This window comes from Gouania willdenowi, chromosome 11 (assembly GCF_900634775.1).
Source record: "Gouania willdenowi chromosome 11, fGouWil2.1, whole genome shotgun sequence".
Classification (NCBI taxonomy): Eukaryota; Metazoa; Chordata; class Actinopteri; order Blenniiformes; family Gobiesocidae; genus Gouania; species Gouania willdenowi.
In genome coordinates, this window is record NC_041054.1 from 15,628,726 (window position 1) to 15,772,315 (window position 143,590).

Below are 143,590 nucleotides of genomic sequence, written 5' to 3' on the forward strand. Positions count from 1 at the left end.
CAGCTCAGATATTTTTTACTGCATTTATATATTAATATATATATAAATTAAAACATTTTTAAAATACATTTTAATCAGTTCTTTTTTATTATCATAAATCATTAGACATTTCAGAGGAGTCCATTTTAATCCCAAAGTTAAAAAACGCTGCATTACATTATAGTGTGCAGGAGTAAGGGGTACATGGCCTCACAATAAATGTTTGGAGGGGTACGGACTGTGTGTAAAGTTTGGGAACCACTGCACTAGAACAATTGTTTCCAGGAATTTAGTGAACAAAGCTGACTGCTTTTAAACTGTAAATAATATGTATCCAAATACTATTTTAACTATAAATGAAGAATTACGTGTCTAGACACAAAACCTCCGCCCAGTATGTGTGTAATAAACACTGTTCACCATCATTAGCTCACATACACACTGTATAGCTCTGTACGTACAGTAGCACTGATTCTAGCATGTTAAGCAGTGAGTTAGACCATGTATAACTTCTCTTATGAATACAGACATTTTCACATTTTATCATCTAGTTCATTTGAAAACGCTGACCCGGAACCAGTCTCTGTGTTAAAAAAATAAATAATTACGAGATAATCCCCACAGGAAAAAAAAAAATAAATTCAGAAAACGGATTAAAAAAATAATAAAAAATTAATTCGGAAAACGAATTAAAAAAAAGATTAATTCGGAAAACGAATTAAAAAAAAGATTAATTCGGAAAACAGATTAAAAAAATATTAAGTTGGAAAATGGATTAAAAAAATATTAATTCGGAAAACGGATTAAAAAAAATAATTATTCGGAAAACGGATTTAACAAAAAAATATCAATTCGGAAAACAGAGTAACAAAATATTAATTTGGAAAACAAATTTAAAAATAAAATTAATTCGGAAAATGTTTTTTTTTTTTTTTACTGACTACAATGCTCATTCGTAGCATCTCGATAATTCAGGGAAAAACAAAACAAAAATACTCAGAAAAACAGGAAAAAAGTGTCCAAAAAACAGAAAAAAATAGCCCAAAACACAAACCCAAGAAACAAATTATTCAGAAAAACAATTTTTTTTTCTCCAAGTGAATGCAATATTTTGATTTTACAATGTTGATGTTTTTTTGTTTTTTTTTTGGTTCATAAAGATCTTATATTCTCATATTCTTGACGTTTAAAAGACCTACACATAAAACCATCAGCATATCTTCCACTATCTTATTCTGCTGAGGTTTGGGTGTGGCACACAGGGGTGAGGATCTGAACTACATCAGGGAAAACATGCAAACACCACAATAAAAAGGGCTCAAATCAAAAACATTTTTGCTTATGGACCAACCAGTTTTGTTTGAAAGTGAGACCTCAAACAACTGTTGGTTTGCTTTTACTGCCATCTGGTGTTTTACTCCTTAAATCACTGCTATCTGTTGTGTAGCCTCTATGTATGCTGCACCCTAGTATTCAAATTAATTCTGCACTAGTACAGTGCCCGTCGGAAGTATGTGGGAGCATAAGTAGAGTTGTCAATTATGGCCAAATGAGAATATGTTTGAAAGTTGGATGTAAAAGAGGTGTACATACTCTGTACTCTGTAGTGTTATAAAAGAGTTTATTTGCCGGTGCAGAATGTGGGTGCAATTTTCCTGGTTTAATTCTATGGGACATGTGCATGATAAATGTGTTTGTTGTTGTTGTGTTTTTTACTCACTTTTATATTTTTTTGTTTGGTGTATTTATCTGTAATGTATGTTTTTTTGAGTCATTATGTGTATCTTTCTGTTGTGTTTTTGTGCATTTTTTGTATACATTTTTTTTTTTGTTGCCATTGTAGTGTGATTCAGTCATTTTGTGTATTTTGAGCCATTTTCATATTTTTGTTGTATTTTTTCCTGTAATGTATGTTTTTTGCAGTCATCATTATGTGTATTTTTTGTTTCTTTCAGCTGTCTTTTTGTGCATTTTTTTGTATAATTGTTTTTTGTTGCCATTGTAGTGTTTTGTGTACTTTTTGTATAAATATTGTTTAGTTTTTTGTTTTATTATACTCATTTAGTATATTTTTATTATAAATAAATACTGTGTGCGTGTTTTCCCGCGAAATGTTTGGAGACGCTGAAAACAAAACTCCACAGACATTATAGCGCTAATCAGAAATACAACAAAAATGCGCAAAACAAAATGTAAAGCTCCAAACTACATGAGTGAGTAAGCAAATTAAAGTATTATCTACAATTCGGCCGTCTTTTTTTAAAGAACAAAAATCATTGTTTACCTTCGAACCGAGTGGTCGGGGCTTAGCTTCCATGGTCGGCACCACCGGGAATCTGCGGTTTTCCAGATGGAGTATTGAACGGGTTGAGTTCAATACCGACTCCAGTGAAATAGCGAGCAATTACACGTACAGTTATATGGTTTAAACAATGGGAAACTTGTCGGCAAAAGACTCACCGGTGCCTGACGGTCTCAAATGACTTATTCAGAAAGCTCCCGTTTTTTGAGACGCAACGACAGCATGGCAGGAACAGAGCTGGAGACGGAAAAGTAAGTGTACTTTATTTATTTATTGTTTTTAGAGGAAGTGGACTCTGTGACTTAAAGGAAGTTTGGGATCACGGGGATAATTTTAAATAACCATGAAATATTAACTTAAATAACTTTTATCAGTAAAAAATGTTTTTAATATTGACTTTTTAAAAATAGCGCGGTAAATATCGCGCTCATTATTGTGAGGGCCGTAATCTTAAAATTAACAATTTGAACGTTTTGCTACACAAAATTACTCCAAAATAACAGATGCACAAACGCGGGGTATTTGGAAGCCGTTGACAAAGTTTCAGGTCGAACAGGCACCACGTCGGGAAGATATTCGCTCCACACACACACACACACACACACACACACACACACACACACACACACACACACACACACACACACACACACACACACACACACACACACACACACACACGCACACACACACACACACACACACACACAAACAGACCTTTTTTGATTTTAGAACTGCATACAATTGTGACTGCCAGTTGACTACATCTGCACTAGTGTGATACATGTATCTGCACTGTGGTCTAATATATCAATGCTTGATTCACTCACAGTCGTACGTCTACAACAACTTTGAAGGTGTCATGATTCCACAGACTCCGATGATCTACTCTCAGAACCCCTTCGCCTACCAGGTAGACATAAAAAAATAGACACTCCCACTTTTGCTGTAAAAGACATTCTTTTTTGCTGCCCTATTGTTTGACAGCTGATTCCTCTTCATGCAGTACACCCCAACTCCCTGGATGGCAGACCAGAGGACTCGGCCTATAAATCATGTGATCAGATCAAATCCCAATCAAGACAAACAATTATCCTGAAACAATTTTTTTCCTATTCATTTTATCTTGTTTGGGGTCTTAATTTTGGTCTCTTTGGCCCCCAAATATTTCTTTATTTATTTAAAACTTTGCACACTTTTATAAGGAAGGTTGCGTTTATCAAGGCCGTAAGTGAAAGGCAATAATCCTTTTACGTCATCGCTTCTACTCAACAATCACCTATTAATCAGTTGATTAATATAGTTGGTAACTGAAGGAAGTGATTCAGGTATTGTTGTCTGTTTGTTAGCCAAAGGTTTACTGTTCATTTGTTGATTTTCATTAGCCCAGTGGTCAGTGTTCATACACATTAGTGTTTTTATCACACAGTGCACTTAGCCTGTTGTAAGGAACATATTTGTGTAATTGAAAGTGCACTTTGGTATTTAGTTGATGTCAAATAGTCCTTCCTTTGATGGACTTCAGGGATCTTTTATTCACATTATTGCCGTGTTCTGATAAGATAGTGTTTCAAGTAGTTTGGTTCATTCATCCCAGAAAGTTGCACTGATGGGGGTTTTTTTTGTCAAGTGTTATCTTGGAAAAATAAAAGTTTTAATGTGTTTTCTGAGCTTGGGAATCTTGTTATTTGGTCAAATTTGACCCCAGTGTTCCAGGCTCTGCTGCCCACAGACTCCACATAAGTCTGTGAGTAAATGCTGGTTAGCCACATGGCTTCCATCACCAGTCTTCCCTGGCAACAAGCCACACAACACTGGGATCCCTGGCGCACTCCTTCCTTTGACCACCTACCAGCTCCACCCATTTGCACCCTCTAAGTCAGACATTTCTGAATTCTAAATTGTCTGGATGGCTTCTTGTAAAATATTATTAATAAGATTTAAAATACGATACAAAAGCAATAAATCTGGGGTTTTGACAAAAATATTTACTGGTCTGTGTGTTGCAAATTAAGTAAAAAAATAATGAGACAATAAGAGTGACGTCTTGGCGGGGTTTCATTATGAAAATAACCGAATAACACAAATTCAAGTTAAAGTTGGATGTTCATATTCTAATTAAAAAAGAAAAGAGCTATTACAATGATGTTGTGCAGGTTGATTTAATTAGCCTTAGGGAAAATAATTATTAAATTCAATTTCATTTATAACGACAAATGCAACAAGTCATCCCAAGGCACTTCTAAGGTGGAAATTAAGAGCGTAAAAGGTCACATTTACAAGTAGAGCTGTTTTTCATACAACAAAGCGTGTTATTGTTGTGTTTAATATTTACCAGAAGGCCTATTCATATTCACTTGGAAGCATGTAAAATGTATAATTAAAAGACTGTTTATGTCCATAAAATGTCTTGAATCAAATCATTAGTAATATTTGGTGTTCTTTAAAAAAATAAAAAATACAGTCAGGGTTTGGTGAAGTTATACATTTAAATCAAGGTTCAACTTCTCAATTAAATCGCTATAAAGAACATTTGACTGTCAGCATGCAACTAAAAAAGTCTAAAATTGACAAACTATTTATCTGTATATATCTATTTATTTATGAATTATTTCTATTTATTTTATTTGTTACCTAACTTGCAATATACGTATCTGTATAAATCTCACACATGGCTTATCTGTATACTGTATATTATCTGTATAGTATTACAGCTTTCCCTCTTGATATCTATATGTATATCTGCACCTTACTTATTAAAAAAAAAAAAAAAATACTGCTTACCTTATGTAAATACTTGCCTCGGTTTTTTATCTTCCAATACGAGCCAATGCAATGAAATTTTGTTCTTGTCTCTACTATAAAGTTCAAATTTGAATTACAATAGAGAAAGTCTAAGTCTAATTGACACAAAGTAAAATGTTGTGGCATGACATGAGAATTATATAAGAACAATAAAAATAGTTTCAAAAAAATACAAATAAAAAAGATATAAAAATGTGTGCATAATGAGGGTGTAAGAGAGTTAAAGAGGGTAAACCTTTTTTTTTGTCTGTTTATCCTTTGTGTGTTTTGGACTTGGACAAGATTGATGACTGTAACCAAATTGTTTTATTTTAATTTTTGTGTTTTTTTTTAACCTTGTTTCTTGGTGTTCTCAGTTGTAACCCTTTGTAAGCTGTTGTAATGTTTCATAATTTTGCTTGCTTTGGTTCTGTGCATTTTGGAATTGTGTTAATGGGGTATGGTATCAATAATTTAAATAATTTTTAAGCCTTGTTTTAATGACTGAATGAAAAATAAACTAACTAATGAAGTGGGGGGTTATTTTTTATTTGTTATTTATTTATATCTATAATTAATTATCTATATTAATATTATTTCTGGGTAAATAAAGGTAATTCAACTCTGAGTTATTGCGTTGTTAACCTAATAGGAGACTAAATGATAATGTTGAAGTAAAACTAATTTAAACTTTATAATTTTCTCCAGCATTGGGTGGGTCACGTGGGGGCCTGGGTGTGGTCACGGGTCAGGGCTCGAGGTGGACTTTCTGCAGTGTGCGGTGAATCAGGGTCATCGGCAGCCCGTGTTCTGTGTTCCGCCAAGTTTTAATCATTTTAGCTATGGTAAGTTTCAGCTACACTGCACTGTACGATCATAAACACTCACTTCCTGTTATTTGGTCGTATGATGCTTTACGTTGCGTTATTTGACGGTGCTAGCACTTTTTTTTTTAAGCTAGCGACTGTAGAAAAAAAGGCGCACGAGCAGCTAGTAGCCGAACTTGGCCCGACTGATTAAATCGATACATGACTCCTAAACTCTTACTAGCGACACATTAGATTAGTTTTAAAACTATTTTCTATCGCTGATTGGTGTAATTTACCAGCCATTTTCTACTTTGGTCGCAGTCTCTTTAAGAAATATGTAACTTTAGCTCGTTGACCGTCGCTAGCTTACAGGCATCTCCTCGAAAATTTAAAATAATCTTCATACCATTAAAGATGACATCTCACATATAATCGGAAAATGGATTCGTTGCTAATGCCATTAACCCTTATTAATTCGTAAAATAATGCTCAATTTTGCTTGGTTTGAAATCGAGCAAGGTGTGGATTCAGATTTCCTATGTCGGTTCGATTCACAAGGGCCTATTTCAGTTCAGTTCACGATTCAATTCGATTTATGATTGGTTAAGCATTTAATTGGAGCAATTTTATTTGAATATGCTAATGCTGTGAATATTAAATAGTATGAAATTTATATTTCAGTAATTTTTTAAATTTTTTTCGAGCAGTTGCAAAAAAGCAAAAGGAACAAAACAACTGTGTAAAGGCAACGCCAACAGAAAAAAGCAGAGATGTTAAATAATAGGTAATATCCATGTACACTTATAATTTCAATAATTTGTCAGCTCAAAAGGGAGTAGGAAGAGGAAGGACTTATTTAATCCCACCCCAATTTCCTAATCATACAATTTTCATCATATTGCTTCTGTCTGTTTGGATTTCTGGAATTACACAATAAGTACTCAACAGAATGAGTGGGAAAACTGACTTACTAATAATCAGTAAATTAAGATATACAAGAATACAAAGCAAAATACCAACAAGGGTAATACATTCCATTCATTTCAATTTGCATTAAAAACAACACTATCCATAGATGTAATCGGTCTGTTAGTTGCATTAAGCTCCATATGTGACCAGACCATGCGTTTATGAAATGACTTGAAACTCCAGATGCTTTGGCATTGTTTTTTTGTGAATCCAGACTGCATACATATGACAGAAAAGACTTGTTAAATGATTAATTTTATTAATCCAAATCAGACCGTTCCAAAGAAAATCGATTAAAACCAATTAATTGAATTTTTAAACCCTTAACACAAACAAGGAAGCAGCACGCATTCATTTAAATACACCTTTTATCGGAGTCCATGATAGCCTTAAGGGCGTTTGAGTTATTTTTTTTTCAGAGAGAACTTCATTTTGTTATTTTACCAGGATTTCAATAAGCCAAGAGCCACCAACCAGTATTCACCCTCATTGAAGCTGTCCAATGGATTTGTTCTACCTGAGGGTAAACTCACTCCCAATGCCCTCTTTGTTGGTGGGATTGATTTTAAGGTAAGCACAGAACTGATTCGTCATTGTGTGGTTGATTTGGTTCCTGAAGTGTGCGTACAGTATGTAATGTTGTTTGTGAGGTTCTCTGTAGCAGCCCTATCGATGAGCATTGCATCACTGATGACTTCCAAATCCAGGGTTCTCACCAGGAATTTTTCACAACATAGTGGGATCGCGAGCGAGCGCCACTGCCGTGGACAATTTTAAAATGTATAGCTCTCTGAGGGCCAAATTTAGTGAAGAAAAGCTAAAGTTGGGTTTAGTTTTGTTGTTTTTTTTTTTTATCTTTGTTCCAGCCTTACTTTAAAGCTAAATGTTATTTGTTGAATTGGTGAAGGTGATGAAGAATGTAGTTAGCGTTACTCATGCTTGTAGTTGGTATATATATGTATATAGGTGCTCCACTAATAAATACTCACACACACTGTATAGACAAGAAATAATATTTTATTCAAAAGACGGATTCCAAGACGCGATTTTCAAATTTAAATTAGGTATCATGTGGGACCTGCAGTAATATTAGAACACACACACAGAGGATGCACACATTTAATCGGGCTGAAAAAAGAACACGGCCCAAATCTGTCTGACCAGTATTAAGACGATGTCTCTTTAAGCCCGAACACGTTTCAGTCAGACGGTATCCACGTCCGTGGGCATGTAATATGATCCGTTGTGAGTTAGAAACATGACAAGCAGCTTCATGTGCGCTACACGCTACGTCTGGTTGAAGCACACTGTTTATATTGTACTGTAACAGCGGTTAGCAAGCGGAGTAAGTACACAGGCAGCATCAGGGCCATCTAAGTGGCGGCAGAGGTCCTCTAGGTCCTCGGGTAAAGACGGGGTGTCCTGGCAGATCACCTGTATTAAATAGACGGTGCGGTTGATGTATGTGTTTCTCGGTTATGGAGATTAAAAAGAGAGTTTAAACAACCCCTGCACGCCTGGAAGTGCCTTGTGTGTCCAAGTGTGCAACAATTATTACGACGGTACCGATTTAAAAAAAAAAAACAGAAAATCCCCCCTACGTTGTTGAAAACTGAACGTAGGGGGCGCCATTGTTTCATAAGGGAGCAAAATTACAACGTCGGGGGTTCCTACGCTATAGCGCTGACGAGAACCCTGCACCTTCCATGGTAGAACATGAAGTGCTCTGTGTTCTGGTTGCCGGGGCTTCACGGGGCACTCATACTGGGAGAGAGAGACGATTACAGGCAAATACATTCATACTTGGAGTCAATATTGACACTCCAATTAAGATAATTTGTCAGCAAAGTAAAGCCACACACACACACGTACATCTTATTTAGTAATCTTGAGCTGAAAAAGGATAAATGTTGTATTATGATAAAATAATATTGTATTTTCTAGCATGCTGTCATTTTATTTTAAATGTGTTCAATATATTTCATATTTTTTCTACCTGCTCTGAATAAATGTTGAATTATTGCAAATTGCAGGTCAATGAAAGTGAAATCAGGGACTACTTTGGAAGATATGGCTCAGTAAAGGAAGTGAAAATTATCACTTACCGTGGTGGGATCCGCAAAGGGTGAGGAAAACCGTTCACAAAATACAGAAAACAATAAAAACCCAGATTTTATTTTGAAATATGTGGAAAATTCAAGTAATCTGAATTTCAAATTTTATTTTTAGTTATGGGTTTGTGTACTTTAATGAAGATGTGAACATTCAGTCAATCATTGAGGTAAGTAGATGCATGTCTATGAAGGGGATCCTGCTGTGGTTGGTGTCTTCCTAATTAGCTGAAATGATTTTTCCGTGTTCTCCCCACAGCAACAGGTCAGCTTTAGGGGTCGGAAGCTCAAGCTGGGCCCAGCCATCTTGAGAGAAAGAGTCTCTCGTATGTATTTTGTTCAACACGGATTACATCCAACGTTACAACAATAATGCTAAAGAGGTTATGTTGTTTGTTTTTTTCCTTTCAGGTTCCATGCCATCCTATCAGATTGGTCCACATCCATGGGTAAACCCTGCCCAGTACATCTACTGTAGATGTTCTTGCTGCCCACCTGTGGGTGGAGGAGTGACTCAGCCCTCGCCCGTCCTCAACGGAGGCAGTACATATTCTCAGGTACTTAAAAATACTCAAGATGCAGCTCGTTTATTTTAAAGGCGAGTTTTTAAATCTCATAGAAACGTAAAATTATCACGAAAAGATTTTAAGAATGCTCTTCAGGAGGCGATAACGACATTTTCGGCACTCACATTTGCATTAGGGCTGGGATAAACGATTATTTTTTAAATTATTCATTTTTCCAGTTTGATTGGATTCGACACGATTTGATTATCGATTATCTCCCCATTAATTGACTAAAAGTAATTTATACATGTTGATTTACATATCTAATATGCGTGCGTGCTGTCCTTTAGGAAGTTTAAGGGAAAAATTAAAGGTCAGACTGCAAAGAAAAACTCCAATAGATGCCCATGTGTACAATAAACATTGATTTTAATTTACAAATCAGGGCGGACTACTAAGGTATCACAGTGATATGTAATTGTGTTCTCTCATCGCGTGTGCCTAAGTGCGTGTGCTGCTGCCGCTGATGTCATGGCGGGTGTTTCCTCCTTGTCGCGTCAACGCTCTGCTGTCCGGTCACACCTGGGATAAAGGACTAGGAACAGCTACTTTCAACAAACGAGTGCGTGTCTTCACTGCCTTGCACTTGTGAAACTTGGAGGAGCCACTTGCGTTAGTTATTCTCCGGCGCTGCCATCGTTATTTTGGTCAGACGACGCATTGGCGTGCACATTTTGTGGTTGTCCCGACCCTAATTTGCACGTCACTTTACTGCACCACAGACATGCATGGCTGTGTGAGGCACATTAACATGTTGCATTAAGGCTGGGGATGCACCGTTGTATGTGGGGGTGCGCGGCCAGGCTGCGGCTCGGTTTGCCGTCCGTCGCTCTGAACTGAAAACCCCACTCTGCGCCGGTGGTCTCGCCCTGGGTACCCATCAGGCCTCCCTTCAACAAGTGGGTCAGAAAATGGATGGATGAAAAAATGGATCCAACCATGGATTTTACTGATGCATCACAATTTTACCTGTCAATGATATCAATGCACACTGAATGAATAAAAACACTCGCATTTCGCACGTCCGTATCTAAATACCGATTCGTATCGATTAATCTCTAGATGCTTAATCTGCATTGTGGTCTAATATTACTGCTCGATTCACTCACAGCCGTACGTCTACAACAACTTTGAAGGTGTCCTGATCCCACAGACTCCGATAATCTACCCTCAGAACCCCTTCGCCTACCAGGTAGACAAAAAAAATAGACACTTCCCACTTTTGCTGTAAAAGGGAGTTTTTTCTGCTGCCCTATTGTTTGACAGCTGATTCCTCTTCCCCTACATGCAGTACACACCAACTCCCTGGATGGCAGACCAGAGGACTCGGCCTATCAATCAGGTGATCAGATCAAATCCCAGTCAAGGCAAAGACCATGAAAAGCCCTCCTTCATCTTGACTCAACATTTTTTCCTTTTCATTTTATTAGTTCTGTCATTGAGCTGTGATTTTGTTGCTCACCACTAGATGGTGCTGTTTAGTCTCTTTTCCAGTAGTGCTTCTGCAATCCTAGGGCTCACCGTATTATTTGCCTCACTGCTAATCATATCACACTCTGTCATTTCTCATTTTCAGAACTTTGTGGACTGTGGAGTCCAGACTATGCTGACTGTGCTGTAATGTACAGTTACTAAGTTACATTTCAAGTAGGTATTGCTTGTCAATTTTATGTATTTTATTTATTTATGTCAGTTTACAGTATCAATAATTGAATTTTAGCAAGTGAGAGGCTTGTTTTTGGTAAATTGTCATCATGTATTGTGTTTTCTTAATAGATGTTTTTGTGTGTTTCCACAGCGACAGGGTTCTGTGTATTGACTTGATCCTTGATGTTGTGGATGTCTGGAATCAAACAACAAGCCACCCCATCTGCCCACTTCTTCTCTTGCCTCTGAGTTCAAGAGCCATTTTAACACCATCAGCTTTTCACTGTTAACTGTGCTCATGTGATCCCCACGCAGAACACACCTGGAAGTGAGCTGCTTTTAAACCCACATGGATCTCACACACACACACACAGAAAAAAATGAAAGACTTTTAAAGCTCACTTTTTTCTACCTATTTTTACGTTTAATTTATTTATTTTTTTGTAAGTATTTTTGGTGTGGTTGTGGGTATTTGCCTCAGCATGGGCTCTTTTTACATTCGCTGTGCTCGTAAATGTAAGTGCACTCCATGTTTTTGTTTTTTCATCAATAGAGGTTGGTTTTCTTTAAGTTCACGTTAAATACCTTTGTTTGGGGTCTCTTTGGCACCCATATATTTTGTATTTATTTTCATCTTTGCACACTTTTATAGGGAAGGTTGGATTTTATTCCACTGGGCATTTATCAAGGCAGTAAGTGAATCGCTTCTACTCATGTCTTGTTTGGGTCATTGGTCTGATGTTTGTTCCAGAGGTTCACACTCGAGAACAATCACAACATCAATTCTGTTTAGTTGGAAACTGAAGGAAGTGATTCAAGTATTGTCTGTTCATTAGCCAAAGGTTTACTGTTCATTTGTTGATTGGCATTAGCCCAGTTGTCAGTGTTTATACACGTTTAAGTGCGTTTATCACACAGTGCACTTAGCCTGTTGTAAGGAACATATTTGTGTAATTGAAAGTGCACTTTGGTATTTAGTTGATGTCAAATAGTCCTTCCTTTGATGGACTTCAGGGATCTTTTATTCACACTACGCCCTCTTGACTTGCCGTGTAATGATAAGATGTTTCAAGTAGTTTGGTTCATTCATCCCAGAAAGTTGCACTGATGGGGTTTTTGTTTAGTGTTATGTTGGAAAAATAAAGTTCAAGTGTGTTATCTGAGCTTGGGAATCTTGTTGTTTTGTCAAGTTTGATCCCAGTGTTCCAGGCTCTGCTGCCCACGGACTCCACATAAGTCTGTTAGTAAATGCTGGTTAGCCACACGGCTTCCATCACCAGTCTTCCCTGGCAACAAGCCCATCATCTCACGGTCACAGCTTTTAGTTTTTGTCACGGTTTGCTAGTGTGACTGGGATCCCTGGGGCACTCCCTGCCTTTGACCACCTACCAGCTCCACCCATTTGCACCCTCTAAGTCAGACATATCTGAATTATAAATTGTCTGGATAGCTTCTTTATAAAATATGCATGTATTCCTTGTTAGCAAACCCATTTCCACCCACTATTTACAGGACCAAAAGATTACAAGAGTTTGAACCATTTTGATTTTAAAGTACATTAAAGCTGTTTTAGGAGCATTGAAAATAATACTCTTATTATTAGAGGGACATTGTACAAATATGTAAAAAAAAAAAGTTATATCTTTATAGTTAATTTCTAATCCACAGTCTCTGAAGTGCCACTGGTCTGTAGCGGTAAGTAAGTAAACATCAGAATAAGTCAGATACACTAAAACTCAGTAGATAATGAAAATACAACACTTACCTGCAACAAAAAACTAAGACGATCCACGACTATAAACAATCTATTTTTAGTATTGCAAATATTGTGTATTCCATAGAGGTGGGAAGATGCACTGAGTATATGATTTGATAAACCATATGGGGTTCACAATCCAAAACACACAAATTGCAGTTGGAAAAATAACCATGCTTTTACTTGACTTCTGGACATACTGTACATACTTTCTCTGGGTATCACTTTATAGAGATGTCTCAATATCGATATCAGCAAGAATATTGGATTCAAATTTCCGATTTTTTTTGTTGTTTTGTTTTGTTTTGGCTATTAATTTTGTATTTATTTTATTCAATTGTAGATATTATATTGAAGGTTAAATTTTATATAACCAATTACTGTTATTCTCAAACCTACAATTGCTGACTATTGTTCTCTGAGTAACATCACTTGATCAAGCCTTTTCTAACATTCCACACAACAAAATAAGAAATTATTTTCATGTATATTTTAAAAAAGAAGTAATAAAAGTATGTATGATGCATGCTGACATTGCATGGGATCGATATTGGCTGATACGCAAGGTTGCAATATCGGTATCATATCGGAAATGAAAAAGTTGTGTCGGGACATCCCTACTTTTCAACTCAATGGGAATATAAAAACAAAAACCAAACATTACAATCTGGTGTGGATTCCCCTCCCTGTACCCTTGGTATACTGTACACTGTCCCACTTTTAATAAAAACTAATCCTACTCTGTGCTGTACGTTGAAACAGAAGATATCCTCTGACACTGATAGTGTTATTTACTCACTGACATGGCCACCTGCTACTATTGAACTTGTGATCTTATACTTGACCTTTTTCAAATACAGGTGTGCAACTTTAGGATGACTGCAGTAGTGGGAGCTTCCATCCCATAATCCCAAACGTGATGGGTTTTTGTTGGAGAGGGATCAGCCTGTGATGAGAGGAGGGGACACACACACACACCGCCCTCTGTGTTCCTATCTGAGCTCACACGCGCTGCACACTGCCGGTGCTGAAACAGGAGCGACTCCTTCACCAAGGACCGATGTTGGACCGACATTGAGAACCGGGAGGAGTGCACACATCTGAGATTACCTTGTGCTAATCAAAAACGGGTAAGATTAACCTTTTTTTCTCCTTCTTTTTATTGTTACCCTAAAATAATAATTTTAGCGCTAATTGACTAATAACTGCCCCTAGGCTATATATGATTATACAGATATACTTGTATTTCATTAATATATGCCGTGTAACTTTTAAGATGTGATGTATATGTTTTGGGGTTTTTTTAAAAAACATTTTTAGAAGCAACGAAAACAATCCTCCGAGGAACGCATGACTTAAAACGTCTGACACTTTTTTGAAGTCACAGGATGTGAGCTTTTCACAATAAAACACTCGCGACAGAAAGACATCCGTTTTAGTTTCACAACCATTGGTCGTTTGATTTGTGTGTGCCACTGTGTTGCCATTTGTTATCGGAAGGAAATGAATGAGGCTGTGCTGGCTGTCTGTCACAGGTCGCACTGAACTCCAGATATGCGTGACAGAGTAAATGTGCACAGGGCTTCAGTGCGTGCGCGCGTGTCAGGATGAGGAATCTGTAAACGACCTGTCATGTATCATTTCCCCGTTCGTGAAAATACCGCCGTTAAATAAGGTGTGTGTGTGCGTGCGCGTGTATATGCGTGTGTGCGCGTGTATATGCGTGTGCGTGCTGAGCTTGAACGCACCACGGAGGGCTAGGGGAAAGACCACATATGTAATTTCAAGCAAGACTGCTCGCACAAAATGCACGAGGCATCAGTTAGTAAGATGGCCATGTATGAAATGCATGCAAATGTACTACTTGAAGAAGCCGCCATTATTAATGTTGAGTGATAGCAGGTTAATCATGGTTGCCACTCATTTCTACAGCTCAATATTAGGTTCAATCCTTTAAATCAGGGGTTCCTAAAGTGTGCAGTGATATCAGTCACAGTAAAGTTCTACTGATGCTCAAACTGAGTACATGTGCTGGATTTTGGTTTACTAGTCATGCACGAGCAGTGTTGCCACAGTTACCTTGAAAAAGTAATCTGATTACTAATTACTCCTTCAGAAAAAAGACAAACTTAGTTATTTTACTGATTATGAAGCAGTCAATACACGTCAACTTGATTCTAAAAGTAACTAAGTTAGATTACAAATGACTTTATCAGTTACATTCAACAGCTGCCGACCACACCCACCACTGCCTCAACATAACGATGACGACCGCTTTTGCCAATACTTACTTTAAAGCTGATATCCGGAGTTTCTGAGAAACGTCTCGATGTCCCGCCCTAAACTGCCTCACTTCCTCCCACTGCCTCTGCCAATCTACCAGAAGCCACGCCTCTACTTGTCTGCACTTGCGTCGCGGAACATAACAAGGTCGCATCGGGTCACATTGATATAGGTCTATGGGTCAGGTTAGAGCCAAAATCATATTTACCTGTTTGCTGTTGTGACGCGCTGCCTTGTTTCTGTGCACAGTTCCACATTCACTTTGATTGACAGTCTCAAAAACAGGAAGTTGAAGCCTATTGGCTGGGTGCACTCAGCGTTCGTTTTCATTTGTATAGGGGTCTAAAGGGTGAAGGAGGGACTTATATACATTAATGTATATGAATGACCACCAGCAGTAGACCATAGTAAAAGACTAGGTATTTTATTTCATAAACTTAACAGCTTTAACATGTAAGTACACCCTAAAACCACTTTTTTTCTCTGCTGAATACATATATGATTAGGAATTAAGTAATGTAGTTTATTTATCCTTGTCCCACTCTTTATATTTTAGAATAAGTATTTAAATTTACCGTTTCTAGTTGTAAAATTTCACAATGAATGCCGTCTATGGGTTAAAATCCAGCTATTACAATCAAATTTTGCTATTGGCTGAGATCAGATCCGTGTTGTGATTATGGGTCACTGACGTCACTAACTGTTGGTCCCGCCCCTCCTATGGGAGGAGGGACTGGTTTCGTTGGTAAAAGCTAAAAGTTTGGTTTTGGAGCTCTGTGTTGGTTAGTCAAATGTTAGCAATTTGAAATTCTGTTTAATTTGAAGCTGGTTTTTTTTTTTTTTTTTGGTTTACTTTTAGTTTTGTGAAATTTTGGGACAGCGCTTGGTTCAACACCTAACCTTTCTGTGTGGAGTTTACATATTCTCCAATCTCTCTGTTCTTTCATGGGTTTGTCCTTCTCTGGGTTTACCCTACCTTCCACCAACTGTACCTTGCTGCACAGTATAAAGAAGGTTCAGATGATGGATGAATGTATGAATAATAAAAACTGGGGAAACAAACAATATGAAATGTGTCTGGCAGATGTGAAAAAAAAAAAAAATTTTTTTTTTTGGGAAACACTGAGTTAAATTATTGATTTCAAAACTCAACTCAGCTTTAAGTCTTAGACAATTTATGGTCCAGCTCAGAGAGCTTACCTTTCTTCATAAACACTTTCCTTCAGAGGAAAAATAGGTTGTGTGAGCTCCTGTGATACAGACCAATACATCAATGTCATCATTTGTTGCTCTCCACCCTATGCGGCCTCATTAAAATGCTGTTTGTGGTGACTACTTTGTTGCTTTTGGGAATCATCCGTCCTCCGCAGCGACTTGACATGCCTCCGCCATGTACTGTGTCTTACTCCTATGGTCTCTGTGTTCATTTCTTCCTCCCTTTTGTCTTGAATCACTTTCATTTTGGGTTTTTTTTTTTTTTCCTTTCCTGTGCCCCCTTTTCCTGGTCACCAGCATCCCTTTTCCTGCATAGCAACTGAATGGTCCTCAAACCCCATGAGAGATTATAGCCCACTCCCCAGGACAGTCTGTCACCTCTCGTTTAGAAAATCATCAAAACACTGAGCATGTAGTGCATAAAAGTCTATTGTAAGCAAGCCTTTCATATTGGAGGATGTTTGGAGTATTTCTCTGTTGTGCACAATGAAAACTGCCTACAATCATAGTCACGACCTGTTTACAAGGCAAAAAAACCCCCCATCTTTGTAAAAAAACAAAAAAAAAAGAAAAGAAAATTACGACGCTATCCACTCACGGGGAGTGCAAATTATGGCTTCCAAAATAGGTCCATAAATGCAACGATGGTTGTATTTTCCCGAATTTAACAATAAATCAGTTTAGCTGATCCAGTGAGCACAATATGTACCCAGCACATGCAGCAAAAGCCAAGGTAATGCTCTCCAAAAGCCTCTATCTCACAGGAAGTTGTGAACAATCACATTATTCAGACATTTTCATTCAATCATTTATTTACAGGTCAACAGGAGAAGTTCTCCATAGAATACTAGAATAGAATACAAAAACAAATACATTAAATATATATTTTTAAAAAAGATCTGTTTACATATGTATATAGACTTTTATTTATATATATTATTTAATTATTTGTCTTCATTTTCAATATTTTTGCACCTTATCTTTCATTTGCACATTTTCTCTGTGTAGTCTTGCTCCTTTTTTTCTGATTCTGATACTCTCAAAAGTTTTATCTCATGGTGAATTTCTCCAAGTTTCAAGTTTTTTTTGTTTTTTGCTGTGGTTGAAAAATTAAAACTCTTGGTTGGTGTTGGAGGCAGCAGAGCAGTGGCATTAAGCAGACGAATAGACGGATTATGCTCCAGCACAAATCTGCTCACTATTCAAAACTCTCCGTTACAAGAAATTCTATAATGAGAAGCTCTGTGCTGCTGCCTGTCTGTCTCACTTTTCACTCTATTCTCTCAATTTATATTCCTTTTATCAGTCTCTCTCTCTCTCTCGCCCTCTCTTTCTCTCTCTCCTGTCTCTCCCAGATTAATGTTTTTTGCTGTCAAGGCCTTTTTCTGCCTTTTGTGTTCGTGCGACAGCAAGTGAGAGACTCTGTTTGAAGTCAACATGCTGGGGAAAAACGGCTCATATAGCAAAGATACCTCAAGTGTTGAACTCTGTAGATGTTTTCTCCCGCACTACAACTGTAGTGTTTTTTTTGTTTTTTTTCAGTGTAATTTCCAATCAAAGTGTTCACACTTTCCAGACACTCACAGTTAATCTGTTAACGTGATGCCATAGCTTCAAAGCAGAACTGTCAGCATACAGTGAAAAGCATTACGGGATCTCGGATCAAACATTAGACCACAACCAATCCAGAGCATCCTTTTTAAACATTTATTGTCCTCTTATTATAGTACGTTAGGTGTCGTGATTTCTTTAAATGCCTTTAAATCCACGCTGAGAACGCATGAGACGACCTCGTCTAGTTGCTGTTTGAATGTTTGTGAGTGTAACTTCTGCAAGTCTCCCCTGAAAAAGAGGTTTTTAACCTCAATGGGACTTTTCCTGGATAAATAAAGGTTAAAGTATGGTAACATTTCACACATTAGAGACTCATTATTTTTATTCTGAAGCTGTTTAACAAAATTAGTCGTATTGATGACATAAGCCTCTCCATCGATCCATCTACATCAGAGATGAACTGAGGAAGACAAACATGTGGATGTCCCGATACAACCTTTTCCACTTCCGATACGATTGCAGCCTTGCACATTGGCCGATACCGATATCGAGACGATATCAGCACGAATCATACATACTTTTATTATTTATTTTGTAGTGTGGAATGTTAGAAAAGTCTTGATCAAGTGATGTTACTCAACCAGGGAACAATAGTCAGCAATAGTAGGTATGAAAAAAAGTGACCCATTTATTATTAACCAATTGGTTACATAGATGTTAACCTTCAACATAATATCTACAGTATTCTACAATTGAATAAATATTCTATAATATATATCGGTGATTTTAGATGCAGTCCAATAAAATCCGATAATTGTTTTCTGGCTGATATCAAACCGCTATCCGATATTAATATCGGATTGGGACACTTCTAATTGTCATTATCAATGTTCATGTCAGCATTTAGAATAATTAATAATTGTAGCATTAATGCGGTAAAGGACAAATGTTAGTTTGTTTGTTGTTTGGTGTTTTTGGATTCATTTTGTGTGTTTTTCGGTTTGTTTTGTATGTTTTTTCAAATTTGTGTGTGTTTTTGGAGTATTTTTGCATATTTTGTAATTTCATATTGTTTATTTTTTGTATTTTTGTTATCATTTTGTACATATTTCTCTCATGTTGTTGTTCATTTTGTGTGTTTTTGTTACTGTAGAGTCATTATTGTGTTTTTGTGTTGTCATTTTCTATATATTTCTGTCTTTCTGAGAATCTTTTTTGTCATAATGTGAGTTTTTTTGGAGTAATTCTGTGTGACTTTGAGCAAACGTGGATCAGTGGTAGAGTTGGGGCGTCCAGTAACCAAAGAGTTGGTGGTTCGAATCCCGCTCTATCCAAGTCATTGTGTCCTTGAGCAAGGCACTTCACCCACATTGCCTTGTATGGATTCTATGAATGTTGGTGGTGGTCAGAGGCCTCTGTCAGTATGCCCCAGGGCAGCTGTAGCTACATTGTAGCTTACTATCACCGGTATGACTAATGTGAATGAATGATGGTTTCTGTACCTGCTTTGAGTCTCCTTGAAAAAAAAAAAACGCTAAATAAATCTAAGGCATTGTTATTAATATTTTGTATACTTTTGGAGTCACCTTTTTTGCATTTACCTTGGGAACCACACAAATTTAGACTTCGGGTCAGGATGTGGCCCCTTGACCGCCAGTTGCCCATGTCTGTGGAAAAATGGGTTTGAATTTAATAACTGTATAAAGAAGAATAAGGAGGTTTTCCACTCCACATTATTGTCACACTCATATCGCCTCCCTCTTTTTAATACTTGACATTGCTGTCCTTTTTTCTCTAACCAGCCAGAGATGAATCTTGCCGAGCTACCACACATTGACCTACCTTTGTCCCCAGAGCAGACAGCAGGTATTAAAGCTGCGTCCTCAGGGGAAAAAAATGTTTGGAAGAGGAGCTGACTAAGTCATAACCTGAGGCTGTCTGTGTGTCAGTGGGGAGACATTGTAATAGATTTGAAGGACTTAACTGGCTCTGTAGGGGAGCACTTATGCTTTGAAAACTCACCGCGCAACCAGACAGAAAGATTGGATGGATCAAGAGAAAAATAGGGTTTGATGGGTTGCCAACAGGGAGGTTGGAAATAATGTTACTGAGGGACCAAAACATTATCACTACCCATGTATTATTAGGGTTTGCCACTGTTTGCTGCCCTGTTCTCCACCAACATGCACTGCCTATTCAAACAGCTTGATCACCTACTTCTTTATAGTCATGTTGTTGAAGGCGACTGAAGGTGCATTTCCATTACCCTTGGAAATGCGCAAAATCTAAACAGCGCAATAAAAACTGGCAATGGAAACACATGCATTTCTAAAAAAAAAAAACACTCAAATATCACTTAAAAGGTTTTACTCTTTCATGAAGAGGAATTTCAGACTTTTTGATATTGAAATGTGTTGCGAAAGTGCTATGTAAACACTTTTTCTGCAAATACACGTCACAGGACATGACGTACCTGGTCACATGACCATTGCTCTCTGAGAAAACATAGCTTGGTACGTGTAAACAGAAGAGGAGACCGAGACATTTCTTAGCATTATACTTTAAAGTTAGGCCGTGGCTATGGATGCGTTAAACGTTTCCACAGACCGCCACTCTATAGTTACGTGACGCCCCTTATTAGACAGTTTAGGTCACGTGATAGGTGCACCACGTGACTTAATGTTCTGTCAGTTGTATTTTAGCTCATATTTATTTTTAGCTACCCCACTGACCCTTTTATTTTAGCCCTAACCCAGGAAATACCCTAAAATGTTCATGTTAAATATGTTCAAATGAAAAAGTTTATATGTCAAAATTGGGATTCAAACCCACGTTACCAGAAGGAAGAGTCCTTGAGTGCGGCGCCTTAGACCACTCGGCCATCCTGACATAAAGAAAATGCAGGCACATTACGCTTATGTAGAAAAGGTTCGGGAACGTACCCATAGTCTTGGGGCTATGGCTACGTTTAACGTATCTCTAGACACTTTCTTAAAATTATTACTGCCACATTAGATGTGAAACAACAAATAAATACAAAGTGTTATAAGGAGGCTCTGAGAGTCCATCTTATTGCGGCGAAGTCTCGCGGGATGAGATTTCACGGAAGTTATGAGGCTCCTGCCTAAAACAACGTTCAATGGAAACACGTTCAAAGTGCAATTTACTTTGTCGACATTTAGAAACATCTCTTTTATTTTGTGAAAATTTGTAATGGAAACTCAGCGAGTAATAATTTTGTTAACTAAAAATTCTCGTCATAGTTTTTGTCGACTACAGCGACAACAAGAGCACTCAGAGAGCGCAAACCTCTGCCAAGTTTAAATCATCTCACTAAATTCTATTTAAATCCATTCACAAGTTATTGTAAAATCCTTGCTCAAAAATCTGAAATTTCTTCTGGATACTGTATCTACAGTACCTTCTGGATTATTTCAGAAATTGAATTCACTCCTCCTTTTGACGTATTCTATCAGCTTACCAAATTTCATTTAAATCCGTTCATCCACATTAACAGATGGACAGACGGACGCCGGTGAAATCCTTCTTGGAGGAGGTTATTATATTGGTATTTTTGGGAGCTAATAAAAACAAAACTATATGTTCACATGGGACAAAATTAATAAGAAATAAGTTTTTTTTTGGAAGGTACCCAATGAAAACTATTTTTGTTGCGTGGAAGGCGGGACAAGCTGGTAAATGATCCAATAGGATTGTGGTTGTATTGATCTCATCAAATCTGTCTGTGTGTATTAACAAACATTAATATCTCAAATCTGTTTGATAAATGATAACTGAATATTTTCTTTTTTTAAAGCAAAAACCCTTATGCTTTATATTTTAGTCGACTATCTGTGCCAAGTCTGGTTGACTAAAATCTTATTTCATTTGTCCTGATGTCATCAGTCCCGATGACAAAATTTTGACTGAAACTAAGTTGCATTTTAGTCAAAAGACTGTGACTAAAACTAAGTCAAACTTTGCTGTCAAAATGAACTCTGCAATTATAAAGGAGGGAGACAGGAAGAGCAAAAATGGATAATTTACTTAGTATTTAAATTTTTAAATCTATCTTTGGTAAGCACCTAAAAATACCAGTTTTCAGGTCATTTTAAGAAATGATGGCATGGATCAAAAGGAAAAAGGGCAAGATAAACTGGTGTTGGATGGAAACTGTGGAAAGTAAGGAAATCAATAATGAACAAAAAGCCAGAAACCAGAGTTCCTCGTAACACTAATCAATTGTACCAGTAGAATGTAAGAAATAATGCTCATCAAAAATGGTAAACAGTAGTAAATAAAGAGCCTGAGCAGGAAAAAGGTGATGGGTCAGACAACCTAAAAGGTTTGCAAATCATTACCAAGAGAAGCGGACTAGTTAATGGTTTTAGAGTTTAAAAGGGGAATCGGCAGGTCAGGAAGATTTCCTGATGTTGATGTCGCTATATTCACATTGAGGTAAAATGCTCTAAAGGAGGAAAAAATCCCTTCTAACAGTTATCTTAGACAAGTTAAAAGACTTGCAACTTGGTAACCTTTAGTAAAGCGTATATGAGCACACACACACACACACACACACACACACACGCACACACACACACACACACACACACACACACACGCAGCCTAATATAGCCTGTGGGGGTCGTTAGCAGAGTTAATGTCCGTGCACTCAGCCCAATGGGTCTGACGGTGTCATTCTCTACGCTCCCCAAACAGCTACATGGATACAGATGAGGACCTGCCTCTGGGGACCACACACACACACACAGACACACTTCACAGATATAAATATGCAGACGTGCACCTTGCTGTGTGGCTCCTACAAACCGTAGCAGACGGTGATATCAGGCGTGTCTGTGGTGATGGTTTGGGGGGTTGCAACGCTGTCACATCATGTTAAATTGACACCGTTTGTCACAGCTCCTTTTTCTGGTCTTTTACCTTTTGACACGTCTTATGTCGGACCTCTTTCCAGTTTTTCACCATTTACCAACCATTCATTTTTTTTTACCTGAGCTACTTGTTCAAATTCAGATGAGGGAACTTTTTTTTTTTTTTACCAAATTGTATTTCAAATCATAAAATCTCTGAGAAATCTATAGGCACTGTCAAAAAAAAAAAAAACTTCCTTAAAATTGTATTCAGTTTTTTGTAGGCCTTGGATCACCATCTCCTCTCCTCTCCTCTCCTCTGCTCTGCTGTCTATCTGGTCTCATGTTGCTCTGCTTGACAGGGCAGGAAATTATTCTCATTTCTGTCTTAATACATTCTGATCAAACATGTCGCTCTCAATCAGCCCTATGTGATTAGGGCATCGCAGCCCGCCAAGCCAATAATGGCTTCTGCTGGCTTCCTTCAATGTAAATGCAAAGCCTCGAGTGAGGTTTGAATGTGGGTTTGTTGAATGTTATTTATTTAGATTCCAGGTTGTGCGTCTACAATAATATCTGTATCATGGATTCAGCATCCAGCGAGGTAAATCTGTTTTGTCTTTATTCAATGAAATGAGCAATACAATTACAGAGGGTCACAGGGGTGACCGAGTGTGAACATTGAGCCAGCATACTATGTAAATGTGGGGGAGATCAGCACCCACAGGAGAACCTAAGCCCAGGGAGAACATGCTAACTAACACAGAAGGGTCCACCATGGGATTTTAACTTGGTCTCTCATGCCATTGGAGAACTACGATACTAAAGAACATTTGAGTCTTTTGTAGGTTGTTTTATGAAATTCATGTCCGATCCATTAACAATACTCTTTCCTTTCTCTCACAGAAACATGGGGTGTAGACTTCCAAAGCTGAGGAAAACAGAGGAGAAGTGCAGCCCAGGCAATATTTACTCCACCCTCCGACGACCTCAAGTTGAGACCAAAGTTGGAGTGGCCTACACGTACCATTTTCTGGACTTCATATTGGGAAAAGAAGGTACGAACACTCTAATGGTTAAAAGCAACACAGCCATAGCAAAAAGTCACTCAGACTATTTATTCACGAGCACATTAGAAATAGTAACCTTGGGAATGTTCACGATTCACCTTTCTACTGCAATCATACAGCATATGAACAAATGTGATTTAATAAAAATAAATCCCTTTAGGCTAGTTCTTATTACAGATAGCTTCAATTGTACAAGGTGTTGCCTATATGACTTCTGTAACACACTTTGAGCATCATGAAAAGCTAATCTTTATCTGTCACTAGCAGCTAAAGATTAGCTGCTAGTGACTAGTAGGGTTAGCTGCCAACTAGTGCAAGCTAATACGAACTGCTGTGAAAAAAAGATTGAGTGAAAAAATGTAATTTTTTTTATTTTATATCTCTGAAAGACAATAAATTGAAAAAGTTTCCTATGAACAGTGACACTATTTTAGTGCGACATTTCTGTAAATAAGTGTCAACATACCGTTGTAAAAGAATAAGTATCTCCAATAGTGATTTCTGTAAACAAAACATAGGGTCTTTCGTCCAGTAAACAATATATTGGTTCCTTCAACAAACAGTGACGGAATTTCTGTGAAGACCGACCTGCACATTTTAGTGAAAAAACAGAAAATCGATTCTTAGCGCGAGCATATCGATAATCGATCATGCGAAAAAAATATTGCGATATATCTCCGCATTGAGATATCGTCACACTCCTACTAGTGATGCTCTACTCCTTCACATAGTAAGATACAACAAGGCTGATAGAGTTTATAATGAAGAATCTATGTCTGTAATTGTTTGGCTCTGCATATTACCCACGTAATTCACCTGTCCAACATATAATATAAAGCTCCAGCTTCCCACAACGGGGCTACATGTGTAGAAAAGATGAGTAAGATAACCGTAGTTTGAAAAATGAACTTTGTCATGGAAAACAAACCTCTGTCAGATCTGGTTCACATTTGTCACAGAGGCTAAGGAATGTGCCTTCACATTCAGCCTGGACAAACACTTGATTCTTTATAAGCTCTCCGTTCCGACTTTTCTCTCTGTTAAAGTCATCTTAGGCCTGTCATCCCAAATTCTGTTAACAATGCATCTTGCGTGTGTTCTGCTTGTAAAACGTTTGCAGCTGCTGTAACTACTTTTAACCAGTCAAAGGAAATGCTTGAATCAGCATCTCTGTAGACCAGCTTTTTTCCCCCTCATGTTTATATCCAATTGGCAGAAAGTGGCTCACATATATGTGCTGAAGTTGTCTGTGCAGCTCCTGTTGCTGTCGACTCATCTGAGTATTAGAGAAGGCCTCTAATACTCAGATTCGGCTGGTATTGTACGCACTGTGCCCCCCGAGTTCCCTCTGGTACGCTCTCACACAGCAGCTGATGCGTTAGCGTGTGTTTCTGTTCTGTTGCTGATGTGATAAAAAAAACAGAAAAACAACTGTTTGTTTCAAATCACTCGTGGGCGTGTGTTTGAGATCATTCTCATGGCATCTTTACAGTGTTTGATCAGAATTCTCCAGAGGTCGACACGTTTCTAAAAATATTAACTAATGTATTATAATAGTCTGTGAGGAGGAATAAATGATGAAGGGAAGGAGAAAAGGTAGTTATTTTAATGGGGTAATTTCCCTGTGTGCACACGTAAAATACGTGTACTCCAATCAGAGTCACATTTGTGCATTCGTTACGAATCCGACACGATATATTACTGTCAAAATGACACGACAAGGTCACAGGCGTTGTGTCGATTAAAGCTGATATCCGGATTTTCTGAGAAACGTCTCGATGTCCCGCCCTAAACAGCCTCACTTTCTTCCACTGCCTCTGCCAATCTACCAGAAGCCACGCCTCTACTTTTAAAACATAACAAGGTTGCATCGGGTCACATTGATATAGGTGTATGGGTCAGGTAAGAGCCAAAATCATATTTTGTAGTTTGTAGTGCGTTCTCATTAGTATAGTTATGTAGTATGAAAAGACTGACTATATGAGAAATACCTGGATGTATACCATTTTGGAACATTTTTTACTCTAAGTATGCACGGTGGGCACACTAGTCATTCTCAACCACCCCATGATGCATTGCGAGTGGAACGTGAAATCGTCCTGGGACTGGCTTCAAGCTAAAAGGCAAAAACAAAAAGCATCTCTTCTTGTCTTTCATTAGTGTTTTAATGCTTTTTTAAATAGGGCTCTTATTTTGAAGTGAACTTTAGTCAGTAACACAATGTCGGATCTCCGAAAATCTCCGAAATGACGGCATGAAACTTGTATTCACAAGTTTTTTGGATCAAATGATATTCTACTTGGTCACTTTCTCGCTTAAAATGTTTTCAGAACTTTCAAAGGTGGAGAATCAATGGAGATTTTTAGCCTCAGTGTGATTCAGGTTTTTGTCGTTGTACGTTCGAAATGCATCTTGGGAAATGTGGAAGTATACTTCAGTGGAAACGCTCATCATCGTAATCATACTAATAATATATAGTAGACAGTATATAGTCATTGAGTGTGTAGTGCAGGGATGGGCAACTCTATCACAGTGGGGCGGGGGCCACAAAAATATGTATTTTTGTAGACATTTTGTGTTTTTGTCATTTTGTGTGTTTGTTGTAATTTTGGGCATTTTCCTGTCATTTCCTGCATCCGTGTTGTCGATTTCTGTATTTTTGGGGTCTCTTTCTGTATTTTTGTTGTTGTTTTTTGTATTTTCCTGTCATTTTGTCAATTTTGTTGATAGTCTTTGGCGCTCTTCTGAAATGTGTTATAGTTTTTTTGTGTTTTTTTGTAGTCATTTTGTTTGTTTAAGTGGTTGTTGTGTCTTTGTTGTCATTTTGTGTGTTTTGTGAATTTTTGGTGTATTTTTGCGTACTTTGTGCATTTTGCTGTCGATTTGTGTGTTTTGGGAGTTATTTTGTGTATCATGTTGGGCTTTATATTCCTTCCAAATTCTTGATATACATTTTTTGGTCATTTGTTTTGTGGGCAGCACAAAATTAGATGGGGCCGCTAGTTGCCTGTGTCTGGTGTAGTGTGTAGCAGGTTAGTACGGGAATTCAAACACAGCCATAGTGCCTATGACCTCATGACATCATTTTCATTCGTAACAACAAGTATACAATCCACAAATGCAACTGTGATCCGGGTGCACAAGTTTCCCATCTACAAGCCTTTGTGCTGTCACCTTCCATTCAGGTGGAGGCCCTTTTAAGATCCCTTTCAGAGCTGTTTCTAAAGCATCGGTGGAACAGACGCGTGACATGGACCCTGTTGCCAGTCGGCTTCATTTCCAGCCAGCACTGCTATATTTGGCAGATGACGTTGGCAGAAGTGTTGGCAGAGACATATCTGGCAAACTGACATTAGCGGTGGTGACCAAAACCGACAACCAGACAAGAGGGTTGCTTGTCTTCCTTGTTGCTAACGGGAGTGGCAGATAAATAACCACACGTATGGATAGGAATAGCTGCATTGTCTTGGAGGCTTCACACTTTATAGTTCTTCTCAGTCAGTGTTATCTTTTTACGGGCAGGCAGGTCATTTATATGGTAAACTCACTGATGCCACCTGAGCTCCTTAAGATGGGTGGACTCTATTGTGGGATAAACACAGCTATTATGAATTGATTATTGTGTGTGTTTCTGTTTGTGTGTATGTGCTGGCCTCTTTCTGTCTCTCTCTTTCTCCTTTCTCTCTCTCTCGCTATTTGTGATGGAGAGACCAAGAGAAGTGAAGGATTCCTGGAGGATTATCTGATTGTTTGTGGAGATTGAGAGACCTCATTCCCAGCATAGGGATTTATTTGTATTTGTGTGCGCTTCCAAGCGAGTGCATGTAGGAGGCAGATAGAGGAATCTGTATGTCAGTCCATGACATTGAGGAAACCCACGGTCAAATCCGTGCTCAAATTTAATTTGGCTTCCATTAATGTTATTATTTTTCTTACCGGCGTGACTCGATGACTCCTACACGGTAATGAAAATCAAATATCTATGTTACTGCCCGTCTTAGACGAGAGGGTTGTTTATTAAACTGAGTTCTGTTCTCAGGGAAGAGGAACTTAATGTGCTGCTTGAAAAAAAAAAAAGGTCTGTGCTGTTTGTAACGTAACCTCTGACCAACGAGTGATGAAACTCCAGATAAACAATATGACTAATAATACGGTGTTTTATGAGCTCTACGAGTGGATGTCCGACTCATGCTGGGTCATCATGTGGGGAACCATGGGAGGATGTGGAGAAATATTGTCTTGTGTTTCAAATATTTGCCCTGCATACGCACACAGGTTTGTTTTATTCTCCTTATAACCCTAAACTAATATCTCACGCTACTTAACTAGGTTATTAGCAGAGGTGTAAAGAGTACTAATATATCCTACTTGAGTAGAAGTTCTGTTACTTGATTGAAATTGTACTCAAGTACAAATAAGCCATACGTAAAATACTCAAGCAGATGTAAAAAGTAGCTCAATTACTAGTTACTTTCACCCCAAATGTTTATTTTTGGTAATAAATCTTGTCACGTTTCCCTTGCATACAGTAAACATCTCATGTAGAAACTTAAAGAGGAAGAGACCAAATTTTGCTCAATTGGAACTTAATGTATTTTCCACAAAGGCATCTGTATAAAATAAAAGGTTGTGTCAAAATGTACAATTCTTGTTTTTTTTTTTTTTTAATTAAACAATGCCAATGACTTTAGTTCAAAATAAAAACAATTCTCAGGCTCTTAGCATAGATTAGTGGTGTGTATTGCCTGGCATCTGGCGATACGATTCATATACCGATACATAGGTTACGATATGATACAAAACAACATATCCCAATATTTAAGTATGAGGCGATTATTGCGATTTATAAATTATTTTTATATATGACTTGAGAAACAACTGATGGATAAATGTGTACACCTTCATGATAACATTATGTACGAAATATTTTTTATTAGCATATTTTACACTCAAAACATTGGCTTTAGCATGCCATGTGCCAAAATAAAAACCAACTTTGACTGAGGTATACGCCTAAAACAACAAATAGATTTTATTGAAAAAACACAAGCTGGTCAGCATGTCCAGGTTTCAGAGCACTTCTTTGTGCAGTTACAATGTGTATTGGGTGTGTATGTGTGACTATGTGAGTGTGTGTAGGCATATGACTGTGTGATGCCTCCGTGCCTGAGGGATAAGATGTGTTTTGGGAAGCTGACCTCGAGAAGAGAGCAGAAAACATGAGACAGCAGAAATGAAAAGTCTCAACTTAAAGCCTTAAAAAGAATAAGGTCTATGAGTAAATATGTTAATAAACATTAACTAACAATTTTGGCCCTGACAAATGTCTCCTGCAGTGGAAATGACTTTCCTGGTTAAATAAAGGTTAAAAAAAAAAAAAAAAAAAAAATCTATATGGATTCATTTTGAATCGATCCGAGAATCGCGTGACGTAGTATCGCGATATATCGCCAAATCGATTTTTTTTCAACACCCCTGGTATAGATACATTTATGAACAATAAAACTGAGAAAATAACCAGCATTCAATGCTGTTTTTGGCGCTGTATATTACGTTTAATCTGAATGGTCGGCTTTGATGTGATGCATTTGATTTTCTGCTCATTTGATTTTTTTGTAGTTTCACAATGTCTATTGATTATTTTAAAACAAAAAATATATAATTTACTCGGTGAATGTTGGGTGTAGAAATGTAACACATTACTTCTTTTAAGACCTACTTAAGTACAAGTAAAATTACTCATTTAGAAACATACTCAAAAAAGTACAAGTACCCATAAAAGCAACTCGTGAGTACTTGTAATCCTTTACTTTCACCTCTGCTTATTAGTCACTAATCACCAGTCAGCTTTTCTCTTGCACCCTCACTAAAGGCACTGTGATTTTAATCAAATACCCACTTTAGCTCTGATTGGTTACCTTGGTAGGTCAGCATGAATGTGGAGCATGAAATCAAACAGCCAGGTGTGACATTTCAACTCAACCTAAGAGTGGAAGCTGTGCTCCGATAATGAGCAGGAGCTCGGAAACGGAAAAGAAAAGTCGGGCAGGTTTCGCAGAACAGCAAGTTAGAGGATGAAGAGAACATGAAAACTGGAGTCGCTGTGATTGTATCTTCAGGTCCAAGGAAAGGAAGAGAGACGAACGCGTCGAACGCGAGCAGAACTATGAAGAGAGGTGTGAGAGTGAGCGAGTGGGAGTGCGTGTGAGGAAATAAGTTAGGTGTGATGCTGTGTGACTAACGCCGGTCTCTGGAGCTGCTGACAAGGAGCCCAACTTCACTGATGACTTTCCGCCACCCTGCAGGGACGGAGACCCACTCAGCTCATTAAAACTTACAACATGTGTCTAATGCTGAACTCAGTGTGTGTCTGTAGGTGTGTGTGGGGCCTCTTGTAGCGCTCGTATATACCCATGGGCTAGTTTCTTTCAGGTGGAAATTAATGCACGACTGAAGGTGAGAGAGAGATTGTGCATTAGATATTTCCTCTGATTACACACACACACACACACACACACACACACACACACACACACACACACACACACACACACACACACACACACACACACACACACACACACACACACACGCCTGCATACAAACACACATATATATTGCTACAATAATTTTTGCACTCAGGGACACCTAGAAAAAAAAAAATCAATTAAGTCAGACTCTATTTTAGATGTTGTGGCATAAAGTACTTTTTACGCACACACACACACACAATCTAATGGTCTGACCTTCCCAAAATGCTCCAAATGACTAAAGTAATTTAGTATGTAGTTATATGAAAATATATCAATATTTAGAGGTATCTCAAAGGCCCTGAAGTTTGCTCAATTAATGCAATTTAGGCGCTATATTCGCCAGATGCATTATGTGAGCCTATGCACCATACGTGGCCTATGGCAGGGGTCTGCAACCTGCGGCTCTGGAGCCTAATGTGGCTCTTTGACTCTAATGCAATGGCTCCCTATAGCTTTAATAAAAACTATTGAAATAAATATTATTTTTTTTTACAGAAACTATTAATGATTAATGAAAAATAAAATCATGATATAACAATTTGTTAACCTAAAAATAAATAAATAAAGCATTAAACAAGAACGCAAAACAAAGACCAAAAACCCAAATTTCAAAACAGGATGTCAATGACCTTTTTGACATTGCACTCAGTGATACAATGATTCTTATTAACATTCATGAAGATAGAGAAAAGGGGCAATGAGGTTAAATGACATGTGTCGATAAGGACTTGGAGAAAAAAAAGAAAGGAAACAAGACAAAGACAAGATGAAGGAAATGCAACGTCGGTAAAAGTCAGAAGCCAGTGTAGCTAAGAAATGAATAGTTCACTCTAGAAATGAGCAGTAGCGTCTCTGCAGCTGAAGAGGAACCTGTTGCTGGATGAAGCTATGCATGTGCCTCACAACCAAAAAGAGGCCACAAAGAAATAATGTTTAATGACTGACTGACTGACTGCCACAATGAGATACACTTCAAGGCCTTTGATTTTTTTTTAAATTTTGCAAACCACATTTTCTTATCAAATGCAAAAGTTTTTTTTTTGTTTGTTTTTTTTCATTGGTTAAGGACCACCGACTCACACACAGATATAAACCAAACTGAGATGAGGAATTGCTATTATTTTTTGCTATAAATATTAGAAAAAGAGGTATTTCATGGCTTTTCATTAAGTGTGTCCCAGTCCATTATTATCAGTACTCCGCTACATAATTTGTTGTGTTTGGATTTATTGAGGTTATTTTCTAGGGACTTCTAATTTATTTTTTATTTATTTTATTCAATTGTATAAAAGTCTTATGTTAACATGTATGTAACCCAGAGTCGTATATAGAGAGAGGGAGTTGCGATAACAGAAGTTCAAAATGCTTGACCGTCACGTGATTCATTATAAGACTGAATTTGTTCCAGGAAGTTATTGACGGGCCATTAGAATCCATTGATTGTGTATATACAATATATGTTTATGTAGTTCCATAAATAGTTATTTGTCCCTTACGTAAAATTGTATTAATGATGAGTGTAAACAGTTAACTTACCTGCTTTTTTGACGTAGTTAAGGCCAACAATAATTTGGTTAAAAAATGAGTTAATATGTTTTATGTACAGTATGTACTGCTTTGAATGTATTTTTTAATTACGAGTCATTTTGTCTGTTTATGTGGTATTTCCTTTTTTTTAATGTGTTTTTGGAGTTATTTTGTGTGTTTTTGGAGTTATTTTGTGTGTTTTTGGAGTTATTTTGTGTGTTTTTGGAGTCTTTTTCAGTGTTTCTGTTGTTGTTTTGTGAATTTCTTTGAGTCAAGTTGTCTGTGTATTTAAGCAAGCTTAATAATTGATGTCATCATTTAGATCGTTCCATATTCCGACACCCTGAACTGAAATGCACCTTTCTTTTGTATCTGTTCTCAATTTTGTGTTTTTTAAACATCTGTATTCCTCACTATAGAAGCTAGCTTATCTGCTTTTTTGACCTAGTTATGGCCAACATTAATTTGGTTAATAATGTGTTAATGTATAATGTATTGTATACAGTATGTATTGCTTTGAATTGAGTTGTCTCTACTCTCTCTCTATATGTAACCCATTTTTTAATAGTAAATTAAATTGCTGATTATTGTTCTCTGTTTGAGTAATACCACCTGTTCAAGACTTTTCTAACATTACACAATCAATAAAAGTATGTATGATGCATGCTGATATTGTATCATATTGATATTGGTACTGGCCAATTCTCAAGGCAGCAATATGTGTATCGTATCGCTACTTTCTATGTTATATAGATCAAAAGTTATAGATTGGCCCGAGATCCATATTTTGAATTTGGAGAAATACTGAAGGTTATCCAAGTAGCGACAAAGCTAATTTTACATTAAGTTTCCATTAAAAAAGGTTTGCAGAAGTTAGCATTTCAGAGTCTGATATATGTGTGAGGAAAACCCAGAGATACTTTAAAAAGGTTATGTATAAACAAAACATTTCTAGGCCAACTTTAGCTTAATTTATCTTTTCAATGTTCTTACAGTTAATATAATCATGTCGTTTTTAATTCTAATTTTTGCTCGAAGAGAGAATCTTTGCAAAGATGGCAAGACTATGTGTCAAAAGTGAGCCATACAGGAATTCACAGCTTCACAAGTACATCAGTTCAGTGTGCGGCGCCCATAGCGTCACACTGTGTTCACACCCCTGCCAACCTTTATTTCTTCCGCTTGTATGTATCATCATTTACGTGAACCCCCGTCTTTGACATTTCTTGTGAAAGAAAACACTTCAGACCTCTTTCCACACTGACCGACCACATTCCTACAACAGATGGAAGCTCCCAGCTTTCGGGAAGTTGATGCTTTTATATTCAGTGTTTTTGGCACACATCCTCAGCTAAGACCTCTGCAAGTCATTAGGCGCCTATTTAAATAAAACGTGAACCTCCGGCAAGTCGAGGGATAAGCCTCGAGGGTGACTGGGAGTCGTAATCCACATGCATCACCTAGAAGGCTTAGTGCAAACTCTTTCTCGTGCACGCGCACTCACATGCACGCCACAGGCAAACCGTGGCCCTGCACAACACTGACACACATGAGCGCCAAACTGTGTGATTTGTAGCCACACGTAGAGATTCAGGGATTTGTACAGGGGGTGGGAACTTAATAAGTCCTCTTAAGCAGCTACAGGAGAGGGATGACTCTCACACTCCACAAACGCCTCGTGGAACACGGGGGTCAGAAAGTGAGGTGTCGCTCACTGTGACGTGGTCAGGGACAGAAATAGACCAGTAAGAATGAGCAGCTGGAGAGCAGCTCAGTTGCTTCTTGTGTCCTTATAACGATGTGGCCTTAGATTCATCACTTATCAGCAGAGGTAAAAGTAACAGATTACAAGTACTCACATTACTGTAATTGAGTTGCTTTTATGGGTTCTTGTACTTTTTTCGAGTATATTTTTAAATCAGTAATTTTACTTGTACTTAAGTACGTTTTAAAAGTAAGTAGTAAAGTAATTTGTTACATTTCTACACCCAACCACTGAGTAAATCATTATTTTTTGTTTTAAACACTGGCCACGGTCACGTGATTTTTTTTTTTTTTGATTCAGAATTAATTATTCTGAATTAAATTATTCTGAATTGAAGTTTTCTGGTTCGTGTTTACATGGAGATAGTAATTCAGAATTGAGGTTTACATGGAAAAAACCTTTATTCATTTCAGCTTTAGGTCTCGGGTCTTGGGTAGTGTTCTGAATGGAGAGGGGGAGAAAGTAACGTATCACGTCTATCGGGAAAAAAAACACACACACAACAAACCTTTTCTTTTCAGCTCCAACATAGAAGACCACATGAGAACTATTTTTCACTTTTATTGTTGTTTTGAAGCAGCAGCTCAACAATAACACACGGTTTCACTTTGCTCCACTGAGAAGGAGATAGCAGTTATTTAAACAGCTTCTCTACCTCCACTATACAGGACATTAAGTGAAAAATGAACTTTGTAATGATCCACGCATCATTGGTGAAGCTCTGTTGCTTCATGTCCCGATGAAGTCGTTCCGTTTGCCGACGTCCGTGTGTGTGTAATAAGTCCATGTGTCCGTATGAATGTCCGCATGTTTATATCAATATCTTCTTATTAAATAAATGGTCTTGGCTGGAATCCAGGCGGCCATCCTGGACTATGTCGTCACCAGCGCGTCATCGCGGCAATTCGCGCATGCGCAGAACAATCGCAATTAACTTAAAGCGGAATTAAGTGTTTACAAAAAGGAGGAATTATTTAATTCAGAATTAAAATTGTAATAAACCAGCCACCTTATTCGGATTTAAGTTTAATTCGGAATTAAATCTCGCATTAGGAATTAAGTGTTTACAAGGTCAGTTTAAAGAGGATTTAACTTTTATTCTGAACTAAAGAGGAATTAAAGCTCCCATGTAAACGTGGCCATTGTGAAACTACAAAAAAGTGAAATAATATCCAGACAACAATCAAATGCATCACATCATAGCCAACAAATCAGATTAAATGTAATGCACGGCACCAAAACTGCATTGAATGGAGGTTATTTTCTCAGTTTTAGAGTTCATAGATTTAACTAAATATAAAATAGTATTATTCTGAATTGAAGTACTTGAGTATTTTATCAGAATCAGAAAGGTTTATATTCTCCAAGTACAGTTTAAAAACAGTACAAGGACTTTGACTTGGTAATTGGTGCGAAAAACAGAAAAAGAAGAAGTAATGAACCAAAAACAATAATCCATCGATAAAGCAAGGAATCTCTGTCTATCTGTGTGTCTGTGGCTCAATTATCTCTGCGGTTCACAAAGCTGAGACTTTCAACATGGCTGCTGCTTGGTTCATTGGGAGCGGACAATTTGAAGAACTGATGTTGACAAGTAGTCATGGTAACTCAGGATGAGTTAGAACAAGCTCAATGTTGAGAGGTAGTCATGGTACTCAGGATAAGTTAGTGGTGTGCAACGTTGAATTTGTTTGGACTCCCTACCCCCAAGGCACCATGGGAGTGGACAGTTTTAAGAACTCATATGTTGGAACAGCTCAATGTTAACTTTCTGTGAAGTGTCTTGTGAAAACACGTGCTATGAATTGGCGCTATACAAATAAAGATCAAAAACAGAAAAAAAAAAGGATGAACAGAAGAAAGTTCATTTGTAGTTGTAACTCTCTCTCTCAGCAGGCTGCAGATGTATGCTAGCCTATATTACAGTGCTAAATATATACATATTTCTTATGTGCACTGCACTAGTAATAATAAAGGTTAAATAAAGGATGAATATATACATATATACAAGTGCCACAGGTAATACTGTATGTATGACTTACTTGTACTTGTACTTGAGTACAATTTCAATCAAGTACCAGTACTTCTACTTGAGTAGGATACAGTAGTACTCTTTACACTAGGGATGTAATGATTCACTCAACTCCAGATACGATTCGATTCACGATACTGGGATCACGATACGATTCTCTCACAATTTATTTTACAAAATGGGACTGTAGACAAATTTTTTTTTGGGGAAAAACACTAGAAAATACTGTATTATTTTCCTTTTATATTTAATTGTCAAAAGAATCCCTTGATAAACTATTCAAAACAATGCAATTTAACTAAAAATAAATCTTGAATGAAATAAATAAAGGAATAATAGAAATGAAAATGAAGCCTATTAATTTAAATTCTGGTTCTATGATAAACAATGCAAAACTGCATAATAGTTCTTTTTCTTTTTAAAAGTGCAACTGAAAATGTATTTTGTTCCTTAACAATTGGACTTTAAAAAAATTTACGTCATATTTGTTTGGACCAGCAGAGGGCGCTGGTAACACAGTGGTCGGTTGGCATGCAGAAATTCTTGCAGTGAAGAAGAGAAGCTACGCTAGCAGACAGAGCTAATAGAAAAACGTGACTTTTACAGATATTCAAGTAATATTACAGATATTCTTTTGGTGCTAAAGGGGTAATGAATCATTTATTAACATATTTAAGAGTAGAAGGCGGCCAGAAAGAAAGTATTAGCAGACTCCGCCCGCCGCCTACACTTGTGGATAGCGCCCTCTGCTGGTTAAAAAAGTACTGCGATTCAATTTTCAGAAAATCGATATCAACCGTGATACCTATGAATCGATTTTTAACTGCCTTACGATTAATCGTTACATCCCTACTTTACACCTCTGCTTATTAGTCTGGTATTTTTCCCCACACATGCACAAACAGGATGTTTCCTTTATGGCAACACATGCAATAAACTACTGTGCAGGTAAAACCTCCACATTCTGTTCCTTTAGCTGACACAATAAAACTCCAGTAAGCTTTTCTGCCTTGAGCCGTTCCCATGCTCCATTTCTGGGGTAAAATTGCAGCTTTCCGTTTAAATCCCACTGTGGCAGACAGTATAAATAAAGTGGCGACCCCTGCCTAAAGCACAGCAGTACAACCTCCTAATAATTTTGCGTTTGGCTTGCCTGAATTATCCACAACGCCTTGCCTGCGTGTTGTCGGTGGCTGAATACCAGCAGTGCACTGCTAATGAAAGCTAATGACTGTTTACTGTGACAGGATCGTTGTTATTCCCCCTGCTGCCCCACCCTCGCATCCAGCTGTTATTATCATTACCTCCACGCTGCATTTCATAAGTCCCCACTGACACACGTTTGAGTGTTTGCCTGATGAAAAATCTCTTATGGTCACGAGCAGTTATGCAGAGTTAAAGTGACGGTCAGATTTTCTGGCAGTTGTTTCTCTCCTTCGTTAAAAAAAATAAATAAAAAAACACACAACCAAAAAAAACACAGAGATGGAAGCGAGGAGTGTGTGTGTGTGTGTGTGTGTGCTCATGCTAATACCCACGTGTGTTTGTGTGCGTGTGTGTGTGAACATGCCAGATGATGGGGAACAAATTGAAAATGAGATGGCTTGCACAGGTTTTTTTTTTTTTTTTCATGGATGTACGTGCGTGTGCGTGCGTGAGTGTGCGTGCGTGTGCGTGTGTGTGCGCGTGGAGCTAATTTATGCAGTTTATTTTCTCTTCACCAGACCCCATGCAAATGAGATTGAATGGAAAAGGATGACAAGCATTCAGGCACAAACAGACAGCCTCATCTCATTCCCCATTTCTCTCTGTTTTCTTCCATCTCTCTCTTTCTCTCTCACACACACACCTGGCTTCACTCAGAGACACACAAACACATATATATATATATATATATGTGTGTGTGTGTGTGTGTGTGTGCAGCCATAGAGCTTCACAACAATGACCAGCATCCAGAGGGTCTTTCTCACCAACAGTTTGCTCTCCCTGGTGGTTCTGCTGTGACAGTTTGCCTTTACACGATAAGCTCTGCTAACCACTCTCTTCCACTGGGGTGAAGAGCTTTTTTTTCTTCCTCTCATTGTGTCTGGTAATAGGAACACTTGTGCTGTGAGCAACCACACGCCCCAAAACAAGCAATGTGATAGCTTTGTCTTTAAACCCTCTCATGTGTGTTTGTGTTTTCACTTCACTGTGTCTCTCTGTGTTTAACTTCATATTTGTTCATGTGAAGACTAAGAGTGTGGCCGTGATGGGTTTTTTTTTTTTCCTCTAAGTGGGCTTTTTACCAAAAAGCCCGTCTGTGCCGAAAAGGACAGAGGCTAATAGTTATGCTGTAATTAGTTTTAGATTTAGCGCGAAGATGCCATGTGTCGCTGTTCATTGGGGAATTATCATAATGGAACAAGCCTTGTCTTTGTCTCCCTTTGTCCATATATAGATATTTATCTTGTTTCTCTATCCCAGTGTTTCTCAAATAGGGGTACGTGTATCCCTAGGGGTACGCAATGGCACTACGGGCGGTACTTGAGAGAGAGAGAGAGAGAGGAAAATTAACAAATGAAAACATAAAGAATATGGTTTATTTCTAGTTAAAAATGATAATCATATTAAATATTACCAGCGACTCACAACAGGACGACAAAAACACACAAAATAAGAGAAAAAAAACATACTGAATAATAATAAGAAAAGACAAACTACACAAAAATAAAAGAGAAACACAAAACGACATAAGAAACAACCAAACGACACCAAAAACACACACAATGAGATAGAATAATTTAAATAATACCAACAGCACACAAAAAACACAACAAAAACACACAAAATAGAAGAGAAATATCCCGAATAATAAAAAGAACAGACATACAGCTACAAAATACACAAAATGACACCAAAAACACACAAAATGATGTCGATTAGAACATGTACTGAAAATACAAGGGTCAGTCTTGGTCCCACACCAGGGAGGAGTGACAGGAAATGATAAAAACAGTAGGAATAAATCTATTCAGGATACACTAAACACTGTTTCATTCCACTTATTTACAAAATGAGATTCTTTAAAATGTGTGTTATCACTCATTCATTCCATCATTATGATCTATAGTTGTTTTTTCAAAGGATTCTTAGTAAAATGTTGTAGTCGGACATAAGGGGGCACTTGGATTCAGAAAAAATTGAGCCAAAAAGTTTGACAACCACTGTTCTACCCCATGTTTGTCCAGGCCTTTTTTTCGTCCACATCAACTCAATCACTTTTTCTTCTCTAACATAAATGTTCCATGTGATTCCTCTCCAGAGTTGCCGGTATCGTCGGTGCTTTGTCTGTCTTCGGTCAGAGAACTGCCCGTCCAGGTCAAAGAACTCTACATGCAGGGATTCGTCCTGGTTGCCGTCCACCCCTTTGTCCACACCTGCGGTCCTCGCCACGCACACATCCAGCGTCAGCTCCATCGGGCCGTGCTGATCCGAGAAACACCAAGGTATAAAAAAAATCACTAAACTCAAGCAGTCGAATAAACTGGATTTCCAGCCAGATTTAGTTGCGATATGACAGTTTTTGGGGGCTCAACTATATGACAGATAAGACTCATTATATGAGCGTTCCCATTTCCCTTAATGTAAAATTAATGGCAAATGACTGAGGCTCTGTGAAAGCTAACTTTAGCCCTGTATCCTAGTTCTTTCACTGCTCACTACACCTGATGATATACGGTTCTGTGATTACATTTTGTTACTGTCTTGACTGTAACCCAGTTCTCCTTCTGCCAAAGAAAAAACAGCATTAACAACTCCAGTTTAGGAAATTGATTTTCCCTCTTGTTGGACCATCTGGTTTCTCACCAATTTATTTTAGGTTACAAGATTCCTATTTCAGTCAGCAGATGCTTTTACCCAAAGTGATGAATAAACGGGGGCAGTTCGGGTTAAAGGACGGGTCAACATCCAACAGTGATGGACCAGGTTGGATTAGAACCAGTGACCATCCGATTACAAGCCCGTTTCCGCAGACGATAAAGGTTGCAATTTACCTGTTAGCATAAATGTTTCTTCATGATGAGCGATAGATTCTTTTGACAGAACGAGATTTTTGTCAAGCTGCTAAATAGTGAGCAAGGTTGTTTTCACAGGTTCCATTTACTTGTATGGGTTCATTTTAGTACTCTGAGTGACCTATTGGGGGTGCTCAAATAATTGAAATTCGATTAAAATTTCTATTATTACATCCAACGATTACAAAAATAACAATCGAGAAAAACAATTATTAAAAAACAAATAATAATAGTATATATTTAAAAAAAAAAAAAATAATGTTTTATTTGCAAAATAAAACAAACCCACTATTCTGGTCATCTACAAATAATACATCTTGGCACACACATGTTATTAATACTAATGTTGAGTTGTTTAATTCACACACATGCAAGCTCCTCCCCTCCGCCCCGCCCCTCTCAAAGTCAAGGCTAGCCTGCAGGCTAACACAAGGAAAGTTGTTGCTAGTGTTCTTGAAACATGGCAGGAGAGACGCAGCAAAAACACTCAGTAAACAAGTGGCAAGTCAAATTATTTTACATGGAACACGTTGGGTTTGACGATGAAGACTTAGAGCAAAGACACATCACGTGCAAGAAGTGTTTTGTTTTGTGCAAAAGTGAACATACTTGATTTTAGTGTGTGAAGGATTTTATTCATGGTTAAAGAATGTATTTTATGTTTTTTTGGTAGAAAAAATAAATAACTTTTTGGTTGACAAATAATCGTTTGAATAATCGAGCAGCTCTATGACCTATACTGAGTGTGGTTAAAGTCCCAGAATTTACTTAAATATAGCAATGATGTGGTTTCCTTCCCTCACATCATTGAGTTCAGGTTTCCTAGCATTAGCCTTTTCAAGCAGTTCAGCTAATGGAGACTAAATATCTCTTGGGCGTGGGCACTCAACATGTTGTCTAAAACCCCAAAAGTATCTAAAAAGCATTAGCATGACGTCACAAGTGATTGCAAATTCCAAAATTCAAACGTCTTTTAGAGGTCTTGTCTAATGCATTGCGCCCAAAAAAGAAAAAGCGTAAACAATACAGAGCAGAAAGTGATTGGAAAACGTGTACAGTACAGCACAGCCATCTTCTCTGGCAAAATATCCAAGCAAATCATTTAAAATAAACAGTATTAAGAAGGTTTGTGTTTCTCCACTGAACCTGTTACAGGTTAAGTTTTAACCACCATCTCTGTCTGTATCGGCCCTATTGGAATAAACCTCTGAAAGCTGAGATGTTGTACTTTACAACCAATGTAATGACATGACAGTAATTTCACCCACACATGTTAAGGCAGTGGTTCCCAAACTTTTTTGTCCCATATACCCCCCATTTGCATTTTTGTCATCTTATGTGTACCCCCTATCCATATCCTAAGTACCCTCCCCATAATTGAATATGCTTTTTCATTTGCTGAACAGCGGGCTCTCCTAAACCTCTAAATGTGTTTTTAATATTGGCTCCCTAAAGCTTAATCTACAAAACATCAAGTGGAATTTATTTATTTATTCAAATTACCAATGCAACTTTTAGTAAGTAAATGCAGTCTCTGATGTAAAATGTAGCTAATTATTGTGTCCTTTTGTCAGAAATGTGATAAAATGGCCTCTACAGCATGAAATAATCCTGTTTCAACAAATTACAAGAACATATAGTATTTCATTGAGCAACAGTACTTTTATTTTGTGATTAATTTGTCCAAAAAATTGTCTTAAAAGGAACCAAGAACATTTCCCAATTTTTTTTTTAATTGATTGTTAAATCTTTTTGAGTACCTCCTGCAATGTGTTCCTGTACCCCTAGGGGTACACGTACCCCTGTTTGGGAACCACTGTGTTAGGGAACGTTTGTTTGATGAACATTTTTGGAGACAGAGCAGAGGAAAACACACAACCAAGGAAAAAAGCCAACGACATTGAATATGGATTAAAAAAACACATTAGAAAGGATAGTTTCTTACTTATCTACTAAACTATACTATATCTACTATACTGTATATTTCTATAAAAAACAAAGGCTCTGACAGTCTGGGTCTGAACTTAAAATGAGGTTACAGAGACTCATTTTTGGCAAAAAGCAACAAAAACCTGAAACATTTGAACCTTTTGCTCTTATTGTGAACTCTCTCTTCCCACCTCTGAATGCAGAACTTCACTTTTACAAACTAATGATAAAAGATTATAGGCTACATACCTTTTATTACATTTTATTTGTTTGTTTGTGGCACAATTTCATTGACTTTTTTTTTTTAATTTGCGGCTCATAGATTGATGTTAGTTGAGTATCACTGTGTTATTAAAAGGTATATTTGAGTAAATATATATATATATATATATATATATATATATATATATATATATATATATATAATTTTTTATTTTTACCCCCCCTCCCCAACCCCTACCCTGTTCCTCATAGATGTCCTTTATTCAAATTGTTGGCAACCCGACCTTTGTGGGTGTAATCCTGATTAGGAATCATTATTCTACACTCCTACATATCAAAATATGTGTCGGCTAAACATCCTACATATTTCAATTCAATTCAACTTTATTTGTGTAGCGCAATTTACAACAAAGTCATCTTAATGTGCATATCAAAATATAAAATTCATAATAAGAAAGAAAAAAAACCCAACATATGCGTTGGCTAGAGATCAGTAAATTAGCACCAGCTGTATAAACTCTATGTACGGTAGCTATTTGTCCATATTAAATTAACCAGAAATAAATCAATAAACCCTAAATAACCTACACTGGTACAACTGGTTGATAATATAATTATAAAGCTAGCTAGCTATGCTGTCAAGATAACTACCTCCATTATTCATGAGCTAACTGCTACCAAGCTAATTGGCATTTGGTGGCATTTACCTTCCCCGAGGACGGCAAACACACACACACACACACACACGCATACACACACTCCTTGAAGTTAGTAACTCTGTTTCTCAATGGTGTGTGTGTGTGTGTGTGCGTTTGATGGCCGTGTGTGAGTGTTGGCCCTTTGATTGGCTCTGTGCACTCAGACTGGAATTGCTCCTGTGACCCCCATGCCCTTATATTAATGTAGTGTGTAAGGAACAAAATGTATTTCAACCAACATGCTGGAGCAAAACAAGTACGCCGTGAAAGAGCATCACATGCACGGTAAAAGCCAATTTCATCCATGTCCTTCTTTATTAATGGGTTTTTTTTACTATGGTTTTTCTATTAATCTAATCAATATGCTGTTGTTTAAATAATGGTTCAAAAACACTGATATAGAAGATAGATGGATGTCGATGCATTTTATATAATCCTAATATTTTTTATTAATTTTTTACTGTCCTATATAGAGATGTTAGCCACCTTCCAGTGAATACACAGGCAGCTTTCGTATCCAGAAACCCTTGAAATTGTGTTTTCCGAAATGGTGTTGTATTGTAAATCAACTGAGCCTCAGTCCTCTTACATATCACTGAGATATTATCATAAATTGTCCTACACTGACAAGAAGATGCTCTGTTTTCATGGATTATATATGTAACCTTTGAATAACCGTCATTTATACAAACTTTACAGCTTTCTAGATTTTTTTTTTGTGGTTATTCGGCATTGAACGGGTGGAGGAGTGCGTTTCGTTCACACAAACACTAATTCACACTGTTTAGCGGATGGGGAAGTGCCAGGCAGCCCCTTTGATACCCCTCCTTCTAAGTGGCCCCGCTGCCTCCTGGCACCTGTCGCCGTGGAGACGACTGATTGCATCATCAGTGCTCGCCAGAGGGGAACGGCACGCCAAAAGAGAGAAACTATCTCTCCATCCTTTTATCTGCTTCCTTCGTGTGCCCCCCCCCCCTCATCTTTTTTCTTTTGTCCTCGTCACCCCCCCGCCCCCCGCCTCGAGTCCTATTTTTTTTTTTTTTTTGCTTAACCTTTTATCTCTCCATCACTGCCACTGCCTTTCATCCAAAAACACTAAAAATGAAAGAAAAAAAAAAAAAAAACCACATACTGTATCTGCTGTTTCAATTCCATCTGAGAGTGTCGCTCACGCCTCAGAGCACAAGATATTACCACGGCCTTCCCACTGACCTCAATCCAAATCTGAAGAGGCACATCTGAATAGCTCTTTCATGATGATACGAGAAGGAAACTCTGTCCTTTTCTCAATCTAATAAGTCTTTTGTGGCTGTGGAGAATGTGCACTCACCCTAAATGAGAAAATTCACCTCATATCAGAATTGACATTACCTTTCGGCTGTCATCATTTGGGCACAATGAGAACTGTGAACATGAGCGTATCTGCCAGTCAGGACACCTTTAGAATTCCATGTTAGTGGGAACACTGACTGCTCATTTTATTACCAAGAACAGTCAAACATCAAAGAAATGGGTTTCGGCTGATTTTCCTTTTAAAAAGACAGCCTGCGAATGTTTCGGTTCATTATATAATGAATATTTCTGCTTAGTTTATGGGTCTTAAGTGTGTTTGTTTTTTTTTTTTCTTTTTATAGTTTAGAGAAAAGCCAGCTGAGATGGGCAAGGAATCGATTGGAGACAGATGTGTGTGTGGCAGGTGAGCAGGCCGCTGATCCAGAGGTGATCCAGAGTTATGTCAAAAGGGTGAGTTCATTACGGACCCCGTGATTCTCAATATTATCTTGATTTCTCCGTATATTTTGGGAACTAGCTGCTGCTACTTCCTGGTTATGGTTGTAACTTACTGTGAAATCCTTAAATGTTCTTTTTAGAACATTTGCAGAACCACGTCTTGAAATTGCTGCACAGAAAGTTATGAACATCATATCTACAGTAGCATCTCTTGGTATAAAGTTATCTTTAGTCACTCACGCACAGGCAAAGTGTCACGGCTCTAAGTTGTGCTAAACCAGAAAAAAACACTGTGATATTTTGAATGACAATAATCTGATGTTTTGAAAAGAGGATGCAGAGGATTTTATACATACAGTATGTATACTTGCATACTTGCTCTGTATGACTTTTTTTTAAAAATAATATAAACATAATTTTCCGATTTAAAGTGCAAAAAGTGTCATTCTGCAAATAAAACAAAAAAAAAAAAACAGTCAGAAACAATTCCTCTCAGTCTAAAATTAAAACCAAATGTCATTATCAAGACATTCTTCAAAGAACATTTCTGACTGTGCATGAACTTTTCGCAACAACTTTTTTAAAAACATCAAACTAAAACAGTGCACACAGCCCAGATTTAAAGGTCCCATATTATGCTATTTTTCACCCATCACCATTTGTTCTAAGAAACCCAAAAAAATAGTATTTGAGGTTTATTTTCCCAAACTCACCTGTTTTCCAGAGTTTTAGCCTCTGAAAAGTCACTTTTTGAGCAACTCTACACAAACAGGCTGATTTGCGTCCTACTTATGCATATTCATGAGTGGGCGTGTCTATAGACGGGACACTGACTTCCTCCTCCTTAGCCGAGATCATGCTGCTTTATAAACAGAGACAGAGCGTGGGGGCGGGGCGTTCGCCGGTACATACATAGACTGTAGAAAATACATACATAGCACTGCACGAAGGACGCTGACATGCTTACCTTAGTGGGCGTGTTTGTTTACATGTCAATCACGGCAGAGAGCTTCCTGGAGGCGTGGCTTCTCCAGCTCAAATTTGTCATCAAAGTGGGAACGCGTCATCAAATTGGAGCGAGGTGTTTGTGCTCATCCTGCAGTAAGAAAGGAGAATATCACCCTGTAACTAACGATTGAGGGAATCAATGAAAAACACACTTTGGGCATGTGTATGAAGCCCTAATAACACTTTATGACGTTTAAAGCACAGAATTGTCCATTTAGCTTAACATGAGCACTTTAAGAAATGTACATTTTCTTATCAAAGACTATCAGCATGTCAACATTCTCTGACAGTAATTGAGACCTTTGGGCGTTGACTGCATGTCCTGAAGTTTAAGAGACACACTCATTTCGGAAAGATGTTGAAAGATAGGCTCCACCCTCTTCATGATATCACAGTACCACACGTGCCGTCAACAATAGATCTTGTGGCATTTTAATATTGCGATATATTGTCGTACAATATCGTCCCACAGTTAATATCAAATCAAATTAAAGAAGGCTTCATGTTTAAAACCAAACAACAGATAAAATATTCAATTTTAATCATTCGGCAGGTTTTTTTCTCTCTCATTAAAACACTATTTCAGATGATTTTCTTTCCCTACAAAAATGTCATTTGAATTAATTGAGTGAAAATGAAAAATCCACATGTTCCACTTGTTCTCTGCCTCTGTACTTGTTGCACTGTATGACTGTGTGTGTGTGCGTGTGTGATGTCGGCGCGGCTGCTGCTGTGACTATGACAGTGAGGGAAACTGCTACAGGCACTTGGCTATAATTGTCTGTCTGCACCATATGGTAACCCTGCCTCCAGTGCTGACACGCACAACCTTTCCAATTCAAAGGAAACATTTGCATCTAAAATCATACACATTTTCCTGATCGACAGCGATTTCAGCAATTCATAGTGACGAGAGCTGAACGACCAGTTGTAGAATAATGAACCAGTGTCATGAATCCCAGTTGAAGTTAAGACATGTACATAAAGCTACATCATAATGAGTTCAAGGCTACTTTGGTAACATTGAACAAAAACTGTATTTTAAGCCAAAGAACATCATCATCACTGGCATTTATCAGCTGTTGAACACACTTTCAGTCTTTCTGCTCATGAATTCTTCAGCAGCCAAACACTGGGAAATGAAAATGTGCTCCATTGAATTGATTTGCATCTGAACACCCAGAGAGCACAAAAGAAAACCTGATTGGATGGAAATGCACATCACTGAATATAATGTGATAGACCCCGGCACCGTGACATGAATAACCAATAGGATCACAGGCTGCCAGGGAGACTTTCAGATAAGAACCACAAGCTGCATCGAGCAGGCGGAGTGACAGGAGGGCGTGCGTGCGTGCGTGGCTGTACCGCGCACGTGTGTGTTTAAGTTTGTAATTTCTATAAGTCACTTCTTCCAATATTCACCCACACTCAATCTGTCCGTGGAAATGCTCTTCAGGAAAAAATCTATGTAGTGTGTGTGCACATTAGGCCGAGTGTGTTTCTTAGCGGGACGATAACTGTGTGTTTTTGTGCGTGTCGATGAGTTAAGTGTGTTAAAGGAGAAAATGTGTCTCATTATTGTTGTGTGGTAGTTTGCAATCAGCTTCTCTCTCTCCCATAGAGCCTGAAACTGTCACCCTAAATATCATCTGACAATTAACCACCACCCTTCCCTGGATGGGGGTGGGGGGTGGGGGGTGTGAGACAGACTCACACATCCCGTCGTTGCACACAAATACACACCCGGATGCGTTACGATAATGAGGTCCTTTTTGTCATTTGAATATTTGATCTTTTCGGATGATTAGGCAGGTTGCTGTTTTGCAGAATCTCCGCTCGGCATGTGTCAGCCTTTGTTTGTGTGTAAATGAGGCTTTGTTTGCCTGACTTTGTATTTGTTGGTGTTGCGAAAGGCTTCTTTTGTGTTTATGTGTCACTCAAATTGGATCTAATAGGGTTCATGGGTGTGGAATGGATGGATGATCATGTTGTGTGTGTGTGTGTGTGTGTGTGTGTGTGTGTTTTGCTCCACTGCAGGTACAGGATGTGGCAGAACAAGGGGTGATGTTTGTGGGCTTCCTCCAGCAGCCAGGTGGAAGTCCCTGCTTCTTCGGGCAGTGCGACCCTGAGGATCTTTCATCTTTACATTCAAGCCCTTCACCCATACATCGAACCGCCTTTAGCATCAACACCAGCCCGATGGATCCGACGGAACCGCTGGAAAAAATCACAGACTCTGATGACGACCTGAAGCAGCACGATGACGACGACCATAGTTCAGTGTCCAGGGAGCCGGACTTCCATCCTCTGAAACATACTGGCAGTTTAGACCACAACCTCCAAGTTATAACATCACAGATTGGCATCAGAGAATGTACGAATCATCTTCAATATCACACCGAACCTTCTGTAGATACAATTCAAACAGATGATCAGAGGGAGCAAGGGTTAGAGCACGAGGACTGTAGCCCATCAGAAGATGCACAAAGCTTCACAGAGCAGAGAGGGAGACGAGGCTCTCGCTCAGACAGCTGGCTCAGCTCTCCACAACTGGATTCTCACCATCAAAGAAAGTCCAAGTTTGCTGGCACAGCGGCAGCGCACAACAACAACCACATCATCAGATTGAAAGGTTCAGAGAAAGACAAGGGCAACACTTCACCCCCACAGAGTCGTAAGTACTCCTGCTTTATCTCGACTTCAGAGGTTGTCACTTGTCAAACTGGGGAAAAGACTTCTTACAAGGGAACGAATTTGCAGAATCCCAATTTAGGTTTTTACATAACGTGTTGCACTGAGAAACCATTGTTATCAGCCTTTAAATAACTTCTATAGGAGCTTTAGCTCTGAATTTTGATTTCTCTGCAGATGTTACATGTAGAATCATACAGTTTCCCATCGGATACCATTGATTGATGTCTTTATTTCAAACGTCAAAATAAAACACCAACAAACAATGTTATGCATTTAACAAGATTAACCAAAAGTTACCTATAGTTTATGAAACACTCCAATTCAATGTTTATCTTTCAAAAAATCTTTTTTTTTTTTTTTTTTGCTTCATATTTCATGACTTTTCCTAATTTGATGAGTACAATTGATTAAGCATACAATTATCATGATGATATTTTCTCAATGTGCTGAACACATATTGCACGCATTGGGGTTTCTCTTGGGTCAATTTGACCCACGCTGTTTTACAGTAGCAAACATATAAAAGCTTGCCTGGCACCTCTTTATCCAAACCATTCCTCATTGCACTCTGTGTGTATCGCAATGTGCACTCTCTCTGTCTCTTGATGTCCTCCAGGAAAAGGTTTACAGTCAATGAGATTTGGTAACAGCTCTTTCACAGTGAAAGTGATGTGGAGGAGAATGTGTCTTAAACTTTATAGTGAATAACCCCAAATATGTTACAAAAAGGAGATACAAATAAGTAAATCATATGTTTATGAGAGGAAAAGGAGGGGGGGGGTCACCAACATCAATCAATACGGTTCATTCTGTAAGAGTCACGAATGTGCACCCCAAATTAGAAAAGATTTGGATTTAAATTTTTTGATACATTGACTCTAAAACTGAAAGTTGGACCTGATGGTGGCACTGCAGGAAAGGTCATCATCACCACAACCAATAGGGTTCATACTCTTGTTGTCAAGTAATTTTGACAAGATTTGGATGAAAACTATTCAAGATAATAATAATTCTAATTGAAAAGTTTGGTCAGCAATTTTCTAAAAATCTTTTTCTGGAGGCAAATATCCCTGGGGTCAGATTGACCCCCAAGGGTCAAAAGTGTTAGTATTATTTGAGGATAATAGGAGGGTTAAGAAACACTCCTCTTTCTTGGCAAAACTTCTTCCTTAATTTTTCCGACTTCCTGTTCTTGTGTCCATAGGGATGCAGCTGTTTGCTCTCTACAACCACACAGAGGAGCTGAACACCTCAATGAGGTTCTACTCTCTCCGGGTGCCGCTGCAGGTCCAAAAAGACTCGGGGCTGATCACACAAGTGGACGCACACTGGCTTGACCACATGACTCAGCATTTCACCAGCGGCGCTCGGCTAATTGATGGATTTTTTCACTTCGGGGATGACAACGGTATGTTCAGTGTTAGGAATTATCATCAAAACGCAAACCATTTACTTATATTCGATTGTTGAGAAAAAAATGCAGATACTCAACTCAGTTGCTCTCTAGAACATACTGTATAAATCAGTTGTGAACAATCACACGCACGACACCTGCAATTAATGAACACAGAGTACTTCCCTGTATCCCCTCCCCCCGGTTCTCTCTTCCTGCTAACACATTCACACTTCGCAAATTAGGTTAAAATTACCCCATGTTCCAATCATAGCACGTAGTGTAGATCTGTGGTAAGATGGCTGATAGAGGCATCAAATCGCCCATTTTCCTGGTAATTCCATCACTGAATAGCACCAACGGTAACGCAGATGGTAATTAACCAGCTTTGATGAGCAGAGCCTGCCAACACAAAGTATTGTATTTAATATAATTCTGTCTTTAAACATTTAAAGGTATGCAGTATAGTGACAACCTTGTCACTTATTAGCTCCCTCTTTATTAGAGTTGCAGGAAAGATAAAGCAATATTTCACCTGTTATTAAATGTTAAGATATTGGCAGTTATCAGGATCAGTGATCCTGTTCATGGTACCATGACAAGACTCTTTTTTTTATCCCCATTAATAACCATACATTAGGTCCAAATGTATGGATACCCCCATTTCTTTGATTAGTTGTGATGTCGTGCACAATCCATATCTGATCCGGATACAACTTGGTGGGGTAATTGAGGAACCAAACCGACATAACGGAGTCAAATTTCATAAAGATCGGTCAAATACAAATCGAGATATGAATCTTTGAAATTTTGCCAATGATGAGAAACAGATATTTTTTCATTTTTTTAAACTGATCCAGAATCAGAATATTGATCTGGATTCCCTCCAGAATTTATTGGAATCTTCCATGACGTAAGGTCTATCTTTTGTTCCAATCTTGGAAAATTCCGTTACTTTTGTGCTTTTTACGTAATCCTGACAAACAAAAAAAATACATAAATGCCGGTGAAAATATAAATTCCTTACATCTTCACTAAGACAAAGGGAAAAGGTTTGAATTGCCCTTATTTCTATGAATTTATGCCCTGAACTACACCTCTGACTTAAAGGTACCAGTTGTTTGAGGCTCAGACATGCTGCATCTCTTACAGGGTATATAGAAGATGAAAATGACATTTTTCTTGTTAGATGAAGAAGCTGCTGTAATGCTCAGTGATTTACTTCATGATTTACCAGTTAAGATGTGATCTTTTGCCATCTGTTCAGTATTGGATCCATCCTGTACCAGGTGTTAGCTTAAGCTCTCTCAACACAGTAGAAAACAAAGATACACGACAGCAGAACTTTGTTTAAATGACATGACAAAGCCTCCTCCAATCCAAGAGATTGTAGTTTGCCATGTTTTCGCTTCGTTGCAGTAACTCCAGAACTTCTTATACACACCATCCTGTTCCCCAGAGGTTTAAGGAAGAGTTTTTTTTTTCTTCTGGTTTTACCAAGAGAAGTTTTAGGACTTGAGTTGCATCAGTGTTTGACAAGATGAAAGAACCTCTCAGGCTATGGATCCCTGCTCCACTGCTTGGAAATGACATGCATGGTGTTATGCGCTTAGAATCTACAGCTCACACAACACAAGAACTCTCTGCTCAGCCACCCGTGATGTAAGGAGGCTAGAGCTGAAGGAAGCAGAGAGAAACACACACATACACACACACACACATATACACACAAACACCCTCCTGTCTCTTACCTGCCCCCAGTGCCTGATTTTCTCTCTCTCCCCACAGACAATGGGGTTTCTTCTGTGGATAGTGTGTTCATCTTCCAGAGCTCTGCAGATGAGTCCACAAACGCCTCCTACGATGCCATTGTGGTTGAGCAGTGGACTGTTGTCGATGTGAGTCGATGAATTTTTTGTTATGCAAAGATACTCAAGACACTCTTTTATTTTCATTGAAAGCCTGTACAGTTTCCAACAGATGAGATGAAAAAAAGGCAGTGCTGGAGCCCAAGTTTGTCAAAAACACAAAAGAATTGGTTTCCTTTGATTGATTACTTGTCTCTATCTTCCATCCAGGGTGTCGTAGTCAAGGCGGACTATATTCCTTTACTCCAGTCTTTGGCTCCTTATGGATGGAGACTGATGTGTGTGTTGCCTACACCAGTTGTCAAGACCAACAGGTACTTTTTCATAGTTTTCATCGACTACAATTTTTTACAATAACGACACCATGACTAATTATTTAAAAAAAAATATGAACACAAAAACTATGTTAAGATATTGATATTTTCCTTGACCCAGAAAATTGAAATTATAACTGGACTAAATCCAATCAGAACTAAGGTTTTTTTTTATTTTTAGAAAGTATCCAATCAAAACTACTTATGTTGCGTGAAAGGCGGGACATGTTGATAAGTGATCCTACAGGAAGTAAACAGATTGTGTTTGTGGACGTAAGATGACTCATGTGGTCTTACTCATTGATCACATCAAATCGGTCAATGTGTATTTACAAACGTTAATATCATTCCCTATCAGGTTGATAAATGGCAATTTAATCTTTAAAAAACATGGGTGTTGTATTTTCAGTTCATGTTTTAATCAAAATAATTTCCATCATGATTAATATTGTTTGAACTAAAAAAAACATGATAAACCCCATATTTTTAATGCTTTCATTTGTTAATTTTCCATACTCTCCCTCTCAAGTACCCCCTGTAGTGTCATTGCGTACCCCCATTTGAGAAACACTGACTTATTTGACTAAAACTAGACTATAATTGAAAGTTGAGGTTTCATTAATTCAAACAAGCTCTTCCGGGAAATTTTTATTTCCCGACATGGTTCGACTGTCAACTGCTAGTCTTCATCAGAGGAGTTTTGCTGATCGCCTTTGATGTTCCTTTGATGTTTGAATTCGACAAACTTCAAAGGAACCATTAAAGGCAAAATAGTCCTGATGACTACATTTTGACTAAAACTAGGTTGCATTTTAGTCAAAAGACTATGACTAAAACTAAATCAAAATTTGCTGTCAAATTAACACTGCACACTACTTCCTGACAAATCACGCACATCAAAAGTGCTTTTTTCCTTCTTTTTCTTTGCCATTGATCATTAAAATATGAAATAATAAACAGGCTAATTACTCCTTTGTTGATTTTACAGGCTTATTTTTTTTGCCTGTTGTTTTTTTGTTTTTGTTTATTTGGGCATGTGGTATTATTAGTGACAGATATGCACGACAGATGGTCTGAAATCTGACAAACTATGATCACACTTGCTTCGCTGTGACACCACTTTTGAAGTCTGTTAGAGACGAGGAACAAAACAAAAAAAAAAATAACGATGCGAGCGCTGAACTGCTGTTGTCTTGTAACCTGTCACTTTTTACCAGCAGCAGTTGCATGTGGCAATATGCAAGCTCGACATATTTCACTGTAGTAAAAGTGCAGCTCTTCCTCTCTCTCTTTCTCTCTCTCTTTATGCAGCGATGGGAGTTTGTCGACAAAGCAAATTCTTTTCTTACAAAGACCCGTTTTGCAGCGCAAAAGAAAAGATTTTAAGGTTAGTCTTCTTTTTGCTTTCAAACAAACCTGTCACTTGCCTGTGTTCTGCCTTCGGGGCACCGGATTTAAGTCATAGAATGTGCCATTGAAAGGCATTGTTTCTAAATATGGGATGTACAGGGAATATAAAACCTAGCATGTGTCTAATTTTAGGCAAATGACAGGACTACGACTGTACAGGAAAACGGTGTGAATGAAAGAAGCTTTGTTGTGGTTTGTCAGGTGTCTGGAGAGACGGAAAGAATAAAAGACGTTGACGCAAAGAGCCAAACAGTCTCAAACGCATCTCCTTGATTTCAGAGGCTGAACCTCAGGGGTCGCAGCAAGACGAAGAAAAGTTCTGCGGGGGAAACGCTGGAGGAAAGCGAGAACAGATTGCCTTTGATGGAGACGGAGATGGACAGGTTGGGGGGGAACACTACGGAGGACGAGGAGGCAGAGGTGAGGGACAGTAGTGGGTGGAGCCTTCAGAGAGATGCAGAGCATGTGCCACATCATCAAAGGAGCTTCTCGCTCTGGGTGGAGGGCAGAGGAGCAGGAGAAGAAGAAGAAGAAGAAACCAACATTGACATCATCCCTCTGTCCAAGCAGGAGAAGTCAGTGCGATGGACTGATTTCTGTAAAATGAGTGATGGAGGGGTGAAGAACGAGGTGAGGATGGAGGAGCGGATCAAACAGCAGTTGTTTTCTGGAGTCTGTTGACATTTTCAACAACAAAAAAAACTGGTTAGTCTTTGCACTGTATTGTTGGCGATGGTCTTTAGTTCCACTGCAGATGTAGTTATCCATACACCGTGTTCTGTTTACAGTCAGTGTGCTTTAGTAAAGGAGAACCACATGTTTTTATTTCAAACATATCACCTGATGCTACTTTCCCACGCTACAGATCAAATGTTCATCCCACACTGTATTTCACTACTGCATTTCATTCTGTTAAGACAATAATGTAATTTGAGTTAAAATGGGTTAAACGTCATATAGTTTTACTATATGTTACAAACTGACAGTTCTAGTTTTGCTTTTTATCTTTTCAAACTATGACAGGGGTGTCAAACTCATTTTAGTTCAGGGGCAAAATACGGGGGCCACAGATTTTAAGCAGGAAACTGACTAATTTGTAACATTATTGTGCCCTAGTGTACACTTCTACGCATACATAAAATACAAAATATGTAATAAACCAACAATGTCCAAGCAATAAATGACAGATATCAGTCCCAACAGGATCTTCACTTTAAATTTCCTAGATTTTGTGACCAATTTCTATTTGATTAAGGGAATATTTTGAGGAAAATTGAAGGATTTTGTAAGAATTTTGAGTTTTTTTCAACAGTTAAACAGTAACAATGACTGCATCATAAGCACCAGGAGTGTTGAGTTTTTCATTTACATGATTCATGTTTGTTCTGTTATTTTAACTTTCTCCTGGGGGCTGAATTAGATGCTCCAAAGTGCCGGATTTGGCCCCCGGGCCATGAGTTTGACACATTTGAACTATGACGTTACTGTTGAAAGTAAAACACAGACATTACCAATCCTAAATTGATATACACAACAAATGAACCTATCATAATTATCTTTTCTAATTATATTAATTAATAACAATAATACTTTAGTTTTTTTTTTTTATAGCACTTTTCAAAACACTTTACAAATCCAAAATGGAATAAAACTAATCAGAAAATAATAATATACAGATATATATATATATAAAAAAAAAATACATTTCATTAAATTTCAACATAAATGATCCCATTATTACATAAGATTACATTTCAAAGTCAGGTTAATAACATTAATAGATTTTAATGGCTCTGGTGCATAAACAGTGAATAGATTTCTTTGGTTTCCTGTACAAAGGTTTTACGTAACAGGCCGTGAATGAGTGCTGGTGATTGATGTATTTGTTAATTAATTAAAAAAATTAACTAATTAATTTAATTAAAAAAAAAAAAAAAATGAAGATTAAATCATTTAGATCAGTAGTCCCCAACATGGGGTCCGCGGGCATCAAGTAGCACACATGGACCATGTGAGGGGCCTTCAGACCTGTTCTAACAGGAGCACTCGTCACCAGTGAGATCAATCTACTATCTAATAATAGGAAATAATTTTATGAGGATAAAGTCATAATATTTCGTGATTAAAGTTGCAATATTTCGAGATTAAAGTCATTATTTCTAGATTAAAGTCGCAATATTTCGAGATTAAAATCGTAATATTTCGAGACTAAATTCACAATATTTCGAGATTAAAATCACAATATTTCGAGATTAAAATTGTAGTATTTCGAGATTAAAGTCACAATATTTCGAGATTAAAGTCGCAATATTTCTAGATTAAAGTCGCAATATTTCGAGATTAAAGTTGTAATATTTCGAGATTAAAGTCGTAATATTTCGAGATTAATGTTGCAATATTTCGAAATTAAAGTCGCAATATTTCAAGATTAAAGTCGTAATTTTTCAAGATTAAAATCGCATTATTTTGAGATTAAAGTTGTAATATTTCGAGATTAAAGTCATAATATTTCGAGATTAATGTTGCAATATTTCGAAATTAAAGTCGCAATATTTCAAGATTAAAGTCGTAATATTTTGAGATTAAAGTCGCAATATTTCGAGATTAAAGTTGTAATATTTCGAGATTAAAGTCATAATATTTTGAGATTGAAGTCGTGATATTTACAAGAATGAAATTGTGATATTCGAGAACAAAGTTGTAATATTTTGAGAATAAAGTCGTAATTTTATTAGAATAAAATTGAAAAACAAACAGGATCTTGTCTGTCACTCGTGCGTTATGGAGAATGTGGAACATTTAGTGAGATTATATTTCTCTTTAGGTTTCACACACGTTGAAATATTCAGACTTTATGTTTATTTCTATTACCTAAAAATAAACATTATAAAACCCCACATTTCTAATGCTTTCATTTGTTAATTTTCCATTCTCTCTCTCTCTCTCTCTCTCTAGTACCCCCTGTAGTGCCATTGCGAACCCTTAGGGGTACACGTACCCCCATTTGAGAAACACTGTCCTAGTGGAGTGACACACTGCAGAATATTTCTGTGAAAATAAACGTTTAAAGATGGTTAATAATACAAAATGTTGTCAAATGTGTTCAGGTGTCGCAGATATAGGATTTTATTTAAAATGCTGCAGATTTGGTGTTTGGATTGTGATAGAACAAAATAATGATATTGACTTTCATGTTTTACACTTGAACATTTTTAAGTTTCTTACCCTCTAATTAAAATGATGCTCTTCATATGATTCAGTATTTCTGGAGTAGATCATAGTTTCAGAACAGTTGGTGACCCCTGATTTAATTTGATCACCATAAAATAATAATAATCATTGTCTACTTTCAACAATCTGACTGACCAAATATGACTGCTGATCATCTGTTCCCTTTGAGATGTCAGGTTGAGCCTTTTAATGTTATTCTGTGTATTTTAGATCATCATTTTGAATGTTTTACTTCTCATTAAACCTGATTAGTTGAAAAACTAATTGTGGTAAATTGTAAGAAGAAATAAATCCTATTAATGAGAATCTGTTAATGACCTGAAATACATTTAATTCAACACTAAATAAGTAATAACACCTTGTATCATGTGCAAGTCTGACAAAAACTAGGACTGGTCAATTACATGTTTCAATTACAATTACAACTCAGTTATGATTACGGTGAAGACCACTTTGTCCAATTGCAAAAGAATTACCATTATTATTTATCCCCTGAAAGTCGATTACAATTACGTTCTCAATTACTATTTACATTATATTATTATGTTATATTACATTTTAAGGGTCACATGATAGCCTTATCTCAGACAAAAATTCCAGTGTTTACATTTTTTTTTTTTGCCTCATCCCAGAAAAAAAATCTGAATTTTTTTTCCCATTTTTATGTCTTACCTGCACATTTTTAAAAAAAAAAATTAATTTATTTTACATTTTTGTTATTTTTCATGCCTTAGTGGATTTTTCTCCACTTTCTATGTCTTGGCACAGACAGTTTTCATAGAATTTCCATTACAATTACAATTACAAAGTCCATTATTATCTGAACTCAATTACAAGTTGAGATTTTTTTTTCAAATACATTTACAATTATAATTACGTCATAATTGTAATGAGTTATCAATTAGGTGATGACTATTCTAATTGATCCAAACCCTGGTTGTAAAAGGTTGGATATTTACTATTTTATGTCAGATGATCCTCCAACAGTGAAAGACTTCCTTCTTCTTCACTAAGCAACGCTGCATGGGCGTGTTCTACTGTATCCTATTAAACATCTGAACCACTAACCTGCAAAACATGACTCACACTTACAATATAAGTTGTTTTTTTTAAATCCATTTTAAGAAGAATCAGCACTCGCATATGTCCAGATTTATTGTGGAGGGATGCTCACTAAGAGGCATTACAAACACAAAAGTGCCACATGTTGAATATATACACATTAACATTTAAAAACAACTTTAATGTAGTGCTGGGTGATATCAACCTAAACTCATATCCTGATATTTTTTTCTCAAAATGATGACATATGATATAAATGTTCATATTTTTAACTCAACTTTTGGCTTTTTCTCCTATAAGGGACAGCACGTGTGAGTGAGTTCTCTGTTACAGGCTTTTTTTTAGGGGAAAGTCTGGGTTATGATGCACTCATTAATCCATCTAGCGACTCCTGAAATGAGTATTTTTTATTAAAAAAAAAAAAGCTATAAAATAAAAATATATCACTATAAGCGGTATCATAATGTTCTTTATCGCCAAGATAGAAACCTCAATATATCTTAAATCTCAATATATCGCCCAGCTCCACTTTAATGACTACTAGTAGCCAATTTCTCCTGAGTTAAAGTGAATGTCCATGTTATACTGTACGTGTGCACGTAGCCGTGCACCTTAGTCATTCCTTGATTAATTAATCACTGAAGTGGAACGTCTGGCTATAAAAAGCCTGGTGAAAAATTAAAGATTGTCAGAAGCGAAGATGCTACAAGCATCTGCTGACATCATGTGTTCGTTAGACACGTGTGATCCAGAACACACATTTTTTACACTGTTTTTGATTGAAAAGTCCATTCTGGAATTGTATATATATTATTTCACTGATATTGTTATGGATGAAATTATGGAAATACTTGTTGCATTTTTAATGTCTCAGCATTATTTCATCATTTTTTTTTTTTACCGCATACAACACAAAGATAATTATAGAATAATTTCTGACAGGTTACCATAGACAAATCTTACACATTATAATACAGTAAGTGTGCGTGTGTGGTATAATAATTATAATAATGGTATTGTGCTATTAGAGGGTGAGGAGGGGGAAACAATAACAAGTTATTAATAAATACATTTGTGGGGGAAAGGAATGATATATAATTATACATAGATATATACACATATACAAAATAAATCTAAAACAGAGAATAGAAGAAAAACATTAAAATAAATAAATAATAAATAAATCAACAATGCAAATTTTAATTATTTTTAATATTTTTTTTTACTTTTGATAAGTTTCAGCATCATTCATAGATTTCGGGCTAGAAAATGAACGACTTATCATTCATGCATTCGTTGAAAAGAAATATAACAGCATTATTCTACTCAAAACATTTGATGAGAATTTTATTAATATAAAAATATTTTGGGTGCAAATTAATTAATAGTTTTCTTCCACTTCAGCTTTAAATCTTACTAATTCCATCTTCTCAACACAAGAAACAACAACATAGAGCTGGGCGATATATCGAGATTCAAGATATATTGAGTTTTCTATTATTACAATATCGCCTGTATCGATATATATATATTATTGTGTGTATTAAAATACTTGTTTTAGAGGGCGCTGCTTTTGGTACTTCTCAGAACAGCATGAAAAACATACAATACAGAACTCACTCATACATGCTGTCCCTTATTGAAGAAAAAGACTAAAGTGTTTGGTAATAAATGAGCCTGTGTGGTATTTTAGAGTTGTCTTTCTGGTCAGACTTTATTTGAATTAAAATGATCTACATTTGTATCGTATATCGACATTTTGAGAAAAAATGTAGAGATATGAATTTTTGGTCCTTATTGCCCAGCCCTACAACAACAAAACCTTTCACATTTGGTACAACGGTATTAAAATAGAAATACATTTTTATTTGCTCGATCATTTGTGTTGTGATTAAGTGTAACATGTAGACCTTCCTAATGTTAACCAAGGTCAATAAAGCAGTTTCAAACCAGGTTGATTGAATATTTTTATTTGTGTTATTTGTCATTGAAGTTCACATCACCATCATAAACGCTTCCTCACGTGAGGTAGAAATGTAGAAACGACCCAAAAATGACTCTCGACAGCACGACCCCCGCAGAGAGACGACAAAATGAAGCCGGCTACCGTCTCTGAGGGAAGTTCAGTGATCTGAGCCAATCAGAGACCACCTGGAGTTTCCATTACAGAGCACCGTGGGATACTGGCTCCAACCCGGGACAGGAAGCACTTTATAGCTACTGTATGTGGGCGTGTGTAACTGAAGGGGAGATTGTATACATGACAGGCTGGATGTACGTGTGTAACCGAGTTAAAAAATGGGAATGTTTGCCAATGTGTGGGAGATTGGAAGTGTTGACTCTAAAAATATGCAAACTGGTGTAAAGCTTGTAAAAAGATGTAATAACCCAACCCACTCCATCGTTGGCTCAGCAGCCAGAGACTTTCAAAGTTCTCTGAGTATAAATACACACACAGTATAGCACCTATGGCAACAAGCGCTAATCAGATTAACAAGCACTTATTATTATTATTATTATATATATATATATATGTGCTGAATGCAAATATGTGTTAAATAAAAAAAAAATTCACTAGTCAAAGATGATCAGATTGTTCTTTTAAATTAATTGTTCAGATCAGATTTGTGCATAGATAAAAACTTGCAAACGTTGTGGGAAATAATGTCAATCAAAACGAGCAGTAATTGAATTAAAAGCGATGCAGCATCTGCATCGGTTTCATCCCCGCAGCGTGTGCTGAGGTGTCTGATGTGTATAATTAATAAAAGGAAATAAACTCCCTCCCCATTTATTTTATACAGGAGTGGGTGGTCTCAGCAGTCTGTCTGACTTCATGGAATAGATTCATTCATTTACTCCAGCACTCCTCAATAATCCTCTCCACCACGGTGCACATTTTAGGACGTCCTCGGGTTCCGACACCTGACTCAGCAAAACCTCCGTCAAATCCAACGGCGTCACATGTCAAACCGAGTGCCGTCAAATTACACGGCGTCGCTCATGGAAACAAGCGTCGTCAAATGAATCGGCCTCAGGCTTCAAAATAAAAGTTCTCCTACTTTGGTTCCTGAAACACAACGTGGCGTTTTATTTTGAAGGAACTGAAAGTACACATGACAAAGTCAGTTGAAAAGCTGTTCTTTCCTTTTGTTTTTAAAAGTCAAGATATATCAACACATTGTTTGATTAATAAATACATAGTGAAATGAAACGTTGATATATCTTAACCTTTAAAATTAATGAATAAAATAACTTTCAACTTCACAGCACATATTGATGACGTTGTGTGTATTCCCATATGTGTATTTTGAAAGCTGTTATTTAATTATACCATTTTTAAAGGTGAAGATATATCAACTATTCATTTAATTATGTATTTATTAATCTGAGATTTTTAAACTTTTAAAAAATACAATGAAAGAAGAGCTTTTCAACTTACTTTGTCAGGTGTACTTTCAGTTCCTTCAAAATAAAACGCCATGTCGGGTTTTAAGGCGTAGGCCGTTGAGTGACGACTTTTATTTTGAAGCCTGAGGCCGTTTCATTTTACGGCGCTTGGTTTGACATGTGAGGCTGTTAGATTTGACGGAGGTTCTGCTGAGTCATGAGTCCTTTTGGTCTGATAAATGACAGATACCAGATACCTCACTCTGACACCTCAGGATGTCCGAACATGTCCACCACGCTCTGCTAAAGTCCTACCACCACTTCTCAAAGATGATCTTGTCCTGTGGAAGGCCGAGCTCATTCAGACTTTTAGAAATGGCTTCAATCATGGGTGGGGGTCCGCACAAGTAACACAAAGTCCTCTGTGGGTCCACGTGAGCCCGTAGCTCCTCCTCTGTGATTCTCCCCCCTAAAGAGACACAAGGTGATCAAATCAATTAAAGACTCCACCCTGCAGCTTGGATAACCTTTATGTTCACCTACACACACACGAACACCCAAACACACACAAACACACACGTTCTGTGATGACATGGATACATCACGAGTTAACGCACAGCAAGAGCCGAGACACGCTTTCAATCATTCACTGCTGAACAACAGGACGTGTGAACGCGTTATTTACGGTTGACAAATGGCTGCAGGTGTGGGTCCACATCTGCATTCTGCTGCGTAACGTGGAAGTCACAGGAAAGCTTGTCTGGAAACCTGGAGCACGCTTTGATAATGGAGCCCTGACGACACAGAAAGGATGATTAGATTCAGATGTAACGCAGTGGTTCTCAACCTTTTTAGCCCATGACCCCCAAAATAAAAGGGTTTAGAGACCGGGGACCCCCACTGTACCTGAAAGTGTCATCCATTAAGTCAGCAAAATGAATCTGTGATAACCACATTTATTTATTCATCTGAATAATATCCACTGTTATCCAGGAAGTGTATTATTATTTGGACTATAGTATATAGTCATCTTAATAATGTAAATCCTTGTTTTAATCAGAAATAAAATGGGTTAAAAGATGGTGGGAAAGGTGGTCAAATGGGATTTTAAAAACCACAGAAATTGGTTAAATGTTGCAAATTAGAGTGGGCAAAAATGGAAGTGGTAAAAAGGGTTCAAAGTGTCAATATTGGCTTAAAAGTGGAAGAAATTAGAAGAAACAATTGGTTTAAAATGGCAAATACTGGGCATGAAAAATCGTGAACGTGGTTAAATTGGAAAAATAAGCATGAATTATGGTGAAAAGAGGTTATACAGTAAGTGACAATAATAAGTCAACATACGCAACATTCGGTGGGAAAAGTGGTGGAAAGGATTTACAAGCGCTGAAAAAGTCTTGGAAGTGGAAAAAAAATGCAGAAAAAGCATTGAAATTTGATGAAGTGGTAGAAATGTGATGAAAATAGGTTAAAATATGGCAAGTTTGGTGTAGTTGCAGAAAAACGGTACAAATAAGCAAAAATATTCTCTTTCCTAAAGGCATCTGGCGACCCCTTCCCAGTGTCTCGTGACCTCAAATGGGGTCCCGACCCCAAGGTTGAGAACCCCTGATGTAACGCATGATACTTCAGTACGGAGAAGTTTAGAAAAAACAATGGAAAACAAGGAGAAACCTTGAAGAGCAGCTCCTGAGTGTTCTTGGCGCTGTAGCAAAGGTGGGCGGAGCCTATGTTGTAGTCCCCTTTGCTGGAGGCGTGGTTTAGATGCAGCAGATCAGCAGTGTGCAGCAGAATGGAGTACAAAGGGTTAATTCCGACGCCCCCGGCAACCAGCAGCAGATCCACGGAGGGGTCAGAGGGCGACGGGTCGAAGAAGAAGTCCCCACCAACCCGCATGGCCACACTGGAGCCTACTGCACACTGACAGGTAGAGGGGGAGGGGCATAACTCCATTAGACGTGCTTCACCTTGGACATCAAAGCATCGATCCCTGGACAATACAAAAGCTTTTCACATTTTCCTTTTAGGAGACCTTAAAGCAGTTCAAACTGTGAATACGCACACACACACGCACGCACACACGCACGCACACCAAACCTGTGCTTCTGTACAAATGAATCTAATTCCAGCAGTAGCAGAGGTCCTTTGAAATCACAGGAGTGGTAAATACACCTTCATCTGCTTTTGTACGTGTCTGCAGTACAATAATGCATGCACTCATAATGTGCAGTGATGGGCCCTTTGCTGTTTCTGCAGCTAACTATCAAAGAAGAAAAATCATCAAATAATCCCAGAGCTGGGAGGAAAAAAAGTCTCTGAACACTGAAAAACATTGCACACACTCACTCACTGGGATGTCTTTTACCCATTTACACATTGAGCAGCAGCTCAAAGCTGCTTATTAAGGCTCATCAAACAACACAGCTACAAATACAGACATGAGCAATAGATAGTCAGGCAGCTGGGACAATGTAGCTACCTCAGAGAAAAAAGAATAAACAAGTCTTTAATATAGGGTAGAATTCATGTATACAGTCAGAACTGAGTAAATGTTTAGCCCGACAATAACATCTGATGCAGACATAGGCAGACATTTAGCCCTCGGTCTAACCTTGCGCGTCCCCCAAAACAAATTTCCCAAAAAATTGTATTTCAAGAAGTTGGAAGGAATATAAAGACAAACAAAATACACAAAATAACTCCCAAAACACACAAATCGACAGCAAATTGCACATAGCAAACAAAAAAATTCTAAACATTACAGAATAGCTCCAAAGACACACAACATTACAGGAAAATACAGAAAACAAGAAAAATACAGAAGGTGACCCCCAAAATGGCACATACTGACAACGTGAATGCAGGAAATGACAAATTTTTTTTTACAAAAACACATATTGACAAAAAACTGAAAACCACAGACAAAGACATTAATTAATGACCCGTATTAATGCTCAGATCAAACATTATTTTAATGCTGACAAATGTTGATAATGTGGCCCTTGGATCAGATACAATCACATGTTTGTGGCCCCCTGATCTACTGTTTCAAACCTCCATGTCTTTATACACATGATGGAGTCACATCAGCATGGAGATGTCTGAGTGGTTTCAATGCTCTGAAGTGAAATAAAAAATAAACCCGGTAATGTCTGAATAACCATGTCCTATTTCCAACAGGAAGTTTGGTTTGAAAACATTTTTCTTCCAGTAGAGACACGGCAGGGCAAGGTTGAGGAACGTAAGAGCACTTTGCTCTGACGTCCGACTTAACCAGGTCAGAGCCCAACGTTTGAAGGAATCACTTTAGAGTACGGCTGTGCATTATAAATAGCGTATAGAAATGCATGTTTTATGGCAGATCATGTGATCGGATTCCTTTTTAAATTAAATCAAACGCTGTTATTTACATACAACTACAACAGTAATGCAGCTCAAATTAGACAGACTTCTTTTTTTAATCATCAGATAGAGACAGAGTCATATTTATTCTTATATCACGAGGAATACGGGAAACAAACTAGAGCTGTCCTCTTTGTCTGCAAAACAAACAAGAAATCATGTTAAGAGTGAAGTAAAAACACTTCTATGGGACTCCAAAAGCCACAATGCAATGCGTGAAACCTTTAGTATTTACAGTGGAGGTGAAAAACAAACTTTCGAGCAGTAATTTGAACCTTTTTCATCTTCTTTGGAGCAAATGATCTTTGAGTTATTGATCTGTGAGGCCTACATAATGTCTTTATCTGCAGCTTTAACTGAAAGCAGAGATTTTGTGCACCGCGACCATTGTTTCAATCTAAAAACCAACAATACTAAAACCTTTGTTGATTAATTATTGATGCATTTCTAATGCTCCCATAGGGACATTGGTTTATGACCCTGGTGTACATCAATAAAAAGCATCAAAGAAATGAATTGCATTGACCCCTAAATTGTTTGAGCAATTTCGGAGGCTGACACATTGATGATAGTTTCCTGACATGTCAGTGATAGTCTTTCAATACATGATCACACTGCTTAATTATTTTTGGCTCATCTTGCTGCTCAGGGACGAGATGATTCAGACGAGTTTTCCCACGACTCCACCGCAGAGGGTCCTGAAACCCCTGAGCTGGTACTAGTGTGTGCGTTGTCATGAATCCAACAATACAATACGATTCACATCACAATACGATGTATACTGTGTGTATCCCGATACTAAACAATGTGATATACATCACAATATCAATAATTTCACATACAAAATGGGATGAAATACAATATATTTCATTGTACTTTTTAACCAACAAGAACAAGAACTAGTAAATGGAAACTAATTTTAAATCAAGTACCATTATCAAAAACAAGTGGTATATTTATCAAACTGTCAAAAAAAGTTTACCTTTTGCCTCTACAACAGATTCTTATTCTGTTAAGTTCTTAAATTATTTTTGAAAAAGTAACCACAGATATAAAAGTTTAAGTTCCAAGCCAAAATGCATTGAATAGTGAGCTAGCTTAACGAGGTCTGATGTGGGTCACTGACACCTGGGGGTATGTTATGAAGCTAGATTAACCTCTTATCGTGCTAACTTCCAGGATTTAATCAGTGTGTGCTGAACTACGAAGCTCGCTAATGTCTTACGGAGCCAAATCACCATGGAAACTTATGCTGAACGGCTAGCCTGCTGCGAGCAGGTTTTGCTCTGGCTAGGATGTTAGCGAGTTCTAAAGTCCCGCCTCCTGACCAATCAGTCCTCACCAATAAAAGGTGACGTGTGAACATGACAGCTGTCAGATCAGATCCACACAGCATCAATCATTTCATTTACTGATGACATCCTTTAGGAAAGATATAGATTTATATTTGATGGACTGATCTACAATCAGCTGATGAAGCCTGTGTCTCAATCGTGTGAGCGGACGGGTGAAGTCATAGGTCAATTCAATTAATTCATTAATATATGACTTCACTCGTTCGTGCATACGAGACACAGGCTTCATCACCTGACTCTGTGAACGCGTAAAAGCATCACATTATTAATGATATTAATCCACTGAATAGGAAATCCCATTCAATGGATTAATATGATGAATATGATGAATAATATCCTGTAACAACAGTGTTGTTTTTGGTCTGAATTATGGATTTGAATTATTCATTTTAAACTTAACCAACACCAAACCGGTCGGGACCAGGTTATGAAGTGGATCAGATCTGAGCGAGTATAAAAGCTGAATTTGGAAATTTTTTTGGATCGATACGATAACCGTGCAGTGAAATATCGTAATACATCACCAAATTGATTTTTTCCTACACCCTTGTACTGTATGGTACCAGGTCAATGTTTTCTCCACTGGCTTTTATTTTGAAAAATAAACCTACACATTACACTAAAGGCGATTTCTAACCTTAATAGTAGTCCTGTACTTTCTCATGGTAATAATGAGACAATGTACAGAATGTATGAAACTAATGCTTTAATTCTACGGCTGTGCCAATGACAGGCATCAACAAAGATGATACTTTGTGGTCCTGCTGGAATGCATCACCACTTTTCACATTAATATTCAGCGTAAAAAAAACACGCACACAGCCAATCCAACACGTAGAGTCACTCATCATCTGACCTGGTGTGTTATGTCTGACACGTAATTCTAACACAACTGTCTGTTTTTTTTTCTCCCCAAAGTCGTCACTGCCTCAGCCCTGCACCGACACCCTCATCCTTCTCCTCACACTTTCTTTACCTCACGTCTTCAAAATTCCATCCTCTAACACAGGCTCACGAAGCAGCTTTTCTTCACTGAACCAGTTTACACAGCGACGCAGGCAAAACCTACTTCTCTACTCCAGGCTGCAAAGTTTTCAACGCAACTTTTAGAAGCTGTCAGTGACGCTGAGCGCGTCTTTGTAAAGACGTGTAATGGATTTTTTCCCCCAAAATATCCAAAGAGCGATGATCACTCAAAGTACATGACAGGCAGAGAATAGAAAGAGAGGAAATATACTTCTTCATTCATTGTATCTTATTCTTCCCAACCTGGGAAAAATATTAATAAGGTTTTTTTTTTTGCAAAAGTTCTGTGCACATGCCAAATATTTATTTATTTATGTATTTATTTAGCATAATTATGTTGCCTGCATAGACATATCACATACTTAATATGTATACATACAGTATCAGGGCTGGGCGATTCACCGAGATTCAAGATATGTTGAGTTTTCTCTTTTGGCGATATAGAAAATTACAATATCGCCTATATATATATATATATATATATATATATATATATATATATATATATATAGTAGCTTTTTTTGTATCAAAATAACTGTTTTAGGAGTCGCTGCTTTCACTACTTCTCAGAGCAGCACAAAAAAACCTAAAGTGGAACATATTGTGCAGCCATTTGTTAATAAATGTGCATTTTCTATCAGCAATTTATTTAACCTTGAATTGTCTTTCTGGTCAGACTTCATTTGAATTAAAATGATCAAGACTGATGTCATATATTGCCATTTTGAGAGAAAAATATGGATATATGAGTTTTGGACCATATAGCCCAGCCCTAGTACATATATTTAAACACATACAAGTACATGTACACAATCACAACACCACGCATGCTCAATGGGAGGGGAAGAAGTACAACCTTATTTAATGCCCCCAACCTCACAACGTGGAGTATTAGCTGTGCTTTGAGCTCCTCCCAGAGAGGAACCCTACAAACCATGCCCCCTCTGGCTGCTTTGGAACAAGGATGACATTCTTTTGGCTCTAACCAAAGGTTACATTACAGTGAAGACAGTCACGTACATCAAAATGTAAACAAAGCAGTTTGCTGCAGTGGTCCAATCATCAATCACTTCAACCTTTGTATCCTTACTTGTGAAGCTTTAGATATTTAAAGCCCTTCACCAGATTTCTACTGATCCAAACATGTGTTTATATCGCACCAAATACAATAGGTCATCTCATGATAGCACTCACCTTAAAATATACTAATATAGAGTATAAAAATAAAATATAAAGAGGAAAAACTGTCTCCTATCTACGTGTATTGTTTGTTACTTTTTTTTGTGAAATAAAAAAAAGAATTTTTATTTTACACAAGTTCACATCTTACAATATCGTTACTACCTTAATTTGCTTCCACCGGATTGAGGTCAAGACAAAAAGTACGACTACACTCCTATTTATTACATTATGTTTAGCAACAAACATGTAGAAAACTGTCTCGTTTTATCAGCTAATTATTTCAAATAAATTCTCTTTTAAGGATCCGGAGCTATTGACTCAATGTGAACTGAAGAAAGTAATGAAATTGTAACTCTAATACTAGGGATGTAACGATTAATCGTAAGGCAATCGATTCATAGGTATCACGGTTGATATCGATTTTCTGAAAATTGAATCGCAGTACTTTTTTTTAACCACAAGTGTAGGCGGCGGGCGGAGTCTGCTAATACTTTCTTTCTGGCTGCCTTCTACTCTTAAATATGTTAATAAATGATTCATTACCCCTTTAGCACCGACAGAATATCTGTAATATTACTTGAATATCTGTAAAAGTCACGTTTTTCTATTAGCTCTGTCTGCTAGCATAGCTTCTCTTCTTCACTGCAAGATATCTGCATGCCAACCGACCACTGTGTTACCAGCGCCCTCTGCTGGTCCAAACAAATATGACGTACATTTTTTTTTTTAAAAGTCCAATTGTTAAGGCACAAAGTACATTTTCAGTTGCACTTTTAAAAAGAAAAAGAACTATTATGCAGTTTTGCATTGTTTATTATAGAACCAGAATTTAAATTAATAGGCTTCATTTTCATTTGTATTATTCCTTTATTTATTTCATTCAAGATTTATTTTTAGTTAAATTGCATTGTTTTGAATAGTTTATCAAGGAATTCTTTTGACAATGAAAAATAAAAGATAAATAGTACCATATTTTCTAGTTTTTTTCCCAAAAAAAAATTTGTCTACAGTCCCATTTTGTAAAATAAATCGTGAGAGAATCGTATCGTGAACCCAGTATCGTGAATCGAATCGTATCGGGAGTTGAGTGAATCGTTACATCCCTATCTAATACCATTTATTATTTATAAAGAAAATTAAAGCTGCTGGGGATGATAACAGATTTATTTTATCTGAACACAGATAAAGACATAGTGTAGGGCTCATAGATCAATAAGTCAATAGATGTTTATTCAGAAAAACAGGAATATTTACTCACAAATGTCAAAGGCTGAACTTGCCGCTCGCGAGACACCGTCACAAACATTGTGTTTGTCAGAATCAGAATCCTTTTGTTGTCATTGTACAAAGTACAATGACATTACAAATGCCCCTCACACAACATTTAAATTCACTTGAAAGATGCAAGCAGGACAAACACAGCTATCATAGAACAAACATAAGGTATGGTAAAAGTCTGTCAGAATATAAAGTTCATCTGTAGAAAGGTTAATCAGAATAAAAGTGCATGGTATAAAATATTATTAAAAAGGACACAAATTCAAAATGAGACTGTATTTAATATTCAATGATATAAGTAGTGATGCTGGTGTCTATGGTGTGTGTCTATTGTTTAGAGAGTGGATGGCTTTAGGGAAGAAACTGTTGATGAGTCTGATGGTGTGTGATCTGATTGTCCTGTTGGGTGAACATGTGGTGACCGGGGTGAGAAGTGTCTGTGATGATGGTTCTTGCTCTCCTGTATAGGGCTGAACGATATTATTGCAATATCATAAAATGCAATTTTCTAATCACAAAGGCTGCGATTTTTTTTTTCTTGTCCTGTCTTGTTAAGTTCAGAGAGTGTTTAAGAAGTGCAGTCCACATGAAACGTGAAGTTAGTTAGATATGTTGAAGAGGTAAAGCCACAGATTTGTTTGCTTTATTGTTGTAATCTGTGCTTTAAAATGTAAATTTTAAATTTATTTAGAGTTTAAATAAATCTGTTTATTATGAAACAGATTGATTTATTGTTTGTGTTCATTGAAAAATACATGACAAGAGGCCCTTGAAAAAATAATTGCATATTAAATCGCAATATTGAGGGAAAAAAAAAAATTGCAATTGGAAATTTGGAAAAGTTTTGCATGGCGTTGTGGTATCAGGAATGCATAAAAGCAGGCATACACTGTGCAATTTTTGGCCCATTTTGAGCCAATTTTTGACTCGTGTGTCTATATTTGGGATCTTGCGAGTCTCTGCTAGATCATGTGTCGTGCATCGTGTAGTATTTAGCATGACCAGCTCCCGATCAGCAATCGTTTGGTCGTAAGGAAATCAAACATGTTTGTCGTGAGGGTATCACACCTTAAAGGTCCCATGTTGCGCTATTTTTCACCCTTTTTCATTTGTTTTAAGAAACCCAAAAACATAGTATTTAAGGTTTTTTTTTCCAAACTCGCCTGTTTCAGAGTTTTAGCCTCTGAAAAGTCACTTTTTGAGCAACTCTACACTAACAGGCTGATTTGCGGCCTACTTATGCATATTCATGAGTAGGCGTGTCTATAGACGAGACACTGATTTCCTCCTCCCCGCACGATGACGTAGGGCCAGAGGACGACCTGCCCTCTTCCCACCCACTCTGTAGCCGAGCTAATGCTGCTTTAAAAACACGAGAGAGCATGTGGGCGGGGCGTTCACCAGTACATACATAGCACTGCACAAAGGACGCTGAAATGATCACCTTCGTGGGCGTGTCTGGTTACATGTCAATCACGGCAGAGAGCTTCCTGGAGGCGCGGCTTCTCCAGCTCAGTGCCGCGTCAAAATTCGTCATCAAAGTGGGAACGCGTCATCAAATTGGAGCGAGGTGTTTGGGCTCACCCTGCAGTAAGAAAGGAGAATATCACCCTCTAACTAACAATTGAGGGAATGAATGAAAAAAACACTTTGGGCATGTGTATGAAGCCCTAATAACACTTTATGATGTTTAAAGCACAGAAAAGTCAATTTAGCTTAACATGGACCCTTTAAACTCTCACACTGCGCATGCACGCACACCATAGCACCGCTGTAAAATTGACGGCCCGTACTGCCCACGTCTGTCCAGTCAGACAGACTGTCCAGTAAAGCTTTTTTTTGCTGAGATTTGCGAGTGTATCTCCACTTCCAGGTTCTTCTTCCTCTTCTTCTGTTTTAATGGTGACACTTCAGAGTTCTTCTTCTAATTTGTACGTTGCATTTCCGGAAACAAGACCCCGACGTGTCGTGTATGGATGTACAGTGTGCGCAGTCAGATCGTGTCAGAGTGTCGGTCCGTTAAGTGTGAGAACATGAATCGTGAGCTGTGCACATACCACGATGAAAAAAAATTGCAGTGTATCCCAGCCTTTAGAGGAATGCATTTCTTTAAGAAATGTTTTTACTTCATTCTTACAGTGTTTTTTTAATTAAAATCATGGTTCAGTGTATTTGATTCTTTATCAGTAGCAATTAATTGTACTGACGGTATGTTTGGGTTAATAAAGCCACTGAATTTCAGCCAACTTCAAAACTGAATTCATGCCAATAATAAACTGATAGTATCTGACTCACCGCAGTGTGGACCCAGTGTGCTGGAGGGTGCTTTGTGTATTTAACAGCCAATTCGATGACTCCCTCCTGCTGGAGCAGACCAGGGCTGGAGCACATGGAGAAACCTCCCACCTTCTCCACACCAGGAATAAAGAAATCCACCCTGTGTACAAACACACACACACACAAAATTGGACTTCATCATTTAATCTGCCCACAAAGACACTGTGGTTAAACTACATGGTTAAAAGGCAGGGTTGAGGTCAATTACATTTTAAAATTACAATTAAGTCTTCAATTACCCACGTTCAATAACAACTCATTTACAATTACATTTAAAGTGATTATTTTTTGCCCTTAGAGTTAATCACAATTACATTCTCAATTCCTTAAGTTCAAATACAATTAATCACAATTACTGAGCTTTTCATGAATAAGCCTATAAAACATAAACTTCAGTTTGTGTTAGCTTTATGTTAGCATCTCTTATGTCTTAAAACAGCTGTAAAATACACTAAAAAATATGATCTATTGACCATTTTATTTCTCTTCTCTTGGTTACCTTGTTTGGCTTTTTTTGGTGTGGGTGTCTAAGCCTTTTGTGTCAATATATGCCTAGATTTAAATGTTCATTGTTTTAATGGTAAAAGAGAACTGACAGGTAAACTTAATAATTGTTACATATGTGTAAGCCATAGAATTGTAACATGGTTCCCCAGTTTTGCGTTTAATTACATCGTAAATGACAGTTTTTATAGAATTTCCATGATAATTACAATTACAAATCTGATCTGAACCTCATTACAATTACAACTAGAATATTTGCATTTCCTGAAGAAAATACATGTGAGGACGCTGGTGTTGGCCCAAGTCGCATTGTATTAGCTTAGCATTGGCGACCATTGGCTAGCATTAACTTAGCATTATCCTAGCATTAACCTAGCATTCACCTAGCTTTAACATTACCCTAGCATTGGCATTACCTTTCGCCTAGCATTAACATTAGCATTTATATTATCCTAGCATTAGCATTGGCTTTTGCCTAGCATTAACATTAGCTTTCGAATAGCATTAACATTAGCACTTGCTTAGCATTAGCCTAGCATCGGCATTAGCTTTCGCCTAGCATTTATATTATCCTAGCATTAGCATTGACTTTTGCCTAGCATTAGCATTAACCTAGCATTGGCATTAGCTTTTGAAAAGCATTAACATTAGCATTCGCTTAGCATTAGCCTAGCATCGGCATTAGCTTTCGCCTAGTATTAACATTGGCATTCGCTTAGCATTATCCTAGCAATAGCATTAACCTAGCAATAGCTAAATATTAGCAGTAATGTTGAAATGGGTTAAAAAGGTTGAAAAAGTGGAAATGATGCCTCCTGCATTGTCACTAATTACGTCATAATTGTAATTAGGACCAATTACACAATTACAATTGTAACTGACCCCCACCTTGGTTAAAGGTGTTAAAACTGTAGCTGTGAACTCTGAGGTCGACTACTCTTACTTTCACACAACAATACTTAGTTGAACAGCAACAATAGGCTGAACTGAGGGTCAAAGTGTGAATGAAGGTGTCATGATGACCTCTGACCTCATGGAGGTGGGAAGCCTGTTCCAGAAGCCAAGGACAACAAAACCCCAAATCATATGGAAAGTTGCCTGCTTGCTAAGTTTATTCAAAGTGTAGCATCCCAGTCTTAGCGTGCCGCACAATCACAGGTGTTGATCAAAGAGCGGAACAGAGGAGCTGCACAACAATGCCCACCAGTTGGGCTTATGTTCCAGTTCCACCAACACAAAGAGCCAGTGTTACACTGGAGAGGAGAGATGCTGCCTCCACAGCCTCAGAGGTATCATAAATGTAGATCTGCTGTGAAAAGCACACATATGTTCCAACAACCTCCTCCTTCTTCTTCCTCCGCTCCCACCTGGACACTAACAACTGACTAAACAGACATTTCCCCCCACCCTTAAAAAACACTGAAGACTTCATCATTTCCATTTATTTACATTCATTATCAATCGCAGCAGGGTAACTGGCTGCCAGTTTCATTTCTCACCACCGCCCACCAACAGTATGGGAAGCTCGGTGTACTGCATGTGCCCGATACACACAAACATTGCCAAGACTATAAAAATAAAGAAAAAAACAATAAAAAAATAAAAAAATAAAAAATCCCTGCCTTTAATTAACACAGAAAACACTGAATGTGAAAAGATGTTCGGATGATTTAAAGCAAATCTCGTGAATCATATATAAACAATTACGGTCGCTTTAATGTTACGTGATCAAATGTCCGTCATTTCACTTTTGTAACTAAGCTGGATTATCTGATGTATAACTTAACAAAAGTGGTTTTATTTCATCTAAAAAGATTAAAAAAGGAAATGACTCACAGCCTAAATGCTCAAGCAGGAGAAGCCCAAAACAATCCTGCCTCCATGTGGTGAATGTAGGTACTACATGCACATGAAACAGCAATCATTGACAAATAAACATCACAAAAATAAAAATATGAATTAAAGAATATGACAAATATGTCTCCTTACAGGAAGCATGACAAACAGAAAAACCCTGAGATGCAAAGTTGAATCTCAGGGGACAAAAACACTGCAGTTTGATCATCAAAGCCTAAAAAAGAAATCTACCAAATTAGACATGGCAAACATTTCACATTTAGAATAGTTGCAGTCCAAACTCACCACTGTCCGGCCTTAAAGATAAAGTCTGGATGAACAGCTATTCTCAGTCGCTTCACTGTTTCCGACTCGGTAATGATTCCACATACTTCTGCAGGATACAGACACTACAGGTAGAAAAACGTACAGAAAACAGCAGTGCATTAAGGATGTGTTATTATCACAGTTGATATGGGCAAAATATTGAAATCTTTAATGCCTCCAACATTAAGAACACAAGCTTACATTTTGTCTGCTGTTGTTTGCTGTCCTCTGCAGGTGATCCATTTGCCTTGTGGAGGACATGTTTCTTCTAACAGACACGAGAAAGTGTTGTCAGTAACATCCATTGCTTAGCACGAGAGCTGCGCTGTTGTAATACATTAAAAAATAATGCTGAGAAGAACTAAATCTAATGTATTTTGTCTTTAAAATAACGGTTATTTCATTTTTCTAACCCACTATTATTGCTGAATTAACAGCATTGCGCTACAAAAAAAAGGGAATATGTCCTTGTTTCATATTTCTATGTCAAGTAATTATTAAGCCATAATAAGCCACCTCTTAATTTGAAAAACCATTTTTGGATTTATTAGTTAATTTTTTAAAAACATTTTTCACAATAAGAAAATATTCACAGCAAATAGGGCCATGAGCGCTGTAGTACTTGATTGTATTTTGTTTCCATTGTACTTATATGTAAATGAGTTTGATTTTAATCCAGATTTACATGTGGTTTAGTGATTATAATAGTTCTACTGCTGACATAGCAAATATGGAGATATAAAAGTGTCATCAGATTGAAGGAATATTAAATAAGTGCCTATTGGTTAAGCTCTTTGCAGTGATACAATGATTCTAAGACAGAACAGAAGGCTGGACCAGTAGGACCAGTAGGATAGTGTTCAGGCTCACCTTGTAACCGTTGATGGTCCCAGCAGGCGACAGCAGAGCTGCAGACCGGATGATGAAGAAGGCAGGCTGAGGCTCCGGACAGCAGCGGACAGGAAACAGGGACCACTCATGCCCACCTGAAGTCATTTACACACAAACAATCAAAAGTCAGAGGACATGTCCCACTTCTCTCCTGAGCGATTCAAACCACCCTGGGTAAATACATAGTCCGTCATTATTTTATTGTAAGTTTACACATTATGAGACTTTGCTTAATAAATCTACTACTTATTCTTGAAACAGGTGACCCTAAAACATTTACCTTTAGGGCAGGGATGTAGCTACAGAATGAGACACTTCACAGATGTAACACTAAAACACTAAAATACCTAAAAATAAAATAAAATAAGCAAACAATAAATACCGTAAATACTTCCACGGGTACTAAGTACTAGTTAACCTAACCACCCCCTCACACCCTTCCTATGCTGAACAATCTAGAAACCCATTATTAGACCCCTAATTTTAACAAAACACAACAAATATGGAGATCTGTCGGGGAATAGGGATATCTACACTGCTGGTAGTTAATCCCAGCACCAGTTTCTTGTGGAAGACGATTTATTTTATTTTATTTTTAAAGGCTTTATAATGCTAGAAGTCAAGATAAACCCCCAGGTTAGCTCAGTGGCTAATGCTAATAACTCGTAATTTGACGGTTTTCTTACACACAGACGCAGCACCGACAGACTTTCCATTCTTACCGACATAAGACGACGCTGTGTGTGTGTCAGAAGAGTTTAATGGCTCTGACTCGGACTGTCATGATAACCTTGATCCTGATGTGGTTACATGACAACACTCATTTCTTCTTCGTTTAAATTTCACTCACGGTACCGGTTCTTCTTCGCGTGAGTTTATTGGAGCAGCGACTTCCTCTTTACAGGAAGCCGACCTCTAGCGACAGAAAATTATTATTACATTAAAAACAATTATTATTATTATTATTATTATTATTATTATTATTATTATTATTATTATTTACATGTGCTATATGTGTTACAACAACAATCTGAGTGTAACTTCATTGTTTTACAAAAAAAACCAGTTTAAAGTTCAAACTAGTATGAAGGTAGATTTGTTTCTTACTATAAACACAAATGTCCTACCTATTATATGGCCCAGATTAAAAATCGACATAAATTAAAAATAAATAAATTAATATAAGTGTATCAAATAAGAACAAATAAGAACCGTTCCAATTTAAAAAAAAAAAAAAAAGAGTGTTCAAATGCATATTTTTGGATGCAAAATATCTGTTTGCACTCAAATACATTATTTATTGGATTGAAATCTGTTTTTTTTGATTGAAGATTAAAAAAGAGTTATTGAAAAAAAAATATGTATATATATATATATATATATATATATATATATATATATATATATATATTTTTTTTGTTGTTGTTTTTAATAATAAAGACGCAAATTTAACGTCATACTAGTGTGAATTTACTTTTTTTTTTTAATGAAACCCTTAAGTTACGCTCACATTTGTCATTAACACATAACATTAGAAGAGTTACAGTCAAATACCTAAATAGTGTAATATTGAAAAAAACAAAAATTGAATAATGTTATAAACTGCAACCTTCTCACTACAATAATCTGTCTTTACAGGTTTCAATATGTTCATTCTGCATCACAAAATTACCTATTTGGTTATATGTAAATATGATACATTATAGCCTAGCGTCATTTTTTTTCAATTTTCTTTTGTGTTTTTCAAAACTAAAGTAGTAGATATTCTGTCACCCAGTGTCACTGAGCTTTAGTTTTACTTTTCTTTAGCCATTCGACAACATTTAGGAATACAAATTTGAAATAATTGGATGCTGCGTTGTTACTTTGAATATCTTTTATCAGTCAGTTTTTATTCATTAATTTGTACAGTTTCATTGCTCGACATAAAATATAAAGAGATGCCATTTGTATGATTCTAAACCGTCATTTGAGACTAAAGGCAACTATTGCTCTGACAACAAAGTCATTAAGACCCAATATTGACATGCACTTGTCTGAGCTAATGTAACAGGAAAAAATAAACTTGGATTTTAATTTGAAGAAGGGTTTTACACTTGTTTACACTGTCAATATTTACTCACGGGCTCCCTCTTCTGGATAACAGAGGTGCTAGACAAGACCCCTTAATTGCCTACGTCACGAGTGACGTAGCTGGAGACAAAACCAGGAAGCGCCGCTGGCTAAAGACTGTGGATGCTAGAAATGTTACAGCGTTAGAATGTTTGTCGTCTTCTTGTGTGTTTGGGTGCCAGAATAGAAGGAATAACATTAGTGGACGTAAATTCAAGTTTTATAGGATTCTCAGAAAAACAAAGACAATTGTGGTTTTGCCTCCAGGCTAAGCCCCGCCCAACTAAACACGACACAATGTTTACAAACAATCAAATGTTCTTAAACTTTAGTTATTGAACCATAAAAAAATAGCAATGTTTAAAGGTTTTTAAATTCTACACACATACATGGCATGATTGTGTATTTAGGCAACTTAAAAAAAAAAAAAAAAAAAAAAAATCTGAATATTGAAGCTATTGATGTTTCTTTTTTCTTTTTCTTTTTTTTTTTTTTAAATCTTTCAGTGTATTTATAATATCTTTAAAAGAATCTACCAGTATTTATTGAAAGACAATGTTTAACTTCAAAGTTTTATTTCTTAGTTTTGTTTTCCCCAAATATAAAAAGACTACTACTATTTGCAATTATTTTGGTAGGACTATTATTATACATACAATAGACTACAGTAGTTTCGCTGAAGGACAATTTCCTTTGTGCTGGATTGTCCGAAGCTACAAAGGCATTGAGGAGTCAAAAAAAAAAAAAAAACAGCTGTCGTTTTTACAGCTATATCTTTACAAAGAGCAGATAATTCACTGAAAAAGGTGTAGGTGTATTGCTGCTTTAGTATCTGTTTCTGTTAGTACATGTGATGTAAAAATAGCTCCTGACACACACGGAACACAAAGAAAATGAGCAGTAACTGTTAAATTCCTTTCTGCATTCCTGAATGCACCTGTATAGCTTTGGCAAAGCTCGCTTGAAATTACACTTTTGTTCGAGGTTTGATTCCTCCAGACAGCAACAAAGAAAACAGATAAAGAGAACATCACGTCCACCTACATGTGTGCTTCAACAAAAAATGTCCCCAGGACATTTTGAAAAGAACCCTGATTTCTTTGAAAGACCCCATATTTGAGTCTGTTTTTTCCCCAACAAGGCCCATTGACCCGGTTAGTATGCTTGTTGTCCTTGGTTACTGTAACCACTCACTTGCTTTGCCGGAGTTGTTCTTTTTCTAGCTGACTCTACCAGTCCAACTGGCTGCCTTCCTGTCGTCTTTCCCATGCTTAGCACACCTCGGTTCAACCTGTTGTTCAATTCAGTGCCATGACAAAGAGAGTTTGTCAGGTTTGTGATTTCACAACCTCTTCCTCTGCACATACGCAAACAGTAGCCTACACACGTAATGCAGCCTTGTTAGCGTCATCATGCAACCCTACTCAACATCATCTACGTCCAGTCGAGTCAACATAAACAAACATGCACGGGTGCTATTTGTAGTCTATTTTAAGGTTTGTACACTATTGATCATAATGAACTTAGAGTTAAGTGTCCCTGGCTGACAGACTTTTTATATATTTTATCCATCCATCCATTTTCATTCCTCTGGGCAATTTAGAGGCTCCAATCACCCTAAAAGTCATGTGTTTGGATTGTGGGAGGAAGCCGGAGTACTCGGACGAAACCAACGTAGCACAGGGAGAACATGCAAACTCCACACAGAAAGGACCCAAGTGTCCAACCCAGGGCTTGAACCCAGGACCTTCTTGCTGTGAAGCATACGTGCTAACCATTTTTAACCCATGAACCATTTTTATTTTTATTTTTATTTTTGAACTCAGGACCTTCTTGCTCTGAGGCAAGAAGGGAAATATTTCATTATTTTGCAGGTTACGCTAAATTTTTTGCTTGAATAAAGAATGTTTCTGCCGTTCACAGTGACGCACATAACAAGCATTGCTTTGTTGGTGTTTGTTTGTCTGTTAAAATATCTACACAATCTAAGACACCACGTTGTTATAGTTTGTTTTTATTTTTTTTAATGCTATGGAGTTGAAAATATATGTCCACAGTTACAGACAAATAAAAACATGGTTATCTTTCCATCTTTCCATCTGAGATTTAAAAAAAAACAAAAAAAAAACATAGCATTTCATTATCTATCGTGAGTCCATTATCGTCTGTTGTATCGTATCGTGAAGTGTATAGTCCCATCCCTACTGGTGGATGATTAGAGTGTGGTAATGATGTCGTGGAGGATTTTTCCAGGGTCGGTATATGTTGCTTGGATAAGCCCCTGTACGATCATCATTAGTGGATGTTGTAGATATAGGTGATTGAGTTTGGTCACCCATTCATGATAAAATTAATATGAATATTACCAATATTAATAGTTTTGAATTGTGTATTTTGTTTTTAAAAATTGATCACAGTATCCTGGACCTCGTTTGCTATGTCTGACTACCTTGTATAAAATATGGTATTGCCTCCTCCAGATAGGGACTATTTGTATCCATTCCTTCACTACGTCCCCCATAATGATTCATTGTTTGTTGGCAGTGGCTATCCGTACAGTTGCCGTATCAATATATCTACATTCTATCCTTACGCAGCGCCCCTGTTTGGCCAGTTTAGGTCGCATGACTAAGACTAAACCTAACCCTAAACCTAAACCTAACCCTAACCATAACCCTAACCTTCACCATAACCCTAAAACGCTACGTACTTGTACTTCAGTAATCGTACCAATAGCACCGGGGGTTGTCCATACGGCAACCGTACAAATAAACACTTTCTTGTTTATTTGAAAAATAGAGAAAAAAATCGCCTTTACTTGATAATTTTCACCTTCACGTGAATTATTGAATGTCTCAAACAAAAAACAAACTGGATTTTCTCTTGTATACTAGTAACTGATGAACAGAATGCCAGCAAATGGATGAGACCACTTTAACAGCATGCAGTTATTATCAATTTAACTCTAATACCCTTTACTTTTTTTAGAACCCATGCTGCCTAAGGAAGTGAAAGTTTCTCAGCACTCCTTCTCATCGACCGTGTGTCGTTGTCAAGGAGAAATGTTGATTATACAGGAAGGATGTGTTATAATGGCAAGATGTCAACCCCATTACCTGAGATGATCAGATAAAGATAGAGGGAATACCTCGTGTCTGTCCTCGTTTCATGATCTCATTTGGTTTTCTACACACATTCTTCACATGCTTTTAAGTTTCAATGAACCTGCATTTTTTCATTCCTTTTATATTTTATGTCGGGGTAGGATCAAGTTTACATAGCAGATGGATATCGTAAAGTGCATAGATGGGTGTTCATGTTATCTTGTGTAGTTTATCAACCTTCAGAGAGAGAGAGAGAGAGAAACTGTGTATTATTGAGAGAAAGGCAGATAAGGAGACACATGTAGATCGGGAAAAAGCTAAACTGTGTAGCCTACTTCCTGTGAGACACAGTACATGCTTTTTAGATCTGCAGAGAAAATATTAAAGTGAGTGAGGGGTGAGTAGAAAACCCATGTTTGTCTGGAAAGTAAAGTGAAAATGTCAAACGTTGGTTATTTGTTGCAATTTTTCAACTGAAACTGCCTCAATAAACACTGTATTCAAATTAAAGTCACCCTGTTTGTATTTTTACTAATGTAGCGATAAGATTGAAACAAATATCTGACATACAGTACAAGGAAATTTTTTACTTGGCAACAAGGAACAAGGAAAATGTTGCCAGAACAAAGTAGTTCATTATTGCTTTGGAAAAAGAGAAATCCTCCCTGAGAAAACCATTCAGTCCCCTTGCAAAGTCACTGCTATTAAGAAAGAAAGAAAGAAAGAACCTGAGGCACACTCGGTTAGAACATGCAAACCTGTCGCTGAGAGGCCATCTTAGCTAGAACGTTACATTAAAAATAAAATGACAACACACCGCAGGCTTAGGTTAAGTACAGGTGTGGCTAAATGCTTCTTGATTGTTCTCTATTCACTAGTAAATGATCATTGATCAGCAACACGTTAGAGTTTTTCAAAAGAAGACATGGTGTGGTAATTTACATCCAGATGTGTGATAATCGAGCCAAAGAATAATGTATGTTTACATAGTATTACACAATCTGGATATAAACACTTTATTTGATGATGACTTGTGATTGAACTAAGAGCTAACAACTAAAACGCCACTTCCTGAATATTATTGTAACGAATACTTTACATTATAAATCACTAGTGCAACACTTTATATTGTATGATAAGATAAGATAAGATAAGATAAGATAAGATAAGATAAGATAAGTGTCAGTCATTCCTGTTGGTGAAAAAGCTAAAAAAAATAAATAACAAAAATAACTATAAGTTTGAGTGAGTTCATCAAATGCTGTGTGACATCAGGGATCATTTATAATAGATAATTTCCAATAGCAGGTTATAAAAAGACTTAAGGGTTAGAATTAAAATTAGTGCCAGCGTTAATTTTGACCGAAACATATTTTGTCATAGTTTTCGTCGACTACATTTGCTCAAGTGACAATAGCTAGACTTTGACTAATTAATAAAATATACCTGTATATACACGTGAATAAAACGTCACCTTTGACTAAGAAAAACTAAGCCATAATTTAGTCACATGGGACGAAATCATGTGATCACACCACATCTGTCTGTGTGCAGTATTTACAAACATAACAGCTTGATAAATGCTAATTAAATCTTTAGGAAGGAGCACAGATTGCTATGATTATATTTTAGTCAACTATCTGTCAAAGATTTAGTCATTTCACGTCATTTCAACACATTTTCAGGACATCACACGCACTTCTTTACCACTTCTTTACCAATTGTTCCTTAATTACTCAATAAGGACAAAGTACATTTTGAGTGGATGAATGCTTTTTGAGATATGGCCAATTTAGATTGATATACGTGCAATTTTCACACATCTTTACTTTTCTTCCATTTTCAGCTTCCAATATCTCAGGAACTGCATCATATAGTAAACTGAAATTCGGTGTAGTAATACAGCTCCACCCACTCTCTCAGAATATACGAACAGATCTGCTATATGTCCTATCTAGTGGACATGCCAGCCCCTCAAAAATTGAGCATTGCGTTAGTTCAGGCAGGCACGGAAGTCAAAGCTAGTCCAGCCCCTTCATCTGTCAGTAGCTGTTAACAACTGACAGCATCCATCCCATAATCAGTTAACCATTCAGCTGATTGTGTTCTATGCTTCCCATTGGATAGAGTTGATCTCAGCACTGTGTTTAAACCATGGCAACATGGTTCACAACCCACCACATCTGTGCTTCTGTTCCAGGGGGTCCTGCTGACCGCTCTCTCTGCTTATGCCTCTTCATGTAGCATGTAGCTCATTGAAAAGCGAATGAGAGCTACTTTCCACACAGCTGCTGGAAAGGGCAGAGAGGTCCCAAGACAGAGCATTAACGCCACATGCATGCTAAATAAAGCTATTTGATTAAAGTGATCCTGACTGAATTGGAAAAAAGTGTGTTGGGGATTTGGACTCAAACATGTTTGGGCCTTCAGTAAACGACTTTGCATATGCCTCAGCACCCTGTGATTTTATAGACTGTTCAAATCACTAATGATTAGTCAGATATATGCATTCGTTCTTGGGTGACAGTCTCTTGAATTTACTTTATGGCGATGGAGGCTCCTGCTCTCTATGGTTGACCTTTTCTCCTGCTGGAAACAGTTATTTCAGGCTACCTCCAGTTTCCCTTAAACAGACCAAAAACATGTATAATATTAGGTTAAAAAAACAGTCCTCCAAACAACCCATAATGAAGGATGTCCCCTCAGACTTAGAAACATTAGCCATCACGATGAGGACATGAGACACCAACTACTCCTGCAGATGGAAATGGCGCCAGGCCAAACGGCTTCTTCTCACTTACTGTGAGTTACAACTATGGCAATTGTATGTTGTCTGCAGTCATTTTATTTAAACACATGCCTGGCTTCTGACTTCCTTCTGTCACTTCCTGCGTTCGTCTCATTTAAACATGTCAAACTCGTGGCCCACAAGCCAAATTCAACAGATGGTAGGTTAATATTTGACAGCCCAGTTTACTGGGAATTTTACTGGGAAATTATAGATAATAGTGTGATTACAATGATATTAATATATAAAATAGCCTGTCTTGAATAGAAGGCATTGTCATAATTTTTGGACCATGGAAAATGCCTTGATTGATTCTTTTAACTAAGTTGAAGGATTAGATCACTTCAATTAATGATTTATTAAGCGTGCTATCTTGCTGTATCAGCATAAACAGTGCAGCAAGAGCAACACAAACAAAAACCGAAGTGAAAACAATATGTAGCATTATATCGTCAGGGTTGGGGTCAGTTACATTTTTCAGTTACGATTACATTTTCAATTATCCATGTTCAATTACAATTTGACTATGGTTACAGTTACCAGCATTTTTTTCCAATTACAACTAAATTCCAATTTTTTTTTTATCCTCAGAAAGTCAATTATAATTATGTTCTCAATTACTAAAGTTCAATTACAATTAATCACAATTCCTGAGCATGAAATAAATAATCTAATAAAAGTTAACTTTCCTCTTGTGCTAGCTTTCTGTTAGCATCTCTTATGATAACGGGCCCTAAATCAGCTGTAAAATACACTAAAAACAAATATCTGTCATCTAATTTCTTTCGTATCTATTGGTTCCCTTGTTAGGCTTCATAATCAATGGAAATATAGGTATTAATATTTATGTGTGGGCGTCTGAGATTTTTTGAGTCAGTATATCCTTTGATTTAAATTTATTTTAAAATGGTAAAATGTGGGAAATTGTACCATTTAACCAAGTTCACAGTAGCTTACGTTTTCTGATTAAGAAATCAGATAACTACATATTTTTGTAACATATAACATTACAATTAAAAAAAGTAATAAACTATAAACTCTTCCCTTAGCATCTCAGCATAGTGCACATAAAGGATTAAACATGCCACACATAGCCTACTCAAAGGGTAAACACGTCGTGCTACGGTAACCCACAAGGACGGAATAAAAAAAAACAAAAAAAACAAACTGTGGTGAATATACATATATATATAATTAAAAACTCGAATTTGCAAAAATAAAAATCGTTTATTTACTACAAATTTGATAAATCAATTAAATTGATTTTTTTTTTTTTTTTTTGCCCAGCCCTAATTGAATGTGTATTGTGAAAATAGTAATTTAAGTGTGTGTGATATTATCTAGAGCAGGGGTTCTCATCTGGTCTCACCCTGGGACCTACATTTTTCCACGGTCATTAAATCACGACCCAATTCAACCAATTCAATTTAGATTTTCAAAAATAGCTGTTGAAAACATACACACATATATATACACAATAAAACATAAATCTATATATTTTTCCTTGCATCATGCATTTTACAGCATGCTTGTCAAGTCCAACATGAGAGATATTAGGTATTTGTTCATTTTTTTACCAGCTGTCCACGACCCACCCAGGACAGGTCTGCGAGCCACTTTTGGGTCCCGAGCCACCAGTTGAGAATCGCTGATCTAGATAACCTTGTTTTGTTTTGTTTTGTTTTGTTGTGATGGGGTAGGTGTGTATGAGCTTTGCTTCACCCTGTCACCTGAAGAATTACACAACTCAGCGTTGTTTGTTATGCATTGTTTTTAATTAAATTCAAGTTCAGTTATCTTCAATGAAGGCCTCTGATATAAACAAGTGCTTTTTTTTAAGGTTCCCTCAGAGTCCATATATATATATATATATATATATATATATATATATATATATATATATATATATATATATATATATATAGGTGTGTATACAAGCTGATAAAGTGCTGAATAATCATTTCTTCTTGTCGTTTCACGTGCCACTGGGCGTGAGACACGTACAGCGTCATTGTCTCGGGTTGGATTCGGTTCACACAATGGAGCCTCTTTCTGAACGTTCTGACACCGAAGCGGCTCGCGCTCCCACGGGGGACAGCCCTGGTTGCCGGGAAACCACAAGCCCCGCCCGCCGTTTCTTCAGGCTCACCTGAATGGCTGTCACGTGACGCGCTTTATCCAATGGGCGCGCAGGGCAGGTGGCTCTGGCAGCTGAGTTTCGGAGGCGGAAACCTGCTGGATCACAAGAAGAAAGTCGCTCCTTATAAATGTGTCAGTCAATTTGAACGCTGCTGGATAACAGCTTTTATTTTAGCGCAAACGAGAGGAAACGATGAGGTTTTTATAAAAAAAAAAAAAAAAAAAAACATGGTTGAAGAAATGAGGAGATACGACCTTTGGTGCGTGCGTGAAATGGATACTTTTGCCTCCTATTAGGGATTGTCAAAGGGTCAAAACAAGGCCTGCCCTGCTGAAGAAAAGACTCTGAGAGAGACTTTTACACTCTTCTCTTTGGGTGTTTTGAACCGTTCCAGGACTTTTGAAAGAGAACAGGTGAGTCCAGTGGTTTTCTTCTGTCTGTGGGTATTTTTCACCTGCTGTGAATCACAGCCTCGGCTGGTGCTTCTGTTCTCCCAACTCATTAAACCAGTTTTACAAAGAACCTGAACATGGTTACACTGGTTATTCATAGGATTAGGATTAGTTAAAACATCCACTCAACTGCGGGAATAGAGGGGACGCAAAAAAAACAAAAAAAAAAATTGTCACCTTAATTGGTATTTACGAACTGAATTTATTTATTTATTTATTTTAAACTGAATTTTTTTTTGAAAATGTCGTTGTGCTTTTGTGCAATGCCAAAGAAGAAAAGGATTCTGAATTAAGATTTTTTTTTTTTTTTTTTTTTTTTTTTTTTTTTTTTACTTGTGTGGTTTGAGACTTTTGGATGATGAGTTTGGATGGAACTTATTGAAACAAAACCAAACAAAGATCCAATCTTTAACAAAAAAATAAATAAATAAATTAAAAAAAATAAATAAATACAATATATATATATATCCCCTACAGATGTTCATTTTATTTGTATAGCGCAATTTACAACAGTCATCTCAATGCGCTTATCAAAATATAAACTTTGTAATAAAAAAGGAAAAAACCCCACAAGATCTACATGAACAAGCATTTAGCGACAGTGGGAAGAAACAGCTCCTTTTTAACAGGAAGAAATCTCCAGCAGAACCAGGTTCAGAGGTGGCAGCCATCTGCGTCGACTGGTTGGGGTTAGTGGACAGAAGGACCAACAGAACAGGATAGAGAGAGAGAACATCAGAGTGTCTCGGACTAGTTGAGTCGTGAACCACAGATCAGGAACTGCATCATCATGTCCTCCTTTGTTGTCACAGGTACTTCAGGTCAAAGATGACAGAGAGGCCCAAGTGGTGGAAGGCATTCCTGCCTAAGAAGAAGACAGGACCCTCCAAGGACACACCTCATACCATCGCCTCAGACTTTGACCCCTCAGCCCAACGGTCAGAAAAACAAAAAGACCACGCTTCTTCTCAAGCCACCAAGAGCCCTCAGCAGGAGCTCAGCAACGGCTCGGGCGTCTTCGAAGATGACACCTTCGACGATTCCCACCTGGAATCGATGTTCAACGAGCAAACGTGTCGCAGGAAATTCAAAGTTTCACGCTCGGGTCGGTTCAAAGACAAACAGAGGATTCGCACCACTCTTCCTACGCAGGAGAAAGAGACTGAGAAAGGGGTGGCGGAGAGAGAGGACGCGTGGTGGCAGTGAGGACCAGACCAGGGACATCAAAGACTGCCTTACAAAGATGCTTGAAAGCGATACATGTCCATGATATGCTTCATTTCTCTGAAGCATATCGAGAAGTTTAATGTGTGTATGTGGTTGTGATAATGAAGATAAAAATGACAAGCATTTTAATACTTAAGGTAATGGCATGGATTTTCTTATGTGGTACCAGGATTTTTTAAGGTTTTGGACATCTTTAGATGGATAGTAACTAAAGAATGCCTTTTATAAACCGGTTTTCTACATATTTTGGAAGCATATCTTAACAAAAAAGAGATCGTTTGATTATCTAAGCTCTTTAAACCCAAGTGCAATGAATTTTGCTCCTAAAATGACAGATATCTTACACCAAAAAAAGCATTTTAATACTTAAAAACGAACTATGCTTTTGAAGAAAATGCTTTTAGTATGTTTACATTGTTCCTGTTACATTAATTTTGTGTATTTATCAATGACGTGTGAGAGCGACATTCCTTTCACAATGTTTTTTTTCTGAAAAATACGGATTTTTAAGGGTTTGAAGGATTTTTATGAAGTTGTTAAGGGTTTAACGTGTGAATGAAATGGTTTGTGAAATGCAAAAATGTTTTTAAAAACTTGATGAAGGATGTAATGTGGCATGTTTTTTTTTGTTTTGTTCAAATATCAGGTCTTTTGCTTAGCCGAGGACTGGAGAGTAACCAATCTAACATCAGGCACAGATGAGATATGAACAGGTTATGCGGACACTTTTTTTTTTTTGTTGTTGTTGTTGTTGCTTTTTTTGTACAAAAATTGTATTTTGAATACAATTGAAGGTAAAAGATAAAAAATAAAACCAAATATCTGCTGCGACCTTGTCTGTGATAAGATTTTAAAACTGTATTCTGTAGATCATGTGTAGTTTATTTAAATTTTTTTTGGTTTCCTTCCTTCTAATCATCCACAGTCAAGACAAAGAAAAAAAAGAATCACATATCAACAGTAAACTAGAGATCTGTTTGTCCAACCAAACAAAAGTGATGTAATTGTGTGAGGTTCCCGAGCTCAGCAGTTTCACTGTCACTTTAACTGTGCAATTCCACTCATTTGGTGATGATTTTATTATCTAAAGTAGGGAATCACAAAGAACCAGTGCCCATTAGTGATTGTTTGCATAGAGTCACTTGCCAGTTTCAAAGCATGCCTGGAAACACTAACAAAAGGGAGGAGTACGCCTGTGTCACTGCATTCCTTTGTCAGTGCTCAAGTTTGAGGTGTGTGTGCTTGAAGGCCAGCAGTTTACATGCTCTGCCAGTAAAAGGACCATGACTGATACCTGTCAGATTTTAGGTTTATTTGAATAAGCACTGTAAACCAAAGTATAAATACCTGAATATCTGGTTTTTTTTCCCCCCTCTGAGCTATATTCACCTTCCTCAGGAAGCATTTTTGGTACAATTGCCAGCACAATTTCCTGTGTGATCAAAAGAAAAAAGGTAGCAAATTGTGGCAAATCACTAAAGACAACAATTCTGTCTAAATGTATTCAGGTAGCAAATATGATCTTTTAAAAAAAAAATGCTTTATTATAATGTTATAAGAGTAAGCACTAGATAAATGTTCAGTCATTCATTCATTTTCAGATCCACTTATTCCTGTTCAGGGTAACGGGGGTCTGCCGGTGCCAATCTCCGGCTCTCATTGGGCGCTGGGCGGGGGTACACCCTGGACAGGGCGCCAGTTCATTGCAGGGCAACTAGATAAATGTGTTAGAATTTATTTAGCTAGTTCTTGTTGCAAAAGGATTCAATTGGAAGTTGGATTTTAATTACATTTTATTAACTTTTATTCAACATAATATTTAATTTAATTTAATTTAATTTAATTTAATTTAATTTAATTTAATTTATTTCGTTAGTCTTAAGTAAAACAAAACGTAACAAACAACACTAAATTGTCTAATTCTTCAGGTGAAAGGGTGTATGTTCAGGCATAGTTTATACACACCTACCCCAGCACAACAAAACATAAACAAAACAAGGTTCTCTACATAATATCACACACATTTTTTTTTTTTTAACTCACAGTATATTACTAGTTTTTACAATATACATTCAATATATATTCTGCACAAGTTTAATATATACAGTTTATACATGCATACGTATACACAAATATACACATGAATGTACATGACATGTACATAATATTAGTATTATACAAATTTATATCTACGACACACATTTTATCAATTGAATTTAGTCTGGCAAAATATAAATAAAAAGAAAAACCCTTTTATTATATTTATTAATTATTCAAATATTGTATACCATTTATATACTATTATATTGCTGTCTTAGATAAAATTGTTGCTCTTCTTTCTTATACTTACTAATGATGTACGTCTTAAAAAGCTTTGTAAACTGGTTTATGTTGGTCCTTTGTTTTATTTCATCCTTTCAATTCAACCCCTGCTATTGTTAAACTCACCTTTTTCAGTGTTGTTCTAGCATATTCTATCTTGAAATGTAGTCTTCCTCTTAAATTATATTCTCTTTCTTGCTCAAAAAATATTTCCTGCAACTATTTTGAAAGTGAACCACTTGCTTTATAAACCATTTGGATAGTTTTGAGTTCGACAAGGTCTGGTGTTTGTAAAAAATAATACATTTGTGTTTTTTGTCTTTCCTGCGTTTTGCATTATGAATAACGGTTGGATGTTAGTCATGTAGTATCTTATAATAAAAGCAAGGAAGGTCTGTGTGCGTGTGTGTGTGTTTGTGGAGCGAATATCTTCCCAACATGGCATCTGTTCGACCTGAAACTTTGTCAACGGCTTCCAATTACCAGAAGTGTATCCGTCATTTTGGAGTGATTTGATCATTTCAAAACGTTTATTTTCATGCCGTGAATACGGCATTATAAACGCTGATATTTTCACCACGTGCTATATCACCAAATGCGCACACAGAGCCGTTTAGAGAGAGAGAGTTGCGACAATGGAAGAGTTCTCGGAAGTTTCAAATAATTTCCATAAGGTATTTATAACAAAAATATGCTAAATGAGTAAAATAAAACAAAAAACTAAAAAATATTTATACAAAAAGTACAAAAGAAATGCACGAAAATATAGAAAAACACACAAAATGACTCCAAAAAACATACATTCCAGAAAAATACACCCAACGACAACAAAAATATAAAAATGACTCAAAATGCACACAATGACAAAAAAAAACACAAATTGACAACAGAAATGCACAAAACTACACCACAAAAGATACAAAAATACACAAAGTGACTCCAGAATCACACTACAATGGCAACAAAAAATATTAATTATACAAAAAATGCACAAAAACACAACAGAAAGATACAAAAATGCACATAATGACTCCAAAAAACATACATTACAAAAAAATGAATATAAAAATGAGTAAAAAACAAACAAACAAACAAAAAAAACAAACAAACCATAGAATTAAACCAGGGAAATTGCACACACAATTTTACTTTGCACCTGCACATATACCCCTTTATAACACTACAGAGTATGCACACCTCTTTGGACATCCAACCTTCAAACACATGTTCATGGCCATAATTGATATCTCTACTTAGGCTCCTCCCACTATATGAATACATGCTTCCAACGGGCACTGTACTGGTATTAATAGTGGAATGGGAAAAGATGTAATAGCATAGTTAGAACACCAGGGGGCAACAGTGAGTCCCCTATAGCGCTCTCTCTTTCGGAGGTGTGGACATATGTTCACCCCCTGCAGACTGGCTGCAGTGCCCTCACTAAAGGGGAACTAACTGGGCATGAAGTTTTTGTTTTGTTTTTTTTAATTTTTTATAAAGGACTTTTAGGGTTTTCGGGAATGTTTTTAGCAGCTCAGCAAAGAGTGAGCTCTCCCTTTAACAGATAAAAATAACTTTGCTCCTGTCCCGCTATGAGGAGCGCACAGTGAGAGTTAGTGCGCCACAAGAAGCTGGAGATCAATCACTCTGAGAAGGTAAGACTCACTGTGTCTGTTATGAAACATGCAAAATGTACATTAAAGTCAATGATGTAAAACTACACTTGTGTATAAGTCAAAGTATAGGTGCAGTTTGTCCCTGCAGTTCACTTTTCTTACATTTAAACTGTGAGATGTTTTTAAACTTCTTGTAAAACTATATCTAACGTGTTTATGCTGAATTGTTTATTATTTTTAAACATTTAAAGTGTGTGTCTACTTTTTAGTACACACTGTGGATGGTTGCTATTAGGAAAGGGACGCAAATTCCATATTTTAGTGAAAAAAATTCTCACTACTTTCAAATGCAGCTGGATGTATCTATCTACCATCATGCAAAGCACTGGGAATCCGTGAATTTTTTAACTATTCTAACTATTATTCATGTCGTATCATTACAAAAACGTATGGGAACCAGTGCACGAATAAAGCAAACATATTTACATGTCCAGTATACAGATACTGGACATGACACACTGCTGTATCACTATGAAGTGTGATGGATCTCTCAAAGCCTACAAAATCATACAAAGGTTGTATTTCAAATATTTTTTCAAATAAATGTGAACATATTTTAGAAATTGGAAACACATTAAACACAGTTTAAGGTATTTACAAGCCGAGTACAGGTACTTTTTAAGTTAATTTCTACTACAAAGATCTTAGATACTGAAGTTGAAACAAGAATAGATCATACCTATGGCATTTACAAGTACAAATGGTACTACATTTTGTTTTTTACACAAAGGGTTCCTTGAGGAATCCCTAGATTCATATATTCTTTGAAGCCCTGATCTGAAGTAAGTTTGTTTTTATTGACTTTCTTGGTTGTGTTGTTGTTTTTTAACAAAACTTCCTATTATAATTTAACAATAAATTATGCTGTGAAGCATTTTTATAGATATTAATATCTGCAACACATGCTGCATTTTGTTAATATGAAAGCAATGCTTTATAGGCCATAGTGGAACTGGCATTATGGTGTTTTTAAAGGTGTTCCTCCAATCACAGGTGGCATCTGTTCATGTAAAGCTCCTCAGATTGACCACAGTCCAGCTTTGCCTTCTGTAAAGGACCTAATCTGGCAGTGCGGCCCTTTGACACAGATATGAAGATAGAAATAGCTACAGTCAAAGCAGGAACCATGGCTACATCATACATGCAATGCACTGAGCTAGAAGCACCTGGAAACACAGGCGCAGGCTGGGTTCTGCTTGGATCCCTGAGGTGTGTGTGTGTGTGTGTGTGTGTGTGTGTCGATTCTTTGCACAAATGAAGTGCAGAAACTTCAAGCCTCGAGCCTGGAAGATAAATTGTGAAGAATGTGTGATGTCATGCGTGGGCGGAGGTCTCTGTGGGCTGTTTATTAGCTGGGGTGCCCTCAGCATGTGACACCACAGTGCACGAGCTGTTCATGGAGAGCTGTTGGCATGAAGCCTGCTGCTCTTCAGACATCCTGTGATAATATTCTGCACGCTCTGCAGAAAAAAACAGGAACAATGTGTTTGCTCATCGTGGTGTCATCCTGTGGGCTTTCCTCAACATGTTTTCCATTTGGTTGCTGCAGTGAAGGTCTCTGGTCACACAGCAAGGAGTTCATTACTGTTCATACAACGCCCGCCATTGTTCTCATGGTCCCACGTCCTGTTATGGAGATATGTGGGAATTGGAGTAGCTGGGATGAGGTGGGGGACGTGTTAGGGGTTTTATTTTTTGGGGAGGATGGAGCACACATTGTTTCCTGTTTTGTGCAGCATGGTGGCGAGGAAACTTCCTGTACGGGGAAGAGAGAAAGAATAACATCTTCTAACATTTGGGAAAGACAAAGGCTGTGTTAGAAATGTCATACTAACATGCTACTTGTATTAAGTCTGACGTCAAATTCAAAATGAGTTTGTAGTGCGTTCACATTAGATCGTATGGAAAGATTGAGTACGTGAGAAATACCTGGATGTATATTATATACTACTATCAGTGATGTGCTGTGATCACTAGGGTTGGGTAGGTGCGTTGCAAATTTAGACCACCAATGACAATTCCATATGTTTCTGCTGGTAAGTGTTAATCAAACAAAATCAACTTCGTAAAACACCATTAAAGAAACATAGACAATTATTTAATATAGCCTCCATACTCTCCCAACAAGATATATCACATGACATGGCAGCGCATCCATTGTTTGTGTTGGAAACACGGAGAAAATAAAAAAAAAACAACACGGAACAGCCTCAGTGAGGCACATCCACAATGCCAATCCTTCCTTTTGTAGCATTTACTGTGAAAAGTACGAACAATTTTTCTGACCTTAGCTTTGCTGAAGGTCTAGTGGCTCAGGTGTTGGTCTCACATCTTTTAAAACTGTCGTTTTTCCTCAAAAGAAAGTTTCTTTGTCGTCTCTAGCGCTGTCATCCTGCCTGTAGTGTTATCCGCCCACTAGCTAGAGGACGTAGCAGCTGTGGCCACGCTTTATCAATTCACTAATGCACTGTGAACTTACGTATAGCATTTAGCATAGCACGGTTATGTCCAAAGGCAGCATAGAGAGCTGCCGTTTTACGTAAATGGTTTTCATCTGGGGGAACTGAGTGCACAAACACATAAAAACACGCTATGGGAACTGAGGCAGCGCAGCAATGTGCTTTTGGAAGAGGGTGTGGCCTCCTCTTGTCTTACAGTGGAGTGAGACTGCAGCGTCTCTGACGTACCAGGAAATAGCGATGTTTAATCATTTGGTCTATGAAACGCACAAAATTCTGACGCTTTCAAATTTATAGATACTGTAGGCTATTGGAAATTGAAAAATAAATAATTTATAATTATATCATAATTAAAACAAATAATCAAAATATCAATTCACCCTTGGGTAGGCACTGCCTACCTTGCCTACCCCGACTGCACGTCACTGACTACTATACACTAGTCATACTCAACTGCCCCATGATGCATTGCGAGCGGAACGTAAAATCGTCCTGGGACAATCTAAAAATCAAACATCTCCTTTTCCAAAGAAATGCATCTCTTTTTGTTGTCCATTCAATTTTTTTGAGCTTTTGTTTTGAAGTTAACTTGACGTCTTGTCACTAGCACAAGGGTGTCGGCATGAAATGTGTTTTCCGCAAGTTTTATGGATCAAATGACCACATGTTGATATTCTACTTGCTCACTTTCTTAAAAATTATTTCAGAACTTTCAAATTTGGCAAATCAACAGAGATATTTAGCCCCAGTGTGCTTCAGGTTTTTGTCATTATAGGTTGAAAATGCATTATACCTCAGTGGGAACGCTCACCATCCTAATCATACGTAGACAGTATATACTCATTGAGTTTGTAGTGCATAGTACGGAGTGTGCCATTTTGAACTCAGACAAACACTTAACTGCAGAGCAGGTGTGTTCCATTAATTCCTCTGATTGGCTGTGTATCATCATTATCTGCAGTTCTCTGAGGCCTAACCATGCCAGTCCCTCCTCCTCCTCCACCACCACCCCCAGGACCCCCTCCACCTCCTCCTCCCAGTGTTCTTCTGCCACAGGTGAGACGTGTCCCCTTCATGTGATGAGTCCTTCTTTCTGACCGCCAACCAAACGCTTGAATTTTTTCAATGCATTATTGATCGAGCGCTCACGCAAACACGATCTCATACGCGCACATGCTGTCCCTCTTTGTGACACACAGAGCAGCCTCTCAGTAACACGGGGGTGTTGTATTTCTACAGGTGGCTCATGTTAAATGCATTACTGCACTGAAGACAGAAAATAGGGGCGTTTAAACATGAGCAAATACTTAGATATGCTGTATATACGTACACATAAAATACAACAAGGATCGTGTTTTATTATTTTTTGGTTCAGGTGACATGAGTCAAGTATAAGTGACTTTTGAGACACTCTTTTTGTTAGTGTCCATCTGAGCCCCCTAAGTTCCAGTCTGGCGCAGCAGGAGGAGGAGGAAGGAATGCCCTCCTGGCTGACATCCAAAAAGGAACCAAACTGAAGAAAGTGAACCAAGTTGACGACCGTAGCGCCCCTCTGTTTGATAGTAAGTCCAACAGCCTCACTGTCCTCTCCTAACGCACAGAAACCATCATCCTCATACATCTGCTACACCTGAGTTCAGGCCTGCGTCCAAATAGTCCCTCCTATCTCCTTTCCTATCCGTTTTTCCTCAACACCTGGAAGTGTTTAAGTGTTCCAATTCTCCTAAAGCTAAGGAAAGGAGGCTCAATGCTTCCTTTATAACCTCCTTTAGCCTAGGAAACACTGATGCACCCTTTACCAAAGGAGACCAGATAATGCTGCCCCACAATTCCTTGCGGCGACAACATTTAAAGGGACCGAGCTCATCCGAGCGTTCACGGAAAGTCACAAAGACGGAAAAGGGATGTACATTATGTAAATTACCAATTCAGTAATATGCCTTGAACAACTTTAATCTAAAACCCATATCTTATGATATGCAAGTCATATTATCAGATTATAATTGACATAAAACAAAGCACTCTGTCGTTCAAGAAAAGGTATTAGAGACATTTTTACCAACATTATGCTTTATTCAACATATTTTTTATTCACCTAGGAATGCTTTGTGTGGTTGTACATTTGTATGCCTACAACATTATGTAGGCCTATATCTTGCATAAATGTACTGTGACAATTTCATAAAACCCTACTTATTTTGGAGTATTGTTGATTTCTGAGTGGCAGGTGAGTGTGAGCAACCATTCTCAACTCACTTTTGTTCCTCGTAGCCTCTTTTCCTTTGATTTACATTCAAACCTTGTGATATCTGAGATTATATCAGCGGAAAGTGTTATAAATGCGCTTTTAGTCTATTTTTGGAAATGTGTAATTTTTTCACCACAGCAGAAGGTCACTAACCTTCACCGCCGTCGGATTATTACGTCACCTAGTGGAAGTGCGTCTGATTGTCAAAACAACGTGATCGCCTTTTCCTAACTCCTTTAGGAAGTCTCCTAACACCTTTCCTTAACCCGTGACGTCATCCACGGGGTTAAGGAAAAGTGGATAGGAAAGGAGATAAGAGGGACTATTCGGATGCAGCCACGGTCACCAGTCCACTGTAGGGCTCGGACACAGAAACAGTCATTTTAGCGTGTTCTTCAAATCACTTTCATAATGGAAACCCACATGAAGATGCAAAGTCCACACATGAAGCGATGCGCAAACAACTGAATAAAATTCAAGTTTGCGATGAGAGCATGATGTGTTTCTTCTGAGAGAAAGAGTATGTGTTCTTTAACCTTCAATGTTTCCATATCGCTAGAACCCAAGGCTGACAATGGGGATGCCTCTGGACTCCTCAATGCTCCCCGGGGCTCTTCAGGGGGAATGGCCCCCATGGGTCCCCCTTTGAGCGGGCTTTTTGCCGCAGGGTTCCCCACTCTTCGGCCAATTGGAAAGCGCGAGGCGGGCAGGGCTTCAGGTTGGTTTAATGTTCAAAAGCAGTCATGTTTGAGCATTTTGGGGGTGATAGTGACTATGTTTGTGTTTTTTGTGTTGAAGTGTGTCGATCCAGCTCCACTGCCTCTCTAAAGCCTCTCTGGAACCCGCCCACACCCTCTGACCTCATCAGTGCTGCTGAGCCTTACAGGATGGTGGACATCCACAGCTCCTTCCATCGTCCTCTGGCTCCATCCTCTGCTCCTCCCTCTCCTTCTCACTGCAGCAGGCAGCTTCCTCCTTTTCCAGCTTCTCCTCCTCCTACTGCACCACCCGCCCCTCCCTCCGCTCCTCCTCCACCACCTCCACCTCAAGCTTTCCAGGAGCGTTCGTCTAACAGGCCTCCTTCTCTCCCCTCTTGCCCGCCCCCACCACCTCCATCACAGGTCACTAAACCAACATGGCTCCCCTTACAACACTCACACCACAACATCCCCCAACCATCAACTCCTCCACCTCCACCACCACCTTTCCTGTCTTCACCTGCTGTCCCAGGGGACAGGAACTCAGGGTGCTTCTACCCTGCACCTCCCCCTGCTGCCTTCTCTGAACTGTCCAGGTTTCCAATTCTGCGTGATAACACTCCTCCCCCACCTCCGCCTCCACCTCTCCCAGCTTCCTTCACACCAAGCTCCCCATCCATTCTGCCTCCACCACCTCCCAGGATGGCCCCAGTACCCTCGCCGGCCATGCGATCTCTGCCTCCATCGTACCCCTGCAACGCGCCCACCCGGCGGCCTCCAGCTGTGCCCAAAAGTGCAGGTAGAAGAAAAAAAGCCAGAAATGTTACACACTGGACAACAATTTGCAATATGTTGATTTAAAAAAAAAAAAAAAAAACACCAAAAAAAAAAAATTATTCTAGAAAAAATTATCTGGACTCGCCAGAAATTTGTGGTATAATAATGTTGGAAACCACTGGGCTAAATGTTTGACAATGACATGAATATAGGGTGGCAGAATTTGATTTTTATCTTTAATCAACAGGTGTGGGTCGATTAGCTCCGCCTCCTGCACCTCCAGCTCGTTCTCCCAACACTGAGCTGTCCCCTCGCATTCCTCCACCTCCTCCTCCCCTGCCCCCCTCCACTCTCAGAAATGGACACCTGCACAGTCTGGGTAAATGTCATCCATCTTCACACGTAGCATCAACACTTGATTAAAGGACGAATGTAAATAACAGCAGAAACAAATTAAAGCGTCTATGTTTTATGTTTTTTTTTTTTATTTTTTTATAGCAGACGACTTTGAATCTAAGTTCCAGTTTCACCCTGTGGAAGATTTACCCCCACCTGATGAATTCAAGCCATTTCCACGGATCTACCCCAGCAAAGAAAACAGAGGTCAGTCCACATGTGCATCCAAATGTTCCCGCACTTCCTCTGTAGTTTCTCATTTAGTCCTTTCTCTGTCCCAGTGAACACCAGACCTCCTGCAATCCGGACGCACCTCAGATGAATGCAGCTCAAACTCATAATCTCAATCCTGGACACATTTACTTTAATTCATTGATGACGACAATGCAACCACGATGTCACTTGGGTGCATGTCTGTGTGAAAGGTTTGTTTCGAGTGCGTTGGAATAGATGTGTGCCTGCCTTATTAGCTGTGTGTGACCTTCATCAGTGGAATTTGAAGGCAAAAATCAGCATTCATATTTCTGCTCATTACTTACAAATTACAATAAGGCAATAAGGGAAATAATGAAACTTCTGGTTAACTTAGAAACAAAAGCCCTGCTTATAAAATCGTTAAACTTAGTATGAGTAGTAGCCTACGTTTGTATGAAATTTCGAACACGACCATAGTGTCGATATTGTCACTTTAAAAAAATTGTCAAACTATGACGTAAATTAACACTGCGTCTCTCGCTTTTAAGCTCTATTAGCCATATTTAGTCTGTCAAAGCTCCGATGTTTGCTTGATTTTGTAATTATGCCTGAAGGTTCTCAGTCTTCCAAGTTAATTCTGCTAGCTAGCTAATGGTACGTTCACACCAAATGTGTTTTGGGCGTCAAAATCGTGCCTCACGCCCGTAGTTGGATGCTTGTGCTCATTGAATCAGACGCTTGTCACCAGCGTCGAAGATGCTCTGGACTCGCGTCCAAACAAGTTGGGAAGAGAGCGTGTTGAGCACGTTGAGGGGAGGGGCTTCTCTGTTGCCAGTGGTGTTCATACAATGTGGCGATCAGTTACATTAATAATTCACCCAGTGACTGTGAAGTGGTGGGGAACATTGTGTTGAGAAGGCAGTGTTTCCGGTCGAGTGTGGGTGAATGGAGAATAAAGTTTGGAATTCCTTGCTGAACACGCAGCCTCCGACTCCCGTTCATCGGCTCTACATTATCGCGAAAGTGGCTTGGCTTTATTTGATAAATAAAGCCAATGTCATTGAAGGGCGCCTCGGCACCGTTTCTGGATTCACTTTCAGCGCTACTTACGTATCTCCCGGGCCCAGTTTGACGACCTGCATTGGCGCTCGCATCCCCTACCAGGACACCAACTACAGACGCTCTATTCCAGCAGAAGAGTGCCTGTCCATCTTTCTCCGGTTAGTGTTTTTTTTTTTTCTTTATTTTTCTAAAAGTTGGGGAAAGCTCCTGATTGGTTCACCACCGCGATAAGCCCCAAAAGTTCAACAATCCCAACTCAAGCGTCAGCCATGTTGGAGGCTCCAGACGCACGTCAAAAGCTTGAAATCTCAAAACGTGCAGCGTCCACCGTGCGAAAAGCTTCAAAACTCGCCGCACAGGAGGTACCTCTCAACACTCCTAGAAGCGCATCCACCATATATTGTGAATGTACACCTGACACTTTTGGTGTGAACGCACCATTAGTTGAGGCAAGTGGACTTAATACAGTTTTGCTACCAAAATCAACCTGACCTTGATGACTGAGAACCTTCACAAACATGTTGCTATTCATTTTGGGACGGACACACTTCAACTAAGACAAACTTTAAGTCTTGCCTTAACTACCTGCTATGATATAAAATTAAATATACTGTATTTTGCTCTTATCAGTTAGTTAGCAGCTGCTACTTTATTGCTAACTACTACCTGCTAGCTAACTACTAGCTGCTACATGTCTCATATCAATTTCCTTCCATTGATTTTTAACCATCAACAGTGGCTGTAAGTAACGTTTTCGGTGAAAAAAATTAGATACAAACTCAGTATATCTATTTTTTTTAAACACTTTGGGAAACTTTTTTGTCTCTGATCGCAGGGTGCTATACCTAAAGTGCCTATAATTATTTGTACATTCAGTATTGTGGTGATTCTTTTTAATGATACAGTATATTTTCCTGACTGATGGTAACATCAGGAAACAGTGCCACCTGTTGGTCATTGTTTTTCTCTCAAATAAAGAAAAGAGTCTTTAAAAAGAACACTTTGTTCTTTTATATCAAATTGGTAGGAACTCAGTCTGATCTGCTTTTTAGTTCCAATCTTCTATTTATGTGGAAAAAAAAAAAAAAAAAAAAACCTACAAAAACAGGATGATCAACATTCAAGTGATGACTTGTTGTAGACTTATTTAAAACCATTGAAATACATGCTTGTTCAGCCATGTGTTTTAATGAGAGTTTGGCTCACACCTCAAGAGATTACAGTTTTTTTCTCACAACAAATGGGATTTTGAAATTATTCTAAATGCTCATACACATACAAAAAGTATCCCGACATTACAAATTATCAAACAGGTTACACACCCACATGACATTAATTATTTCTTGTTGAAACATGTATGGCGTTACAATTCTCTGAACTCATTCTGACAAACTCGGTATCTGAATACATATTGGACCACTCCGCAGAGGAAGAAATAATAATCCCTTAAACACAACATAAAACAAAAGGCTTAGGTTTATCAAATTAACACAAAAGTATTCACAAAACCCTGAGAATGTGCTGCAGTGGACTTCACAACTCGTCGTGTCGGTAAGTGAACTCTCTGGAAGATATAAAGCCATCCTTGTTCTCATCCTCTTTGGAAAATATGTCCTGCATCATGTTTTCGTGCAGGGTGTCATTGGGAGGGTAACCATGGCGCTCAAACTCTTTCCTCAGATACTCTTTCACCTGACACACACACGAGCAGAACAGTTGAGTTCATTTAGAGACCAAAGTTTCTCTTTAGTACAGTCTTTGTTTGGCCAACCCATGTGAGGCAGTACATGTAAGATTCACCTCTTGCCTTGAAAGCTTCCAGTCATCATTGAGGTCCATCTCCTGAAAGGACTCGTGCGATCTCGGTCCATTTCTGATCTCCAGCACCTCGACGATGAAAGTCAGGGTGCTTTCTGGTGGGATTTTACCTGACACCCCAATAGTAGAAAACTGTTAACTTCAACATGTTTTAGTCTGAAGAAAAGAGATGTATTGATGCAAGAATGAGATCCAATACATGCAGCCTGTTAGTGATAGATAAGTTAAAGCTGCAGGAGACAAAAAGGTTTTTAATCAGATAAAGACGTAGCGTAGGCCTCATAGATCAATAAATCAAAGATCATTTGCTGAACAAAAAAAAAATATATAAAAGTTTGAAATTGCCACTCCGAAGTTTGTTTTCATCTCAACCACAAACTTTCTCGGGAAGTTTTTATCTCCTGACATGTTTTGACCGACAACTGCCAGTCTTCGTCAGACGAGTTCTGCTGATCGCCTTTGATGGTTCCTTTGAAGCTTCACTTGACTTGCGTGTAATAGTTCCAGTGAGATTCATTTTGTCATCTTTTTGAATAGTAAAGTTGAGGTTTCGTTTATTCAGACAAGGTTTTTCAGGAAATGTTTTATCTCCTGACATGTTTCGACTGTCACTGCCAGTTTTTAAACCAGACGAATTCTGCTGATCGCCTTTGATGGTTCACTTGACTTCCGTGCAATAGTTCCAGTGATATTCATTTTGTCTCCTTTTTTAATAGTAAAGTTGAGGTTTCATTTATTCAGACAAGGTTTTTCAGGAAATGTTTTATCTCCTGACATTTTACGAGTGTTACTGCCAGTCTTTGTCAGAGGAGTTCTGCTGATTGCCTTTGATGTTTCCTTTGAAGTTTCACCTGACTTCCATGTATTAGTTCCAGCAAGATTAATTTTGTCTTTTTTTTAAATAGTAAATTACCTTAATAAATTTGAGCATTGCATTGTGGGATGTGGAGTCCTGTAGATGGATTCATAGAAATGTTTTTACTTCATTCTTACCGTGATTTCTTGTGTTTATTTGCCATACAAGGAGGACAGTGACTCCTTGACACCTTTTTTGTTCTAGTTTGTTCCCGGTATTCCCTGCGATATCACCTCACTCTGCGAGATAGATGGATACGAATTTCCAAACTTAACATCCGTCATCGTTTTGCCTCAACTTTCAGTCCGTGAAAACGTCACAAGTCATTTTTTGCAGAGTAAAGCACAGCAAGTTATTGAGTAATCGCAGTAAGGATGATGTAAAAACACTTCGTCTATGGGACTCCACATCCCACAATGCAATGGGCAAAACATTTCCGACGAGGTCAGTGGACGAACTGTTTACAGAGGAGATCAAAACAAACTTTTGAAAGGCAATTTCAACCTTTAACTTCTTTTTTTCGAGCATTTCAACTTCATTTTATTGATCTATGAGGCCTACACTATGAATTTAGTCTTAGATTTTTGAACACGTTTGGTTGTGTGTAAGTTTTACAAAAGTTAAAGTGCACAAGTAAGTGTCATGCTTACCAGAACAAAACACCTCGTCTTGAGAAAAGGTGCAACAATGTGACTGATGAGTGATGACCACCTTTATTTAAACCAATAGTCCTAGAGTATCATGCAAAAGAAGACAGAAGAGGGTGACACTAGGATACGCGTGCGGAATAGGTGGAGCTATAACATCACATGCGTGGAAAGCACGTCATAATACAGTGTAGGAGTCCAGAAGCATGCATGAACACAGCATTGAATAAAGTTACACTACCCTTTCCCTCACTCCCATAAGCCAGGGCTGGAGGGATGATGAGCTTCCTCTTCTCTCCAGAGCACATGTCCTGCATGCCTTTATCCCAGCCTTTGATCACTTCTCTAATGCCCAGTGTGAACCACACCGCCTGCTTGTCACCATGGGTACGACTGGTGGACAGAAGATGATGACAGGTGTTAAAGGACACTAATTTGCATGTTTTTTGAAGGGGGTTTTGTGTAATATAATTGGTCCTCCAAATGTGTATATTTATGTGATGTCACATGTGACACAGTAATAGTAGCTGATGGGTGACTGCAGGGTTGGGGTCAATTCTAATTGTAATTGCTTAATTGATAAGTATTTACAGTTCTGACATTATAATCGTAACTGAGAAAAATATGTTGCTATTGTAATCATAACTGAATTGTAATTAAGTCCAGAAAATTGACTTTGTAATTGCAATTGGTTTGTAAATTCTATCAAAACTGTCAATTACAATTTAAATCAACGCAAACCAGGGGAACCATGTTTCATATCAAGTTTTCCCACTTCCTGTCAGTTCTCTTAAGGATCATTTAACCATTTTTTTTTTTTTTTTAAATGGAAGGGTATACTGACATTAAACAGGCTCAGACACCCTAACTAAAAATATTAATACCAATATTTTCATGGATAAGGAAGCCCAATAAGGGAATCAATGGATGAAAAACAAATTAGATGATAGATAACATTTTTAGTGTATTTTAAAGCTCATTTAAGACATGGGTCAAAACTGAGTCATTATCATAAAATATGTTAACAGGAAGCTAACACGAGGATGGATAAGTTTTCTAATAATAAATAAATAAAGTCTTCTTTATTTCAGATTTGGGAATTGTGATTAATTGAATTTGAACTTCAGTAATTGAGAACGTAATTGTAATTAACTTTTTTTTTATTTATTAGTTACGGGAAAAAATAACACACTAAAAAGATAATGCCGTTAATCTCTATTTTTTTGCGCTCCAAACAGTGCGGAACCTTTTTCATTTCATTTATATTTTCTATTATTTGAAGATTGACAAAAGTACACTTTGTTATATATCAATCTTTTGACCTACCACAATAATGTAATTCATTTAAATGAAAATACGTCAAAATGAGGGCTTTTCTCAGCAATTTTTAGGTGAGATTAAAAAAGAGATTAATTGATTACAGAGCATTATTAATTACGATAATGGCACAATTTTTTTTAATCTCTTGACATCAATAATTACAATATCGCTTTTATCGATATATTTGCACTTTATATTTTATTTTGTAATAAAATACTTGTTTTAAGAGTCGTTTTTAGTGCGTCCTAACTCACTCACTCACACGTGCTGTCCCTAATAAAAGAAAAAGCCATAAGTGGCACATATTGTGCAGTTGTTAGTTAATAAATGTGCCTGTGTGGCATATCAGCAAATTTAACCCAGAATTGTCTCTCTGGTAAGACTTTACGGAGTTAAAAATATCAAGATTCATATCGTATATCACCGTTTTGAGTAAAATATTGAAATACGAATTGTAGTCCATATCGCCCAGCCCTAATTGTAATTGATCCCAACCCTGGCTGATGGTGTCCATGTTTGCTAAACTCAGTGTGTATACCTCTGTTATTATTCACTACCTTTCACAGGCTCACCTGGAGTGAAACATGGTCCCGTTCTCAAAGTAACCCTCATGGTGAACCAACAGGATGTCTCCATACTTGGACTTGCGGTGGCAAAGGAAAGGTCTGTGTAGAACTTCTATGGAGACCTCAGCTTCAGGCAGCTTTCCCCCGCTGACCCACAGCAGCGTGGACGAGCACAGGTAGCTCAGCACACCCAGCATCATCATCATCATCATCAGAGAACATCAACCACAGGTGTGGAGATTAGAAAGCAGCACAGAAGCAGCTACAGCTCCACTACGACGTGGCACAGGACTGTGTGTTGCAGGAAGCTCTTCTCTGATTGGCTGTGTTCGTGGCAGTGACACGCCCACAGGCGCTCCCTCCTCAGTTCAACGTTAAACCATGGGGTGGCGATTGTAAAGTTACACGTGTTAAAATAAACAGCAACTTTGCGCAATAAACCACGTGTGCAAAACGTATTTGAATTTGTTTTCATTACAGTGACTTTTGACCAGATTTACAGCAATATTTGTGAAATTTGTGATCTTTTTTCTCGTAAAAATATGTCCTTGTACATTTAAATGTGAAATCAATATCTAAATGTTAAATCAATATCTAAATGTTAAATCGATATCTAAGTACCAAATGTTAAATGTTCCACGTTAAATCTAAATCTAAATGGTAAATCTAAATGTATATGTTACATCTGAATGTTAAATGCTATATCTAAATGGTGAATTTGCATATTAGTTAAATATTTAGTTTCACCTATGACATTTAGATTTGGATTTCACTTTTAGATTTAGATTCAACATTTAACATTTGGGTTTAAATTTAACATTTAGATTTAGATTTAGCATTTAGATCTAGATTTAACATTCAGATTTAATTTTTAGATTTATATTTAACATTTAGATTCAACATTTAGATTTAACATTACATTTTACTTTTAGATTTAACACTTAGATTCAGATTAAATATTTAACATTTAGATTTAACATTTGACATTATATTTTCTAGAGAAAAAAACAATATCACAAACTTTGCTGTAAATCTGGTCAAAAGTGACATAAGAAATTTCACATACGTTTTTTTAAAAGTGGTTTGTTGCTAAATGTTCTGAAAAGTTACTATTTATTTTTAACACTATTTTAACTTTACAAGTGGCACCCCATGGACAACAAATATGAACAACAAACATAACAAAAAATTAAACCACAAAGAAAATGAACTTTTTTTTTAAGAAGTTCTACATTATTACCCGATTGTATTCCTGCATGTTCTCCTTCTTTTTCCAAAGAAATCGGACTTCCCATGCCCGAAAAATTACCAATTTTTGCATAAAGGTCTGAAGTTCAAAATTTTGAAAATTTACGACAAATCAACCTTATGTTTTGTACACATCTCCTATCACATTTTTTTTGCTCAATTGACACCAAACCTACATAAATTATCTACAGATTTTTGATTACATTTAGCATACGGTGCATCAAAATGTTTCAATTAATTTTCAATCATCATTTTAAAAAATTGGCAAAACTTTGGAGTCATTGTTGATGATGTTTGGAAAATATCCAAATTTGATCTCAAAAACTGTTTTTTTTTTTCTTTTCTTTTTTTTTACACCTTTTTGAATTTCGCTCTAATACCAACAATTGGAGTCAATACAGAAATGGCATTTTTATTTTTTTTTCACTTAATAATTTTCATTAAAATGATTATAAACAAATAGTGACTGTGGTGATGGCTTTGGTGTTCTCATGTCCGTGAAATCATTACGACCTACCTCTGCGATGTTTACCTTGATGTTACCATGACAACTTCAATGTGAAAGTAATACAGATCATAATAACAAATCAAAATAATGTTTAACTAACTAATGTTAATAAACCTAACGTGCTTTCTAACATTTAAATGAGTTAGCTTTAAAGATAGAATCCATGTGGCTCCTCAAAGAAAATCATTACCCACCCCAGTATTACAGGCTTTATCTTTATTATTTAGACAGTCATGCAGACACATTATCAACTACTCACATTGCCCTTGGTTCAACTTCATGCTACTACAGTGATCACAGCTACTCCTGGTTTGCTTTTGCTCTAAAGTGTCACATTCATTTTCCTCCTGGCGGATATTTTGCACATTCACCTCTGAAAGCTTATTCATTTTTTGCTGTGTTTAAAGCCGTGTGTTAAACACAGACACACAATCACATGCAATATCACAGCATTGCACCATTTTCCTTCATTAGTACACGTTTCACAACACACTCCTATGGAATAAACAAACGTACGTAGCCCTGATTGTAAATTGTAGTACATTAAATTGGTGTAATTGCTGCCTTTTTGTCAAAGGGTTTACATTTCTGTCGATAACAGTCAGACACATTGTAAATTCTTATCATGATACAATCAATAAAATGTTGAATAGTTTTCCTCCAAATACCAGAGTTTGTAACAGTGCTGCAGCCGAGGGTGTGACGATGATGAAGAGCTCTGCTCTGCGACAAGTTCCAGATCAGAACCTCAAACGTGGGAACGGTGATTTTAAGCTGACTCCCAAAATCCTTCATGGCTCAGAACAGGCACAAGAACTTTCCCTTCGGTACTTAGAGTCTCCCAATTATTCACGGAGGGTGAGACTTCATAGCAAACGTGAAGTCCAAAATCCCCTTGTTGCTAAGAGATCCACTGTAGCCACTTTACATTCTGCTGTACTCAGGTGAAGTACTTGCATCCAGTGGAGTCAATGAGGCAAGTGTCGGTGCATCGGAGTTGGCCAAAGGATCTGTAGAAGGCATGGAAAAAGTGTTCAGACAAAGTGCTTTTTGGTTTTATTTGTCAACAATCCCGATCATAAAATATAAATGTCACATAAAGGCAGCGAGATATGCGGCTGTACTGTAGTAATATGCTCAACTTTGTCTGGGTAGTTCCACAGATGTCACAGTAAACATACAACAGATCAATCAAATGACATCTGCAACGCTATTGCATTTTAATGTGGTCCGGTCCGCTTACACACATTCTATTTGCCAAGTGCACCAAACTTTCTCAACAATGTCACGCAGGCGAAACTGTCGGTCGCCGATTGGACAGAAAACTTCAGCCTCCAGTGAAGTGACGCCGTGATGCTTCCCTGTCACTACTGACAGTCACGCTGTTACGTCATATATTTGGTCTCTCTTCCCGCAGAAAAGTCATTGATAATAATTCAAAATAACCCATAATCACACGATGCCACAACCTGCGCTACATAAACACAGAGATGACTCCGCTCCGTCGCCATCTGTCAGCGCTCAGAGCCGGTGAGGATGTGTAATGTGTGAAGTCAGATCTGCAGCCATCGCTGATCATGTGAACAGTTTTGGGAAAACAGAGATGAGTGAAATAAATGAATGATGTGGGAGAAATAAGGAAGGGAGTGAGGAAATGTGACGTGTTTTTGTGTGTGCTGACAATGCGATGGATGGATGGACAAATGGACCAAGGGATATTGGCGTGTGTTGCTGCTGGAGCACTGGGTTGTGAATGTGTGCTCGTGCCTGTTACCGTGACGGCAGGTACGCAGCAGCAGCAGCAGCACAATTGCGCCTCAATGTAAAGTCCTATGTTGGGTCCTGGTTGCTTTCATGGTTAAAGACCGCACCATGCTTCGCTTGAGCCCAACCGAGACCCACATTTTTCAGACGACCAGTGTTCGCTTGTTTGCTCCGCACCAGAGTTCCAGTGACCTTTCACATATTACAAAATGACCGGAGTATCCGAGGAAGTGAAGCATGGTGCGGAGCAAAGAGGCATGTGTGAAAGCACCCTTTGAATCCTCAGATGACTAATAAGGGAATATAAGAATTAAAGCACAACAAAAATAGACACAACTTACACTACGTGTGTGTGCGGGCCCTGGGAACTTACCCGGGTAGATATGATTTACAGGTCTGATAACCAAAGTCCTTTCCATCGCATTCTTCCATGCCTTCATGTCTGTAGCTGTCTCCACAGTAAGCCCACTTACAGTCTGCAGTGATGAAGGCAAAGGAAAGAAAGACAGTTCAGTGATAGATGCAGGAGAAAACCAGGAAGAGGGAGAGAACAGTAAGTGCAACCCTTACAGCTATGCCAATACTGCGTTTCCCTTCTAATTCAATTGAAAAATGGCACAGAGTGAAATGTGGGCAGAAATGGGGATTAAGTTAGATTAATGAAGGAGCAAAAAAGTACTAACAGCTTCTATCTATCTATCTATCTATCTATCTATCTATCTATCTATCTATCTATCTATCTATCTATCTATCTATCTATCTATCTATCGATCACATGTAGTTAGTTGCCATTCAGCTTTGATTTGACATTGAATTTGACCCTGTATCCACAAGACTTTCCAAATGAAGTCCCTATTCAGAAACACCTGGGAAAGTAAATATTACATGATTTTTGTTTTCTGCCATCTTTTTTTTTTTTTTTTTTTTCAATAAAGCTTATAAATTTTTTTTGATTCATTTCATTATCACAAACCATTCAGTGCAATGTTGTGCTTTTTTCATTTTTTTACATTTTCTAGTTGTAACATTAGATATCTACAAATAGCAATCAGATAAAATTAATAAATAGGGATAATAATTATGTCCAAGTCATACAAGTTGCTGTTGGTCTGGCAGAATACTCCTCCTCCTCATTGAATACTTTATAGTTACAGGAAATGAAATAGAAATTAGGATTACGTGAGATTAATGAAGTGCCTACAGCTTTCTACCTATCTACCTATCTATCTATCTATCTATCTATCTATCTATCTATCAAGTCGGAGTCGGGTCTATTCTTACAGCAATTCTTACAGATGGCACCGGGATCTGACAAAAGGGTTTGGAAGGTAACGTGCTGAGAATGAGCCTATATAAGAGCAAACTTACTGAGGCAAGCATCGGTGACAATCTGGTTCCCATCATCACACTCCTCTCCATGCTGTGCCTGCACTTTTCCATCTCCACATGTGTCAACCCTGTCTGGAACGTTCTCTGTAGACTGGAATGGCTGGAATGGCTATAAAAATTGTATGAACAAACAGGTATTACTTTATTCTTATATTATTCTTAATTTATGTTGTAATAAATGTTGTAATTTATACTGTATTAATGTTGTAATTAATGTCCTAATAAATGTTGTAATAAATTTTGTATTAATGTTGTAATAAATTTTGCAATAAATGTTGTAATTAATGTTGTATTAATGTTGTAATAAATGTAGTAATTAAGTTGTAATAAATGTTGCGATTAATGATATAATTAATGTTGAAATAAATGTATTAAAGTTGTAATAAATATTGTAATTAATGTTGCAATAAATGTTGTATTAACATTATAATAAATGTTGTATTAACATAATAAATGTTGTAGTTAATGTTGTAATAATGTTATAATAAATGTTGTAAATAATGTTGTAATAAATGTAGTAATCAATATTGTAATTAATGTCGTAATAAATGTTGTAATACATTTTGTATTAATGATGTAATAAATGTCTTCATAAATGTTGTGATTAATGTTGTAATTAATATTGTAATAAATGTTATACAAAAGTTGTAACAAATATTGTAATTGATGTTGCAATAAATGCTGTATTAACGTTATAATAAATGTTGTAATTAATGTTGTATTAATATTATAATAATTATGTAATTGATGTTGTAATAATGTCATAATAAATGTTGTAATAAATGTTGTATTAATGCTGTAATAAATGTAGTAGTAAATGTTGGCGATTAAATTTAAATTGTTAACAAATAAATGAGGTATGTTGAGTCGTGTCTTTCGTAGCGTTAAACCTTTGATGTAATGTGTACCTGTATGGGCTTCCATCCGTCTTTGTCTTTGAAGTACAGCATCCTCTGATCCTTCCTGAACGCTATGGCATTGTCTAGTTTGAGGCGGTTCATCTCTTCCTCACTGTTCACCACAAATATCTGCTCCAACGTGCAAACACACCACAATCATCATCAAGCAACAAGTAGCGGCTTCAGCTTTTGGTTTTTCTCCTCTTTGATGGGAAATTGGCTTTTCTTACTGATGTGACTTTACTGGCCCCCCTGGGGTCTGTGTAGCTCCCAAAACCTGCATTATTAGACGTGAGGGAGGGGTCACAGTCACAGCGCCCTGGTGGACCTGGAAGGCCCTTCTCTCCTTTTTCACCGACTAGATACAGACCTACACGACAAGAACATGTGCAAACGTGGCAAGCGGTTCATGCGGTATACATTGCTGTTAATCTGCCATGTCTAGAGACACTTGATACCTGCGGCGGGGGGACCAGGAGGTCCAGGGTGACCATTCTGGCCTGGGGGGCCTGGAAGTCCCATTAATCCAGGGGCTCCACCATGACCCTTTGAGCCCTGAGATTAGAGGACACACAAAGACAGCAGGTGATAGCGAATGAAAAACCAATTCTGTGCATGTGCAACATTCATTTATTCCTCCATTACCTGTTTGCCTCTTTTTCCCGGGCGTCCACTCGGTCCTCTCTTTCCTGGGGTCCCCTGCCCACCCTTTGATCCTGACTCACCCTTAAAGAGGAGAAAATTGTAAACATAATGTCTATAACGCCACTAGCGCTTTGCTCACTGTTGAAAACGTACCTTCTGTCCAAGCATCCCAGGCCAACCAATAGAACCCTTAACAGAGACAAAACAGGAGATTAAGGCCAGCACTAATCAGATGCATTATATGAAGTTCATCTGACTATTTATAATAGATAGGCTACTGATTGTGTATCCTAAAATGAAAGAAAACAACTGTTTTTAATTACACCTTGTCGCCTTTAGGTCCTTGTGGGCCTGGATCACCTTGAGCTCCCTTTATGAAAAAGATCATGTGTGAAAGATTGAATGCAGGATGTATTACTGTAATTTCGGGAACAAACAATTTCCAACATGAATCACAAATGAAGATGTAGTTTTGAACTGACCTTATCCCCTTTGTAACCAGGCAAACCCTAAAAAAGATGAAAACATTGAAGGAACTTTAAAAAAAAGACAAGTGATCTGATGTTGCTGTGAGAAGCTGTGACTAACCTTAGTCCCTGGTGGCCCCCTCAGTCCTGGTAAACCCATGAGCCCTGGGTCACCCTTCTTCCCCTTTGAACCAAAACAAACATATCAGAATAATCTCTCTGTGGTTGTTATTATACAATATAGTGTATAAATACAGTATATCAGTGACGTGCTGTGAGCACTAGGGTTGGGTAGGCAGGGCGTTGCAAATCAAGACCACCAATGTCAACGCCAATGACACTTTCATATGTTTTGGCTGGTTTTCTGACCTTTCCTTTGCTGAACGTCTGGTAGCTCAGGTGTTGGTCTCCCATCTTTTAAAAGCTGTTGTTTTTCCTCAATAGAAAGTTTCTGTATCATCTCTAGCGCTGTCATCCTGACTGGAGTGTTATCCCGCCCACTAGCTAGAGGACGTAGCAGCTGCGGCCACGCTCTATCAATTCACTAACGCACTGTGAACGTACGTATAGCATTTAGCATAGCGCGGTTACGTCCAAAGGCAGCGTAGAGAGATGCCTTTTTTTTTATGTAAACACACTATGGGGCCAAAGGCAGAGCAGCAATGTGCCTTTGGGAGAGGGTGTGGCCTCCTCCTGGCTCCTCCTCCTGCCTTACAGCGGAGTGAGACTTGTGCAGTGTCTCTGCAGTACCAGCAAATAGCGCTGTTTAGTCATTTGGGTTACAAAAAGCACAAAATGCTGACACTTTCAAACTTATAAGTACTGTAAGCTATCGGAAATAGTTGAAAAATAACTTATAATTATATCATTATTAAAACAAATAATCAAAATTAGGGATGTCCCGATACAACTTTTTCATTTTCGATATGATACCAATATTGCAGCGTTGCGTATCGGCCGATAACGATATTGATCCAATATCAGCATGAATCATACATGTTTTTTTTTTTTTTTTTAAAATAAAAAAATAATAATTACTTATTTTGTAGTGTGAAATGTTAGAAAAGGCTTGATCAAGTTATGTTACTCAAACAGAGAACAATAGTCAGCAACAGTAGGTATGAGAAAAACTGACCCATTTATTATAAACCTATTGGTTACATACATTTTAACATTCAACATAATATCTACAGTATTCTACAATTGAATAAATATAACAAAAAAATGAAATAGGAAAAATAAAAAATAAATAAATAAATGTTTTTAAGAAATAGGAGAATCCGGAAATTTGAATTTGATATTCGTTTTCAGGCTATTTGCGGACCGATATCGATATCGGATCGGGACACCCCTAATCAAAATATCAATTCACCCTTGGGTAGGCACAGCCTACCCTGACTGCACGTCACTGCAGTATATAGTGATACACAATGTATCCAACATCTGACCTTTGGTCCTTCAGGGCCAGGCCATCCTGGAAGCCCTTGTTTTCCTGGAAGACCTGGAGCACCTGTACGACCCTGGGAACCAAACCAAGAAACATTTTATGAAAAAATGAATAAAACATGTGGATAAATAAACAAAAGAAAAAAAAAACACACACAAATTTATATCAATGCTGGGGGTATTTCATCAAAGTACTCTTAAAAGAACCAGGTTTACGGGTTGGTGCCTGGTTTTCAGACGCTGGCTTTTCCCATTTCATCAAATATATCTTAGAGCAAAACCTGTAGCATGTGAGATTAGACACTGATCTATGTGAGTTTGTGAGTAGGTACTGTGTTTAAAAGAATGATGATGCAATAAGTCACAATTCAATAGTGTGCGATTTTTGATGAATATTTTGGAATTTGACGCCTTCCCTGGAGAAACGACACCGTAATAATAATAATAATAATACCATAATACATAATATTACTGATTGATTGAAAACACAAAGGAGACTGCAATCACCTGTGAAAAAATATGGTACACATTAAACACGTAATAAGATGATTCAATGATTAGGAGCTGATCAGCTGATTGGAATATCAGTCAGTTTAGCAAAACTAATATGACATTATCAGATTGTAACCAAACCTAGAATATTATATTTGTGGTCCCCCTTCCTTAAAACAGGCCCACGACTAATATTTCAATGTCTTTGTTAACAATTTATTATTTGTCTTTTTTGTAATTTTACTATTGTGAAGCACATTGAGATGTAGGAATTCTTAAAAACAAACTTCCGCGCGTACTTACTTTTGATTGCTGCAAAATGTGTTCAAATATCCCAGGTTTTTAAAAAAATGTTAAATAAATCATGTTAATGCCAATAACATTTTATAACTGAGTAAAAACCTATAGACAATTTAATAAAAGCTGCAATCATTAAAAAAACATGCTCTCATTTGGCTGCTCATCATTAACGATGGTGGTGTGTAGTGTGTGTGTGTGTGTGTGTGTGTGTGTGTACTGTGATTTATCAGGGAGACAAGAAGCACTTAGGGAGATTAAAGAGAAGGAGCGGAGTGCTGAAGTGGCTGGATCAGCAGGAGCTGGGTCCAGTTGGAGGGCTAATGGAGCTCAGCCAAGATGTGGAAGCGGAGGGTGAAAGAAGGTGCAGAGCAGGGGGATGATGGAGAGGTGAGGAGCAGGAGGAGGACAATGATGGGAAACGGACAGAAATGGGGGTCCGGCTGCAGCAGACACTGAGCCTGTATAGCCTGACCTGTTTAGCAGCCGCGGAGGATATTTCGAGCACATCGACAGGCAAATCACATCAGAGGGACTGAGGATGCATCGGAGTGGGACGGCAGAGACGGACAGGGGACACATCCAGATCTGATTATTTCAAGGACGAGCAGGATGAGCTGAGGGGGCGGGGTGGGGGAGGAGGAGGAGGTGAGTGGAGGGACGCGTAGGAAAAGAAAAGCGGCTCACCTTTGACCCTGGACGTCCAATTTCTCCCTGGAGGAGGACAAATGAGCAACGAGGAGACACGGTTCTCATTAGACGAACACAAATGCTTTTTTAGATAACTAAATTAGTGCCGTAATCAACATGAAGACACACCTTCTCCCCCTTTGGTCCTCTAATGCCTGGTAGTCCACCATGACCCTGAGAATGACACTGAGTGTTTAACTACAGCCCACATTTACAGATTGCAGCACAGATCAATACTGTTAAGGCCATGTCCATCCGCTGTCTGAAAAAGGCAACACTGTCTGCCAGTGGATCTGCTTACATTGAGTCGCAGTGTAAATTGAATGTGCGGTCAACATATTCATATCAATTCATTTTCAAGCCTTACCTCTGGGCCGCGTGGTCCAGCAGGTCCTGGAGGTCCAGGTGAGCACCCTGCTGGGGTCTGGGGTGTTGGTTTCACCTGATCCCCTCCTCCAAAGACACTCGTTTCCAACAAGCTGAGCACATCCTTCATTTGATCAAAGAAATAAGGAAAGAGGAGGTTTTCAATGGCGGCTTGGGGGCCATTAGGGGCCACGCAGCTTATTGTTATCCTGCATGTTCTTCTTCTTCGTCTTCTAAGAAATCCTACTTCCCATGTGGGAAAAAGTGATAGATTTTGCACACAGGTCCAGTCCCATGCGGGATTGCTTTTTCAGCTGCAAAAACTTACCAATCATCCTATAGGTGGCGCTACAAGCCTAAAACATTCACAACAAATTAACTATTTGCACGACAGATTGGAAACTTTTACCAAAATTTTGCCCAAATACCAAAGAAACTTTTTTTTGCATTTATATTGCAAATTATGAAGACCATTACTCTATGTTTTTTCTTCGAAAAACTGTAAAACGGTATTAAACCTAACTCCTCCTACAATTTTTGCCCAATTGACACCAAACTTGCTAAAGAGCATCTGTACTACAGAAACTATCCACACAGACTTTTGATTTTCAAAAATCAAGCCAAAAGTTTGATTGTAAATGGTATTGTAAACATCATTTGTACTCACAAATTCTTGCTAAATACGTTTTCAATATTCATAAAAAATTACAGAATGTTGCAGTTATTGCAGACGATGTTTGGCTAAGATCAGAATCTATGGAGCCAATAAATCATTGACCAATGCTTGATAACTGATTTATTATAATTATAATTTTTTTTTTACATCTGTTTAAAATCTGCCTTTAAACACGAACAGTCTTGTTCTGCCTGGAGTTGCCTGGCCCCAAACATTGCTGCGCAGTAGCTATAATTCATTAGATGATTGTGTTAGAGTGTGGATGGACTTACAGGGTTTCCTCGCTTCCAGAGTTGAGGTGGAGGAGGGAAAAGCGGTGGTGGAGGAGGTGACGTGAGGCAACAAGGGTCAAACCTCATCGGCTCATCCAGCAAAGTGAAGGCTGGTAGGGAAGAAGTGAAGCAACATTACATCCATCCATCCATCCTGCAGCACATGGCTGACACAGCTACACCTCTTACCTGGGAGGATGCTGTCCACATAGTGACGGGCTGAGCTCCATGTGGGCGCAAGGACGATGTTGATGAACACAACGATCTGCATCTGCAGCACCAGGTCCATCCTGCTGATAAATCTGCGTCTACAACACACAAAACAGGCTGTCACTTCAACCCCCCCTTTACACTCTATATGTGAATCCTGAGGCTTAAAGCTGGCACCTGTCACTTTTCTATCACCATTTCATCACTTTAGCCCACCATAAAGCCACCCCTCCTCCCACACTCCCACAGCACATTATACTTGTTGCAGCTTTATTCCTCACTGCAGCGGATGCAGCCAGCCGTGCACCATGAACCCCTTCTGTGCCCGATGGGTGGACGCCCCCCCCCCCGCAGAAGTCCTATCAATAGTAGGAGGATCGTCCTGCTGGGATAGCAGCAGGTTCATCCACACACACATGCACATCAGCGACAGTGACATTGGAATGTGCAGATAAAAGCATCACAGCTTCTTCTTCAGTAAAAAGCACAACAAACCCACATTGAAGTGGATCTCCCTTACCTTCCACGTGAATCTGCGCTGAGATAGTTTAAATGAAACACGCCACGCTCCTCTGACATTAGACGTACCGCCTCCTTATCTGCAAAAAGGTTAAATCAATGTGATTCACCTGCTTCTGTCCTCTATGTCACTCAATAGATAACATAGTAGAGGGAGAGGGATGCGTTTGCTGTTGGTGCTGAATGTCCAGCAGAGGCTGCTGAGTGAGTGGATCAATGCTGACCGCTGATCACACCGATAGTGAGCACTGGGAGAACTGGACCCAGTACAGGAGCGCTGCCTGCAGACAGACAGACAGACAGACGGACAGACAGACACCTTGACAGTATGTGGTCTGTCACGTTTGGTGCTATTAGAGCCTGTGGTCACTATGGTGGAAAGATGACGCCATCTGGTGGATATCATGAGACATGGCATGTAGGTTTTATTAAATAAATGAAAAAATATAAATGAATTATTAACTATATGGTAATGATGGTTGCTATGACAACTAACTATGCCATCAATGTAAAGTCCAAAATGACTTTTACCTCCAGTCCACATACACCCATAGCAGTATGGTGGTAGATTTATGTCTATTATTTAAAAAAAAAAAAAAAAAACATTTTTAAAGAAAAAAGTGTTCAAATGCAATTATTTGGGTCTCACACTTTTTTTGATTGAAGTGATTTTTTTTTTTTTTTTATTGAATCATAAAGACACAAATCTACCACTGTATAGCAATTTTCTGGTGACCCCAAATACATTTTTTTCTTCTTCTAGAATTTGTGTTATTGCCTCTGAGTTCAACTTAAACACAAAAAATGACTAAAAAAACTCATAAAATACACAAATTAACTCCTAATATATATATATATATATATATATATATATATATATATATATATATATATATATATATATATATATATATATAATATGATAATAATTTAATAATAAGGTTTTATAAAGGGTCATTGTTTTTTGTCATTATTCTAAAACATTAATTTACTATATTGTAATGATGGTTGCTATGACAACTAGCTCTCAACGTAAAGTCCAAAATTACTTTTACCTCCAGTTCGCAGTGATTTTTAAACTTTTTTTTTTTTTTTTCTTCTGGCGACTGCAAAAACATTTTTACTTCTTCTAGAATGAATGTTTACTCCCTCTGAGTTCAAGCAAGGCTCAACATCGTTCTTGGCCTTTAACAGCCATTTATGAACATGTCTTTACATGTCCAATACCGTCAGAACTAAGAAAATAAAATACAAAACTTCAATTAACTCACGAAAAGACACACATTTTACACGTTTCACAAATAAAATACCTCATTGGTTCCACCGCATCAACTCCAATGGAATAAAGCAGAGGTGTTCTTCCTAAATGACAACTTTAGAAATCATTTTATCCACTTATATCAGACACTTATCACTGGAGTGTCACAGCAATTTATTACCCCCGGCAACGCAATAAAACGGAACAAAATATTAAGTTCTCCCCTGTGTCGCTCTGTATTTTTAACCAAATAATAAATGAATTATATCTACACGAATTAACTGAAGTATTACATATTTATTTATTGAACATTGACATGAAATATTAATTTGTATTTATGAAATGTATTTATTATCTTTTTAACTGAATATGAAAACTATGAATTGCATTCATAAGAAAATCACTCTTTTTTTTATTGCATTTTAGTTGAACTAGATGGATATTTGATAACGTGAAAGTATATAATACAGTTGTTTGAGATAATGTTTTTTTTTTTTTTTTTAAAAAAAAGAAATTTTATTTAAAAAAAAATAAAATAATAATAATGATTAAAATATTTCAAAAATGTATTTTTCATTTTGAGAAATTTCAGGCAAGGCCCCAACCCCAAGGTTGAAAAACACTGCCCTAAAGGCTACTATAGGTGCAGTTCGGGACGATAGCTAATATTTTTTTAACTGAACAGATAAAAACAGAGTAGGCTTAACAGATCAATAAATAAAATGTATTTATTTAAAAAAAAAAAAAAAAAAAGTAAAAGAAATTTACTGACATTTTAGGATATTTTCCTGGGTTAAGGTTATGGTTAAAAATACATATAAAAAAAAAAACATTTTGGGGTATTTCCTGGGTTATCGTTTGGATTAAAAATACATATGCAAAAAAAAAAAAAAAACATTTTAGGGTATTTCCTGGGTTTGGGTTAGGGCTGAAATAAAATGGTTAGCGGGGTAGCTAAAAATAAATATGAGCTAAAATAAAACTGACGGAACTTGAAGTCAAGTGGTGCACCTATCACGTGACCTAAACTGGCCAATGAGGGGCGCTGCGTATGAATAGACTGAAAGCCTATTCATACGTTTCCGTATCAAAAAAAAAAAAAGTGGGTCGCGATTGAATGACTGTTGCGAAATGTGGGTTCCAGGGTGAGACCAGTTGAGAACCACTGAATTAAATCATTCATAATATAGAAACAACAAGACAAAAATATTAAAATAATTCAGTTTATTTTCCAGAAAGTCAAGGTCAGAATTAAAGTTGTAAGATATGAAAAATACGGTTCCCTGAATGAAAATACAATATAGCACCAAACACTCTGAAATATGACTTCAAAGTTAAAAGATTATAATTCAACCTTAATATACAATGAGAAATCTATCTGACATTAAAGCCCCAAAAGAAACAATATAATATAGAAAATGTGCCATTAGAACAATACAACATTAAATATCTAGTGCGCCCAAAGTGCCTCATTATAGTAAACAAATCAAAGCTAGTAACAGAAACAATGAAAAATCAAAGGCAGGGATAGTTAAGGACAAACCGTGCAATGAAAGCTAAAGTGACAACACAGCCAAAGCATTAATAACTCATGTGGAAACATGCCAAAAGTTTAAAGAATACAAAACAGTCATTGGGAAAGTTTCATCTTTCCAGAGCCGTGCTGGATTACTATTTGTGGAAAACAAGTTCCAGGAAGGCTGACTCAGAGGATAATTAAACCCAGACTTTAGCTTTCTAAACTGTGTGCTCACTTTGCTGCAGTATTACAAAAATAGAAAACAGTATTTAAATACTATTGTACATGTACAGTGTAACACTTTTGCTTTGTCCTATTTGGAGGTGGCGTCCTTTAGATAAGTTATTATATCTTCTCTTTCCTTCTTCTTTCTAATCCCGGAAAAGATCATCTTGGTCCCAGGAATGTATTTTTTGGGATTTTGAAGGTAGGTGTTCAGAGTTTCCTCACTCCAAATGATACCTGAAAAAAACATATTTTAATACAAGGAATGTGTAGATTAGAACTCCCATGACTGCGTTTTATGACCTTGTGTCAGAGAAAAACTATGACTATGTTTTCATCTCCCGTCATACCAGTTCAGACCTGCTGCTGAGAAGACCACATGATAAAAACAAGTCATCATCTAAAGTAGGCAAGGGCAACTAACAGCCTCAAAAGTAAACGCACAAAAGGAATTAAAAAAAAAAAAATACACAAAATGTCAACAAAAATCATATAAAATTACAGAATACAAAAAATAACAAAAAATACACAAAATAACTACAAAAATGAAAACAAATGACTCCAAAAACATAAATAACTCAAGAAAATAGTCAAAATGACAACAAAAAATACACAAAATAACAACAAAAATTAAAAAATTACTACAAAAAATATACAAAATTAAAAACAAAATAAAAAAAAAAAAATATATATATATATATACACACACCAAAGGTTTATTCAAAAACATATACAATTTAAAAATAAATAAATATGCAAAATGACAAAAAAAAAAAAAAACATACACAAGCTGATATCAAAACAAAATGGCAACTTAAATTAAAAAAAAAAAAAAAGACTCCCAAAACAGCAACGAAAATACACAAATTGACTGCTAAAACTGTACACAAAAGTAAAAGAAATATAGAAAACATACACAAAATAACAACAATAAATAATTACACAATTATTCTAAATGATGACATGCATGTTGATAATCAATCAGACAATCATATATTTATGATAGAAGATGCCCATTTCTGCTGTAAAGTATGATAAACCCAAATACTTTAAAGTTCAACCAAGGTGAAGCATGTGGTTGTGAGCTTTTTCACTTCCAGAAAATGAAGATTCAATCAGCTACATGGTGTGAGGATGTCATAATAATCTGTGTTAAGTTATTTAATATGTGCATTTAAACAGTTGGTTGAAAACCAGTGTAAACATAAGCCAGAATTGACTTCCAAAGTAGTCCAAATCCTGCACAAATGAAACGCTTAGCATATGATTATTAATAGTAGGTTATTAACATCAGTGATCCATACCTTTGTCAATGTTGGCCTGTGTGTAGGAGAAACCAGGAGCTTGTCCTGTCTTCCTTCCAAACAGCCCCCACAGGTTTGGTCCTGTCTTGTGACGTCCTCCTTCCTCCACAGTGTGACACTGGGAGCACTTCTGGACAAACACCTTCTTCCCTTTCTTCAGGTCCCCCATGACACTCTGCTGGGAGGAGAAGGATGACAGCACAGATCTACGTCAAATATATCTATACTAACCCTACCCAAAGCCATAAACGCGCGGTTCATCAGCAGAGAAACAACTAAAAGTGTAAAAACCCTACCGACACACTCAACTTCTTTCAGGAAGAAAGCGGATCCTTTGTTTCTGACTTGTTTGTTGCCCTTTTTTCTTTTTTTTAGAGTTTTGATTCCCCTCCAGTCCAACCAGGTCTGAACGTTCTAGATCTCACATTACAGGAAAGGACGGGGTGCGGCTGAGCTGTGACGTAACACAGGACACGCCCACTTTGTAAAGCAGGTAAAGTGAGCTTAAGGTGTGTGCACATAGCATAACCTGCTAAAGCAGTAGGAATAGGGCGATAAAATCATGCCAAAACCTCACACAGATATGCACACTAAACGTTTCACTCACGCCCAACGATTCGCAAACAAATAAGAGGTGAGACGATAAAGTTCACAACATGTCACGATATTTTTTTTTTTTAGGAAAAGTTGACTTTTCAATCAAAAAAAAAAAAAAAAAGGCAGTGGCTATTCGTACGGTTGCCGTATCATTATATCTGTATTCTATCCGTACACAGCGTCCCTATTTGGCCAGTTTCGGTCACGTGACTAAGACTAAACCCTACCCTAAACCTGAACCGAACCCTAACCTTAAAAATTGTTGCGATATTGGGTTATAATCTAACCCTAATCCCCTAAAATCCCTTAAAGAAAAGAAAAAAAAAGTTTACTTTAGTCAACAATAAATATTTTCAATTATAGAAAAAAAAAAAAAAAGTACCCAAACACAAATAAATATTTGAGACCAAATAATTGCCTTTGAACACCTTTTTCTTTGATTTAAATTGTTTTTTTTTTTCATTGAGAAGGTGTTTTTTTTATTGAAGTAATCTTTTTTTTGCATTTGGGCCATATTAAGGGTAGCACATTTGTGTAAAAAAAATAAAGCATTTCAATCAACAACATATAAGTGAACTTTTTGTCTCAAAAAATTGCGTTTGAAAACTTTTTTCTTTGATTGTAGCTCTTTTTTTTCTTTGATTGAATCATTTTGACACAAAAGTTTCACCGTGGGCGGAGCTTCCACATTGGTCAGTAATGTTAGAGTGACAAGTCTCTACACCAATGGCATTTGACAGGATTCTCTCTCTGACAACAATCAAGTTGCCATTTGCAATGTACAGTACCGGTGTGTACCCACTCCTTAAAGCTGCAGTATGTAAGTTTTTTTTTTGGTGTTATTTGGTCAAAAATCCATAGTCATATTTGAGCATATTGTAATTCAAAGTGTTCTGAGTGGACAGTGAATCTCTGCTCCCTCTTGTAAATCAGCTTTAGAAATACAGGAGTGTGACGCTGGACTTCAGCCAATCAGAGAACGTTCTACAAACAGAGCAATCCCATGAGCCGTTTTAAGCATTACTATTGGCTGCTTGAGCTGCTCGTCAAAAGTCTATACGCATTCAAAATCTAATTGATTCAACAGTGGATGCTTCAAGCTTGTCTCAATTCTGTCTCTGTCCCTCTCTGCCCCATGGTGATCAGAGGACAGCACCCTTTGCAGCGCAGCACCCTTTGCAGCGCAGCACTCACTCACACAGCTGTTGCTATAAAGTGACGCCAACGTATCAAATGCGCATTAAATCCGTCTTGACCTTTCACACTGAGGTCGCATTGAAAAGATCATTCAATAGATTCAATACCACATATGAAAGTGGTCTAAATCTAATTTAAAAAAAATCAGATATGCGTCAGATTTGAGTGTTCACACTGCTTTTAAAAAATCAGATCTGGTCACTTGATCTCCAAAAAAATCAGATTTGACCCACATTTGCTTGTAGTGAGAACGCAGCCTTTTGTTCTGGCCTCACAGGAGCGAGTGATACGTGCTTTTTTGTCTCTAAAACATCAGAATACTCTCCAATAGCACTAGATAAAGTCCCTACTTTGTTACTAATCTCTATGGAGAAAACAATCGCAAAGAGCTCAACAGTGTGCGTGCGCACGCAATCGTTCACAAGAAGAACGGTGAGTTTCGTTCACAGGAGAGGTGGGGGGACCGTGGAGCATGGAGCATCTCACGATTCTACAAACTTAGCTTTAATATGTAACTAATGTAATAACTGTTTTACTCACATGCCAACAATTCACAAACAAACTCAATGTGATTCCAGCTATTTTTGAATAACTAGTACAGTACAGTACTAGTACAATCTGAGCCTGATCCATGGCAATCGGAGCCTGATTTATGGCAATCTGAGCCTGATCCATGTCAGTCTGAGCCTGATCCATGTCAATCTGAGCCTGATCCATGTCAATCTGAGCCTGAGCCATGGCAATCTGAGCCTGATCCATGGCAATCGGAGCCTGATCCATGTCAATCTGAGCCTGATCCATGTCAATCTGAGCCGGATCCATGTCAATCTGAGCCTGATCCATGGCAATCGGAGCCTGATCCATGGCAATTGGAGCCTGATCCATGGCAATCTGAGCCTGATCCATGTCAATCTGAGCCTGATCCATGTCAATCTGAGCCTGATCCATGGCAATCTGAGCCTGATCCATGTCAATCTGAGCCTGATCCATGTCAATCTGAGCCTCCATGTCAATCTGAGCCTGATCCATGTCAATCTGAGCCTCCATGTCAATCTGAGCCTGATCCATGTCAATCTGAGCCTGATCCATGTCAATCTGAGCCTGATCCATGTCAATCTGAGCCTGATCCATGGCAATCTGAGCCTGATCCATGTCAATCTGAGCCTGATCCGCAGATATATTTGATGAACACACACACACCGAAAGACAGAAAGAGATTCCTTGCTTTATAGATAGATAACAGCCCAACTTCCCACTCTGTCTGTCATGTTGTCCGTTAGCAAGACAACTTAAAAAGTTATGAAGGGATTTGGATTAATTTAATTCATTTGAGGTGTTTTTGATGTGACATAGGGCTTTGTATAACTTCTGAACGTGCCAAGTTGAATGTGTATATGTCTCCCTCTTGTGGTTAATCACGATAGAATCAAAGAACGCTTTCAAAAAGACACATGCCAATTATAGTTACATTAAATTAAATTAAAAACATTTTTGTAGTGTTTAGCATTGATTAGGAGTGTTTCCCTCAACAGTTTATGTACACGTGACATATGTGGTTGGTTGACTGGAGTCTGAAGTATTGAATTGGTTTTCCTCTATGTTTTCACTTGTGTCCACGCATATGCTGTTAATGAATATTACAAAATAATTGACATATTTTGATTAAAGAAAGATGATTATGCCAAATAGTCTATTATTTAGTTAACTTTTTTTTATGTTTTTGTATTTTCAACTCTTTTTCTCTTGAATTTTAGCTTCATTCGAGGGTGGTTATTGATTGTTACAGAGCTTTACACTAAGGACATTTAGAGTCACACAGAGAATGTAGATGTGAATGAAGCTGAAGTAAAGTTTGATTCATGATAACGACATTATTTTGGATACAACAAAATGCAAAAACAAACACAAAATTATTGCTTTAGACTTTTATTATTTCGAGGATGGGTTTTCCCTAATGCAAATGTTTCAACAGGTTTCAAAGTCGGATTGTCCAAACATTGTGCATCCTATGTAAAAATACAGACACAGCTTTATTTCCATAGATGCACATATAGATGCAGGTTTGTAGGAACATGTTTATCCCTTGAATGTTTCGTTCGTTCCATTTCTTTCTTTTGAATTGTTCTCGAAGTCAAGATTTTCGGGCCTGCAGGAGAAAAATAGAGTTAATGGTAAACTCACAGGTATTTTAATGTTTCTGTTGAACCAGCTGCTGCCTACCAGTGCAAACCAATGTCCAAAAGCTCTTCTTGAGCCAGAGTTCTCACATGGCTCCAGTCAGGGGAGTTCCTCCCAAATCTTTGAGGCATCCCTTGATTGGACACATTTCGGATTTGAATACACTTCAGACATGGTCGAACCAAACCCCGGGACCTTCCAAACCTCTGGGGGAAATTGTTTTCTGTGTTCCGTTCACCCCGATCTCCAGGATCACTGATCCTCCCAAAGCGCATGGGCATGTTGACGTTCATGTGGACAGGTAAGGTAGTGGGCGCGTAGAGCTTCAGAATGGTTGGGGGGTTGTGCTTGCTGGAGGTTGGCACCACATGTATGTTGAAGCTTGCAGGATCTAAACTCCTCAGTATTTCTCTTATTGTCTGCAGAGAAGAGGAACATAGATGTTTTATTTTTCAGTATCATGCTATAGTAAATGTAAATGCATAGAATATAAATGACGAGCTGTCTGGGAACTTCAAATTTTAGCTTGAAATCTAATTTAGAACTTTAAAGCTCCTAAAAAATATTATTATAGAAAAAGTTAGTTTATAACTATTATTGCCAGTCATGTCTTTTTTTTTTTTTTTTTTTTTTTTTTTACAAACATTTTACCAGTAAATGTCAGTACATTTAAAATTTTAGGTTTGTGAGTGTGTGGACAACAAGGAAAATATCAAAAATCAATACATTTAAAAGAAAATATCTTTACGTTGTTTGACAATTTTGGAAGTGTGTGATATGTTTTTTTTTTTCTTTGTGTGTGTGTGTGTGCATTCAATCCAAACCATATAAAGATATGACGAAATTAATTTATTAACAGCAACAATGGCTGGACAACAGGATGCTGAAAAATGTATTATTTTTAACTGTAACATAAGAAAAGGGGTGGGACTAATATGTTTATACTTCCACCCACTCCCTCTCGAACACAAAAAGTATGTGTGTGCAGTAATATATGTAATTATTTTGTTTTTGTTTTCTGGAGGGAAGCCATCTGCATCAAATCTTTTGTTTATTGTAATATTGGTTTTTTTTACATTATTGCATTTGTTCAAAATAAAACAGTGCATCATCATATCATCAAAAACATTTATTTATGAAAAATTAATCTCGACAATTTTGGGAATATTCAAAAATGTAAACTTTACATGGGAATTATTTATTGGATTTAACCAAACATTGGGAGTAATTTTAAATAACTGATATACAGTATCTAACCATAAATATTAGCATCAATTCAAAATAATACAATTAAAAACACAACATTTCAACTCGGGTTATACAATTCCAGGAATATTCAAAGTTGGAAATATTCCATGGGAATTTCGGGAAATTTTTCCAAATTGAAGGTTGCAAGGTTGAAGCATTATCTATAATAGATATAAAAAAAAAAATAAAAAAAATTTAAAAAAAAAGATGCCTTTTCCCCATTAAATAGTTTTCATGAAAATCTTATTATTATTTTTTGAATTTTCCCACAATTCCCATGCTTAGATTGTCATGGAAATGTACCAAAAATGTTCCTGCCCATTTGCAATCTTAAACAGGAGTACATTTATAGCCATAATAATAGTTTACAACATGAAAACTTGTCATAATAATGAAAGCAGCCAGTTGATTTGCTGACACGGTGTTGGGATATATGTTATACCAAAGAAGCCAACAGGTAAGAACACAAGGATGCATCAAATGAAACATAAACACTGATTTGAATATTTGTAAAAGTCACAAAAAGACAGCAATGATGTTTTGTTTTGAGTTGACAATAAGTCATCAATAATTTAACTGATTACCTTTATTGTAATCTATGGATTATAGAGCTATTTCTCACCTGTTGATGTGACTTCTTCCTCATGGTGTGTCTGCTGTGCTGCAAAATTCTATCCCTGTGGATGGACTTCTCATTGGACTGGATGTCAGATGTCGGAGCCCCTTCGAGACGCCCCAGCACCAGAAGCACTGAGAGTGCCAACGTTCTCAGCATGTTAACTATTCTATTCTTTTCTATTCTAGCAACAGGACACACGTCTTATTTCCTACCGTTTATTAAAGAGTCCTCGAACCCCCACGTCACCAGTACTCACACACACACACACACACACACACAAACTGACCTATGCAAATACATCATCACTGCCGTCATTTAAATGTAACAAATTCTTGACATCTTCACTAATGATCAAGCGTTGAAGGATACACAAATATTGGTATGTGTGAAATATTTGGCCAGCTTAATGAACTCGTTGTCCTGTTTCAGTTATGAGAGGAAACTAAAACAACAGAAATGAATGGACATACTTTTTGTTGACCATCTTCACAAATGCCACACAGTTAACTGATTGGGTGGTTGATTAAATAGAAATGTTCATGTGCTATATTAGCATTCTCATCACCGTCACGAGTTGAAAAATATATTATTTATTCGGACCTCACATAAAAATGACATCACTTTAAAAGAACTTCAAATTAACAAAAGGACATTCTGAAACTAATAATTAAAACATTTAAAATCAAAGAAATATAGACAATTATTCCTTTCTTTATCTACTGCTAGCTAATAATTTCATACTAAAGAGACAGAATGTATGTACGACTGTGTATTAGGGTCACATCAAAATAATTTTTTTTTTAAAAAAACAAGATTTTTATTTAAAGATATGGTTTTATTCTCATAAAATTACGACTCTTCTCAAAAATATTATGACTTCAATCTAATAAAATGGCAACCTTTTCTCTAAATATTACGACTTTAATCTCATGTTACTCAGATTTTAATGCAGCCCTAATAATACATGATTGTATGAAAAGATCAATTAAGACTAAAAATGCATACAGACAAGTGGTTTCCACTTTTGTATTGATGAAAGTCCATCTATACTCGTACTAGTGCCACACCGCCACCTATCTGTTACTTGTGTGTAATGCGGAGTTGGAGATGACAGTGTTTGTAGGATTTAAACTAAAACAGCAAGTCATAGATAGAAAGATAGAGCGATAGATAGAGATAAATAGATAGTAGGGTTGCACATTTCCCTGTGATAAACGATTCAATATGCATCTCAATACACAGGTTACGATTCAATTCAAAAACAACATCCTTTTATTGCTGACCGATTTGATACAAAGAAACTATACGATTTGTTTCTACGGTAAATATTTGTTCTAGATACTTCATAAAATAAAGAAAAACAATTCTAAAGGGACAGTACAATATTTTCTTTTCCAATATGTAAAAGACCACATATCTCCAAGCATTGTGGCTTATATGGCACTGGCAAAACAAAAACACAACAACAAAATCACATGTCAATGTATTTATTTTTAGACAAAAAAAAAAAAAAAGTCTGGCTGACTCATTAGATGGGAACTCCAGAGGTAAAAGTAGCACAGAATACTAACGACAATGTGCACCATTTCAGCCTGAGCATAGTGCTTTGAGCACGAGAGGTAGGTAACAAGGATGCAACATTACAATGTAAACAAGTTACACACCCATAAACAAACCATGTAACAATAACCTTATAATGAAGACCCCTGGTGGTCATCTCAAAATGTGACCTCAGGCCTGGGGAGCTAGAGTGGAAGGACAAAGCAGCGACCACATTCTTATCTCAACAATGCTTAAGATATTTGTCACATATTTTTTTTTCCAAACCTAAGCTCTGCTGTGATCGTTAGTTATTATCAGCCTGCACTGAGTTCAAGTGCTCATTTTTCTGTGAATTTTCTTTTTAAATAAGTTATTTGAGGTTGAAAAATGGGATTTTATCTCATATATGATGTTGATTGACAGCCGCGGGTCTTGCGTAGCTCTCTTTGTGAATAGCATAAGCAGTTACGTCGTGAAGGAATGCCGAGACGCCATTAAACTATTCCGTTCATTTTTTTTTTTGTCTTTTTTGAGCTACTAGCACTAGTATTAACCTCTATGATCTGATCATCTGAAAGAAACTTGAGGTTGTGGGTGCGTAAGTCATCAGGATCCTACTGTGCAGACTCTGGCTCCAAATGACGCCAAATTTGCAAGACGGAAGCGCCCCTGAGCGCCGTATTTTGGCTTCAAGGACGTTGAGTGGGAACAGCTACAGTGCACGCCCGCAATACCCGATCCATGACTCTACAACCTATTCATCTTAGAATTCATGGATAATTCCTATCGATTGAGGAGGCTACTACCAATGCAGCCATATCTTTCACTTGTTGAACCATAGGTTTATTGTTCACAACCTTGATAGATAGATAGATAGATAGATAGATAGATAGATAGATAGATAGATAGATAGATAGATAGATAGATAGATAGATCAATAGATAGATAGATAGATAGATAGATAGATAGATGATAGATAGATAGATAGATAGATAGATAGATAGATAGATAGATAGATAGATCAATAGATAGATGATAGATAGATAGATAGATAGATAGATAGATAGATAGATAGATCGATAGATAGATGATAGATAGATAGATAGATAGATAGATAGATAGATAGATAGATAGATAGATAGATAGATAGATAGATAGATAGATAGATAGATAGATAGATAGATAGATAGATAGATAGATAGATAGATAGATAGATAGATAGATAGATAGATAGATACTGTAGATAGATAGATAGATAGATACTGTAGATAGATAGATATATAGATAGAGAGATAGAGAGATAGAGAGATAGATCGATAGCTAGATAGATAGATAGATAGATAGATAGATAGATCGATAGATCGATAGATAGATAGATAGATAGATAGATAGATAGATAGATAGATAGATAGATAGATAGATAGATCGATAGATAGATAGATAGATAGTGTCACGGCAAATTTGCGGTTGACCTCATTTGGAGACATGATTTATTGCTCTGGTTGAGTGATGGAGTCCAGGCGAGGCATTAATGATTTTATAAAATAGGTTTATTATAAAATTAAATAAAAAAGGAGTAAAAAAGAAGCTTCCATCCTGAAAGAATGAAAGGCAAAAGGCTCGTGGCAGAGCAAAAAGGCAAGACCCACTCTAACTAATAGTTTCACAGCTTTAGCTTTTATACAGATTACAGAAAAGGTTCTACCCTGAGGTGAGGAGAAGGACGGAGTCAGATGCCCAACAGTGGAAACATTTGAGGATGATGAAGACGTGTATATTATGAGGAAGATTGGGCGCCACTCTTATCTATCCTTGATAGTGTGTGTGTTCGTGTGTATGGCCTTCAGCAGAGACTCTGTGTTGCACTGAGTACAATACGATCTGTACTGTTTAATCTAACATGATTCAGCTGTTCAAAAGTGCGAAGAGTAATGGAGTCATCATGTATTAAAACATGACAAATTGTACACATGAACACACATTTGACGATATTATGATGAATATAAAAATTGCCATAACAATAGATAGATAGATACTGTAGATAGATAGATAGATAGATAGATAGATAGATAGATAGATAGATAGATAGATAGATAGATAGATAGATTGAGGGGGGTGGTTCAGACTACCTTCGGTCTCCTAGCCACCTGCCTGACTGGTCTCGTCATTACAGGGTTGCGTGATGCCATCCATTTGCTGCTCTTAAAAGCACTTCTGTTGTGAACATACAGGCATGACAGGGGCTTAAGGATTGTGACATACCTTAGAATGAGTTTGCTTCCAACAATTATCTCTGTCGCTTGTCAGCACACATCAACTCCCTCTGTTCACTCTGGGCATTGGGATGTTTTCCCTCTAATAGTCTCTTATTATGTGTCGCTGACTCAGCAGATTTCACTAATCTGCACACCACATTATACCAACAGCACGACCGAAATGGCCCTGCACTCATTCCCCCAAACCTAGACCCATGTATTTCTCAGCATGTCCGTCTGTAACATTTAAGCTTAGTGGTTAACACTTTTGGATGACAGTTTTACTTCCTACTGTGCTTCCTTTGATAACCTGTGAGTTGAAAATGTAATGAGGTCACCAAAGTTACACTAAACTACTTTTCTTCACGTAACGCAACAGTGACCGACCCGTGAACAACAGTTTAGCAAACGTTTGAACAGCAATTCAGGAATGACCTCACTAACCATTCCAACCTTTGACTGTGCTTATTATTGTTCTCAAACACATAACTGACTCACTGCAGCTTCATATGGACCCTCAGCAGACAGAATGTCAAGAATGTCCGTGGAGACACACTGGTGATTATGACAACAGGCAGGGAACTTTAATTTGATCCCTGCTTCAATGTGCAGACATTGTTGCCGTTCACAGCGTTGCCATGTCCAGTGTGACCTCAGAGCACAAAGATGATTAAAGACTTTTTCAAAGTCTCCTGGTATCCACATCACATCTGGTTTCAGACATTCAGAAGCAATCTTGAAATGTTTTTATGGCTATGGTCTCAGCCTATTTGTCTGCATTATCATTTTACCTCCCACCTCTCTTCAGTGCTTTTCCTCGCTGACCCCGGCCTCAGCCTGCAGATCCGGGGTTGAGGATTTACGAGCATGTCTCCAAAGCTTATCCAGACTCCTGTCCACAGAGTGCTTCACTGTACCTCCGACTCTCCCTTTGTTCTCAGCCTGAGCTCTTCGAGCACTCCCTTCAAGACCTTGTTCTCCTCCGACTGTAATTCTCTCTTCTTTATGTCTTTAATGCTCATCCCTCGTCACCCCGACGGCCTTTTCATCTTCCCATTTACAGGCCTCTGCTCTTCCTTCTCCCGTTTTAGCTTCAATTGACTTGAAAACAGATGCTGCCTCTTTGATAGAATCATGACAGACTTGATTTAATTTGTCCCTCCCAACTATAAATAACCTGTTCTTTTCCATTAACAAATGTTCAAACCTCCTGATATGTAATTTTGATTTATTTTATTGCAGCCCATGAAAAAATCAATAAGATTTAAAAAAAAAAAAAAAAAAAAAAAAAAAAATAGCAATGGAAAGTAAAGTAACAATAATGGAGGTACAAACAGAAAAGATAGAAACAGAAGCAGAACGCTGTATCCCAGTGTTTCTCAACCTTGGGGTCAAGACCTTATGTGGGGTCGCCTAAAATGTCTAGTAATTGATCAAATAAAATCCTGATTAAAAATGTATTTTTGAATTTTTTTACAATGTATTATTCTTTTACAAATTGAAAGAACACACACTCCTAAACAACTGTATTGTATACTTGTACTTTGTAAAATATAAATCTAGTTAATAATAATAATAATAATATAACAAACTTGAACAAAAACTAATTCTAGATGAAAAAAAATGTCTTTAGGGTTGCTAGAAATTCTTGTTATCAAAATGGGGTCACGATACAAAAAAAAAAAGAGGTTGGGAACCACTGCTGTATCCTATCCTGCTTTTGAATCACATTTATACAGATTCAGATCCTTTCTACCTCAGACATCACCTTTGTCATCATTCCAGCTCTTCCCACGCCCGTACGATCAGCAGGGATAGACACATTGCTCACACGCCTCTGACAGCTTATTGTTATATCGATGATCAAATCCATTTCTGTGCGATCACACTGTGATAATATATGAGTAAACAAAGCGTTGCGGGGCAAACAGACAGAGGCTGATGTGACAGTGCTGTGTGAGCTGTCGGTGTAATACTGATTGGAATGGACGAAAAGGATCCACATCCATCAAACCGTCGCACACCAAGGAGGCACCCACGATGATGACACGAGTTTTCATTTCATGCAAATACTCAAGTGATAGATGTTGTCATAGAAAATAAACAATTGTTGAAATTTTTTTGTTTAACACGAGAAATTGACCTGTTAAACATATCATGGGTAGAGGTGTGAGAAACTCTTACATTTGAAAAATACAAATAAATCAAGAAAAACTGTGGAAAAAGAATAGGCAGTGGCTATGCGTACGGTTGCGTATCAATATCCGTACGCAGAGCCCCTATTTGGTCAGTTTAGGTCACGTGATAGGTCAGTCATTGGCCAGTTTAGGTCACGTGATACGTCAGTCATTGGCCAGTTTAGGTTGCATGACTAAGAGTAAACCTAACCCTAAATCTAAACCTAACCCTAAAAATTGTTGCGATACTGGGTTATAACCTAACCCTAAATCCTAAGACGCTACGTACTTGTACTTCGGCAACTGTACCAATAGCACCGGTGGTTGTCCGTACAGCAACCGTATAAATAGACATTTTCAAAAAGAAAAAAACAACTGCCCTCATATTGGAGGTCCTTTTGAGAGCAGAACAGGCACTACAGTGTGCCTCAAAGTCCTCCAGCTTATAGGAACCATAAGGCGTTCCCATGGTAGCCCAAGAGACAACCTCACCTCACCTCCTAGTGCTAAAATGTGTTTTATTTGCCAGATCTTTGTATATAGGGACATCCCGCTTGACGTCACGCCATTTGGAGCAGCCATTTTGACAGTCTACAGGTAGTCGCTATCATGCCGCGGCAATGTTGTGCTGTTGGATGCAATCAGATTTGTGATCCTACTAAAGGAATATCTTTATACCGTATCCAAAAAGAAACAAAACGGAGAAGCAAGTGGCTGGTGGCAATAAACAGGTAAAACGCTGATGGCGGTGTTTGGCTTCCAACTCAACACATGCGGCTTTGCAGTCTTTATTTTGGATCAGGTAAGTGATCCCCTCGATGGCTAATGAATGACTCCTCTGTGAGCTAAGATATCAGAAATATATGTATTAGTACTTTTGCCGAATTTCAGGCAAAGTATTCATGCTTATTCTGGACTCAACCTTTACAGGATTTAGTTAAAATTGTAGCAACATGAAGTTGTAGCTAATAACTTGGCACAGTTCCAATAATGTTTTATAATCTTTTTTGTTTTCAATAATAAAAATATAATGAACTGTGTTCCTTTGTTTGTCTATGTCTGTCTTCCTTTAGTCTCATAGAGGTGAGTCTATGCCAAAGCGTGTTAGAAGCCACCGTGAGGCAGCTTTTTAAAAAAAATTGATTACATTTATTGCAGAACTAATATTTAAACATGTGTTTTTAGACAGTAGGAAGAGAAAAATGGCAGGTTTTTGTAATTTTTTGTGAAAGTTTTAATAAGTCAACCTTTAGATGGCGCCACATGACTGAAAATCTACATTTCCACTGAAGAACAGAAAAGAGAAACATGCTTAATGTCTCCTTAAATAATTTATTTTTGTTCCATGTATTCATTTATTTATTTATTTTGCAGAATGTACGAATCTAAGTGAAAAGTAATTTTTTTTCCCCTTTAGTTTGTTACTTTAATCTTTTGACTTTGTTAAGCGACAGTGTGAGTTTGTCTTTCCACTAGGAGGCGCCCAAACACCAGGTGTCCCATTTAGCAAAGGAGGTGGAGCACCACAAATGGGTGGAGACACTGGTTTAAAATGGGTGGTTCTTCAGCAGGAGGAGGTGCTTGTTCCATTTCAAAAAGGTGGGGGTGCTGACCAATCAGACTGAAGTAGAAACGCACCAATCAGACAAGTGGAAGAAGCCAGGGCAGGGAGCAGGAAACAGAGAAAATGAGCCTTGATGAGGGAGAGGAGGTGGAGGATGGGAGGATGAGGGGAGCAGCTGGGGCCCAGAGAGGGAGAGGAATGAAAAATCTGCCTTTCTTTAAGTTTTCATTATAACATCCACTCTTTTCTCCAATAAAAATGCTTATCCAAGTGGAAAGAGATAAATATAAAGACGCCGGAGAGGCTGAGTGCATGACATTTGCTATAGTCAAATGTTAAAGGATCCTGCGATGAAAGAACAAATGCAGAAAATCGATTAATTGAATAAAGTTAGGAGATGAATTGTGATAAACGTTCACATTTTTCGGTTTTGGAAAACTCCCTGTTATTTTGAGTAAAGAATGAAATATTTGCCATTTTGTTGCCTTTTTTTGCCGTTACTCTGTGTCAATGTTTACATGGTCATTTATCTGTTGAGTGACTTTCACGATCTTTGGGCCTTGGAAATCTCCAGAGCGCCTCGTGCATAAATTACAAAAACTGTGGTGTGTAAAACTAAATGAGCACCTTTTCCACGAGCCTGACTGTGAAATTAGTTTCAAGGCATTACTGAAGGTGCAGCCCTGGAAAGTAAAATCAAACCATATATAAAGAGACCAATGAACATGTCAGAGAATGCCCCCCCCCCCCACCCAACCGACCTCTGGGCTTTCTCCGTGCTCCCAGTTGGTTGTCCAGTTTTGCAGCTCTTTAGGGGTCAGAGGAGGTGAAATGGCCAGAAGACATCTACACTGAGGGCTACACTGTGACCTTCAACCCCTCCCCGGGATGCAACTGGACCCTGCACAGTGCCTAAAGCCAAACAGCAGTTTTTTTTACACATAAAAACATCAGCACATCCGAACACTGAGGGACTCATAAAGTGACCCATGCTGGAATGTTGGACACTGTAACTGCAGCATACACTCCTACCTCACTAAGCAAATGCTAGCTAGAGTAAAGCGCTGTAAAAGTTTGTAGAAACGATCAAGACAAAGTATAGTGTACCTTCATTGCCATTGTTGCATTACTGGCAATGGGATTTGTGTACCAAATATTGGGCAGCACTAGGGTGTTGAGGTTGAACCAGTTTCCTCCCACAGTGTACGAACAGGTAGTTTAAAAAATAACCAAACCCTTAACTAAAGGTTTTAGCTAACATGCATCTAGGCTATAAACTATACGAGGGGTGTCCAGTGCATTGATCGTGATCTACCGTTGGATTGCAGAGGCATTTTGCGCTAGCGCTCATTGGCTGCCAGCCTTCATAGATGAATGAGAATGGCAAAGTCACATATACCAGAAATGAAACCTAATACTGCGTTCACACCGTACGCGGCACAAAATATTTGCGCGGCCAGGTTATTTAGAAAGTCAAAGGGAAGATGTTGTAAGATGTGAATTCTTCTCCTGTTTGGCAGCGCGGGGCAAGAGCATTGGCCGCGGCATGTGCGCGCCCATTTTTCTGTGACATTCGTCATTCGCTTGGGTTGAAAATATTAAACTCCAGCGAATGTTTCGCGTGACGCGCAGGACAATCAGAGTCTTTGTTGTCAATGACGTCAGGCCGTCAACGAGGAAACCAGACTTTTCAACCATTTTAGCATGGAGGAGAAAATAATCGTGGCGTTGTGTGATCACCCGGAGCTCTACGACAGGGCAAGTTTTTTCTACTGGAACTGGACCAGGAAGGATTTGACGCAGCTCCTGAAGAAAACAGTGACACTCATCAAGTTGGATACGTCGCTGGTTAACCTGGTGAATCCAGGAACGTCGGCGTTTTGACTTGTTGGCGCCGTTTTTTATATTCGCATATGAAGCGAAAATGGGGAAAACGTTTTTTCCGATCCTGCGGAAGCATTTGCGTCTCGAAAACTCCCGCCGCGTCTGGTGTGAACGCAGCTTAACAATTCGGTTTCTAACCTCAATTTCAGTGGGTGCTAGAGCAGCAATCTGTTCATTTACAACCTCTGATAATAAGTAGAAGAAGTTCTCCGCTATAGCCCAAAGTCGCTCACACTGGACCGATCGTGTACATTCATTAGCAGCATCTTCAGACTCTCTTTATTTTACAATTCATGATTGTATTTACACTTTTAAAACACATTTCAATCCAACTCAGTTTTTAGGTGTTACTGTTTCAATATTATTGTATTTTAGTATTATACAAAAAATAATTGTATACAATTAATAATTTTAATAGTGTAAATATTAAAATCTAATTATTACCAATTATAACCCTCCAACACAGTAGATTGTGAAGAGCTGTTCTTGTATAAGTAACTTGCGAGCCGAAATAGTGTGTACTATACTATGTACTGTATATATTCTATATACTCTGCCAGTCATGTTTCAGAGATATTTTGATGTATTGTGGAACAATTTGAAGACAGAGAATGGAATCTTTTACTTGGATATGCTGATTTACGAGTTGTCTTAAACGCAGCATTAGCCCCACGGTTCACACTTTCTATAGAGCGCCCCTTTAACACACGGCCAGTCTATATTATAAAATCTCCAAAAGACAATCAATGCTATGCTAACTACTCAATTCTCACTATATACATCTCTATTCACACTTCTCTCAATCCAGCCTACTCGCCACAGATTGTACAGTTGAAGAGATAGTTTTTATAGGAGGGGCGGGGCTAACAGACGCAAAAATCCACCAAAACGTCACAAATAGACATTTTACAACAAAATAATGCCAAGTTGTAATGTTTTGACTATAATGTCACAAACTGGAGAAAAATCGATCAACAACGTCATACTTGGAAACACTTGTTTTCATCAGAAAAAAATAATGTTTTTGGGGGTTTAGTTAGTCTTTGAATGGCGTCTTATGTTAACTTTGAATATGTGTGTTTAAATATGTGATACACAATTTAACTTTCCCTGAATAAATCAATGAAAGTATGAAATTCACCTACAGAAAAAACTATTTAGCACAAACACACAATTACGTAAAAATGTTTTTGTTTGGACTTAACCAAACACACATGGTTTTGGACTGTGGGAGAAAACCATTACCGGTTTGTAGACTATGTGTCTTTCACTAAATATTAAACTGAGTGTTTCTCTCGTTTTTCTTTTTGCAATGATCAGCTTTGATTGGCTGTCTGTTTGCTTTTTTTTTTTTTTTTATTACTCTGTGGTGACGCACTTTATGTTGCATTTCATGATTGTGCTTGTTGTGGATTTATTGATTGGTTTGTACCCAAATCAATAGTTCTTGTCTCAAACTACTGTGATCCAGACGAGTTCCCGTGAATGAATGTAATTCAATTTCAATATAATACTCTGACAGAAATGACAAAATAGTCCTTTAACTGCAGAATCTGTGCTAACATGTCACGTTTAACTCCCTATTTGGGTAAACTGAGCCAGTCCTCTGCTCCTTTTTAAGCATTAACATAACCAGGAGCATTTTAAATATAAAACATTGACTCAAACACTATGTGAGTCAGCACTATGTGTTTTTTAAGCAACATGTTATTTATTTCGACACCATTTTTAGTCATTTCAGACAATGAAACTCATTTGGGGCATTTGTTAACACCTTCTTCATGTCCTAGTGACGGGAGAAACACATGAGACCAAATTCGAGAAGCAAAGTGTTAAAAAGTGGCTTAAACACTAGTGCATGCACTTAGCTGTGCCCGGTTACAGTCTGAGCACTCACGTTTCCCTTCCAGGAAGCTCCACATCAATGATGCTCAGTGTAACCGCCATAAGTGAGGAGTAGAAATCGCTCCGTCAGGGTAGAAGCAGAATATGCTCCTCCATAAGCACTTATGTTGGTTTGTTTGCTTTAAAAAAATACATACATGTTTTTTTTTTTAAATAAATCTTTAAAAAAAAAATCTTATAACCTGTACTATAGAGCACAGCCATCCAATATGGGGCCTGCGGACAAGAGTTGGGTGGCAAAGCAAATAGTTTTGGCCTCCTACCCATATTTGAAATAGTTTTTTGTATTTTTTTATATTTGTTATGTAAAGCATCTTTGAATTTTCTTTGAAAAGTGCTAAATAAAACTGATTTATTATTATTATTATTATTATTATTATTATTATTATTATTATTATTATTATTATTATCATTATTAATAATAAAACTGAGGTCAATTACATTCTTTTTCTCAGATTTTAAAGCATTTTTTAAGGTATGTTGTGTCCCATTTACTTGAATTTGTATTGCACTAAATGACTTTGAAGACATTATTTTTTGCCATGAAACACAATCAAGAAAAGTGTTCTTCAATTTCAAAATATTAGATTATATGTAGAATGTAATCACCGATGTAAACTATACTGTAAATATGATATTTAGCATGTCTTCTTTTCCTTGTTGGAAGTTTGCTTTGAAAATAACTTACATTTTGAACTTTGATAGAAGTTTTTAGAAGTCTGTAGATGTTTTGTGTTAATCCTTCAGATGGAAACGTCATGGAAGTGACCAGTTTATGAGGTGAAAGGGTAGCATTTTCAAATGCATGAATATATAAGTCATAATTAGACAGTGGTTCATTTATAACTGCAAACTGGATGGAAAGACAAAAGACTATATTTCAATGTATGCATTTAATTTAAAAAAAAATCAGTCATACCAAACCAAGTATTTATTAAGGGAATAAATGGTTTAGTAAATTAATACGATTTGAAACCAAAATAACTATTAAATATAAATTCAGTAGACGAGGAGCACAATTGCCACTATCTGCACTTTAACTGATTTTGCATGCTCTGATCAGTCTCCACATTAACAAAATACAGTGATCATTTGACTCTGTGTGATGGCTTTGCTGTAAAAGCATCCCCAATTCCTCCTTTTTCCCCCCTCCCATTCCCACTCGTCTCCCATGCGCTTCCTGGCAGCAAGTATTGGGCTTTTTAGCCTGAGTGTATGTGAGGGAAACTTGATCCTGACCACAGCTTTCAGCACGCCATGTCGGATCCCACGAGTTTAGAAATAAGACAGAATTAAAGGAACAGAGACAAAGGGGAGCTTCTCACACACATACACACTGAGTGACAGGGACAGCTGTTGAGTCGTGACATCATCGTCATTTGAAGGCTGAGACAAAAGCAGCAGAGCGCCCTTGTAGGACGCACATCCCCAGCCGGCATTGTGCACGTGTGTCTATGTGTGTGTGATAGCACGCAGTCTGATTATATAAAACCACCACCACCACATTGAGCACACAGCTCTGCTCCCACTCTCCCTGCTGATGGATGAGTTGTGTATATTCTTTGTGGTAATCAGATCCTTTTCTTCCCCAGTTTGCTGTAAATACACTCAGCTGAAGTATCAGCAGTGCCAGGCAGACAGGCCGACTGTCTGTCTCGCGGCTGGGATTTTTCCAATGCTCAGACCCAACATTGTGCTGCAGAGAGCCCCGGGGGGCACCAGGGACCACATGATGCCTTCCTGTGAAGAGATCAGTGGTACAACAGTGCGTATATGTTCCAAGGAGAAGCCATCCTGGGTGTGTGTTGGCATAAATGTGCAGCCGTCTCGATTTGGGCTGTAAATTAACTGTAGCATCAGGGGCAAAGCACCACATTTTAGGCCCTGGGTACAAACGATCCTTTTTTAGCCCATAAACTATACTAGTATTCTTTCATTATTATATAAGCTTTCTGTTTTCTTCACAATAACCTAATGACTCCACCTTCGTTGTATGTATTTTATAAAGCTGTTGTACTATATTTTATTGGTTTATTGATGTATTTCTTGAGGAAAGACATGGTTTCCTGCTGCTGTCTATCTCCTGCTCCTTGTCACCTCCACAGTTCGGACAAACTGTCACAGTGCTGCTGCAGAAACACATGCCAGTCGTACCATTTGCACTGTTTTAAAGGGGCCCTGATGTAGCATCAATAATTGTTTTTTGTGCAAAACTGTGCTTAACAACCAGCTTATTTTCAAACACTAATATAACTAATCTCTGGTCTGGTTACCAGGTGACAACAAAGACCAACTAAATGAGAGAAAAATACACAAGATCACTATAAAATACACAAAAATAACAGGGAAACATACAAAAACAACATAAAAAATACCCAAATGACACCAAAACACACACACGGAGATAGAATAATTTAAATAAAACCAACAACACACAGAAATAAGAAAAAAAAACACACAAAATGAGACAAAAATACACTGAATAATAAAAAAGAACAGACGGATAACAACAAAACACACAAAATGATGACCAGAAATGATAAAAACTATAGAAATAAATCTATTCAGGAGGCACTAAATACTGTTTATTCTACTTATTTACAAAAATGACATTCTTTAAGATGTGTGTCATCACTCATTCATTCCATCATTATGTTCGATAGTTGTTTATTTACAGTATTCTGAACAATATGTTGTAGTCGGACATAAGGGGGTAATTACATTCAAAAGTAAAAGGAAGAGGGTACTTCAGCCAAAAAAGTTTGAGAACCACTGCTCTAACTTACACACAAAAAGGATTGCTAGTAAAGTTATTTTTGCATCGTTTATATGTTTTTAGATCAGCATTGGGATCGGGCATTGCTCCATAAGAGGGTTGCTTTTTTAGTTTTAAACCCCATTTTAAGTAAAACCAAATCGACACTAGAAAAAAAGAGGCTGGCACACAAAGAGGCGGTGCCTCAGTGAACCCTCACTGGAGCAGGCAACACAAACCATCCCACTCTGCTGAAAGTCAACATAGACACAAAAGGTACAAAAGCCATCTGGGCTAGGCGGCTACGCTACATCCAATGACAATAGGCCCTCATTCACCCAGTCCAACCCAGTAAGGGCCATCTGCTCCTGGTGAAAGTGCGTGGGCGAGGGGACCTCCTGCACCTCCAGGACCCCCGCAGGCCTCAAATACAGCAGGATTGAAGCAAGAAATCAGCATGATATTAGGCCTGGGTTATGGAAATATGAATGAAGATGAGCCACTTTGTGTTGAGCCATAACAAAGGCCATAGTGGCTCTGTTGGACATGTGAAACCCCATTCCTCCAGCACTGGGAACGAGAGCATGTGGTGTGTGTTTTTTTTTTTTAAGATCAACAATGGTGAACGCAGAGCAACTGTTACAACAGCAGGGAGAGGACAGCAGAGAGGGAGTGAGGATGCATGCAAACATCTTTACATTTAGCATGCAAGCACAGATGCATGCACGCAGCTACGTAACAGCAGTCATTCATCATGTCGAGGAAAAAGACACCGAGAGATGTATGAAAGGAAATAAACACGATGAGCCGAAACATTAGGATTTTCAACTTAAAAGTTTCACTTTTGTAAACGTAGAACAAAAAACTATTAATTTTCTGTTAATCCTTGCCATTGAGAACATTAATTCTTAGATCTGCATTAACTTAAGTCATGCAATTCACTTTCCCCATTAATAAAGCAAAAAGTCTATTAAAGGCGAGCATTGGGATGTGCCTCTGAGGCATATTGTATCTGCATAGAAGGGAATCTATGACATTCATGGGCACAAATGTGAGCAATATTGACCAATTGTAGTATTTTGGCTGAACAGATTCATCAGTTTCCCAATACTGTGGCTTGTGCGTTACTGGTCCATATGTTCCATGTCTGTCAACAAGTGAAAGGAAAGAATTCACATAACCAGTGAAGGCGTAAGGAGTCGTCCAAGGCTCACAAATGCAGATTTAAAGCAGTAATAATGCTGAAGAAAGAAGCTATCATAGCCAGCTAGCGCATTCATCTGTTGCATACCTGGCTACATGAGTGTAGATCAGTCATAAACATGGCACAGAGCTGCCATGCAGGGAGTTAAACCTCCACTGGGAGCAAACCTGGGTTCAGTTTCTTGCCTTAGAACTAGGACAAAGGAACCTTTCTTCCACCTGAGCCGCATGTTGGCATACATTTTTACAAAAACATGCATCACGGAGAACCAATGATGAATGTACTTTCCATCTAATAAAACCAAGGATTTTCCACAACTCTTTGTACTCAAATGATGCTCTGATCCCTGCACCCAGCTATATTCTGACCTTGCTATTGGTATGTGATAGAATCACAGCTTGTGCAATGCATTGGTTGTTGGGAGAGGATTGGAGGGGCGTTATGGACGACAGAGGCTCATCTTCAGCATGATGTGAATGTTGCCCAAATACCGACCTTCAGATGCCCCACCGAGGCATCCCCGGTCAGCCTGCATGCTGCATGCTGTCAGGGATAGTGTAGGATCAAACAACCAAAGAGGCTCGATATGAGAACATATGGTTTGATCTTGTCAGCAGAGTCCAGTCTTATTATTTGGGCATTTCCCCACAAACAAAAAATAGATAAATAGTGAGAGAACATGATCTGATTTAATAATTATTTCTCTCTCTTTTTAAAAAAATCAATTTGTTTATTGACTTTTCTTGCTTTCAATAAAAACAATCACCAAATACACACAGCTCAGATTAACAATCATATATAAATGTGCATACATGAACAGGAGGTTTAAGAATTAAATGTACATTCAGGAGATTCCTTGTAGTGCAGGGGTTCTCAACCTTGGGGTCAGGACCCCATTTGGGGTCGCAAGACACTGGGAGGGGGTTGCCAGATGCCTTCAAGAAACTAGGAATATTTTTTTTAACAATTCAAGCCCATTTTTGCTATTTTTTTTTTTACAATTTTTCCGCAACTACACCAAACTTGCCATATTTTAACCTATTTTAATCACCCTTTTGCTCCTTTTTAAGCATTTTTGCTGCATTATTTGCATTTCTGCCACTTCTCCATCAAATTTCAATGCCTTTTCTGCACATGTTTTCCACATTCAAGACATTTTCTGCACTTATAAACCCTTTCCATCACTTTTGCCATCCGATGTTGCATTATGTTGACCCATTATTGTCACTATTAACCATTTTTCGCCATACTTCATGCCTTTGTCAACTTAACATTCACGATGTCATGCCCATTATTTGCCAGTTTAAACTAATTGTTTCTACTTTTTAAATCACATTACCCCAACCCCACATTTCTGCCACTTTTGAGCCAATATTGACAATTTTAATTTTTTTTTACCACTTTTTTTTATCTGTTTTTGACCAACTTTTAACTAATTTCTGTGGTTTTTAAAATCCCATTTCACTGCTTTTTCCACCATTTTTGGTCACTTTTAGCCCATTTTATTTCTGATTAAAACAATTATTTACATATTTAAGATGACTATCAGTATACTATGGCACAAATAATAATGAACTTCCTGAATAACAGTGGATATTATTCAGATAAATAAATAAATGTGGTTATCACAAATTCACAGAACAATGGACCATTATTTTTTCTGACTTTATGGATGGACCCCAAAAATCTCTCCCCTTTATTCCCCCTTAGAGATGGCCTTGTCTCCACATGACTGTTCTTTAATGTCCATGTCTGTGTTCAACCACCTTCAAGTAGAGTGGGGTGTCCCGGTCTCTGGCATCTTTATTTTGGGGGTCGCGGGCTGAAAAGGTTCAGAACCATTGCAAATCATAATAATAAATGTCTTTGATTTGAACTAAAAAAGTTCTTGTTGATTTATATTGTTGTTTTAAACTTTGTTTTGTTGTTTTTAGCACTTTGAGATTCATGAATGTAAAGTGTACTAAAATGTAAATGCACTAGTAATATTGAATTTAAATTTTTTGAATTATTATTATTATTATTATTATTATTATTATTAATAGAAATCTGCGACAGCGCTGTAACTCCGCCCTCATTCAAATTGTTAAACACACTTTAACACTTGTCTGTAATTGAATGTGTGTTTTTTTCTTCTTTTTTTTTTAAAGTGCTTTACCCCCAAAAGATATGTCAGCACAAAAGTCAAGCCCTAGTTAAACGTGTAGACCTCCACAAACACTCGCCTGTCATCGGCAGCTATTGTTGAACACCATGAGGCACAATGACAACCTGACAGCTGTTTGCATTGGCGGATTCTATTATTTCAGTGTCAACACTGTCAGCTAAAAGCTTTTGTGTAACCATACTTCACTGACACTGACTGTTTACCCCTTTGTGGATTGTGCCGAAAGGTTAGCAGTTTTTTCGAGGCCTCGCGCGTTTAAAGGGAATGGGTACGAACTGGGAGTGTGAATGTGTGCAAGTGTGTATCAGGCTTAGTT

At 37.6% G+C, this 143,590-nt stretch overlaps 8 protein-coding genes across 16 annotated transcripts; 4 read left to right on the forward strand and 4 right to left on the reverse strand.

The window, feature by feature from the left end:
- The first annotated feature begins 5,800 nt into the window (after positions 1–5,800).
- Positions 5,801–12,330, forward strand: dazl (deleted in azoospermia-like). Of its 3 annotated transcripts, none has more exons than XM_028461404.1 (10): positions 5,801–5,910; positions 7,291–7,413; positions 8,877–8,968; positions 9,073–9,124; positions 9,214–9,280; positions 9,366–9,511; positions 10,632–10,712; positions 10,787–10,862; positions 11,097–11,167; positions 11,319–12,330. In XM_028461404.1, exons 1-9 carry the CDS (start codon positions 5,908–5,910, stop codon positions 11,153–11,155), a joined length of 699 nt encoding a protein of 232 aa, XP_028317205.1. In that variant the 5' UTR covers positions 5,801–5,907; the 3' UTR covers positions 11,156–11,167; positions 11,319–12,330. The 3 variants fall into 3 exon arrangements, with proteins under 3 accessions (XP_028317205.1, XP_028317206.1, XP_028317207.1); XM_028461405.1 differs by having other exon boundaries at positions 10,808–10,862; XM_028461406.1 differs by having other exon boundaries at positions 10,812–10,862.
- Positions 12,331–13,917: 1,587 nt separating this feature from the next.
- Positions 13,918–55,079, forward strand: rftn1a (raftlin, lipid raft linker 1a). The gene is made up of 10 exons (XM_028462016.1): positions 13,918–14,053; positions 23,756–23,907; positions 39,081–39,264; positions 44,318–44,426; positions 47,463–48,099; positions 49,324–49,527; positions 51,301–51,410; positions 51,591–51,694; positions 53,006–53,081; positions 53,384–55,079. Exons 2-10 carry the CDS (start codon positions 23,760–23,762, stop codon positions 53,783–53,785), a joined length of 1,974 nt encoding a protein of 657 aa, XP_028317817.1. The 5' UTR covers positions 13,918–14,053; positions 23,756–23,759; the 3' UTR covers positions 53,786–55,079.
- Positions 55,080–59,351: 4,272 nt separating this feature from the next.
- Positions 59,352–75,784, reverse strand: oxnad1 (oxidoreductase NAD-binding domain containing 1). Its single transcript, XM_028461706.1, has 8 exons — positions 75,648–75,784; positions 74,905–75,020; positions 74,236–74,302; positions 74,014–74,117; positions 71,326–71,467; positions 62,462–62,707; positions 61,473–61,581; positions 59,352–61,256 (listed from the first exon to the last, which is right to left on the reverse strand). The coding sequence occupies exons 1-8, from the start codon at positions 75,651–75,653 to the stop codon at positions 61,099–61,101; spliced, it is 948 nt and encodes a 315-aa protein (XP_028317507.1). The 5' UTR covers positions 75,654–75,784; the 3' UTR covers positions 59,352–61,098.
- Positions 75,785–85,186: 9,402 nt separating this feature from the next.
- On the forward strand, positions 85,187–87,576 carry LOC114472188 (proline-rich protein 15-like). The gene is made up of 2 exons (XM_028461349.1): positions 85,187–85,482; positions 86,334–87,576. The coding sequence occupies exon 2, from the start codon at positions 86,350–86,352 to the stop codon at positions 86,725–86,727; it is 378 nt and encodes a 125-aa protein (XP_028317150.1). The 5' UTR covers positions 85,187–85,482; positions 86,334–86,349; the 3' UTR covers positions 86,728–87,576.
- Positions 87,577–90,473: 2,897 nt separating this feature from the next.
- wipf3 (WAS/WASL interacting protein family member 3) lies at positions 90,474–97,845 on the forward strand. 2 transcript variants are annotated; one of them, XM_028461299.1, is made up of 9 exons: positions 90,474–90,725; positions 91,477–91,528; positions 94,167–94,261; positions 94,629–94,767; positions 96,013–96,171; positions 96,252–96,950; positions 97,176–97,307; positions 97,427–97,531; positions 97,606–97,845. In XM_028461299.1, the coding sequence occupies exons 3-9, from the start codon at positions 94,184–94,186 to the stop codon at positions 97,644–97,646; spliced, it is 1,353 nt and encodes a 450-aa protein (XP_028317100.1). In that variant the 5' UTR covers positions 90,474–90,725; positions 91,477–91,528; positions 94,167–94,183; the 3' UTR covers positions 97,647–97,845. The 2 variants fall into 2 exon arrangements, with proteins under 2 accessions (XP_028317100.1, XP_028317099.1); XM_028461298.1 differs by lacking the exon at positions 91,477–91,528.
- A 1,904-nt stretch (positions 97,846–99,749) lies between these two features.
- Positions 99,750–104,094, reverse strand: LOC114472661 (peptidyl-prolyl cis-trans isomerase FKBP14-like). Its single transcript, XM_028461974.1, has 4 exons — positions 103,795–104,094; positions 102,144–102,295; positions 100,382–100,509; positions 99,750–100,273 (listed from the first exon to the last, which is right to left on the reverse strand). The coding sequence occupies exons 1-4, from the start codon at positions 103,998–104,000 to the stop codon at positions 100,115–100,117; spliced, it is 645 nt and encodes a 214-aa protein (XP_028317775.1). The 5' UTR covers positions 104,001–104,094; the 3' UTR covers positions 99,750–100,114.
- A 1,528-nt stretch (positions 104,095–105,622) lies between these two features.
- LOC114472112 (acetylcholinesterase collagenic tail peptide-like) lies at positions 105,623–117,061 on the reverse strand. Of its 3 annotated transcripts, none has more exons than XM_028461220.1 (18): positions 116,987–117,061; positions 115,137–115,255; positions 114,948–115,057; positions 114,001–114,123; positions 113,763–113,807; positions 113,631–113,657; positions 112,157–112,228; positions 110,830–110,892; positions 110,724–110,750; positions 110,567–110,611; positions 110,395–110,430; positions 110,242–110,322; positions 110,055–110,151; positions 109,827–109,966; positions 109,606–109,725; positions 108,677–108,806; positions 107,682–107,784; positions 105,623–106,554 (listed from the first exon to the last, which is right to left on the reverse strand). In XM_028461220.1, exons 1-18 carry the CDS (start codon positions 116,989–116,991, stop codon positions 106,485–106,487), a joined length of 1,413 nt encoding a protein of 470 aa, XP_028317021.1. In that variant the 5' UTR covers positions 116,992–117,061; the 3' UTR covers positions 105,623–106,484. The 3 variants fall into 3 exon arrangements, with proteins under 3 accessions (XP_028317021.1, XP_028317020.1, XP_028317022.1); XM_028461219.1 differs by lacking the exon at positions 116,987–117,061 and adding an exon at positions 115,678–116,018 and having other exon boundaries at positions 105,624–106,554; XM_028461221.1 differs by lacking the exon at positions 116,987–117,061 and adding an exon at positions 115,335–115,401 and having other exon boundaries at positions 105,624–106,554.
- Positions 117,062–118,143: 1,082 nt separating this feature from the next.
- Positions 118,144–120,431, reverse strand: LOC114472091 (cytochrome c, testis-specific-like). 4 transcript variants are annotated; one of them, XM_028461186.1, is made up of 3 exons: positions 120,279–120,431; positions 119,983–120,157; positions 118,144–118,915 (listed from the first exon to the last, which is right to left on the reverse strand). In XM_028461186.1, the coding sequence occupies exons 2-3, from the start codon at positions 120,149–120,151 to the stop codon at positions 118,767–118,769; spliced, it is 318 nt and encodes a 105-aa protein (XP_028316987.1). In that variant the 5' UTR covers positions 120,152–120,157; positions 120,279–120,431; the 3' UTR covers positions 118,144–118,766. The 4 variants fall into 4 exon arrangements, with proteins under 4 accessions (XP_028316987.1, XP_028316986.1, XP_028316989.1 ...); XM_028461185.1 differs by having other exon boundaries at positions 119,983–120,160; XM_028461188.1 differs by having other exon boundaries at positions 119,983–120,160; positions 120,292–120,426.
- Positions 120,432–143,590: the final 23,159 nt, after the last annotated feature.

What these genes read in the sequence shown, in the direction of transcription:
- LOC114472112 (XM_028461219.1), bottom strand. Translation starts at nt 115,736, where the DNA reads ATGTCAGAGGAGCGTGGCGTGTTTCATTTAAACTATCTCAGCGCAGAT. An exon ending in TGTGGACAGCATCCTCCCAG is followed by an intron (nt 115,058 to 115,136) that starts GTAAGAGGTGTA and finishes CTTCCCTACCAG; the next exon opens with CCTTCACTTTGCTGGATGAG. An exon ending in TTGGACGTCCAGGGTCAAAG is followed by an intron (nt 112,229 to 113,630) that starts GTGAGCCGCTTT and finishes TTTGGTTCCCAG; the next exon opens with GGTCGTACAGGTGCTCCAGG.
- oxnad1 (XM_028461706.1), bottom strand. An exon ending in GGACCATCAACGGTTACAAG is followed by an intron (nt 74,303 to 74,904) that starts GTGAGCCTGAAC and finishes CGTGTCTGTTAG; the next exon opens with AAGAAACATGTCCTCCACAA. An exon ending in CAAACAACAGCAGACAAAAT is followed by an intron (nt 74,118 to 74,235) that starts GTAAGCTTGTGT and finishes TTCTACCTGTAG; the next exon opens with TGTCTGTATCCTGCAGAAGT.
- LOC114472661 (XM_028461974.1), bottom strand. Translation starts at nt 104,000, where the DNA reads ATGATGATGATGATGATGCTGGGTGTGCTGAGCTACCTGTGCTCGTCC. An exon ending in TTATGGGAGTGAGGGAAAGG is followed by an intron (nt 100,510 to 102,143) that starts GTAGTGTAACTT and finishes TTGGGGTGTCAG; the next exon opens with GTAAAATCCCACCAGAAAGC. An exon ending in GGAAGCTTTCAAGGCAAGAG is followed by an intron (nt 100,274 to 100,381) that starts GTGAATCTTACA and finishes TGTGTGTGTCAG; the next exon opens with GTGAAAGAGTATCTGAGGAA.
- wipf3 (XM_028461299.1), top strand. Translation starts at nt 94,184, where the DNA reads ATGCCAGTCCCTCCTCCTCCTCCACCACCACCCCCAGGACCCCCTCCA. An exon ending in TAGCGCCCCTCTGTTTGATA is followed by an intron (nt 94,768 to 96,012) that starts GTAAGTCCAACA and finishes CCATATCGCTAG; the next exon opens with AACCCAAGGCTGACAATGGG. An exon ending in CGAGGCGGGCAGGGCTTCAG is followed by an intron (nt 96,172 to 96,251) that starts GTTGGTTTAATG and finishes TTTGTGTTGAAG; the next exon opens with TGTGTCGATCCAGCTCCACT.
- LOC114472091 (XM_028461186.1), bottom strand. Translation starts at nt 120,151, where the DNA reads ATGGGGGACCTGAAGAAAGGGAAGAAGGTGTTTGTCCAGAAGTGCTCC. An exon ending in ACAGGCCAACATTGACAAAG is followed by an intron (nt 118,916 to 119,982) that starts GTATGGATCACT and finishes TGTTTTTTTCAG; the next exon opens with GTATCATTTGGAGTGAGGAA.
- LOC114472188 (XM_028461349.1), top strand. Translation starts at nt 86,350, where the DNA reads ATGACAGAGAGGCCCAAGTGGTGGAAGGCATTCCTGCCTAAGAAGAAG.
- dazl (XM_028461404.1), top strand. An exon ending in CTTGAGAGAAAGAGTCTCTC is followed by an intron (nt 9,281 to 9,365) that starts GTATGTATTTTG and finishes TTTTCCTTTCAG; the next exon opens with GTTCCATGCCATCCTATCAG. An exon ending in GAGGCAGTACATATTCTCAG is followed by an intron (nt 9,512 to 10,631) that starts GTACTTAAAAAT and finishes ATTCACTCACAG; the next exon opens with CCGTACGTCTACAACAACTT.
- rftn1a (XM_028462016.1), top strand. Translation starts at nt 23,760, where the DNA reads ATGGGGTGTAGACTTCCAAAGCTGAGGAAAACAGAGGAGAAGTGCAGC. An exon ending in CTGATCCGAGAAACACCAAG is followed by an intron (nt 39,265 to 44,317) that starts GTATAAAAAAAA and finishes TTCTTTTTATAG; the next exon opens with TTTAGAGAAAAGCCAGCTGA. An exon ending in CACTTCACCCCCACAGAGTC is followed by an intron (nt 48,100 to 49,323) that starts GTAAGTACTCCT and finishes TTGTGTCCATAG; the next exon opens with GGATGCAGCTGTTTGCTCTC.